General features: G+C 38.9%; 15 protein-coding genes, 5 long non-coding RNA genes, 1 other non-coding gene and 4 pseudogenes across 30 annotated transcripts in view; 20 read left to right on the forward strand and 5 right to left on the reverse strand.

Annotated features, from left to right (window-relative positions):
* LOC133712918 (cytochrome P450 CYP749A22-like) overlaps positions 1-861 on the forward strand; it is a 3358-nt gene extending 2497 nt beyond the window's left edge. The window contains exons 5-6 of the mRNA XM_062139029.1: positions 1-144; positions 262-861. The exon at positions 1-144 is cut by the window's left edge and continues 235 nt beyond it. Of these exons, the coding sequence (XP_061995013.1) occupies positions 1-144; positions 262-690 (573 nt within the window). The 3' untranslated portion in view covers positions 691-861. The remainder of the gene's footprint in view (positions 145-261) is intronic.
* Positions 862-1773: 912 nt separating this feature from the next.
* On the forward strand, positions 1774-4857 carry LOC133712441 (cytochrome P450 CYP749A22-like). 2 transcript variants are annotated; one of them, XM_062138548.1, is made up of 6 exons: positions 1774-2020; positions 2802-3023; positions 3100-3323; positions 3487-3716; positions 3846-4224; positions 4349-4857. In XM_062138548.1, exons 2-6 carry the CDS (start codon positions 2861-2863, stop codon positions 4775-4777), a joined length of 1425 nt encoding a protein of 474 aa, XP_061994532.1. In that variant the 5' UTR covers positions 1774-2020; positions 2802-2860; the 3' UTR covers positions 4778-4857. The 2 variants fall into 2 exon arrangements, with proteins under 2 accessions (XP_061994532.1, XP_061994531.1); XM_062138547.1 differs by lacking the exon at positions 1774-2020 and having other exon boundaries at positions 2582-3023.
* Positions 4858-7227: 2370 nt separating this feature from the next.
* LOC133707941 (cytochrome P450 CYP749A22-like) lies at positions 7228-8339 on the forward strand. Its single transcript, XM_062133410.1, has 2 exons — positions 7228-7426; positions 7599-8339. The coding sequence occupies exons 1-2, from the start codon at positions 7230-7232 to the stop codon at positions 7780-7782; spliced, it is 381 nt and encodes a 126-aa protein (XP_061989394.1). The 5' UTR covers positions 7228-7229; the 3' UTR covers positions 7783-8339.
* Positions 8340-14528: 6189 nt separating this feature from the next.
* Positions 14529-16835, forward strand: LOC133708991 (cytochrome P450 CYP749A22-like). The gene is made up of 5 exons (XM_062134587.1): positions 14529-14862; positions 14944-15167; positions 15381-15613; positions 15799-16177; positions 16279-16835. The coding sequence occupies exons 1-5, from the start codon at positions 14556-14558 to the stop codon at positions 16705-16707; spliced, it is 1572 nt and encodes a 523-aa protein (XP_061990571.1). The 5' UTR covers positions 14529-14555; the 3' UTR covers positions 16708-16835.
* Positions 16836-26183: 9348 nt separating this feature from the next.
* Positions 26184-34093, forward strand: LOC133712215 (cytochrome P450 CYP749A22-like; annotated as a pseudogene).
* A 698-nt stretch (positions 34094-34791) lies between these two features.
* LOC133710075 (cytochrome P450 CYP749A22-like) lies at positions 34792-37022 on the forward strand. The gene is made up of 5 exons (XM_062136052.1): positions 34792-35167; positions 35253-35476; positions 35581-35813; positions 35926-36304; positions 36409-37022. Exons 1-5 carry the CDS (start codon positions 34912-34914, stop codon positions 36835-36837), a joined length of 1521 nt encoding a protein of 506 aa, XP_061992036.1. The 5' UTR covers positions 34792-34911; the 3' UTR covers positions 36838-37022.
* Positions 37023-44384: 7362 nt separating this feature from the next.
* Positions 44385-46713, forward strand: LOC133711108 (cytochrome P450 CYP749A22-like). The gene is made up of 6 exons (XM_062137276.1): positions 44385-44416; positions 44570-44883; positions 44963-45186; positions 45276-45508; positions 45635-46013; positions 46123-46713. Exons 1-6 carry the CDS (start codon positions 44385-44387, stop codon positions 46549-46551), a joined length of 1611 nt encoding a protein of 536 aa, XP_061993260.1. The 3' UTR covers positions 46552-46713.
* A 1375-nt stretch (positions 46714-48088) lies between these two features.
* LOC133712922 (cytochrome P450 CYP749A22-like) lies at positions 48089-49764 on the forward strand. Its single transcript, XM_062139032.1, has 4 exons — positions 48089-48426; positions 48510-48733; positions 48828-49060; positions 49206-49764. The coding sequence occupies exons 1-4, from the start codon at positions 48171-48173 to the stop codon at positions 49228-49230; spliced, it is 738 nt and encodes a 245-aa protein (XP_061995016.1). The 5' UTR covers positions 48089-48170; the 3' UTR covers positions 49231-49764.
* Positions 49765-58645: 8881 nt separating this feature from the next.
* On the forward strand, positions 58646-60809 carry LOC133710893 (cytochrome P450 CYP749A22-like). Its single transcript, XM_062137030.1, has 5 exons — positions 58646-58980; positions 59059-59282; positions 59367-59599; positions 59687-60071; positions 60170-60809. Exons 1-5 carry the CDS (start codon positions 58695-58697, stop codon positions 60596-60598), a joined length of 1557 nt encoding a protein of 518 aa, XP_061993014.1. The 5' UTR covers positions 58646-58694; the 3' UTR covers positions 60599-60809.
* Positions 60810-64297: 3488 nt separating this feature from the next.
* LOC133712952 (cytochrome P450 CYP749A22-like) lies at positions 64298-67779 on the forward strand (annotated as a pseudogene).
* A 6953-nt stretch (positions 67780-74732) lies between these two features.
* LOC133711111 (uncharacterized mitochondrial protein AtMg00810-like) lies at positions 74733-75918 on the forward strand. Its single transcript, XM_062137277.1, has 2 exons — positions 74733-74831; positions 74932-75918. The coding sequence occupies exons 1-2, from the start codon at positions 74733-74735 to the stop codon at positions 75916-75918; spliced, it is 1086 nt and encodes a 361-aa protein (XP_061993261.1).
* Positions 75919-76867: 949 nt separating this feature from the next.
* Positions 76868-77850, forward strand: LOC133708258 (uncharacterized). Its single transcript, XR_009845695.1, has 3 exons — positions 76868-77155; positions 77244-77466; positions 77543-77850. It is a non-coding gene; the product is annotated as an uncharacterized LOC133708258 (long non-coding RNA).
* A 1305-nt stretch (positions 77851-79155) lies between these two features.
* LOC133712605 (uncharacterized) lies at positions 79156-88968 on the forward strand. Its single transcript, XR_009847503.1, has 3 exons — positions 79156-79814; positions 79908-80605; positions 88563-88968. It is a non-coding gene; the product is annotated as an uncharacterized LOC133712605 (long non-coding RNA).
* Positions 82038-86306, reverse strand: LOC133710389 (uncharacterized). 7 transcript variants are annotated; one of them, XM_062136455.1, is made up of 7 exons: positions 85536-86306; positions 84649-84735; positions 84378-84476; positions 83492-83538; positions 83329-83394; positions 82387-82445; positions 82153-82290 (listed from the first exon to the last, which is right to left on the reverse strand). In XM_062136455.1, the coding sequence occupies exons 1-6, from the start codon at positions 85851-85853 to the stop codon at positions 82412-82414; spliced, it is 651 nt and encodes a 216-aa protein (XP_061992439.1). In that variant the 5' UTR covers positions 85854-86306; the 3' UTR covers positions 82153-82290; positions 82387-82411. The 7 variants fall into 7 exon arrangements, with proteins under 7 accessions (XP_061992438.1, XP_061992435.1, XP_061992433.1 ...); XM_062136453.1 differs by having other exon boundaries at positions 82387-82448; positions 85536-86305; XM_062136454.1 differs by having other exon boundaries at positions 82038-82445; positions 85536-86305.
* On the forward strand, positions 86889-87809 carry LOC133708950 (ras-related protein Rab7-like). The gene is made up of 4 exons (XM_062134541.1): positions 86889-86963; positions 87214-87390; positions 87477-87557; positions 87660-87809. The coding sequence occupies exons 1-4, from the start codon at positions 86889-86891 to the stop codon at positions 87807-87809; spliced, it is 483 nt and encodes a 160-aa protein (XP_061990525.1).
* A 6140-nt stretch (positions 88969-95108) lies between the features above and the next one.
* Positions 95109-96461, reverse strand: LOC133711112 (uncharacterized). The gene has a single exon (XM_062137278.1). The coding sequence runs from the start codon at positions 96459-96461 to the stop codon at positions 95109-95111; it is 1353 nt and encodes a 450-aa protein (XP_061993262.1).
* Positions 96462-100551: 4090 nt separating this feature from the next.
* LOC133711113 (cytochrome P450 CYP749A22-like) lies at positions 100552-103182 on the forward strand. The gene is made up of 5 exons (XM_062137280.1): positions 100552-100867; positions 100941-101177; positions 101338-101557; positions 102026-102404; positions 102486-103182. The coding sequence occupies exons 1-5, from the start codon at positions 100552-100554 to the stop codon at positions 102912-102914; spliced, it is 1581 nt and encodes a 526-aa protein (XP_061993264.1). The 3' UTR covers positions 102915-103182.
* LOC133712004 (cytochrome P450 CYP749A22-like) lies at positions 102888-106000 on the forward strand (annotated as a pseudogene).
* Positions 106001-106993: 993 nt separating this feature from the next.
* LOC133712400 (cytochrome P450 CYP749A22-like) lies at positions 106994-110171 on the forward strand. The gene is made up of 4 exons (XM_062138507.1): positions 106994-107637; positions 107739-107971; positions 108067-108448; positions 109807-110171. Exons 1-4 carry the CDS (start codon positions 107461-107463, stop codon positions 110071-110073), a joined length of 1059 nt encoding a protein of 352 aa, XP_061994491.1. The 5' UTR covers positions 106994-107460; the 3' UTR covers positions 110074-110171.
* Positions 110172-110279: 108 nt separating this feature from the next.
* On the forward strand, positions 110280-113524 carry LOC133712398 (cytochrome P450 CYP749A22-like). Of its 3 annotated transcripts, XM_062138506.1 has the most exons (8): positions 110280-110528; positions 110907-111036; positions 111184-111224; positions 111297-111605; positions 111702-111916; positions 112037-112269; positions 112449-112827; positions 112933-113524. In XM_062138506.1, exons 4-8 carry the CDS (start codon positions 111326-111328, stop codon positions 113359-113361), a joined length of 1536 nt encoding a protein of 511 aa, XP_061994490.1. In that variant the 5' UTR covers positions 110280-110528; positions 110907-111036; positions 111184-111224; positions 111297-111325; the 3' UTR covers positions 113362-113524. The 3 variants fall into 3 exon arrangements, with proteins under 3 accessions (XP_061994490.1, XP_061994489.1, XP_061994488.1); XM_062138505.1 differs by lacking the exon at positions 111184-111224; XM_062138504.1 differs by having other exon boundaries at positions 110281-110528; positions 111184-111605.
* Positions 113525-113584: 60 nt separating this feature from the next.
* LOC133712397 (cytochrome P450 CYP749A22-like) lies at positions 113585-130871 on the forward strand (annotated as a pseudogene).
* Positions 123302-124374, reverse strand: LOC133708633 (uncharacterized). The gene is made up of 3 exons (XR_009845924.1): positions 124218-124374; positions 123833-123905; positions 123302-123618 (listed from the first exon to the last, which is right to left on the reverse strand). It is a non-coding gene; the product is annotated as an uncharacterized LOC133708633 (long non-coding RNA).
* LOC133708400 (uncharacterized) lies at positions 126530-127615 on the reverse strand. The gene is made up of 3 exons (XR_009845826.1): positions 127520-127615; positions 126947-127203; positions 126530-126581 (listed from the first exon to the last, which is right to left on the reverse strand). It is a non-coding gene; the product is annotated as an uncharacterized LOC133708400 (long non-coding RNA).
* On the reverse strand, positions 128170-128803 carry LOC133709214 (uncharacterized). Its single transcript, XR_009846169.1, has 3 exons — positions 128710-128803; positions 128459-128579; positions 128170-128238 (listed from the first exon to the last, which is right to left on the reverse strand). It is a non-coding gene; the product is annotated as an uncharacterized LOC133709214 (long non-coding RNA).
* A 733-nt stretch (positions 130872-131604) lies between the features above and the next one.
* Positions 131605-131677, forward strand: TRNAK-CUU (transfer RNA lysine (anticodon CUU)). The gene has a single exon. It is a non-coding gene; the product is annotated as a tRNA-Lys (tRNA).
* The last annotated feature ends 8121 nt before the right edge of the window (positions 131678-139798 follow it).

Raw genomic sequence — 139798 nt, forward strand, 5'->3', positions numbered from 1 at the left:
CAAGAGACCAGTAATACTTTGCTTTCCTGGACTGTCTTGCTTTTGGCACTCCATACTGATTGGCAAGAGAAAGCAAGAATGGAAGTCCTACAATTATTTGGGAAACAGGCTCCGAATCCTGATGGCCTTGCCAAATTGAAGACCGTAAGGAAGCTATGAACTCAATCATACACTGCTTGCTTAATTTGGGAGAAATGTTTACTTTTGAAATTTCACATTCTGACTTCCTCTGACTTGATTCATTTTCATGTATGCATGTAGATGAGTATGATCTTCAATGAGTCCCTAAGGCTATATTCTCCAGCTGTTACCGTCACAAGGAGAGTTGAAAAGGATGTTAGACTCGGAAAGCTCATTGTTCCTGCTAATTTTGAGTTGATTGTCCCATATCTGGCGCTTCACCACGAGCCTCAGTCATGGGGACAAGACGCCCAACTTTTCAAACCAGAGCGATTCTTTGAAGGAGTTGCTAAAGCTACTAACAACAACTTAACTTCATTTATGCCCTTTGGAATGGGACCTAGAATTTGTGTGGGCCTCAACTTCGCCACCGTTGAAGCCAAGATTGCTCTATCAATGATTCTACAGCGCTACTCCTTTACCCTTTCCCCAGGTTATGTTCACTCACCCTTAAGGAGTGTGACACTTCGCCCACAGCATGGGGTTCAAGTAATGCTACACTCATTGTGAACAATGAGGACTGAAGACTACGATTCCTAGTAAATCTTGGTGTATTTTATTTGCTAGCTAGCTCGTAAAGCTGTAACTGATTAAACATTTGTCAAAAATAAAAATAATGCTTAAACATTTCAGGCGTTGACAAATTTGCCGGGGTGAAATTCCATTTCATTTTTTTATGTCTACTTAGTTTACTATGTACAAGTTAGTTTAGGGATTACACTGGCAATACTGTTCTCTAATCTAACAGAAATGAGCAACTGGAAAATTATTGTGATCCATCAAGTTTATACAAATAGCTGATTCAGAAGAGGCTATACATAATCTTTACTAGTTTACAGTGCAGTAGTCAACCATGTTTTATGAAGATTGTTGATTTATCAATGCGTGATAGTCTTTAACTCTGTATGCTAATTAAATTGTCTTCCTTGATTTGCATTACTAGCTGTCCGTTTCGTTTCTCATAAATAGATTTGGATGTTTAGAAAATTTCAGTGAATATATATGTGGTATATGGTTCATGTATCATTGCTAGTACTTGAATACAAGAATACCTGTACTAGTAGTCTGTTAAACTCTGTTCTGCTTCTATAAGCAGAGTGTTCTCCCGGAGGTCAGAATTTTTACGGCGTAAACATTTAATTTATCATACAAGTGTATTGAATGAAATTTTTACGTACTGAGAATGAACTACCACTTATATATATTTTTTTTTCACTTTTCTAATGTAGGATCTTTTCATTCTCCAACATTCCCCGGCTTATATCCACTCCCCCTAGAGTTCGGCCACAACATGGACTTCCAAGTATTGCTACAACCGTTGTGAACAGAGCAGCTCAGACAAGATATGAAACTTTTCTGTAAGAGTTTTTACAATGAAAGCAAAGAAGAAGCATGAAACAGAATCTGAGACGCATGAATGTTGTTATCGGTTTTCCTTGATTTGTATAACTAGCTCTGTTTCATTTTCTCACAAACGAATATGAGAGATTCTATATATTAGTCAGGATATTGTTCATGCAAATTGCATCATTGATTTGTTTCACTTTTGTCTTCTCATCCTATTCCTCAAAAGAAAATATTTTGATTTTCAGTTCAAAGTGAAAATTGAAAAATCGCTGTTGCTGGGGATCGAAACCAGGTCATCACTAAAGTACAGAGACTTTGTTATTGCTTAATTATTCTGATTGAAAAATCAATGAAAGGGTGGGGTTGAACTTTAGAATTCGCCAGAAAACGAGTTTTGACATGACTATTGAAAAGGTTAAAAGTCAGAGAGCTTTTCCCAATTATGGAAACTGAGGAAGAGAAGAAAGACCAAGCTTTGTTTCCTCTCTCTCAGGTAACACCCACTACACCTCTTTTCAAAAATTTCATCTGTATTTCTCAGTCGAAATGTTGAAACTGATCTGTAATATTCTGTATGCATGCTTCAGCACCAGTACTATTATAAGTTTATAACCTCTCAACATCATTTCTTTCTCCTCTTCCCGTTTGTTAGTTAACGGTCACTGCACATGGACAAAATTTGTTTTAGGAACACTATCACAAAAATGAAAAAGTCATAGAGATGACAAGCTCATTATGTCAGGATCGAATATTCATCTGTTTTCACTTAATTTCAGCTTCAAGTACCATAATTCAGGTACCATTTGAGGATTTTTCCCAAAAATTAAAGAGTCATAGAGATGACAAGCACATTATGTCACATGTCGGGAATCTCATGAGCTTGTGTCGAACAGTAGAGAGCCAAAATTTGGCCGATCTTTTGAAAACTCGGTAGGTTCAGGAATAAAAACACGAGTTCTTTCGGATTTGACCCAAAGTTCAAAGCACTAAATAACAAGTAGAGATGACAAGCACATTATGTCAGGATCGAACCAGCCAATCCTTCTAGAGGAGGTAGCTAGTTCTCTGTTTTCTAGTTTTTACTTAGACCCAAATGCTTATAATTGGGCTCTTAATCAATAGAAATCAATTTTCTCAGTAGTATAAATTCCGTGCTTCATGTCTGAGCAGACTCAACAAATGCTTCTGGTTCAAACATAAATCCAAAAGCAAAAAAATGTCTTCTTTGGATGGCCTGGTAGTTACTGTTTCAATATCTCTGTGTTTTCTGGTAGCTCTGATCTTCAAAATCTTTCACAAAATATGGTGGACTCCGATTCGCGTACAGAAACTGATGGCTTCACAGGGAATCAGAGGACCTCCTTACAGACTTATCGATGGAAACGCCAAGGAAGTCTCCAACATGTGCAAGGAAGCCATTAGCAGGCCCTTGGATTTGTCGCACAACATATTACCAGTAGTTCTACCTCATGTTCATGCATGGACCAAAATCTATGGTATGTATTTACAAATTCTCGAGTCAACTATAGTTTTCAAGTCTAAGAATAAAATTAGACTTTGGTGTTGCAACAGGGAAGAATTATCTTCAGTGGCATGGTACTCGGGCTGAGTTGGTGGTGACGGAAGCCGAGTTGTGCAAGGAGATACTCAGTAATAAAGATGGATTCTATCTGAAACCCAAGTTCAGAGCTTATGCAAAGAAGATATTTGGGAATGGCCTTCCACAATTAGAAGGTGAAAAATGGGCGAAATCGCGAAAGCTGGCCAACCATGCCTTCCATGGACAGAACTTAAAAGTAAGTTGTTACAGTAGTTACTTATATTTTATTCCTTCAAGGATAAGAAAAAATTGAAAAAAAAATTATAAATCCAATGACTATTGATAAAGCCAGTCTTTCTTTTCCCTGCATTGTGGTTTATGTGTTGATCTGGCATGGTGGTATTGTTTTGTATTACTAGAATATGATTCCAGACATGATAGCTAGTGCTGAGACAATGCTAGTGAGGTGGAAAAGCCATGAAGAAGGGAAAGAAATGGATGTGTATAAAGAATTTAGATTGTTAACTTCAGAAGTGATTGCTAGGACAGCATTTGGCAGCAGCTATGTAGAAGGGAAGAACATTTTTGATATGTTGATGAAATTAAGCTTACTCAAAAATGATTTCAAACTCAAGTTTCCAGGCTTCAGGTACATATATCTATATTCCAAGTTTCCAATACTCTTGTCTAGTAGCCTTGTAGAAACTTTCCACTACTTGGAGGAGATTACGTGTCAGTTGTCACTTCTCAGATTTGTGTCTTTCACTTAATATGGCAGCAAGCTTTTTAGAACCAGCGATGATATCGAATCAGACAGGCTTGAGAAAGAAATACGCGACTCCATCAAGGGGATCGTGAAGAAAAGAGAAGACAAGGCAATGAATGGGGAAGAAGAGAGCTTTGGGAGTGATTTTCTTGGTTTACTTTTAAAGGCTCATCATGATACCAATGACATTCAGAGGATTTCAGTGGACGATTTGGTTGATGAGTGCAAGTCATTTTACTTTGTTGGACAAGAGACCAGTAATACTTTGCTTTCATGGACTGTCTTGCTTTTGGCACTCCATACTGATTGGCAAGAGAAAGCAAGAAAGGAAGTCCTACAATTATTTGGGAAACAGACTCCGAATCCTGATGGCCTTGCCAAACTGAAAACCGTAAGGAAGCCATGAACTCAATCAATAATTCAATATACTGCATGCCATTTCGGAGAAATTTTTGCTTTTGAAATTTTACATCCTAACTTCCTCTCACTTTATTCATTTTCATGTATGCATGTAGATGAGTATAATCTTTAATGAGTCCCTAAGGCTATATTCTCCAGCTGTTTCCGTTACAAGGAGAGTTGAAAAGGATGTTAGACTGGGAAAGCTCATTGTTCCTGCTAATGTTGAGTTGATCATTCCATATCTGGCGCTTCACCATGAGCCCGAGTCCTGGGGACAAGACGCGCAACTTTTCAAACCAGAACGATTCTCTGAAGGAGTTGCTAAAGCTACTAACAACAACATTGCTACATTCTTACCCTTTGGAATGGGACCTAGAATTTGTGTTGGCCTCAACTTCGCCACCATTGAAGCCAAGATTGCTCTATCAATGATTCTACAACGCTACTCCTTTACCCTTTCCCCAGGCTATGTTCACATGCCCTTAAAGCATATGACACTTCGCCCACAGCATGGAGTTCAAGTAATGCTACACTCACTGTGAACTGTGAGGACTGAATACTACAATTCCTAGTAGATCTTGGTGTATTTGATATGTTAGCTTATAAAGCTGTAACTGATTAAATAATTATCAGGAATAAGGCATCTGCTAATCACATGAAATAATACCAATTTTTTCTATTTTAATTAATTTTTTTAATCAAATCAAAACAATTTCTCATTAAAAACTCAAGTTAGAATAATACATTACATACGTTTCCACTGCCTTGAATATAGAGAGCAAATAAGAAAAGTGGTATATAGAATAGTACCACTCATTAAAAAACATCCATGCTAACTTATTAAAAGTGTGCCTATAAATTATGAACATACATAGTAAATAGGCACATAAAACATAAAAGTGCATAGGTTCCTAAAAAAATAGAGATAATTTAGAAAGAAAAATATAACTAATTAAGAGCCCAAAAAATCCAAAGAAATGTCTAAAAACCCTAGGCCCAAAAAGCCGGCCCAGCCCAGTTCTCATCACCTCCCTTGTGCAAAACCGTCACGACATTTATTCTGGTTGAAGAGATTGTTGATTTATCAATTCATGCGTGATATTCTGTATGCTCATTCAAATTGTCTTCCTTAGTTTCCATACTTTGGCAGAAACGCAATTGTTCATGCAATATTCACAGAACTTGAAATAATATGGTCCACTTTTGGCATCAAACAACTATTGCTATTAATTTCGAGTTAATTAGAATATGGAGGCATCAAACAGCTATGATTCATATGTATCGTTGCTATCACTTGAATACAAGAATACCTGTACTAGTCGGTAACCATTTCAACTTCAACAACCAGTCCCAGAGGGAGTCAGGCTTTTACATTTGATGGGGCCTATAAATTTTTTTTACGTTGCATGCAGATATAGAAAGAAAATTAGAGCAATCGAGAAAGAGAACAAAACTTATTGTATCTCTTAAGTATATTTTTTCTTAATTTGCAATAACTATTAAAATTAATTAATTAGTCAACATCTTGAAATCAAAAGTCAAAAGGAGTAAAATAAGAAATGCAGTCTAAAAAGGAAATCAAATTAAGAGCACGAATAAAAACGAGTTTATCATTACTTAATTTGAGCATTATTATCAAATTCTTTTAGAAATAATTCAATGAGAGAATAATTACATAAGCCTAAAAAATAGAGTATTTATTGTGTTTATTTCAGGAAAAGAGAAAACGTAGAAGAAATAATAAGTATTAAATGTAAAATAGTCACATAGCAATTTAAAAAAGAAACTATACTTTAAAAAATGAGGAAAGTCAGGAAACTATGTGCCTCCATCACTGGTATTCTCTGTAGTTGACTCCAAAGAAAATTAAAAGGGGTCCATTATACCATCTCTGTGATCCCAATCCCCGCTTCCTCTGTTTCTATATACAGCCACCTTGCCGAATGCCGAACAAAACCCACCCACAAATGCAGCAAAGAACGACCGCATGAATCGGCCGAGAAATCAAGGCTTCACGTTCTCCAAGTGGTTGACCTTAGCGTGCTAGCCGCTTCTTCATTTCGTATAGTGATAACGCTTTCTCTTCTCTTTACTTTCAAACAGAAAAAATATGAGTTCTTTGACAGACATGGTAATCAGTCATTCAAGTATTCTACTTCTCTTCTCTCTTGTAGCTCTGATCTTCAACATCTTTCGCAAAATATGGTCGATTCCTACTCGTGTACAGAAATTTATGGCTTCGCAGGGAATCAAAGGTCCTCCTTACACACTCATCCATGGAAACACCAAACAAGTCGCCAATATGTACAAGGAAGCCATGAGCAAGCCCTTAGATTTGTCGCACAACATAGTACCTGTAGTTCTACCTCATGTTCATGCATGGAGCAGTATCTATGGTATTCGTAGACTCTTGAGTTCATGACTAAAGTTTTTAACCACTCTTTGGTTTCACGTATAATTAGATTTTGGTCGTGCAAACAAGGAAGAATTTTCTTCAGTGGCAAGGTACTCGAGCTCAGTTGGTCGTGACGGAACCTGAATTGTGCAAGGAGATATTCAATAACAAAGATGGAGCTTATCCAAAACCCACGTCCCTAGTTCCAAAGATACTACTTGGGAATGGCCTTCCGTTATTAGAAGGTGAGAAATGGGCAAAATCGCGGAAGCTGGCTAACCATGCCTTCCATGGAGAGAGCTTAAAAGTAAGTTACTATTTACCAAAAAAAAGAAAAAGAAGAAGAAGAAGAAGAAGACTAAAATAGGTTATACCTTCCTACAGTTGTGAGTATGGTTGGATTAAAATTTTTAAGGCTTTGAAAAGTAGCTCATGGTTTAACTTTTAGCTACATATTTTCGACAAATTTAACCAAAAATAGAGAATACCATTAAAGATCCCTACTAATTTATTAGTTGAACTTGTTGATTGTATGACGCATGGTCGTGTTTTTGTTTTACTAGAGTATGATTCCACAAATGATAGCTAGTGCTGAGACAATGCTAGGAAGATGGAAAAATCATGTAGGCCAAGAGATTGAGGTGTTTCAAGAATTTAGATTGTTGACTGCAGAAGTGATTTCTAGGACAGCATTTGGCAGCAGCTATTTGCAAGGACAACACATATTTGAAATGTTAATGAAGTTAAGCTCCTTACTTGTCAACTTCGATCTCAAACTCAAGCTTCCAGGCATCAGGTTAACAGTTGTACACTAACACACTGTAGAATAGCCTTGTTATGCAGCAGCTAGAGCGTAGAAACTAGTATTAACAACACTTCATATATACTTGGAGGAGATTAATTACGTACATATATAAGTGCATATTGCAGCAATCTTCATAGATTTAATCTTTCACTTAATATTGCAGCAAATTTTTTAAGACCAATGATGAGATCGAAGTAGAGAAGCTTCGGAAAGGAATCCGCAACTCCATAATGGAGATTGTTAAGGAAAGAGAAGAGAAGGCAATGAGTGGGGAAGAAGCAGAGAGCTTTGGGAGTGATTTTCTCGGCTTACAATTAAAGGCTTATCATGATACCAATGACAACTAACCACCACAGGTGGTCGAGTTGGTAAGAGCCTCCAGGTGTGGAACCCCCATACCCGGATTCGAATCCTGCCGACGCTTATTCATTTTCATATATTCATGCAGATGAGTATGATCATCAATGAATCCTTGAGGCTATATTCTCCCATTCTTTACGTTACAAGGAGTATTGAAAGGACAGTTTAGACTTGGAAAGCTCATTGTTCCTGCTGATATATGTTGAGTTAATCATCCCATTTCTAGCAATACACCATGACCTTCAATTCTGGGGACAAGACGCACATCTTTTCAAACCAGACCGATTCTCAGAAGGAGTTGCTAAAGCAACTAACAACAACATGGCGACATTCTTACCATTTGGAATGGGACCTAGGAATTGTGTAGGCCTTCACTTTGGCACCACTGAAGCCAAGATTGCTCTTTCAATGTGATGCGGGAAGCGTGAACACGATAGTAAGAGCGGGAAGCGTGAACACGATAGTAAGAGGCTCCGTCAAGCGTCGAAAGTCATATGAGATGAACTAGAATTCACTAGCAATTACGGGCACAGCCGTAAGAAACATAGAGAAACTTCTCTAATATTTGGTTTTTTATTGATAACTTGAATGCAAATTACAATCTAAGAGGTGCCTTATATAGGACACATAGCATAAACCTAATACAACTAGAAAACATAAAGAACAATTTATTGTAGACTAAAACTAGAAAACCTAATTAAACCTGATTAAATAAAAATCGGAAATAGAATCTTAGATACTAAAGAATATTATGCTTGGAATCTCAATCAAGATTTTGCTCGAGAATCCCGATATATCCAAAAGAGTAATTTATGATTAATTCCATCATTAAGAAGCCTATTTGAATACCAATTTCCAATATTCAAATTATTCTTCTTAATGTGAAGACGCTTCTTTCTTTTCGAGATTTTTGGTTGAAATTGGCTAAAATCTCGTCCTACATCAGTCTCCTCTACTTGAAAAGAACTCGACCTCGAGTTCCTCTTGTATGCAGCTTGATCATTAGTAGGAATAAAACATGATAAGCGCCATGAATCCAATACCGTAGACAAGTTTAGAATAAGCATCTTGAAACTTGAACTCCTCCACTTGAAAAGGAATGGGCATTGACTTCTCCTTGGGTTGATCTTGAACACAATTAGGCATGCATGACATGGGTATCGATGTGATGAATGAATCAGCTTCCTTGTCTTTAATGAGTTTCTCTTCAATCTTCAAAGTAACTTCTTCATGTTCCTTTTCGCATACCGGTACCTCAGGATGATCATTCTTGATGTTCTTCCTTCCAGGCTTGATTTTAATTTTGTGCGACTCCCACCTAAATAAATATATGTTGTCTTTGCAATAACCACCTTTGACACTTTCATGCCATGGTCTTTCAAAAAGCACATTAGTGTCGTCCATGTCAATCACATGACAAGTAACCTCTTCTTTATAAAATTTTCCCATAGAGATAGGAACTTTACAAACCTCTGTTACTTGTGCATATTCATCCTCCCCAAATGGAATCCAGTATGGATCACTCAGCTTCACTGTCGGTAATTGAAAATAATCCACAACTTTGTTTGCTACAAAGTTCTCTCGTAGACCACTGTCAATTATTACAGAGCATACCTTGTCTTTGGTGATACATGTAGTTCGGAAGTCGTCGTAATCCAGCGTTGTGAATATCCAACGTTCCATGTTTCTTCTTTTTTTCTCTCTCTCTTTTTTTTTTGTTGGATTGATGAGGTTGTCCTAGGGTGAATCCCTTGGCATGTTCCTCTTCAACAAAAGTTTCTTTGATAGATACTCTACGACAAGCGTCGTTGAGGTTGGTGGTAGTGAACTTCTCCCTTGGATCGTCATCTGCTAAGGAGCGGGAGATACCCACTCTGATACCAAATGATGCGGGAAGCGTGAACACGATAGTAAGAGGCTCCGTCAAGCGTCGAAAGCCATATGAGATGAACTAGAATCCACTAGCGATTACGGGCACAGCCGTAAGAAACATAGAGAAACTTCTCTAATATTTGGTTTTTTATTGATAACTTGAATGCAAATTACAATCTAAGAGGTGCCTTATATAGGGCACATAGCATAAACCTAATACAACTAGAAAACATAAGGAACAATTTATTGTAGACTAAAACTAGAAAACCTAATTAAACCAGATTAAATAAAAATCGGAAATAGAATCTTAGATACTAAAGAATACTATGCTTGGAATCCCAATCAAGATTTTGCTCGAGAATCCCAATATATCCAAAAGTGTAATTTATGATTAATTCCATCATTAAGAAGCCTATTTGAATACCAATTTCCAATATTCAAATTATTCTTCTTAATGTGAAGACGCTTCTTTCTTTTCGAGATTTTTGGTTGAAATTGGCTAAAATCTCGTCCTACATCACAATGATCCTACAGCGCTACTTCTTTACGCTGTCTCCGGGTTATGTTCACTCGCCCTTGAGGCAGCTGGCACTTCGCCCACGGCATGGAGTTCAAGTAATGCTACATTTGCTGTGAACTGTGAAGACGGAAGACGACAATTCCTAGTTAGTATTTTTTTTTTTTAATGGATTAAATTATGTTTAGTCCCTGTATTATGACCTTTTTTTCGTTTCAGTCCCTGACATTCTCAATTAATCTGAAAAGTCTCTAATGTCAAAATTTCTGTCTGATTGGTCCCTCCCGCGTCAAATTAGGAGTTGACCTTAGGTGAAATGTCCAATATACCCCTCTGTTATTTCTTTTTCCTTTTTAATTTCTTTTTCTCCTTTTTTTTTCTTTTTTCTTTTTTTCTTTTTTCTTTTTAATTTCTTTTTTGCTTTTTCTTCTTTTTTTTCTTGTTCCTTTTTATTTTTTTCCTTTTTTTTTAATTTTTTTTTTCTTTTTCTTCTTTTTTTCTTGTTCCTTTTTAATTTCTTTTTTTCCTCTTTTTTTCTTTTTGTTTTGCCTACTTTCTCCTTCCTCAACCCACCAATACCATTCCGATCAAACTCCACAACCCATCTGTTTCTCTCCCCAAATTGAAACCAAACCCAGCAAAGACCTAACTTGGCGGTGCAGAGATGGACATCGAGCAAAAGCAAGAGGCTAGGAGCTGATCGATCACTTCTTCACCTTCTCTGAAGCCATCTCCCTCTGTTGGGATCCGCCCTCGCCTCCATCGTCGCCGACGCCATCTCCCAAACACAAGCAAATCCCAATCAGCTCGGAAATTCGCCGCTAAACCACTTCCCTCTTATTTTCACAGCCTACTTCTCTCTCTCCCACTCAAATCTCACTTTCTCTCTCCACATCAAGCCTCAATTTAGAAACTTTTCACTGAAAACTACCATTTTTTCAGACCCTGAGGTTTTTGGGTCTTGCTCAAAATGGTGATTTGGATTTTGGGTCTGGTTGAAATGATGGTTTTTGATGGCCAAGTTGACCAAAACCAGAAGTGAAGAAGAAGAATAGTGATGGAAAAGACAAATGGCCGCCGGCTTGGAGAACAATAATTGGGGTTTCGGGTCAATCTGGATTAGTTCGCCGACATGGCGCTACTGATGTAGCAGGATACGATGGTCATTAAAAAGGAAAAAAGAAATTAAAAAGGAAAAAATAAAAATAAAAAAAGGAAAAGGAAAAAAGAAATTAAAAAGGAAAAAGAAAAAAGAAAAGAAAAAGGGCCGCCGGCGTGGAGAACAAGAATTGGGGTTTCGGGTCGATCTGAATTGGTTCGCCGACATGGCGCTACCGATGCAAGAGGATACGATGGTCATTAAAAAGGAAAAAGAAAAAAGAAAAATTAAAAATTAAAAAGGAAAAAGAAAAAAGAAAAAAAGGAAAAAAAAGAAATTAAAAAGGAAAAAAAAAGAAATTAAAAAGGAAAAAGAAAAAAAAAGGAAAAAAGAAAAAGAAATAACAAAGGGGTATATTTGACATTTCACCTAAGACCAACTCTTAATTTGACGCGGGATGGACCTATTGGAGGGAAATTGTGAGGTTAGGGAGTTTTTAGATTAAATTAGAATGTCAGGGATTGAAACGATGAGAGGGACAAAATACAGGAACTAAACATAATTTAATCCTTTTTTAATATATAAGGGACATTGGAGGCTGACTGACAGTGTAGAGAATAAGTCACACCCTCAATATACTGGTATGATTTTTGTATGCTTCTAGAGAATCACTCCAGTATATTATGCCAATACTAACTAGCAAGCAAATTTCAAAGAGTAATTGTTAATTGCCTCTGAAAATCACCTCAGCCTAGATAGCCGAAGGATCAAGGAACAAACGTCCTTCTTGATGGTAGATTGCGGGGCGTGCCAACACACGGCCAGAAGGCCAAGTGTGTAATTGTAGATGTAGTAGATGTAGTTCTGACTTATCAAGCAATTGTTGGCCGAGGAAGGAACTGATTCTCGGCTGATAGTTCTCTGCCTTTGGATCAAGGACTTGATGGCTGAAGGTCGGGTGAATTTGGTGTGGTTGTAATAGTGTGAGTGAATACGAATTGTCTGGTCATAGGGCTCAGGTCAATTGGATCCAAGTAATAACAAGTAACAGTAAAAGTGAACTCGTAACGAATGAAATCCTTCAAAATTGATAGCTACTATGCGACTACGAACAACAAATAACATGATCAAACAAATAAAGCATAAAGCAAATAACAAAGGCAATAATGACGAAACTGACATCTGGAATGGCTGAAAATTATTAACTATTGTTTGAAAGAAACAAAAGAAACAATTCAAAATCGATTCGAGGCTACAAAGAAAGTAAAGTAACTGAAATTGTAACTAGCAGAGCAAACTAACTAGGGAAACAGACGGAACTTCTACGGTTCTACCTAAGCAAAAGGTAATACAAAAACAAGAAAAGCTTGATGGATTGAGTTTCTGGAGTTGTGTGTGTGATGTCTTCTGTCTATGCTTCTATTTATATTGGCTGCTCTGTGACTTGAACTGATCTCTTGACTCTTTGAAGTTGAGTGGAATTCAGCCTTCTCTTGGCTTAATGACTCTATCTTGATTTGGCTCCAATACTTATCATCGGCTGACTTGACGCTGGACTCTATCTTGATCGGCTCTAATGATCATTATTAACGATTGGAACTAATCTTGAAGTAAACTAACTTGGATTGAACTCTCTTTATCAGCTGACGAGAACTTCAAATCGATTGAAATACTAATTTGTTCAAATTTCATCTTTATCACTTATCGACCTCCTCTGTCTATCGGCTATGATCTTCCCAATTGCTGAGTCCAAGTTGGAAACTGACTAAAGCGATTTGAAAAACTGGTCGATGGGCTTTTAGACAATAAATCTCTTTTCGAACTGATGACTACGAGCCGGCCGATAACTAAAGGCCTAATTTTGAAAACCTCTATCGGCCTAGTTTTTATCTGACCCATCTTGGACCAAATGTATTATCCAATTACTCATCGGCCGACATGTTTAGTCATCGGCCCATTCGTTTCTTGAGCGGCTTATTAAAATTTGAAGTCACTCAATAACTATCTGCACATTAGCTATGTTTGAGTGGACATGCAAATGTGGGTACAAACAGTAATAGATCCTTCATTAAGGACCGACACATTTTAAGGATACACATTAATAGTGTGAAGAAGCATTCATCCATTTTTCGGAGTTAGTTATGCCAATATTCCAGCATCAGCTTTGCATGAAGATTATTGAACACTTCATAATTAATAGTCATTCATCTTCAATGAATTTTTTTATTTTTATTTTTATCTCTCATCGATCTTTCAGAACACTATTCGATCATGAGATCAATATATAGGTCATTCCCATATTGATTTGCACTCAGAGATGGAAATGGAATTACACTACAATAATATTCAAGATCGATAATGAATTAATGACAGAATATTAAGAAACCGAAACAAAAGCTAGGGGTTTTATATTGGATGTCGACAAATTTGATTTTCCCTAACAGAATACAGAGAAGAAGAACAGGATTGATGTGTGAGTTGGGAACTTCTTATAGGGGAGATCAGGTTACTTGAATGCGGCATTGCGGTCACTAGTAGCAGTCGGCAGATCCTATTCTTTATCTCCATAAAACTAGCAATTTTGTTTTCAACATTTTCTAGAAGATACATTCTTTCAAATCCTCAAGGTGTCAAGTGAGACCAATCAATATATATTTTTTGGTTTTAGGAAAGCAAGGATTTGAACTTATAACTTCTCTAACACCGTAGATAAATAATGCAGTTTTGTCGTGAGACAAAAAAAATGAAGTTTTGGGGTGCAAAATGAGAGACTTGATATTCGGAAAGTAATCTTTTAGTTTAAGGTCGTGGTCTTTTTTTTTTTTTTATCTTTTTCTTTTGGCAATGTAAGGTCTTGGTCAAATGTGGCAACTAGCTTGGGTCGTGATCAGTGTACTGAGTAACTATGCAAATCTCTGTATGCGGGCACGTGCTACGCACATGCATCTAAGTTATACTAGAAAACCGGTTATCTCCGCACGTGCGAAAGCCACAAATCCCCCCGGCCTATTTGAAGCTACAGTTCCTGGTTGAGGAGGAAAGGATCTCGCACGGGTAGGCTTTCTCTACCGTTTGGATTGTCATGAAAGTAACAGAGGCCAACGGGTTAGCCGGTCATCAACTCTGGACCCCATTCCTTCAAATCACCTCCGCATCGGGCGGTCCACGTTACATGCGATCCATAATCTCTCAATCACGTGCGATGCACGTGACCACGCACATTAGAATAAAAAAGAATCATCAAAGAGAAAAGAGACAACAAGGAAGGAAGAATGATGATGAGTTGGGTGAGAGAGACAGTCCTCACTCTTCCCGGTGTTTCGTGTACCTTTCTTCTTCTTCTTCTGTTGGCTGTGATCTTCCTCAAGATAGTTCACAAACTATGGTGGACTCCAACTCGAACACAGAGATTCATGGCTTCTCAGGGAATCAGAGGTCCTTCTTACAGACTCATCCATGGAAACAACAAAGAAATCAGCAACATGCTAACGGAAGCCATGAGCAGACCCATACCGAATTTATCACATGATGTACTATCTGCAGTTCAACCTCACATTCACTCATGGACCAAGAGCTATGGTAATTAACCAACTCTTAACTCAAAATCAAGTCTTACTTCAAAGATTTGGTCTTTATTTTTATGGTCACTATCTGCTACAGGGAAGAATTATCTACAATGGCATGGTCTTCAACCAGTTTTGGTCATTACAGAACCTGAGTTAGGCAAGGAGATTCTCAATAACAAATATAGGGTTTATACAAAACAGAAGCCCAGTATCTATGTGAAGAAGCTATTGGGAGACAGCATTTCCATGGCAGAAGGTGAAAAATGGTCAAAACTGAGAAAGATTTCCAACCATGCCTTCCATGGAGACAGCTTAAAAGTAAGTTCCTTTGTTGCATTTATCTCTGACTTAAAACTAAGTTGTTTAATTTATGCATAAATAGCACTAACTACTTACTGGTGAATGGTGATCCTTGCAAAGATTAGTGTAGTAGTAGACTATTAGGTAGTGGTAGTTGTCTCAATTGTTTATAAAAGAAGAACAAATTGTAGGACAATTTGCTAATTGAATTAGGGTGTTGGGTTTTGCTAGAGTATGATTCCAGACATGATAGCTAGTGCTGAGACGATGCTCGAAGGGTGGAAAAAGCATGAAGGAAAAGAGATTGAGGTGTATGAACATTTTAGGTTATTCACTTCAGAAGTGATTTCTAGGACAGCATTTGGCAGCAGCTATTTAGAAGGGAAGAATATTTTTGACATGTTGATGAAGTTAAGCTCTGTAATATTCAGAACTGCTCACAAACTCAGGGTTCCTGGCATCAGGTAGCTTCCTCTAAATTGAAAGAATTGATGTTCCTTGTAGATATTGTTGAATCTTCTTTTATATGATGTTCTGGATTACTTGAATGAAGATAGACTTTTGATGTCAACTGCTGAATGTAGTTACTCTCAAAGGTCTATCTTTATTCAAGTAACACTCATGCTTAGTGTTAAATTCAAAATTGCAGCAAGTTTTATAAAACCAGTGATGAGAAGGAATCAGAGAAGCTTGAGAAAGGAATAGGAGACACCATAATAGAGATTGTTAAGAAAAGAGAGAGGGAGGCAGTGACCGGAGAAGAAGGCAGCTTTGGGACTGATTTTCTTGGATTGCTTTTAAAGGCTCGCCATGCTACCAATGACAAGCAGAGGATTTCAGTGAATGAATTGGTCGAGGAGTGCAAGACATTTTACTTTGCTGGACAAGAAACGACTAACTCTTTGCTTGTTTGGACTGTCTTTCTTCTGGCCCTCCATCCGGAATGGCAAGAGGAAGCAAGAAAGGAGGTCCTGCAGTTATTTGGCAAAAAAACTCCAAATCCTGATGGCCTTGCCAAACTAAAAACGGTAAGAAAGTCAAAAACTCTGTCCTCATGTATATGTTTGCCTAAATGGGAGAAATGTTTTAGTTAACCGTGAGTTACTCTCAATATTTTATTTTCATGCAGATGAGTATGATCATCAATGAGTCTCTGAGGCTATATCCTCCTGTCATTTCCCTTGTACGAACAGTGGATAAGGAAGTTAAATTGGGAAACCTCATTATACCTGCTAATGTTGAATTGCTTGTCTCAAATCTAGCACTTCATCATGAACCTCAGTTCTGGGGACAAGATGTGAAACATTTCAAACCTGAGAGATTCTCTGAAGGTGTTGCTAGTGCTACTAACAACAACATGGCTGCATTCTTACCCTTTGGAATGGGACCTAGAACTTGTGTTGGCCTCAACTTTGCCACCATTGAAGCAAAGATTGCTCTTTCAATGATTCTACAACGCTACTCCTTCACCCTTTCCCCAGCCTATGTCCACTCGCCCTTTCAGTTTCTCACAGTTCGTCCACAGCATGGACTTCAAGTAATTTTACACTCAGTATGAGTTGCGAAGACCGAAATTTCACGTAAAATCTTGCATTCCATATATAGGATATTGTAGCCTGTAAAATGAATAAACATAACTATTGGTATTTTAACTTTCACACCAGTGGTGGCATTTGTACCAGTTCATGTTCTAGCCTTTCTCAGTTGTTTACATATTCCAAGGATTTGATTCCAAGGCAATAGTTCTGGGTATTTGAGTCTTGCATAGGTGATTCCATTTCAGTTTTCTGCAACTTAATTTGGCTAAAACTTGGGTAAGGCCTTGAAATTGCTATTGGTTTTTTGACTCTTTCTCTAAAAACAAATTGGAAAAAGTTCCATGTGATCCATAAGCACCTATAAATATCTAAAATCAACAGGCTTTACAGAAACTTACCGGTTTATGGTAGGGAGTTTCTTGGAGGATTTCTTACTTACATAATGGTAATTCTATGATGACCATGATTGGGGTAAGATCCACGTCATATATGTTGACTTGTGAGTCATGTTGTGTAGAACAAGTTTGCTTGCATATAAAGTAAACTTGTAGGAGAAGGATCTTGTAGAAGAAAACTTGGAGGACAAGTACACTTGGAGAACAAGATGTGTAATGTAGTAGTGTAGGGCTTGTATATATACTCCCATTTACACCATTGAATCAACATCAGAAAATTCATCACCCACAAATAGTTCTTCCTTTCCATTTCATATTTTGACTTGGTATCAGAGCAAAGATCCAAGAGGATTTTGTCTCTTTGTTTTTCCTTCATTCTTATTTCCTCACACTCTGGGGTAAGATTGTTCCTTCCTCTAATTCGGAGGTTAGGATTGTTCTCTGTCTTTTAGAAGGTGAATTTTATCCTTGTAACGTCAAGCTTACTCGCCCAACACCACTAGGTCCATCAAATTAATGCGATGTCTAGGTCAAGGATCGAATAAGAGAAAGGTAACCGAAAGGTTGAAAAGTGAGCATTGCTCCACCAAAATCTTAACCCTCCTTATCTAGTCGCATTAAAAGGAGTTACTGAAAGGTTGTGCGATAGGCAACACCTAAGGATCAGATTTCTTTTCTCTTTACTTAGGAAGTACTACTGCTTCTTGACTAGTCGATTAATCCCTCTCGACTTATCAAACATACCTTCTGTCTCAATTCCGCTGCATAATCAAGTTTTTTCATCATGGCATTCTCTCAATTGTTCTGCAACTACTGCAAGAACTTTGGACACACCAAAGTAACATGTTATAAATTGGTTGGCTACTCACCTGGCTGCTTTAACAATTCGAAATCTAATGGTAAGATCTCTACATTGGTTGTTCACATAAATCGAGGTAAGGTTGGTGTTGCTTTACAAATTTCTGACTTTATTGGTGGAGATACTTGGATAATTGATTCAGGTGCCTCAGATCATATGACTTATGACAAATCCCGTTTTTCCAGTTTGTCACCCCCACCTGTGTCTAGTGTTATAAATGCTAATGGTGAGTCTTTCCCTGTAATGGGGATAGGTAGAATTCGAGTCACTCCTGCTTTAGAACTTCATAATGTTTTATATGTTCCAGCTTTATCTCATCATTTAATATCCATACCACAATTTAAATGCTCAGTCTAAGTGCTCGGTAACATTCTTCCCTATGTATGCCATTTTTCAAGATCTTCTCACTAGGGAAATAATTGGTCGTGGATATTTGAGGGGGAAACTGTTCCATCTTGATTGCATGTATGGTGGAGAGAAGCCAGCAAAGACAACCAGAGCTGCTTTAACAACAAGTTATGGTTAAATTAGTGAGGTATGGTTGTGGCATCGCTGTCTTGGGCATCATTCTTTTAGCAATATGAAAAAAAAATCATGCATTCTTTGTTTATTGGGATAAATGAGTCTACTTTACATTGTGAAACCTGTGTTCTTGCTAAGAGTCATCGTGCTAGTTATCCTTCAAGTGTTTCCAATAAAAGTGCTACCCTTTTTGAGATTATTCACTCTGATGTGTGGGGACCTTCCAGAGAACCCACTGTTTCTAGAATGCGTTATTTTGTCTTGTTTATTGATGATTGCACTCGATTATCATGGGTAGCATTGCTTAAATCTAAGGATGCTGTGTTTTCTGCTTTTCAAGCCTTTCAAAAAATGATTCAAACACAGTTCAATGGTCATATCAAAGTTTTTCTTTCTGATAATGAGGGAGAGTTTGTTAATCATGATTTTCAGAAACATTTCCAAGAACAAGGTATAATCCATCAAACCACTTGTCCCCAAACACCTGAACAAAATAGTGTCTGAACGTAAAAACCGTCATCTTTTAGACATAGCACGAGCATTGTTATTTGGTGCTCATATTCCCAAGTATCTGTGGGGTGAAGCAGTTCAGACTGCTTCACATCTTATTAATCGTCTTCCTTCCAGTGTTCTTCAGGAGCGTATTCCCTTTGAAGTCCTGTCAACCCATGTCTCTATTCCTTCCTTCCATAATCTTCCTGCCCGTGTCTTTGGTTGTGTTGCCTTTGTCCACATACCCAAAAATCAGAGGTCAAAGTTGGATGTCCGAGCTCTAAAATGTGTATTTGTGGGTTATAGTTCTCATCAGAAGGGCTACAAGTGCTATCATCCACCTACTCGGAAGTTCTATGTTACAATGGATGTAACATTCTATGAGGACATGTGTTATTTTACCCTCAACAACATTTCTCTTCCGGGGGAGAATGAGTTTTTTGATGAGATGTTTGTTGGTGGAGCATTGAAGAAAAATCATGAGGATGAAGAAGAATGTACTGACGACCATGATTCGACTGGTCAAAATATCCAAATCAACCAATCAATGACAGATCCAAAGGAACAAAGAAGCTTGATTGACCAGTCAAACTTATCCATCGACCAGTCGAATCCTGAGGAGCATAGTCTTGACCAGTCAAATTCTGTGGCAAAAGAACACATAACCTTTTTCGACCAATCAGAAAATCAAGCCGAAGAACCTTTGACAGTGACTCCCCCTCCTCAATTATCCCTCATTGACCAAGATTTTCCAAGTTCTGAAGATCATCTAGAGGTACGTTCTGAACCCATATATGAGTCTAATAATAATGTTGAACCTACTCTTGTTGAGTCTGGCCCAACCAAATATTCCTTACCTAACCGGTCAACTCGTGGTCAACCTACCAAGAAGTATGAGCCCACTCTTCATGCTAAATCTAAATATCCAGTTGCAAACTTTGTGTCAACTCATAGATTGTCAAAGTCATATAAATCTTTTGTGCATCAAATATATATCCTCTGTATCTGTGCCCAATAAAGTGCAGGAGGCTTTGAGAGATCGGAAGTGGGCCAATGCAATGAAAGAAGAAATGGAGGCGTTAAAAAAGAATCACACATGGGAACTTGTACCACTTCCTCGTGGCAAAAGGACTGTTGGGTGTAGATAGATTTTTACTGTGAAACATAATGCAGATAGCACAGTAAGCAGGTATAAGGCGAGGTTGGTGGCGAAGGGGTTCACTCAGACATATGGGATTGACTATGATGAGACTTTTGCTCCAGTAGCCAAGATGAATATTGTCCGGGTGTTATTGTCACTGGCAGCTAATCTGAAGTGGCCACTCCATCAGTTCAATGTCAAAAATGCATTCCTTCATGGGGAGTTAAATGAAGAAGTGTACAGGAATCTTCCTCCTGGTTATGCACTAGATACACCTGGTGATGTTGTGTGCAAATTGAAGAAGTCTCTTTATGGACTTAAACAGTCACCCCGAGCGTGGTTTGGCAGATTCACTAGACGCTTTGGATACAAGCAAAGCAATTCAGACCACACCTTGTTCCTAAAGCACCAAAAGGGAAAGGTAACTGTGGATATTATATATGTGGATGATATGGTGATAACAGGGGATGACTTGGTAGAAATTGGAAGTCTTCAGAAGAAGTTGGCATCTGAGTTTGAGATGAAGAATCTGGGAGACTTGAAGTATTTTTTGGGGATTGAGGTACCCAGGGGGAGAGATGGCATCTTCTTATGTCAACGCAAGTATGTGTTGGACCTCTTGGCAGAGACAGGCATGTTGGATTGTTGCCCGATTGACACTCTGACTTGGTTCATGATCTCTCGCAAGCGTACGAATCGTTGTCAAATAAGGGAAGTATTTGGACCTTAGTTTATCGTATCTCGGGGATTAGGCGTTGGACCTAACCAAGATAATTGGCTCTAGGATAACTTAAAAGCATACAATGAAAAAGTAAAAATAAAAATAAAATAAAGTAAAATAAAATATTCACAATACACCAAGCCTCGGCAATGCTCGGCTTAGCTCACACTAAGCCTAATCAAAGCCACTAACTTGTAGACAAAATGAGTTATGCACAATGGAAGGTAGAATTTTGTTTGGGAGTTTTGAATAGAAAATTAACTAAATTAAATGCAAACTAAAATAAAAGCAAACAACTAATTATCAAGCAAGAAATTAAATTCGTATTTCAAATTAATGGAAACATGGGAGTGTCGGGTGATTCACACTAACTATCTTGCAAATATCGATGCCAATTTCACAAATGCATGCATTTCCTATATGTGTTAAGTCCCGTATCTAGTACCGGTCAAGGCTATTAAACCAATTATCCTTTCGGTGTATCGATTATGCCGGTTAAGGCCACAATCAACTCTCTAATTTGGGCATTATGCCGGTTAAGGCCGCAATATCCAAAATTAGAGGCCTAGAGAGCAAGATAATAGAGACTCAAGCAAGCTTAGCTACAATTAAGCTAGCTAATAGTCACCACACGTAAATCCTAGATGCCACAAGACTAATAAGTTGTCAATTTATCAATCTATTCATCACAATTGCCCACAACATAATTTCAAAGGTTGACAAAGCCTAGAAACATGCTTCTAAGGACCAATAAATTCGGATTTAAAGCATACACAATGGAAATTGCATTTATTAAAAGTAAAACATCAATATTTATACAAGATGAGTTAGGGCTTCACAACCCTAACTCCCAAAATTGAACTACTCACAACCCATTATCAAATACATCACCAAAAGCATAGAAAAATTATGAAAGAGATAATAAGGATGAGAGAAGAGAGTTAGCTTTGTCACTTCTAGCTATGGGCTAGTATGAACCAAGTAATTTCTTCACTCAACTACCCAAAAATGGATGTGTGCTCTTGATGATGATTTCCTTGAAGCCTTGAGTGTCCAATCCCAAAAGATTGAAATAAAAAATGAAGAAGGGGAGAGGAGAGAGAGTGAGGTGATGGGTGAGAGAAAATGAGAAGGAATGATAAATGGAGGTGGTGGTGGTGTTGTGTTGCGGCACTCTTGGAGAAGAGAGAGAATTAGGGTGTATATATATATGGGTGTGCCGCTGTTTTAGGAGAAGGAAGAGAGAATGGGGTGTGCGGCCAATTAATGGGTGAGGTTATGAATAGTCTCAGTATGTGGCTGCTAGAGGAGAAGAAATGGATGATGATTGGATGACTGTGATTCAAGGGAAAAATTGGTGGCCTGCGGTAGGGCTGGGCACGGTCCCAGACCGACACTGCTTTTACCGGGACCGGAACCGGCACAACTACTTCGGGCCAGGATTGCAGTTGCAGAGAATAGGGACCGGTCTAAACTCGGACCGAGACAAATGGGCCGATTTTTCCGGGCTTTTGGTTTCCATCGATCCTTGCAACACTGATGCATTTTGCTGCTTAGCTGCTTCTGTTTAGGCAATTAGACCTGCAAAGCAAAGCTGCAAATACCATTCTGCAATCTACAAAACCCTCTATCCCATTCCTCTCCTCCTCTACAACCTCACATCCACTAGACCCATATCCAAATCCACCTCCATCCCCAAGAAATAGGACCACGTCCGCGCCAATTACATGGAAATCGATTCGAAGATTTCTCGTCACAAAACTAACCCAGAAACTTTGTTTTAGGACAATACAAAAACTATAGAACATGATAGATCTATCAATCTCAAAAAAATCAAAAACAGAAGCAGAAGAGGTATGGTGGTCGGAGACCATACCACAAAACACAGATCGATCCCAACCTTCGAATTCTAGCTCCGGATGCCGGAAATTCTGGTGCTGCCAGTTTGATTGTGATCGTAGCATCAGTAGAAGACAGAATTCTGAAGTGCCTCTTCAATAGAGAAGTGAATGGACAGTTCATATGTCCATCCCCTTTAGTAGAGAAGAAGAAAGAAGAAAGAAAAAAAAAACGCATAGAGAAGAAAGGAGATGCAGACTTGCAGAGAGAAAAAAGAAGAGAGAAGAAAGAAGAGAGAGAGGACGTGGAGAGAATAAAGAGAATAAAGAAGACTGATAGTGATGGGGGAAGAGAAGACACGTTTCTGACCATAAAGGGGGAGAATAAGTACAAAAGATAAAAAAATATATTAATAATTAATAGTATTCGGGCACATCGGGCTTTCTGCTCTTTCAAAATTCGAAACTGGACCCGAACCCGGTCTGACACGGTTCAGGACCGGACCGGACTTTTTCCTAAACAATTTCCACAAAACCTGGACCGGCCGATTCGGATCGGTCCAGACCGGTTTTTCGGTTTGCATCGGTTTTTTTGCCCACCCCTAGCGCCCTGCGGATGTGGTCTGCGTGTGTATTGGCAGCAAAAGAAACAGAGAACTGCAGCTGCCCCTCCTTGCATAATTAAACCCTAATGTATAATTATATTGCTGCCATGTGTCACCAAAATCATGGGTTTTGGCCTCTTTCAATTAAGGAAACATGCAGCTAACGTCCAGCCCATAATTGTCCTTAATTGACCATTGGTTAATTAAGACTAATGGTTAATTAAGGATGTTTTGACCAAGAGTTGACTGCATCGATCTTTGTTAAAAACTCCACCTTTGCTATGATGATGTTGCACACTTTGCTTTCAATTTCCGCGACTCTGCTTATTTTCTACAAAATAAATAAAAATATATTAATTACATAATAATTACTTTAGAGATTAGCTTAATTCTAGTGTTTCAAACGTAATTATGCGCATAAAAATGCGTATAATCACAATCCAATCGAGCAAAATCACAAACTAGCAGAATATCCTGATCAGGTTCCAACTGACAAACCAAGATACCAGAGGTTAGTAGGACGTCTGATTTATTTGTCACACACTAGATCTGATGTTGCTTATGCAGTTAGTTTTGTGAGTCAGTTTATGCATAATCCAAGTGAACGGCATATGGAGGCAGTGGTAAGTCAGCACCAGGAAAAGGTTTAATGTTTTCTAAATATCAGCACCTCGATGTTAGTGGATATACAGATGCAGATTAGGCCGGTTCTATCACAGACAGGAAGTCTACATCTGGGTACTTCACCTTTGTAGGAGGAAACCTTGTTACCTGGAGAAGTAAGAAGCAAAAAGTTGTTGCAATGTCAAGTGCTGAAGCTGAATATAGAGGTATGGCACATGGAGTGGGAGAACTTCTGTGGCTACGGAATTTACTTCGAGATTTGGGTTTTAAGCCTAAGTCAGCAATGCAATTGTACTGTGATAACAAAGCAGCTATTGACATATCACATAATCCTGTACAACATGACGGAACGAAACATGTGGAAGTTGATCGACACTTCATTAAGGAAAAGCTGGATGCAAAGTTAATCTCATTTCCTTTTGTTCCAACCGAGGAGGAATTAGCGGATATACTTTCCAAAGCAAGTTGTTCCATGACTCACTAGGCAAGTTGGGTCTTCATGACGTTTATGCCCCAACTTGAGGGGGAGTGTTGACTCCTGAGTCATGTTGTGTAGAACAAGTTTGCTTGCATATAAAGTAAACTTGTAGGAGAAGGATTTTGTAGAAGAAGGAAACTTGGAGGACAAGTACACTTGGAGAACAAGTTTACTTGGAAAACAAGATGTGTAATGTAGTAGTGTAGGGCTTGTATATATACCCCCATTTACACCATTGAATCAACATCAGAAAATTCATCACTCACAAATAGTTCTTCCTTTCCATTTCATATTTTGACTATATATTTATTTAGTGTCATCAAGATGTGGACAAGGAATTCAGGATCTATGAGAGGGCGGGGGATTTGTTCCTCTTCTCTTTCAAATTTGTTCGAGATCGTAACAAAGTATTACGGGGAGGAGTCTGGTGTTATGATCGCGCCCCCGTGTGTTTTGCAGAGTATGATGGAGTCAAACCATTGCATGAAGTCCAATTCAAGCATCTCCGAGTTTGGGCTAGGGTTTCTGGACTACCACCTCTTTATGAAGAGTCTGAGAATCTCACACTGATTGGGAACCTCCTTGGGGGTTTTTTGGATTATGATAAGAAGGAGTTTAAGAAAGGATCGAATAGGATTTTATTCTCTCATGATGTGTCCAAGCCGATCTTGCTTGAACGCAAAGTCTATTTGGATGTTGGTGTCGAACCGATTCTTCAGTTTCAATTTGAACATCTGCAAGGGAGATGCTCTCAATGTGGACTTGTCACTCATGCCGGAATTGCTTGTGCGGAACCGTGTATGGCAAACCCTACTCCTAGGGTTTTGCATTTTCCTGGACCATCGACATCTGGAGGTTCGTTCTCTTTCTCGGCAAAGGGCAAGACTGATCTTTTCACTGCCTCTTCTTCCATCCCTTTGAAGAGGAAACCCGTTATTCACCGATTGGAGCGGCCAATTTCCCTTACTTCTCCTTCGGTCCCTGCAGGGGATGTTACTGTGACTGATGCTCCTTTGGAACACGAGTTGGAGAAGGATCCGAGTCCCACGGTAGAACTTCCCATTGAGACTTGTGATTTGGATGGTTCTGTAGGTATGCAGATGGTCCAAGAAGCTGGTTTGTCTTCTAAGAAACGAAATCAAACCAGTGTGGGTAACCCTTCCCCCAAGAAATTCAAAACTATTTTGGGTGGAAAAGTTCCAACCCTACAGGCTGATGCATTGGGATTGATTGAAGATGACGGTGATGTTGCTTTGCTAACTTTGAAGAAGAAGACTGGGTAGGCCTCTTGGCAGCAAGAATAAGATTCAGCGCACTAGTCAGAAGACTAAGGGTAGTCTTCTGAAGCTCACATATCCTCCACCTACTGGATCTGCTTCCAGCCCTAGAGATAAGGGCAAAGGAAAACTTTGATCTCATGGTTTTCCTTTTTGCCTAATGCTAGAAGTGGGTCTTCTACTACTTTCATCTTTGTTTTCTAGTTGTACACCAATTGAGGTATCTAGGCGACTAGATTACTGCTTCCTGAGAGGTTGGTAGAGAGGGTTTTGTTTCTTGTTTTTAGGCTCAATAAGTGAGCGAATGTGTTTCTAATGAGGGTACCTGTCTTTTGTTAGTTAGCTCATATCATTTATGATTTTGGTATGAGACAACATCTGATGTACGTGCCTTCTGGCCAAGGATATATACATTAATGAAAGTATCTATTTCCTAAAAAAAAAAAAGATGTGGACAAGATTGGCCTCTTGTATTTGTCATACTCCTTCACCTACCGAGTATAAAAATCAATAATAATTATCAACTAATAACAGCAAACTTAAATAGCTGACTGAGCTGGAGAATATATGACATTAAAGATGATCATGATGTTAAGGTTTTTGTGTCTGTTTCTTCTTCTCTTAGTTCTAATCAAGGTCTTTTACAAACTATGGTGGACTCCGATTCGCATTCAGAATTTGATGAGTCTGCAGGGAATCAAAGGTCCTCCTTACAGACTTCTCTATGGAAACGGCAAAGAAATCACCAACATGCAGAAGGAAGCCATGAGCAGACCCATAAGTCTATCACATGATATATTTTCTAGAGTTCAACCTCATATTCACTCATAGACCAAGAGCTATGGTATTCACAAACTCTTAATTAGTTAACTATATATCGTTTATATAAATTCTGTTGAATGTTTTAATTTAGTCCAAGAGCTATGTTACACAGGGAAGAATTTTCTTCAGTGGTATGGTCTTCAACCAGTTTTGGTTGTTACAGAACCTGACTTGTGCAAAGAGATCCTCAATAACAAAGACGGATCAGAGTTTATCCAAAACCGAAGCCTAGTGTCTTTGTGAAGAAGCTATTTGGAGATAGCCTTTCCATGACAAAAGGAAAAAAATGGGCCAAGTTGAGAAAGCTGTCCAACCTTGCCTTCCATGGAGAGAGCTTAAAAGTAAGTTACTCTTCATAGTCGTATCTTACAAGAATATGTACGTTTAGATACCGTGAGTTGTGGCTGTTGGTTATTTGTAAAACTAACATCGTGGAAGTCATGGGTTAGACTAGGATTGTACCTTCCACATATAGGACCTTCAATCAAAATGTTTTTTTTTTTTTTTTTTTGAAATAGAGCCACTAGGCAAAAATATATTCATCAGAAGCCAGAATATGCCGTTACATACCCTTCCGCTATCATCTAGACAGACAAAAAGACAGTGGTACATAGAAAAATAGACCTACTCATTGTACAATCAAGTACGTAGACAAAGCGGGATCCCCCTTTGGTACAATGCCGGAGGCGCTAGAAGGCCCGGTCCTCCCAACCTAACTAAAAAAACAGTAAATCTAGTCGCCTAGAGACCTCAATTGGTGTACAACTAGAGATACTGAGAATTAAATCGACAAAGACCAAACCCAATGCTAAAAACTAGGTAGGAAAAACCACTAGATGCCTCAAAAAAGGCCTAAATGAACTAGAAAATAATAAAACAAACTACCGGCCCATTTCGCCCAAAGAAGAGCAGAACCCTAAGCCCAACTAGCTGACCCAGCCCCGTTGAGCTTCTGCCTTGCTGTGTTCAAGGACCATCGTCTGCACCACACCGCCACCACCGCAAGGGCAACAAAACCCGAACAACACCAGACCAGATCCAAGAAAGGATCCATGTGCCCCTTGAGCACCGACTGCAGCTCGGTGATACGCTGTACTGCCGCCGTTGCTTGAAGACAAACACCAGCCCCGTCGTCCTTGAAGCAGATCCACGACTCCCCCAGCCACAGAATGGTTTCGACCCAAGCAAGACTAGATCAGACATAAAACCTAGCGCCACTGCAGATCTATGAACCAGGGAACCCTAGACCATCAACACCCGTCCGGCAGCCTCCCAACGACGACGAGGCAAGCCCCACCGACCCAGAGTGCCGCTGGACGAGAGGATCTCGGCTGAAGACTCGACCAAGGTTGGTGCGTGTGCGGCGCCTTTAGAGAGAGAGAGAGTCATTTTTTCCTTCAATCAAAATGTTGAAACCAAAATGTTTTAGTTTAAAAGGTTTTAAAAACAGAGTTATCTATAAAATTCTCCTATGTTTATAACAAGAATAATATTAAACTTAATAGTTGTATGATGGTATTTTTGTTACAAGGCTATGTTTCCAGAAATGATAGCTAGTGCCGAGGCGATGGTGTTGGCGTGAGTCATACTTACCTTATTTATGTAGATATTCTGTAATATTCCATGATCTGTAATATCTATAGTATTATTAGGTTTACTACTTGCCTTAGGAGTAGTACTTGTCTTATTAGGCACAATTGTAATTTGTATATAATTCTTTCTTGTAAGGTGAATGAGATATTAGAGTTATTCAGTCAAAATTATCTCTTGTTTTTGTTATATTTGACTTGGTATCAGAGCGGGTCTCTCTCCAATTGCGTCTCCAATTGTCATGGGCCCGAATTTGGGTTCCTTATATTGCCATCGGAAAATTCCGATTGGATTGTTACCAAGTGTCTGATGTGGGCCTTGGATTGTTATATTGGCCAAGTCTCATATTGGAGACTTGTGTCCCAATTTCCAATGTGGGAATTGGATTGTTAATTAATTTCACGTGCAGACCTAGAGCTAGGTTGCACGTGAGGGGGCATGTTGGAGAAGAAATATCCCACATTAGAAAAGTGACAAATAAAATATAATTTATAAGTGGGTGGATCTCACCCAATTGTACCGAGGCCTTTTGTGATTAAAACCCAACACCTAATGGGTGGTTAAGTTGGGACAGTATCGGTACAATGGTGGGCCACTGGCCACGCTTGTCGCTGTTTAACTTGGTATCAAAGCAGAGATCTGATCCTGGACTCTGACTCATTGTTCTTTGATCCTTGACCCTTGTTCTTTGTGCTTGGATTTGTTCATTGTCCTTTGATCCTTTCATCACCGTTGCCTTCTTATATTTCCAAGTACTTTGTTGTTTTTCCTTCCGCTGCGTATTCACCATGGTGAAAGATCAAGACGTTTCTCCCAGGTTCTCCTCAAATCTGACTTGTAACTACTGCAAGAATCTAGGCCACATCAAAGCAAATTGTTACAGGCTGGTTGGTTTTCCAGCAGGCTACTTTGATAGGCCCCGACCTCAAGACAACAAACCCAAGGGAAAGGTTGCTGTTCATCTTGTTCAAGACCAAGATTACTATGCGGTGACAAAACCAGATCACACCAACTTTGCTGGTAAGGATACCGCATCCGTAAGTCGCAGTGGTAATGGTAAGGTTGGAGTTGCTTTAAAAATTTCTAGCTTTACTGGTGGCAATACTTGGATAATTGATTCTGGAGCATCTGACCATATGACCTATGATCGTAGTTTCTTTCTTTTTCTCAATCCACCCTCTATTTCCTCTGTTGTCAATTCCAATGGTGATTCTTTTCCTGTTTTAGGAATAGGGTCTGTTCGTCTCACCCCTTCTTTGACACTACATGATGTTCTTTATGTCCCTGATCTCTCTCATCATCTTATATCTGTGCCTCAGCTTAATACTCAATCTCGGTGTTCTGTAACATTTTTTCCGTTGTATGTGATTTTTCAGGACCTCCTCACCAGGGAAATAATCGGCAGGGGTTATCTGAGGGGTCGACTATTTCATCTGGATTGCATGTTCGCCGGAATGAAGCCGGAGAAGGCAGTCCAAACAGCTTTGATTTCGACTGGGGTTACTAATCAAGTTGAAGAATTATGGCTATGGCATCGGAGATTGGGGCATCCTTCCTTTAGTGTCATGAAGAAATCTATGCCATCCTTGTTTCTAGGCATTGATGAGTCTAAGTTGCATTGTGAGTCATGTGTCTTAGCTAAAAGTCATCGTACTAGTTATCCTTTGAGTACTACTAGGAGTTCTTTTCGTTTTCAGCTTATTCATTCTGATGTCTGGGAACCTTCCTGTGAGTCAACCTTGTCTGGCAAACATTGGTTTGTTTTGTTTATTGATGATTATACCCGTCTTACTTGGGTCGCTTTATTGAAACACAAATATGAAGTCTTCTCTGCTTTCCAAGAATTTTTTGCTCTTGTTCAAAATCAATTTGGAGCCAATATTAAAGTCTTTCGTTCTGATAATTGGGGGGGGGGGGGGGGGGGAGTTTGTCAATTCTCAGTTTCACCAATTCTTTCAATCTCATGGGATCATTCATCAAACTACTTGCCCTCAAACCCCTGAACAAAATGGGGTGTCAGAAAGAAAGAATCGTCATGTTCTTGACGTAGCCCAGTCTCTTCTATTTAGTGCTCATATGCCTAAGTATCTTTGGGGAGATGCAATTCTCACTGCTTGTCATCTCATCAATAGGCTACCTTCCTCTGTTCTCAATGGTAAAACCCCCTATGTTGCCCTTTCAAATCATGTGTCTGTCCCTTCGTTTTCTAATCTCCCTACTCGTGTCTTTGGGTGTGTTGTGTTTGTCCATGTTCCTAAGAATCAAAGGTCCAAACTCGATGCCAGGGCATTAAAGTGTGTTTTTGTGGGCTATGGTGTTAATCAGAAGGGCTACAAGTGTTTTCATCCTCTTACACAGAAAGTTTTTGTTACCATGGACGTCACCTTTTATGAGGATGCATGTTATTTTTCTCCCATCAATCCTTCACTTCAGGGGGAGAAACACACTTTTTTGGAAGAGAAGTCTTGTGGTATTAAAATTCAGCCCATTGAAGCCAATGACACTTCTGGAGAAACAGAAAAGGCAATTGCCGAACAGAGCATTGCGAGTTCCGAAACAGAGAAGGCAATTGCTGAATCGTCTACCCTTCACCATGCAACTGCCGAACAGAGCATTGCGAGTTCCTAAACAGAAAAGGTAATTGCTAAATCGTCTACCCTTCGCCATGCAACTGCCGAACAGAGCATTGCGAATTCCGAAACATAAGAGACAATTGCCGAATCGTCTACCCTCCAAGAAGGCCAAGCTCCTCCACCCCTCTTAGATACAGATAACCCTTGTCAACCAATCCCTGAGGAGCGTCCCAATCTTGAGGTTAGTAGTGTTTCTTCTAACTCTGATATTGGTGATAGTGTGTATGTTTTGCCTCCTAGGTCCACCCGTGGTAAACCACCTCGTCAATATGAACCAAGTTTAGATGTTAAGTCTAAGTATGCCATAGCTAACTTTGTATCCACCTACCGATTATCCAAATCCCATGCTTCTTTTGTGAATCAAATATCCTCTGTATGTGTTCCCAGTAAAGTGCAGGATGCTCTCAAGGATCCCAAATCGTCTCAAGCGATGAATGAAGAGATGAAGGCATTGGAGAAGAATAATACTTGGGAGTTGGTGCCACCTCCACAAGGAAAGAGAGTTGTTGGATGTAGATGGGTGTACACTATCAAACAAAATGCAGATGGTTCAGTGAACAGGTATAAAGCAAGACTTGTTGCAAAGGGATATTCTCAAACATATGGCGTGGATTATGAGGAGACCTTTGCTCCAGTAGCAAAGATTAATACTGTTCGAGTGTTGATGTCTCTAGCAGCTAATCTAGATTGGCCTTTGCAACAGTTTGATGTGAAGAATGCCTTTTTACATGGAAAGCTATCTGAAGAAGTCTATATGGATCTACCACCAGGATATGAGGCAAGCACAGGAGGTAGATTTGTGTGTAAGTTAAATAAGTCCTTGTATGGACTCAAACAATCACCACGAGCTTGGTTTGGAAGATTCTCTCAACCTATGCGTCGTTTTGGGTACAAGCAGAGCAACTCTGACCATACATTATTTCTGAAACGCTGTGAAGGTAAATTAACTGCCTTGATTATTTATGTTGATGATATGATAATTACTGGTGACAATTCAGAGGAGGTTGAAAGATTAAAATATCTGCTTGCATCAGAGTTTGAGATGAAAGATCTTGGTTCTCTTAAATATTTTTTGGGGATTGAGGTCGCCAGGGGGAGTTCAGAAATTTTCTTGTGCCAGAGAAAATATGTGCTTGATTTGTTGACAGAGACAGGAATGATAGGATGTAGACCTGCTGATACTCCTATTGAGCAGAATCATAAACTGGCTGAGTACCCTAATCAAACTCCTACAGAGAAGGCTCACTATCAGAGGTTAGTTGGCAGATTAATCTATCTCTCACATACTCGGCCAGACATTGCATATGCAGTTAGTGTTGTGAGTCAATTCATGCATAATCCAAGTGAAACTCATATGGAAGTTGTGATCCGTATTCTGAGGTATTTAAAGTATGCACCTGGAAAAGGCTTAATGTTTTCAAAGCATAATCATCTTGATATTAGTGGTTATACAGATGCAGACTTGGCAGGTTGTGTTACGGATAGAAAATCTACTTCTGGTTACTTCACTTTTGTAGGTGGTAATCTTGTTACTTGGAGAAGTAAGAAACAAAAGGTTGTGGCTAGGTCAAGTGCTGAAGCAGAGTATAGAGGTATGGCTCATGGAGTTTGTGAATTACTTTGGTTGAGAAATTTACTTCGTGATTTGGGATTTAAACCCAAACGAGCCATGGATTTGTATTGTGATAATAAGGCAGCGGTGAATATTGCTCACAACCCAGTTCAACATGACAGAACTAAGCATGTTGAGGTTGACAGACATTTCATTAAAGAGAAGCTCGATGCTAAGATTATCTCTTTTCCTTTTGTCCACTCAGAAGAACAGTTAGCTGATGTTCTCACGAAGGCAGTATCGAGTAAGGCATTTCATGACTCACTTGACAAGTTGGGCATTCGTGATTTGTATGCGCCAACTTGAGGGGGAGTGTTGGCATGAGTCATACTTACCTTATTTATGTAAATATTCTGTAATATTCCATGATCTGTAATATCTATAGTATTATTAGGTTTACTACTTGCCTTAGGAGTAGTACTTGTCTTATTAGGCACAATTGTAATTTGTATATAATTCTTTCTTGTAAGGTGAATGAGATATTAGAGTTATTCAGTCAAAATTATCTCTTGTTTTTGTTATATTTGACTGATGGTAGAAAGGTGGAAAAATCATGAAGGAAAAGAGATTGATGTGTTCGAAGAATTTAGATTGTTGACTTCAGAAGTGATTTCCAGGACAGCTTTTGGCAGCAGCTACTTAGAAGGACAAAACATTTTTGAAATGTTGATGAAGTTAAGTGTCATAGTATTCAGAAATCTTTTCAAGATCAGGTTTCCTGGTATGAGGTAGCTTCCGAGAATCGATCATTATTTTTAAGCTGTTGAATGTTCTTTAGTTGGTTGATACATGTCACTTCTCATTCAAAATTGCAGTAAGGTTTTTAGAACCAGTGACGAGATTGAAGCAGACAAGCTTGAGAAAGGAATACGAGACTCTATAATGGAGATTGTTAAGAAAAGAGAAGAAAAGGCAACCAGCAGGGAAGAAGAGAGCTTTGGCAGTGATTTTCTTGGCTTACTTTTGAAGGCTCATCATGACACCAATGACAACCAGAGGATTTCTGTAGACGATTTGGTTGAAGAGTGCAAATCGTTATACTTTGTTGGACAAGAGACAACTAATACTTTGCTTTCTTGGACTGTTTTTCTTCTGGCACAACATCCTGGTTTGCAAGAGGAAGCGAGAAAGGAGGTGCTGCAGTTATTTGGCAAACAAACTCCCAATTCTGATGGCATTTCCAAACTCAAAACAGTAAGAACATCAGTAACTCAATTAACACACACACACACACATTTTCTTGGAAGAGAAGTTGCAAGGGGAGTTCGACTGGGAAAAATCCTAGTTCCTGCAAATATTGAATTGGTTATCCCAACTCTTGCACTTCACCATGATCCTCAATTATGGGGACAACACATGGAACTTTTCAAACCAGAGCGATTCTCTGAAGGCATTGCTAAAGCTACTAATGATAACATGGCTTCATTCTTACCCTTTGGAATGGGAACTAGAACGTGTGTGGGATTCAACTTTGCCTCCAATGAAGCAAAGATTGCTCTGTCAATGATTCTACAACACTACTCATTTACCCTCTCCCCGGGTTATGTCCACTCACCTTTTCAGTTTCTTACACTTCGTCCACAATATGGAGTTCAAGTAATACTACACTCTCTGTGAGCTGTGAATAGATTCCCTAGAATATCTTGCAGTTGGCATGTTGGATATTCTTAGCTTATTTATCAAAAATGCTTCTCATGCATCAACTGATTGTCATGAATTAAAACAGTGCTTAAACACCAGTCCCAAATCTAAAGTAATAAAACATCACATTTCACAGTTAATATATGCAATCCACCAGTAGTGCCATGTACTGTCGATACAAGGTTCACCTTTCTTGGTTTCCTACATATATGCCAATGCAATGGCTTGTGGAGTTGTTTGTCTTGTCAGTGTAATTCTAGCTGATACATTTTTCTGTCACTTGAGAATTGGTATTTTCTAAAAAAATTGGAAATTTTATGTGATTCATGAAGCCCCCTATATTCCTGTAAACAGCTAATACCAATTCATAGTAAGGGAGATTAATGTTGATGCCTAAAATACCAGTTTATGGAAAGAGTTCTATATGGTCCATCAAACACCTATAACTATCTCAAAGCAACAGGCTATACAGAACCAATTAACCGTACCAGATTCTCTTCGACTAGAGGAAGCAAAAAACTGAGTTCTGTATCTGGACTCAAATAACAACAAATCCTCAGCTGACTTAATGTGAGTGACAAATACCAAAGTGTAAGACGCTGCTTAATGTGAGCGACCACAGTGATACTTTTCACAATTAGTAAGTAGTTGTGTCAAACAGATCAAAATTCTGTGACCAAAGTGATAATTTTGCCCAACAACAAACCCTCAGCCAACTTGCTCTACCTAAGACAATACCAAAGATATAAAAAAATGCTTAAGGTTAAAAGTTGAGTACCATCTATGACAACTACGTTGTATCTATCCTCTTGGAACTAAAGACATGTAGTATCTCTCTGTGGACAAGTTTTGGCTTCTTGTTTGTCATACTCCTTTGCCTGCTGAGTATCAAATCAATAAAGTAATAATCTAAGAGCAACAAGCAGCTTAAATAGTTGATTGAGCCAGAGAAAAGAAACACAACAAGGAGAATCATGATCTTAATCTTTGTGTGTGTGTTGCTTCTCTTAGCTCTGATCAAGGCCTTTCACAAACTATGGTGGACTCCGATTCGCATTCAGAATCTGATGGCTGTGCAGGGAATCAGAGGTCCTTCTTACAGACTTCTCTATGGGAACTCCACAGAAATCGCCAACATGAAAAAGGAAGCCATGAGCAGACCCATAAGTTTATCACATGATATATTTTCTCACGTTCAACCCCATATTCACGCATGGACCAAGAGTTATGGTACAAGCTCTTAAGTTGACTATGGTTGGTTGGTAATTAAGCTTTTTTTGTATAATTAGTGGTCATATATTGCTAACACATGCAGGGAAGAATTTTCTTCAATGGTATGGTGTTAAACCTGTTTTGGTCGTTACTGAACCTGAGTTGTGCAAAGAGATCCTCAATAACAAAGATGGAGTTTATCCAAAACCGGAGCCTAATATCTTTGTGAAGAAGCTATTTGGAGATGGCGTTGCCATGACAGGGGGTGAAAAATGGGCCAAGTTGAGAAAGCTGTCCAACCTTGCCTTTCATGGAGAGAGTTTAAAGGTAAGTATTCCGGCCTTAATTATAGCCATAGTTTACATGAATATGTTTATTAGAAAAAAAATATTACGGTTGCTAATAGTTTCATGATGGTATTGTGTTACTAGAATATGTTTCCAGACATGATAGCTAGTGCTGAGGCGATGGTAGAAAGGTGGAAAAATCATGAAGGAAAAGAAATTGAGGTGTTTGAAGAATTTAGGTTGCTGACTTCAGAAGTGATTTCCAGGACAGCATTTGGCAGCAGCTACTTAGAAGGGAAGAAGATTTTTGATATGTTGATGAAGCTATCCTCCATAATATTCAGAAATCTTCTCAACATCAGGTTTCCTGGCATGAGGTAGCTAGCGAGAATTGATCTTTCTTTTTTAGTTGTTGAATCTTCTATAATTGGTTGATGTATGTTATATGTCGTCGCTTCTCACGTTTACTCTTATCATTCAAAATTGCAGTAAGCTTTTTAGAACTAGCGATGATATTGAATCAGAAATGGTTGAGAAAGGAATACGCGACTTCATAATGGCGATTGTTAAGAAAAGAGAAAAGGAGGCAAAGGCTGGAGAAGAAGATAGCTTTGGAAAAGATTTTCTAGGATTGCTTTTAAAGGCTCATCATGCTACAAATGACAAGCAGAGGATTTCGGTGGATGAATTGGTTGAGGAATGCAAGACGTTTTACTTTGCTGGACAAGAGACCACCAATACTTTGCTTGCTTGGACTACTCTTCTTCTGGCACTCCATCCTGAATGGCAAGAGGAAGCAAGAAAGGAGGTCCTGCAGTTATTTGGTAAAGAAACTCCAACTTATGATGGCATTGCCAAATTAAAAACAGTAAGATCCCTCCTTCTAACTCATTTGATAATCTGAAACGTTCAACTAAGTTTGAAACTAATCTTGGTTGCTCAATCTCTTATTCTTTATTTTGATACATGCAGATGAGTATGATCATTAATGAGACTCTAAGGTTATATCCTCCTGCTATTTTGCTTGCAAGGAAAGTTTCAAGGGAAGTTAGACTGGGAAAACTCTTGGTTCCTGCTAATGTTGAATTGCTCGTCCCAACTCTAGCACTTCACCATGAACCTCAGTTCTGGGGAGAAGAAGTGGAATTTTTCAAACCAGAGCGATTCTCTGAAGGGGTTGCTAAAGCTACTAATGATAACATGGCCGCCTTCATGCCCTTTGGATTGGGACCCCGAATATGTGTAGGATTCAACTTTGCTGCCCTTGAAGCAAAGATAGCTATGTCAATGATTCTACAACGCTACTCATTTACCCTTTCCCCAGGTTATGTCCACTCGCCTTTTCAGTATGTTACTGTTCGCCCTCATAATGGAGTTCAAGTAATTCTACACCCACTTTGAGCTGTGAAGACCAGAACTTCACATAAAATCTTGAAGTTGGATATATATTATGCTAGCTTATGAAACAGCAACTGCTAAACTGTTTGTCAAGAATCAAAATGGTGCTTAATTAAACACCACACCTCCAATAAATAAAACATTGTTGTAGAGAATTGGAAAAATTGTATTGTATTGTATTCATCTCACCATGAGGTTTATCTAGGGTTACATCATGTATACAAAAGGCAATTCATAATAGCTATACTAATCAATCGCACATTACAAGTATGTCAATCGCATACATTACGAGTCTGTCAATCGCACATTACAAGTATGTCAATCGCACACATTACGAGTCTGTCAATCGCATACATTAAGCAATACCTATTGCATGAATAGTCATTATCATTTACAACACTCCCCATTGGATATTCCATGTCAATAGTGTTGCCTCTGCTATGCGCTTCTAAGTTGCCTCGTCAAAAACCTTGCCAAGTAATAAAAACCATGTGGGAAAAAACAACCTTGGTCGAAGGAGAAAAAGAGCACAACGCGCGTGAATGTGGAGTAGTCGACATCCTTCAACACTCCCTCTTGTGCCGCTCAAACTCGGTGATGACGCTTTGATCGTTGCCTGACTAAAAACCTTGCCAGGTAACAAAAACCCTGTTGGACAAAAATAACCCTGGTCGAAGGGCAAAAAGAGCACAACACGTCCTTCACTCTTCGAGATCGAACATGTAGACATCATACCTCCCCCTGATGTCAAGGTCTCCCCCTGATTTCTACAATTATGGGAGTTCGGATAACATTCTTAATCCGATGCTCTTCATATGTTTCTCGAAGGTGGATTTAGGTAACGACTTGGTAAACAAGTCCACTACATTATCCTCTGAACGGATTTGATTCACTTCAATATTTAGAAGTGTTTGTTGTTGCTGATTGTAAAAGAACTTAGGCGATATATGCTTGGTGTTGTCGCCCTTGATGAAACCTAACTTCATTTGCTCAATACAATCTGCATTATCTTCATAAATGCATGTAGGTTCATCTGTGGTAGACTTCAAACCACAAGTTCCTCGAATGTGTCTAACTACAGACCTTAGCCATATGCTTTCTCGCACGACTTCATGTAGAGCGATAATCTCTGCATGATTTGAGGAAGTAGCAACAAGGGTCTGCTTTGTAGACCTCCAAGATATCGCAGTGCTTCCCATGGTAAAGACATAACCCATTTGGGAGCGACCTTTGTGAGGGTCAGAGAGATACCCTACATCAGCAAAACCTATCAAGACGTCGTTGTCATTTTGATGGAGAGGAGGAGGAGCACGGAAGGTGGCGTTTTGCCTTGTGGAGTCCGATCCCACACTTCCGTTATTTCTTCTCTCTGTGGGGATAGAACAAGTCCATATCAATCGTACCTCTCAAGTATCGAAAGATTGTCTTTATGTCAATCCAATGGCGGCGTGTTGGCGCAGAACTGTGTCGAGCTAACAAGTTTACTGCGAATGAGATGTCCGGTCTTGTGCATTGTGCTAAGTACAATAATGCGCCTATTGCACTTAGATATGGCACTTCAGCCTCTAATAAGTCTTCGTCCTCATCCCTTGGACGAAACGGATCTTTTTCAGGCTCAAGACTACGACCGATCATGGGAGTACTCACAGGCTTTGCTTTATCTTCATTAAAGCGCCTTTGTAATTTTTGAGTATATGCTGACTGATGGATCATAATCCCATAGCTACGGTGCTCGAGTTCTAGTCCGAGACAAAACCGTGTTTTCCCAAGATCTTTCATCTCAAATTCGGATTTCAAGTACTTAGCAGTTTCCTTTAACTCATCTAGAGTTCCAATTAGGTTCATGTCATCGACATAAACTGCTACAATTGCAAATCCGGAACTTGTCCTTTTTATAAACACGCATGGGCATATTTCATTGTTCTCATATCCCTTCCCAATCAAGTAGTCACTTAGACGGTTATACCACATCCGTCCGGATTGTTTCAATCCATATAGTGAGCATCTCAATCTTATTGAAAACGCACTCCGTGGTTTAGAGCCACTTGACTTGGGTAATTGAAGTCCATCTGGAACCTTCATGTATATCTCTGAATCTAGATCCCCATAGAGATATGCTGTAACTACATCCATAAGCTGCATGTCAAGTTTTTCGGAAACTACCAAACTGACAAGGTAGCGGAACGTTATAACGTCCATTACGGGAGAATATGTCTCCTCGTAGTCGATTCCAGAGCGTTGTGAGAAACCTTGCGCCACAAGGCGAGCTTTGTATCTAACAACCTCATTTTTCTCACTACACTTTCTAACAAAGACCCATTTATGGCCAACAGGCTTTATACTTGGGGGTGTCAGCGTTATAGGCCCAAATACCTGTCTCTTTGTTAGTGAATCCAATTCAATGCAACCTGGATCGCATCTTTTCATTTAGGCCAGTCTGCTCTTCGTTGACATTCTTCAACGGAGCGAGGTTCGATATCATCGTGTTCTATAATTCCTTGAGCAATAGAATATGCGAACACATCATCAAGGATAATAGAATCTCGATTCAACGTCTCATGTACACTAGTGTAATTCATGGAGATCTCCCTATTCCCTGGAATTGGTTCTAACATTGGAGCGTCCCCCAATGATGTCTCTTGGATATAACCATAATCCGGAATATCTTCATGAGACGGGCTATTTATGTCGATGATTAATAGATCTTTATGTGCCAAACTCGCTTTCTTTCTTGGAAGAGAATTCATCGAACCTTTGGGTCTCCCACGTTTCCTTGCTGGGAGCCCAGCCTGAGCCACATTGCCATCACCATTAGTAGTGGCGGCGCCGTGCCCAATACCCTTAGGGGCGGCTCCATGTCCATGATTTTTAGGGACATCAATCCTTGCAGGCACGTTTGCAGCAGGTATGTGTGATCTTGTCACTTTAGCGATATCAGAAAACGCATCAGGCATCGAGTCTGCTACGTTATGAAGATTGAGTATTCTCCGCACTTTAATTTCGGACTGTACGGTTCGAGGATCAAGATGAGACAAAGTGGGGACAGACCACGACAATTCATGTCGTTCCTGTTGAACATTATTGTTCTTATCTCCCCCTAATGACGGGAAGACTGTCTCATCAAAATGACAATCCGCAAATCTAGCAGTAAATGGATCGCCTGTCAAGGGTTCTAAGTAGCGGATAATGGTTGGAGAGTCATAGCCAACATAAATGCCTAATCGTCTTTGAGGACCCATTTTGGTGCGCTGTGACGGCGCAATTGACACATAAACTGCGCACCCAAATATGCGTAAGTGTGAGACGTCAGGCTCGTATCCAGTAACCATCTCGGACACAGAGAAAGGTTGAGTGGCAGTAGGCCTCAGACCAATGAGCACAGCTGCATGCAATATTGCATAGCCCCAAGCAGAAACAGGGAGATTGGTGCGCATAACCAATGCTCTAGCAACCATTTGAAGTTGTTTAATGGCAGCTTCTGCGAGACCATTTTGGGTGTGAACATGAGCAACAAGGTGTTCAACCTCAATCCTAATGGACATGCAATAGTCATCAAACGTTTTTTATGTAAACTCTCCAGCATTGTCAAGACGAATTGACTTAATGCATGGGATGATCAGGGTGGTGAGCCCTTAATTTAATGATTTGTGCTAGGAGTTTAGCAAATGCAGCATTTCTTGTGGACAATAGCATGACATGTGACCATCGTGTCGATGCATCAACCAACACCATAAAATATCTAAATGGTCCGCAATTGGGTTGAATAGGCCCACAAATATCACCTTGGATTCTTTGTAAGAATTGAATATTTTCCTTAGTGTCCTTTGCATAGGATAGTCTCGATCCTAATTTTGCTAAAGAGCAGGCTTTGCAAAACGAAAGAGGGGCTTTAGAAGCAACCAGGGAAGTATCCGGTTGAGCCACCAAGTCACAATTGACTTTAGAAGTAGAAAAAAGGAACCAAGCTAGGAGGTATTGGTGGCGTCAATACCACTTTTGGGCCGTAGGGGGTAGGCGGTGCCAGCCCTACCTTGGATCGAATTTTGGTTCTGACTTCTTTTCGTTTTGAAAAATGGATGTTCGTGTGAAGTCTTTAATATACGGATCATCATATCACGACCTAGGTGTCCCAAACGGTCATGCCAAAGCCTATATGTGTAAGAATCCCATAAGTCATCTCTCATGATATGATTGGATTCAATAATTCGAATAGTGGTTTCATACAACCCACTAGAGCGACACATAAGTTTCTCTAATACTCGTTTATGTCCGTAGTCATTAGAGGTGATGCAAAGGAACTCTAGCTTGTCCATTCTCACAATGTGTTTCCACATGAAAACCATTGGCTCTTATATCTTTAAAACTCAATAGGGTCCTTCCAGCCCTAGGAGCATATAGAGCTTCGGTGACATTAATACTTGTGCCATTTGGCAACATAAATTGAGCTGGTCCTCGACCATGAATCAATTGTGATGGTCCAGCCATCATAGTCACAGAAGATCGACTAGGCGTCATCCATAGAAATAGTTGCCTATGTCGCAATATAGTATGTGTGGTGCCACTATCAACAAGGCATTCCAACTCTCCAGGAAACATCCTGAAAAATAATAAAGTTCGGAATTAAAACATGTCCATGACATCGAATAATACGATACTTTATTAATAAAGATAGCCAATGATTTCATCAAAGGTCCCAAAAAATCTAATCCAAAATAAAATCAAACTAAGACACATTGTAGTCACTCTATCCGTTTGGTAACTCCAATCAAATATGACCAGGAAAGTAGAGAAAGATGTTGGTGGAGCGAGGCTCTCTTAAGTACCATTAATCTCAATGACTTTCCTAGACATCATATTTCATTGGGTGCACCACATAAGAAAGAGTTTAATACAATTGTCATTTATTGACTAAGGCATATTGCCATTACAAAAATTCTTGGAAAATAAGAGGACTAATCTAATCAAAGTCTGCGGCATCCTTGTGTACTTCATCGTCAGCTTTGAAGTCCTCTATGGTGAGATGGACGTCTCCACCATTTTCTTCTTCTTCTGCAAGGTACACTTCTTGCTCTCTCAGGTCCCTGTATGCCCTGTATCTTACAGCTAGTTGCTCGCTTGCCTTGCATTGCTTGAACCAATGCTCACTTGATCCATATCGATGGCACACATCATTGTGGTTGTCTCCCTCTAATTGAGGTGCACGTTGTGGGCGTTCCCTAGGAGGGTTGGTGCCACCACCACGGCCAGGGTTGCCACGACCCCCTCTCCCACGTGTGGCATTGCCACTACGTGTATCCGCACCAAACTTGCGGTTTCTTTCCTGGTTAGGGCGGTTATATGGACCCATACGTCCCTCATATCCCTTATTCTTAGGGTTCCGCTCCTTGCGCCCTCTTTTGGGTGCATTATAATTCGCCTCATGAACGCTCTTAGTTCCAATGGGCCTTGAATTATAATTCCTCACGAGTATGTTAACATGTTTCTCAGCTACAGATATGAGATTGATAAGCTGATGAAACCTCGTGATCCGTCCAGCATTGACTTCAGTGCGCGCGGTATTGCTTTGATACCACAATGGCTGAAACGGGGAAGGTGGAGAGAGTTTTCTCAATTAGCTCTTGCTCTGTGACAGGTTGTCCACAAAACCTCAACATGGACTGTAGGCGAAGAGCTTCTGAATTATATTCAGCAACAGACTTGAAATCAGCAAAGTGCAGATTGTTCCATTGAACCTTCAAGTCAGGGAGGAGGGAATCTTGGACATTGCCAAAACGCTCTTCTAGCGCTATCCATAGCTCTCTTGCATCCTTGATCGACATATACTCCAATCTGAGTGCCTTGTCCATATGGCGTCGCATCAAGATAACTGCTTGAGCATGCTTTGTAGGTGTTCGCACGAACACACGATCCAGGTTAGGTGCCTGGATTATGGGTAATATTCCCTTTGAAGTGAGGTGGTTCTCAACATCGGTTACCCAACTGTGGTAATCCGAGCCTATTGAGTCAAGCATGGGAAAGTCGAGTCTAGGTTCATTCGACATCCTGAAAATAAGAAGAGAAGATATATTAGTTTCGGAGCTAAACTTCCACAAAAACTAAAATAATAAGATTTCTGAGCTATGCTACCAAGAAAACAATTTCTAAGAATCTCTTTTGGATTAGACCAAACAATAATGTTTTAATATGGTCACACGTTGATGCTTACGGACGCTCTTAGTCCGAGCATTATGAACACTCTTAGTTCGTTAAGCGTGAATCCCCATAATTTCGCTTTATTAAATACTCAAAATCCTGTTCATATATTTCAAAATTGTGCAAAAAATAAAAGGAATTTAAAATACAAGAAAGCAGCAACCTTAATTACAAAACTTATGTGTTGAAATTCGGAGCAGATTCTCTTCTGAACAGCTTTCACTTTGATTGTTGTACCGGTCTCAAAATAACTCCGATAAGGCTGAAATTCGGAGGTCAGATGGAAGAGACAGAGACGAACAACTCTGATGAAGAAAGGATTTTGATCTGAGGTTCCTAACTAGATGTTTTGGAGCCTGCAAGCAGAGAGACGTGCACAGGAAAGGAAAAGGATGCAGTCGGTGTGCGTTGGTGCTGCAGGGGCAGCAGGGATGCGTGCGCGCACAGGCACATAGGTGCTGCAGGGGCAGGTGCGCAGGTGAGACTAGCGTGGGCTAGGAGCTGCGGCAGTGAGGCTCGAAGGTGGTAGTGGCAGGTTTTGAAGAATTTTCTGGTTTGGTTTTTTTCTTGTGGTTAGGGCTCGTGCTGATAACGTATTGTAGAGAATTGGAAAAATTGTATTGTATTGTATTCATCTCACCATGAGGTTTATATAAGGTTACATCATGTATACAAAATGCAATACATAATAGCTATACTAATCAATCGCACATTACAAGTATGTCAATCACATACATTACGAGTCTGTCAATCGCACATTACAAGTATGTCAATCGCACACATTACGAGTCTGTCAATCGCATACATTAAGCAATACCTATTGCATGAATAGTCATTATCATTTACAACAAACATCACATCTCTGAATTAATATATGCAACTCACCAAATAGCTGGACACTTCCTATGCATGCTTTTTTATTATTTGGCCAATCAGCCAATTGCCCATTAGATGTTTAACCCCTTCATGGTTGCTTACATATCTTAACCTTTGATTCCATGGCAAAGGTGGAGTTTTGGGTCTTGCAGGGTGATACTAATTTTGTTTTTATGTCACATGCAAATTGCTAAACTTTTTTTTAACATAATTGGAAGCTCTCCGTGATCCATCAAGCTCTATAGAATCAACGAGCAGTGTTACAATCCTAATTAACAGCTTATGATAAGAAAGATTCTAACTTTGATGCCTAAAAGTGAATAGTGAATAAATGGAAGACACAGATTCTGCATTCCAACAAAGAAAAGTATGAGAAATTGAGTTAAATAAAATCATTATGTGAGGAACTATATATTTGGCCACCTGAAGTCAACATATATAACTACCCTAATGGACAGATTCTCTACCGACTAGCTCTAACCATGACAAATACCAAAGATCAAGAATGCATCAAGTTAGAAACTCACCTGTTGTTTTCTTCTCTTAGCATTGTTGTAAGACATGCAATATATTAATACAAGGTCATATTGATCAATGTGGACAAGATGGCGTATTGTTTGTCTCATAGTTCCTGGATATCCAAAATTAATAATCATTAACAACTAAGAGCAACAAAGTTAAATAGTGAACTGAGTCAGAGAAAGAAAAACACAAAAACCAGAATCATGATTTTAAGCTCTCTCTCTCTGTTGCTTCTCTTAGCTCTGATCAAGGCCTTTCACAAACTATGGTGGACTCCGACTCGCATTCAGAATCTGATGGCTCTGCAGGGAATCAAAGGTCCTTCTTACAGATTTCTCTATGGGAACGCCAAAGAAATTATTAGCATGCAAAACGAAGCGATGAGAAGGCAAATGAAATTAACCCATGATATCTCTTCTCATGTTCAACCTCATATTCATGCATGGGCCAAGTGTTATGGTATTACAAGTCTTAACTCAACTATAGTTTCTTTATAAACTTTGTTCATAGATTTATTTTAGTCATTGCTGCTGCACAGGGAGAAATTTTCTTCAATGGTATGGTCCACAACCTGTTTTGGTTGTTACAGAACCTGAATTGTGCAAAGAGATCCTCCTTAACAAAGATGGAGTTTATCCAAAACCGAAAGCTTCTAAACTTGTGAAGAAGCTAGTAGGAGATAGCATTTCAGTGACAGAAGGTGAAAAATGGGAAAAGCTGAGAAAGCTGTCCAACCATGCCTTCCATGGAGAGAGAGTAAAAGTAAGTTCTAACTGCAGTTTACTGGAATGTGTATAAAAAACAGAATCATCAATGTTGTTAATAATTGCATTATGGTATTGTGTTGGTAGAATATGTTTGTAGACATGAAAGCTAGTGCTGAGGCGATGGTAGAGAGGTGGAAAGGTCATGAAGGGAAAGAGATTGATGTGGTTGAAGAATTTAGGTTGTACACTTCAGAAGTAATTTCAAGGACAGCATTTGGCAGCAGCTACTTACAAGGCAAGAACCTTTTTGAGAAGTTGTCGAAGTTAATCATCATAATCTTCCGAAATCTTTTCAAAATCAGGTTTCCTGGCATTAGGTAACTTGCTTGCTCTCTCAATTTTAACCCAAGAATCGATCATTTCCTTTAGTATCCTTTGATTGGTGAATATATATCACTGGTCATGATCGCTTCTTAAGTTTAGTCTTTCATTCAAAATCCCAGTAAGGTGTTTAGAACCAGTGATGACATTGAATCAGACAAACTTGACAAAGGAATACGTGACTCCATAATGGATATTGTTAAGAAAAGAGAAAAGGAGGCAATCATTGGAGAAGAAGACAGCTTTGGGAGTGATTTTCTAGGATTGCTTTTGAAGGATCATCATGGTACAAATGACAAGCAGAGGATTTCGATGGATGAATTGGTTGAGGAGTGCAGGACGTTTTACTTTGCTGGACAAGAGACCACTAATACTTTGCTTGCTTGGACTGTTCTTCTTCTGGCACTCCATACTGAATGGCAAGATGAAGCAAGAAAGGAGGTCCTGCAATTATTTGGTAAAGAAAATCCAACTTATGATGGCCTTGCCAAACTCAAAACTGTAAGAACGTCGATAACTCAGTTAAAATATGCTTGTCAAATTGGTAGATATGTGCAATTAAGTTTGAAACTCATCTTCATTTGTTGACAGTTTGATTTTATTGATGCAGATGAGTATGATCATCAATGAGACTCTAAGGTTATATCCTCCTGCTGTTATGCTTATAAGGAAAGTTGCAAGGGAAGTTAGACTGGGAAAACTCCTAGTTCCTGCTGATGTTGAATTGCTTGTCCCAACTCTAGCACTTCACCATGATCCTCAATTATGGGGACAAGATGTGACACTTTTCAAACCAGAGCGATTCTCTGAAGGGGCTGCTAAAGCTACTAATGATAACATGGCTGCATTCATGCCATTTGGATTGGGACCTAGAATATGTGTAGGCTTCAACTTTGCCACCATTGAAGCAAAGGTCGCTCTGTCAATGATTCTACAACGCTACTCATTTACCCTTTCCCCGGGTTATGTCCACTCGCCTTCTCAGTATCTCACTGTTTGCCCACAGCATGGAGTTCAAATATCTCTACACTCACTTTGAGCTGTGGAAATAAGAGGAACTCCCCATAGAATCTTGCAGTTGGTGTATTGGATATGCTAGCTTATAAAAATGCAACTGCTAAACTGATTGTCAAGAATCAGAATAGTTGCTGATATGCCATCTCCAACCTAAATAAATAAACATCATATTTCTGAGTTAGCATGTGCAATCCACCAGTAGTTCCACTGCCAATACATTTTTAACATTTCTTAGTTTGCATACATATTGTAAGTCTTTGCTTGAAAGGGTGGAGATTTGGTCTTGTCGAGTTGAAACTTTGAAGTATGAAGCTCACTACAAATAGCTAAATCAACAAGCTGTACAGAACCATACCAGTTCTGGGTGAGGGAGATTCTATGATCCTAGAAATGAGAAGTGAACAACTATATAGAAAACTATTGAGTACAACAACAGACATTTTGCATTCCAGCAGAAAAAGGAAAAATTCGAGTTTGATTGGACAAATGTGGTACATACCAAAAGTCATAAAGGCCTATGTAAGGCGTTATTATGAGTGTAGCATCAGCTTCTGGAATCTACAGAAAAATAAAAATATGTGTATCACTAATGCAGCCAAGGAATTTTTATAAGTTTGTGATGGGATTATGTCAAGAAAACAAAATCAATAAGAAAAACGTGTTACTTGGGAGGCCTACTATTGATCTTTTCAATCTTTCTGTGTTTTCCTACTATAAGCTTCTAGAATAGTTTATCACTTTTGTTAAACCACCTAATTAATCCTCTTTGTCCAGATTCAATGTATTTCCTAATTGCTTGATCTTAGCTTCCTCTCCATTATGTAATTGCCTAGACTAAGGATTTAAATAGCTAACTCATTGTAATTGCTTAGACTAATGCTTTGTATATAATGCTTTAGTAATCCCTTGTGTATATAATGCTTACCTCTCAATGAGAAGAATACACAGCAAATTCTATAAACATTTCAAATTTTACCATAGGGAAGAATTTTTTCAGTGGCATGGTCATTCGACTCAAATGGTGATTACAGAACCTGAGGTGTGTAAGAAATACTAAATATAACAAAGATAGAGCTTTTCTGAAAAATAATGCCAAGTAGTTGTGAAGAAGGAATATATTAGGAGATGGACATGAACTACTGAAGGTAAAACTGGGAGAAAATTGTGAAAGCTATCCAACTCTGCCTTCCATAGAAACAGCTTAAAGTTACATCTGTTAATTGGTAATTCTTGCAGACAGTACTTTAGTATTGATAGCTGTGTCAATTATTTATAAAGGGGAACAAGTCAAGAAAGAAAAAAATTTCAAGTGAACTTGCTTACTAGATGATGATAAGTGTTTCGCTTACATAACTACTGTGGTGGAAAAATTCTCAGCCGAGATGCTCTAACCATAACAAATACAAAAGACAAGAACTCATCAAGTTATAAAGCCACCTTATGTTTCTTTCTCTCGGCATTGTCGTAAGACTAATGTTTAGGTCAGCTAGATTGATGTGGATTAGATGGCCTCCTGTTTGTTTCATAGTTCTTTGCCTGCCTTGAGTATCAAAGTTAATTATAATAATAAATGAAGAGAAAAAAAAAAAGAGTTAAGTAGTGGATTGAGCCAGAGAAAAAGAAAACGCAATAACTAGAATCATGATTTTAAGCTTTCTGTGTGTGTTGCTTCTCCTAGCTCTGATCAAGGCCTTTCAGAAACTATGGTGGACTCCGACTCGCATTCAGAATCTGATGGCTCTGCAGGGAATCAGAGGTCCTTCTTATAGATTTCTCTATGGGAATGGCAAAGAAATCTTAAACATGCAAAAGGAAGCGATGAGCAGGCCCATAAGTCTATCACATGATATATTTCCTAGAGTTCAACCTCATATTCACTCATGGACCAAGACCTATGGTATTCACAAACTCCTAACTTAACTATAGTTTATACTTAAACTTTTGTTGAGTGTTTAAACTAATTTGGTTATTTCTACACAGGGAAGAATTTTCTTCAATGGTATGGTCCTAAACCAGTTTTGGTCATTACAGAACCTGAGTTGTGCAAAGAGATCCTCAATAACAAAGAAGGAGTCTATCCAAAATCGAAGCCCAGTGAGTTTCTGAAGAAGCTAACAGGAGATAGTATTTCTATGACAGAAGGGGAAAAATGGGCCAAGTTAAGAAAGGTGTCCAACCATTCCTTTCATGGAGAGAGCTTAACAGTGAGTATTAAACATAGATCACTAGAAAATGTTTAGAAGAAAAACAATATTAAACATGCTAGCTAATAATTTCATGATGGTATTGTGTTGCTAGAATATGTTTCCAGATATAATAGCCAGTGCCGAGGCAATGGTAGAAAGGTGGAAAAATCATGACGGAAAAGAAATGGATATGTATGAAGAGTTTAGGTTGTTTACTTCTGAAGTGATTTCCAGGACAGCATTTGGCAGCAGCTATTTAGAAGGACAGAACATTTTTGAAATGTTGATGAAGTTTTACCCCTTACTATACAAAAGCTTTCTCGAAGTCAGGTTTCCTGGCATGAGGTAGCTAGCCACCTTTCTTATTCTATTTTAAACCAAGCTAGAATCGATGTTTCTTCTAGGTGATGAATCTACTTTGATCAGTCAATTTATTTCATTCAACGTCATGATCACTTCTCTATGTTTGGTCTTTCATTCAAAATTGCAGTAAGGTTTGTAGAACATCAGATTGAAGCACACAAGCTTGAGAAAGGAATACGTGCCTCCATAATGGAGATTGTTAAGAAAAGAGAACAAAAGGCAATAAAAATAACTGGGGAAAAAGAAATCTTGGGGAGTGATTTTCTGGGATTGCTTTTAAAGGCTCATCATGGTGCCAATGACAAGCAGCGGATTTCAATGAACGAATTGGTTGAAGAGTGCAGGACGTTTTACTTTGCTGGACAAGAAACTATAAAACCATAGTTACATGCTCACAACATATGCACAACAATCATAAAAAGATCAAGGCTTACCTTCTGCAATTACTGTCATGGATTCCATCTTATGCAGCTGCTAAACACGATCACTGAATATGGTCTTCTGTTACTTACCAACTTGCTTCTCAATGGACAGAACTTATGCAATAGTCGTGGTAGTAATCAGGGACCAATTCATCTGTATATATATGAGACTTAAACCTCAAGAAGCTTCCCATTAAAGCATTCCTTGTCGGTTTAGGTTTCACTATTAGATTCCTAATGTATCACAACTTATAGCCTTTCTTGTCGACTAAGCAGTGGATTACTATCCTTAATGAATTGATACACTACTTCATTAAGTCACTAGTATTGATTCACTGTTTGTATCCATGTTAAACTAGGATTGATATTAAGCTAATCATCAATTACTTTATGATGATATGTGTTATGTCCATATTTGATCTTACAATCTCCCCCTTGGACTCACACATATCATGCTCGATGATTTGCACCAGAGAACATCAAAACCTACTTAACTTACTGAAGTGCGCGCCAGATAACAAACTCAAATCGAAAATCCATTTCAACATGGTCAGATCACAGTTACTTATGTAGAGCAAGAAACAGTATACATTTTAACAAAAATGCAGAGTTTCAAAACCACTAACACAAGCTTCTGCAATCTACATATGTTCAACCAGAAGTGATACAATATATGTTAATGTGTATCAACAAGTAAACATATATTAGGTCCTACTTTATGTTTCTAAAACCAGAAACTCAAGCAAATTCACTGAACACTGATGGCTTAAAAATATTGCTTGAACCTTAACATCATGCTTCACATGATTTAAGCCATCTGATAGCAAGTATAACTTTAAACACAAAATCGATAATTTTCAGAACATTCAACAAAAAATGCAGCAATAACCAGAATCTGAAAATACCTCAAAATTTATTAATAATAAAATCTGTCATTACAAATAAGTTGTGATAAATAAAGTCAAAAGATCACAACTAAAAAATACAAGAACTCAAAAACCTTAGAAATTTAAATTGCTCAAACTGGATTAACTCTATACTGAACCTAAGCATCTAGATTAGCTAAAACTCCAATGCTGGCTGTATGTTTCTGGAATGCTGCTACTGACAAGGCCTTGGTGAAGGGGTCTGCTAGCTGCGAATTCGTGTCAATGCTCAAAACAGCTATCTCACCATGCTTAACCCTTTCTCTAACACTGTAATACTTTAAATCAATGTGTTTAGAATTATTTGACCTTTTACTGTTCTTACTAAAGAAAACAGCTGCTTCATTATCACAATAAATCACAAGTGTGCCTGCCACAATGTGACTTAACACTTTGGTCTGCATCAAGAAATTCCTGATCCAAAGTCCTTCACACACAGTTTCATATACTGCAATAAATTCAGCTTGCATGGTGGAGGTTGAAACTAGTGTTTGCTTCATGGTTTTCCAAGCAACTGCACCTCCTGCTAGCATGTACACATATCCACAAGTTGACTTCTTGGAGTCTGGATAGTTCCCTGCGAAATCAGAATCTGAAAATCCAACGAGTTTCAGATCCTCCACTTGCCTATAAACTAGCATGTGATTCTTTGTTTTCTGCAGGTACCTCAACACTTTCTTCCCAGCTACCCAATGTTCATGGCCTGGATTAGACTGGAATCTCGATAAAATCCCTACTGCAAAAGACAAGTCTGGCCTAGTGCAGACTTATGCATACATGAGACTTCCTACAAGTCTAGCATAAGGCTTTGACTCCATATTTTCTTTCTCAACATCACTTTTGGAACTTTGCTTCTTGGTTAGTTTATCACCCTTGGACATGGAGACTTCTCCAGCTGCACACTTCTCCATACCAAATCTCTTCAAAACTTTGGTGATATAATTCTGTTGAGACAAACCAAGTAGTCTCTGTGCTCTATCTCTTTTAATCTCAATGCCTAGTACATAGGATGCTTCTCCTAAGTCTTTCATGTCAAAATTCTTTGACAGAAAGCTCTTGGTGTCTTTAAGCAGTTTAAAATTACTGCTAGCCAAAAGTATATCATCGACATAGAGTACTAGGAAAATAAAATTGTTCCCAATTGTCTTCAAGTAAACACACTCATCAACAAGATTCTCTGTAAATCCAAAAGTAGAAATCACAGAATCAAATTTCTTGTACCACTGTCTAGAAGCTTGTTTTAGGCCATAAATTGATTTTCTTAACCTGCATACTAAGTTTTCACTTCCAGCTTGCACAAAACCTTCTGGCTGCCTCATATAAATCACTTCATCTAGTTCACCATTCAAGAATGCTGTTTTAACATCCATTTGGTGCAGCTCCATATCAAAATGAGCTACTAAAGCCATGATTATCCTAAACGAGTCTTTTGTAGAAACTGGAGAAAAAGTCTCAGTAAAATCAATGCCCTCCTTCTGTGTAAAACCCTTGGCAACTAATCTTGCTTTATGTCTCTCTACATTGCCATTTGCATCTCTTTTGGTTTTGAAAACCCATTTACAACCTATAGGTTTCTGATTAGGGTCAGGTTCAACTAATTCCCAAACTGCATTTTGGCTCATGGAATCAATTTCTGCTTCCATTGCTAGCTGCCATTGGTGAGATTCATTACTTTCAATAGCCTGGTTAAATGTAGTTGGATCATTGTCCTCTGCACAGTCCATTTCAATTTTTGCTTCTTGCAGATAAACAATGTAGTCACTATCTTCCCCCCCATAAGTTGGTTTTCTTGCTCTCTGTGATCTTCTAGGCTGAGGGTTGACAGGGACTTGATCAGTTACAGGGTCAGTTACTTGACCAGTGACAGTTACTTGGTTAGTTACTTGACCAGTGACATGACCAGTGACAGGTACTTGACTAGTTACATGGTCAGTTACATGACCAAGTACAGTTACTTGGTCAGTTACATGGTCAGTGATATGACCAGTTACATGACCGGTTACTTGATCAGGGACAGTTACGTGGTCAGTTACTCGATCAGTTACATCTTGTTCTAAAGGCAATACAACACTTATATTCTCATCCGACACAATTTCCTCAAAATCTGAGGTTAAATCCTCAAGGTTTGTATTGTGAACTTTTTCACTTAGAAACTTTACTTGATGTGTTTCAAAAATTCTAGGTGAATGATGAGCAGAATATAATTTATAGCCTTTAGATTTATCTGGATAACCTATAAAATAGCAACTAACTGTCTTAGGATCAAGTTTATTCAAGCTTGGATTATAAATCCTAGCTTCTGCATGACATCCCCAAACATGGCAGTGATGAAGACTAGGTTTTCTGCCACACCAAAGCTCAAAAGCAGTCTTTTCTATAGCTTTGCTAGGTGTTCTGTTGCAAATATAATTTGCAGTTTTTAAAGCCTCACCCCACAAAAATTTTGGCAAACCAGTTGTACACATCATGCATCTAACCATGTTCAAAAGGGTCCTATTATTTCTCTCTGCAACACCATTCTGTTGTGGGTTATAGGGTGTTGTATATTGAGCTTTAATTCCATTGTCTTGCAAAAACAAGGCAAATGGACCCTTTTGTTGGCCGGATTCAGTGTACTTGCCATAGAACTCACCCCCTCTATCTGATCTCACTGTTTTGATTTTCTTTTCTAGTTGATTTTCTACCTCAGACTTAAAGATTTTAAAGGCTTTCAATGCTTGTGCCTTTTCTGAAAGTAGATAAATATAACTGTATCTAGAAAAGTCATCAATAAATGTGATAAAATACACATTCGCACAGATAGTTTGATGCCTAAATGGTCCACATATATCGGTGTGTATGAGTTCTAATAAATTTTGGCTTCTATATGCAGTCTTCTTTCTAGTATTAGTTATTTTTCCCTTAAAGCATTCAACACAGTCTGTTAGATCAGAAAAATCAAGTTCATTTAGGATGTTGTTTTTCACCAAAATTTTCAATCTCTCTTTTGAAACATGGCCGAGTCTTCTATGCCATAAAAATGCAGACTTTTCATTTAGTTTGGTTCTTTTAACACCTGTTAAAGTGCTAGTACTGTTGGTGTTATTTTCAACAAGTAAAATTTCTTGTTGAGCCATTGAACAATTTAACTGTAAATAATCATTCATAATAACACCAGAACCAATTTGAACAGAATTTTTAGAAATAAGAATTCCATTACTATCCATAACAAGTCTACAACCAGATTTTACTAAAAGAGAAACTGAAACCAAATTCCTTCTCATGGAAGGTACATAAAAAACATTGTCCAGAACTAATAATTTTCCTAATCCTAAATCGAGCTTTAAGGTTCCAATAGCCTTGACTGCCACTCTCATGCCTTTGCCTACACACAGGTTCACTTCATCACTTTTTGGGATTCTCCTCCTTATGAATCCCTGCAAAGAATTAGTAATATGAATAGGTGAGCCTGAATCTATCCACCAAGACTGTGGTTCAACATTTATAAGATTAATTTCTAAGGAAAAAACTGTATTAGAAAAAATCTTACCCTTTTTGGCTAACCAATTCTTATAGCCAGTGCAGTCCTTTTTCATGTGTCCTACTCTTTTGCAAAAGCAGCACTTGAACTTGAATGACCTGTTTTCCTTGGCCACTGCAGCTGTTGAACTCTTAGTTATGGCTTTGGTAGGCTTGAGCTTGTTCTGGGGCTTTTTCCTTTTAGGCTTCTCAATGAGGTTAATGGTTGTAGCAGGTTCCTTTTCTTCCTTGATCCTAGATTCCTCATCCACACAGATGGATATAAGTTCATCTAGAGTCCAGTTTCCCTTTTGAGAGTTGTAACTGGTCCTAAGATGACTAAAACTGTTAGGCAAGGAATGTAGTGCATAATGCACTACTTGCTCATCCCTAACCCCCATTAAGAGTTCCCTGAGTCTGCCATTTATATTGATCATCTTCATAATATGCTCTCTAACTCCCCCTGAACCCATGTACTTCAAATCATGAAACTCTTTAGTCAGCCTACCTGCTTCTGCTTTTTCACTTTCTTTAAACTTAGCACCTATGAGTTCCAGAAAATCTGATGCTAGCTCAGGCTCTTCTATACTTCCCCTGACAGTCTTAGACATAGATGTTCTGATGAGGTTCTTAGCCATTCTATTGGATCTATGCCACTTCTTGTAAAGGTCAGTATCTTTCTTGGTGCTCTTTTCATTTAACTCTTCAGGCTTATTCTCAGTAAAGCAGTAGTCTATGTTCTCATGCATTCCCATATAATTTTCCACAGAGTCTAGCCAAGCTCTATAGTTGGTTCCAGTTAACATCAAGACACTGTTCAAGTTCATGTAAGAGTTACCTAAGGAGCAAAACAAAAATTCGAGTGAGTTCTCAGTTTGTAAAGAAAATATGTTTAAGTTTTCTGTGTTTTATTTAGCTTTAAGTAACCAAAACAAGAACATACAGAAAACCTAAACAACCATACTTGCATTCATGTCAGTCCATAACAAAAACAATATTAAGCATCACTTTTGAGCAGAAACTTAATATCCTGGAGTTCTTTATCAATATGCCATGTTCAATGAAAACAAGTTATCCAAAGAAATTTATCCACATCTTTAGACAGAAGAAAAATTTCTAAGTATTCGTATTTATTTTCATCAAGCATGCATACTGCTGTTTTGTATTCTAAAACCATACTTAACCACTTCTTTGGAAGATAAAACTGAAGCATAGTTTTAAAACCCAAAACACAATTTCAGTTTTGTTACTCGATCAGGTACAGTTACTTGGTCAGTTGCTTGGTCAGTTACTTGACCAGTTACACGTACCTGATCAATGTTTTCTGCCAACATCAATGAAGGATGCTTTGTGCATCATAATCACTTATGCCAACAGAAAACCACAAAACATATGAGCTCTTTTACTTTACATTCTATCCAGATTCATCCTTGTAAGAAAATTAAGCTCTTGTATCTGTCAACTTTAACGTGTAAACAAAATCTGGGAGATTTCTGTTCTTCATACAATTTTACACAATCACAGATACAATACCATATCATCAATCAATTCATCATGCATATTCAAGCACAATCTAAATTGTTTCGATTCCAAGAAACCACAGAACAATCAAGAAATTGTAAATTTCATCCGGTCACCATCTACTCTAGCCTATCGCACGCCGGGAATGCAACTAGGGTTCTTGGGCACAATCAAAACTTAATTATCATGCTATGAATCGAAAACAATTTTCACAGAAAAACCTGTTTTTGCTTTTTCCCCAATTTGCTGCTAAAAAAAAAATCATAGCGGAAGCGTGAATTTTATAATTAACCAGATGCAGCAGTCGACTTAAGTAACTTACCTTGATCAGGTACCTGACCAGTTATTTGGTCAGTTACCTGGTCAGTTACTTACTTGGTTAGGTACCTGATCAGTCACATGACCAGTGACTCGGTCAGTAACCTGATCAGTTACTTGAGCCGTAAAGCAAAAAACCCTTAAAAATTTTATGTTCGTTTTGCAAAACCCTAAAACGATTTTTCATATTTGTGAGCCTATGCTCTGATACCAATTGTAAAACCATAGTTACATGCTCACAACATATGCACAACAATCATAAAAAGATCAAGGCTTACCTTCTGCAATTACTGTCATGGATTCCATCTTATGCAGCTGCTAAACACGATCACTGAATATGGTCTTCTGTTACTTACCAACTTGCTTCTCAATGGACAGAACTTATGCAATAGTCGTGGTAGTAATCAGGGACCAATTCATCTGTATATATATGAGACTTAAACCTCAAGAAGCTTCCCATTAAAGCATTCCTTGTCGGTTTAGGTTTCACTATTAGATTCCTAATGTATCACAACTTATAGCCTTTCTTGTCGACTAAGCAATGGATTACTATCCTTAATGAATTGATACACTACTTCATTAAGTCACTAGTATTGATTCACTGTTTGTATCCATGTTAAACTAGGATTGATATTAAGCTAATCATCAATTACTTTATGATGATATGTGTTATGTCCATATTTGATCTTACAGAAACTACTAATACTTTGCTTGCATGGACTGTCGTTCTTCTAGGACAACATCCTTATTGGCAAGAGGAAGCCAGAAAGGAGGTGCTGCAACTATTTGGCAAACAAACTCCAAATCCTGATGGCATTTCCAAACTCAAAACAGTAAGGGCATTTCCTTTGTATTCTTTTTTCCTTTAATCTCATGGAGTGATGGAGAGGATTCCTCCTCTTCTATCTCTCTCTTTACCAAAAAAAAAGAAAAAAAAAAAGACATCTTTTACAGAATTATATATGCTTCTGGAAGTGCCATAAATGTTCATCTAATTAATTAAGAGCGGAAGTAACCTTGCGTTGCTCTCTTATTTTATATTTTATTTTGATGCATGCAGATGAGCATGATCATCAGCGAGACTCTAAGGTTATATCCTCCTGCTAATTTGCTTGTAAGGAGAGTTGCACGGGATGTTAGACTGGGAAAACTCCTAGTTCCTGCTGATGTTGAATTGCTTGTCCCAACTCTAGCATTTCACCATGATCCTCAATTATGGGGACAAGATGCGACACTTTTCAAACCAGGCCAGAGCGATTCTCTGAAGGGGTTGCTAAAGCTACTAATGATAACATGGCCGCATTCATGACATTTGGATTGGGACCTAGAATGTGTGTAGGCTTCAACTTTGCCGCTATTGAAGCAAAGATTGCTCTGTCAATGATTCTACAACGCTACTCATTTACCCTTTCCCCTGCTTATGTACACTCGCCTTCTCAGTTTCTCACTATCCGCCCACAGCATGGAGTTCAAGTATTTCTACACTCACTTTGACCTGTGAGGACCAGAACATATCATGAATCACTAAGCTTATTGGTTATTGGATGTGCAAGCTTATAAAAATTGCAACTGCTTAAGTGACTGTCAAGAATCACAATGTTGATTACACACCAGCTTCAAACTCAAATGAATAAACACAACCATTTCTTAATTGGTTGCCTACATATTTTAAGCCTTTTATTCCAAGGAAACGGTGGAGTTTTGGGTTTTGCAAAGTTGCTTCCAGTTTTTTTTGTCACTTCAGAATCAGTATTTTTCTCTCAAAAACTGTCAAGTTTAAAGAGCTCCATCAAGCTCCCTACAAATAGCTAAATCAACAGCCATTACAGAATCATACATTACCAGTAATATGGTATGGGGGATTATAACTTTGATGCCTAAAATGAAGAGTGAACAAACTATATGGAAACTGTGTAGGCTTCAACTTTGCTGCCATCAACCGGCACTTTTCAAACATAGCTAACTTGGCCGCATTCAAACTTTGTCACATTACATATTTTCTCGTAATCTTTATCGTTTGACCATTTTTCACTCATGGACAAAGGCCAGGACTGGACTGTATACACATTGGGTACCTCGAAACAGTTAAACTCTGTATTTAGTTGCCTGAAAATTGTTTCTTGTTTTCTCCTAGATTCATCCCTTAGTTAGAAGATCCAGGCTTTATGTGTACAATAATCCTGGTGTGCCTAGAATGAAAAATGCATGTGTAACCAGAAAAAAGAAATGCATGAGCAGTACCAATTTGGTCATGCTTCATAGTACCTTATTGGTGCGCAAATTCACTCCGAGACTCCCAAGCGAAACCCCAGAAGCTCCAACTGCATATGCAACACAGGTATGTGAAGTTCAAAATTTGATCTTGTTTGTGACTTGGCTATGTTTGTGGCCCTCCGTGTGTTTCAATGTCTTTTTTGGTAGTTTAGGTATTTTCTGGGGACTTTAGGTTAACCTGAAACTCGGAAAGAGCTTTTTGGTTGTGATTGAATTTGATTCTTATAAGCGAATGTATTAGGTTGGACTGGTTTGATGTGCTGCATGTGTTCATGAAATGTTCTCGTATCTGTAAAATGTAAACTTCCGGAAGAAAATACCTGTTTATGGTAGGCAGATTCTCGTTTATGATACCAGTGAGAGATCGACAACCCCTCCATAGTGGATGGACCATACAGCTCGATCATTGTGAAAGGAAAACCGAAGTTGGTATAGTAATATAGGGTAAGGGTATGTACAAACTCACAAAAGTCAATTAGCCAAAAAAAAAAAAAAAAAAAAAAACAAAGAACAAAAAAACAAAAAGTAGCATCTTGTTTGTGACATGGTCGCATGCCAAAGTATCTAACTTAAAATATAGTAGGCTGTGTCAGAAACTCTATTTTGGGGGGCTCTTGCCAAAGAAATTCAGTTGCCCGGCAAGAAACAATTAGAAAGATGATGAGTTGGTTGGGAGAGCCATTAACCAACTTCTTAAGCTTCTTGAGTGTGTTGCTTCTCTTAGCTCTGATCAAGGCCTTTCACAAACTATGGTGGACTCCGATTCGAATTCAGAACCTGATGGCTCTGCAGGGAATTCAAGGTCCTTCTTACAGACTTATCTATGGGAACACCAAGGAAATCTCCAACATGAAAAAGGAAGCGATGAGCAGGTCCACAAATCTATCACATGATATATTTCCTCGAGTTCAACCTCATATTTACACATGGACCAAGAGCTATGGTATTTACAATTTTTCAACTCAACTATGGTTTCTAATTAAACTCTGTTCAAAGACTTAATTTGGTCATTGCTAAACAGGGAAGACTTTTCTTCAATGGTATGGTCTTCGACCTATTTTGGTGGTTACAGAACCTGAATTGTGCAAAGAGATCCTCAATAACAAAGATGGAGTTTATCCAAAACAGAAGGCTGGTGACTTTATGAAGAAGCTAGTAGGAGATAGCATTGTCATCACAGAAGGTGAAAAGTGGGCAAAGTTGAGAAAGGTGTCCAACCATGCCTTTCATGGAGAGAGCTTAACAGTAAGTATTGAACATAAATGTGTCCATAATTAAACGAATATTTGAACTTGCTAATAAGTGCTGATGGTATTAATGCTATACTAGAATATGTTCCCAGACATGATAACTAGTGCCATCGCGATGGTAGAAAGGTGGAAAAATCATGAAGGGAAAGAGATTGATGTGTATAAAGAATTTAGATTGTTCACTTCGGAAGTGATATCCAAGACAGCATTTGGCAGCAACTACTTAGAAGGACAGAACATTTTTGAAATGATGATGAAGTTTTACCCTTTATTGTCCAAAAGCTTTCTTAAAGTCAGGTTTCCTGGCATGAGGTAGCTACCTAGCTTTCCCAATTAGTTTTAACCACGAGTTGTTCTTTCTTTCAGTTGTTAATTTAGTTTCCTTATTTAATCTTGCAGCAAGGTTTTTAGAACCAGTGATGAGATTGAATCAGACAAGCTTGAGAAAGGAATACGGGACTCCATAATGGAGATGGTTAAGAAAAGAGAACAAAAGGCAGTGAATATGAGTGGGGAGGAAGAAAGCTTGGGGAGTGATTTTCTAGGATTGCTTTTGAAGGCTCATCATGGTGCCGATAAGAAGAACCGGATTTCGATGAACGAATTAGTTGAAGAGTGCAGGACATTTTACTTTGCAGGGCAAGAGACCACTAATACTCTACTTGCCTGGACTGTTGTGCTTCTAGGACAACATCAAGATTGGCAAGAGGAAGCGAGAAAAGAAGTCCTACAATTATTTGGGAAACAAAATCCAAATCCTGATGACATTTCAAAACTCAAAACAGTAAGAACATCTATGATGTAATTAATTTTATGCTTCTCTGTATGGCAGAAATGTTCGAAGTAAGTTTAAACTCTTATCCTTTGTTTTGATGCATGCAGATGAGCATGATCATCAATGAGACTCTAAGGCTATATCCTCCTGCTAATCCGCTGACAAGGAGAGTTGCAAGGGAAGTTAGACTGGGAAAACTCCTACTTCCTGCAAATGTTGAATTGCTTGTCCCACCTTTAGCACTTCATCATGATCCTCAATTATGGGGACAGGATGCTGCACTTTTTAAACCAGAGCGATTCTCTGAAGGGGTTGCTAAAGCTACCAAGGATAATATGGCCTCATTCATGCCGTTTGGATTGGGACCTAGAATGTGTGTGGGTATCAACTTTGCTGCCATTGAAGCAAAGATTGCTCTGTCAATGATTCTACAACGTTACTCATTTACCCTTTCCCCAGGTTATATCCACTCGCCTTCTCAACTTCTTGCTGTTCGTCCACAACATGGAGTTCGAGTAATTCTTCAGTCACTTTGAGCCGTGAAGACCAGCTAGAACTCCCCATAGAAACTGGTATATGTACATGCTAGCTTACAAAACTGCAACTGCTAAGTTGATTATCAAGAATCAAAATACTACTTCAACACCACCCCAAACCTAAGTGAATAAACATCACATTTCTGAGTTAATATTCCAATACATATGTAACCCTTCTTATTTGGTTGCTTAAATACTTTGACCCTTTGACTCCTAGGCAAGAATGGAGTTTTTTTTTCTTTTTCTTCATTCAAACTCCCTATATATATATATATATATATCTAATTAAACAAGCAGTACAGAACCAAACTACACCAGTAATATAGTTTGATGCTAGAGATGAAAAGTGGGAACACAAAGTAAGATATTTCTTTTGGAGAAGTATGATATTTTGCCAAGCATAATAGAACAAACTACAAGAAAATTATGAAAGTGATACGTACCAAAAGTCATAGAGGCTTAATGTCGGGAGACTATTTTGCCAAGCAATTATGTAGTGTCTGCATGATCAGAATGGCAATCTACAGAACATATAACATCATATTGAAAAGCACATAATAAAAGAAAACGCTCTGCTAGGGTTTTCTCCCCAGCAGCGTTTTGGTAGCGCCGTCAAAGGCACGCAGCGGTGCCTGGACACCGAGACCAACGTCGAGCAAGAGCGCGGGCGGCAAGGAAGCCAAGGCTGATCGTTGTTGTGTGAGGAGGCTGGTGGAATCAGATCTGGCCTGAAGGGTAGCAGATCCAGTGGTGGGTCGTCGTAGTGAGCGGCTATTTGCTTCTGCTGGCGCTGCGACCTCTGATGGCGGCGAAGCGTCTAACAGCGGCGACGTCTTTGATGGCGGCACGTTTCTGATGACGGCTATTTGGTCGGCGTCGGAGATGATGATGGCGGTAACTCATGTCTGGGTGCCTAGCGTTTGGGTGTCCAGATCAGAAAACTGGGTGATATGGCTGGGCTGCCTCTGGGTCTATTGTGGAGTCCATTTGGGCTTGAGTTCTCCAAGGATTTGGGACCCATAAGGTATTTTGAGTATCTTCTAGATCAATTGTGTTATCCATATTATTTCGGGTGTACCATGTTTATGTGCAGGTGGATTGTTCATCTCTACATTCTATAAGAAATCTCAGTATAATATTGTTATGAGTACCACAATTGCGTGCCTGGCGAACAGTGCTATTTGTGCTGGGACGAATATAGTTTTGATTGGTCTATCGATCTCTTGTATACCCGGATTGCAGATTTTGATGGTTTCGTCTCCAAATCTCAAGGTCGTGGCAATGGTCTCATTGTTGGTAATTATCTTGAGGAGGCTGGGAATTTACCCTCAGTTGTTTGCTAGTTTCTCTATAAGTGATTCAGAGCAGTATTTTATTGTACATGAACAACTTGTTGGTGTAGTACACCTTCTGGTTTGTTCTAGCTTAGCTCTAGCTTTAAGTCATTTGTGGCTTGTGTCTGCTCCCAAGATTTTTCGGGATGTCATTCTAAACGATTGTAATCGTTAAAGTTTCAATGAATTCACTTTTCAAAAAAAAAAAATAGCAATCTACAAAATAATATAATATATTATGGGGCCAAATATTTATTTCTTCATAAATATAAAAGTCTGATGGAATCATGCCAACAAGATATGGTTAAAAATGGCATCTTCTTTGTGCCATTTCCGTTTACCACAGGTATCCAAATAAATTATAGGATTAAATTCAATTTACCCCCTTGAGGTTTGGGGGTAACTTCGTGTTAGTCCCTGTGGTTTTAATTTAATCAGAAACGCCCTTGAATTTTCCAATTTCAGTCAATCGTGTCCAATTTCTCAAGTTCCGTCCAAATTAGACGTTAACTGCTGACGTGGACGTAAGCTTGGGGCTAAATTACACTTGTAACCCCAAGCTTAAAAATCAACTCCATCTTCTTCTTCGATCTCCGGCCACCAAAATCACCATCCCCACCAATGATGATGACCTCGATGAAGATCATGATCCCGTGGGCTTTGATCCTCCTCCACCAGCTGCAAGTTAATCACGCAACGTAGAGGCCAACAATGATAGACCGACGAATACATGGCTGACCCAAAAGACTTGGATCTCGGAGAAGAAGACGGAGATCTAGAATATGAACAAGATGTTTAAAACGACGACATATGCAAGAATCTTCAGAGACCCAGAAACCACTATCCTTCGCCGCCGTCCGCAAAAGATCGAAAATCGAAGAATGTCGATGATGTTTGCTTCTGCCCTTCAAATCGAAAACCGAACTCCAAGGAATTTGTAGTTCCAACACTCACATTCATCACCATCCACCTTCCGTTTAGCCTTTTCTGGGATTCCCCTTTATGAATTTCCCTCCATTTTTGAGGGGATTGTGGCGAGAGGGCACTACAGTGAACGAGCTGCGGCGAACGTGGCTAGGACTGTGGCTGAGGTGGTGAGGATGTGCCATGCTAATGCGGTTATGCACAAGGATTTGAAGCCTGGTATGTTTCTGGAACACCGTTGGTTTTGGTGAATTGATTCTATCTGCATTTTGGGATATTTATTGGATTTGTTGGTGTTGAGCTTGTATTAATGGATTTTTTTTGTGTGTGGGTTTTAGGGGAGAAGTTTATGGAGATCATGGGGAGTCCATACTGTCTATACATTTTGTTATGTGGGGTTCCTCCATTTTGGGCAGGTATTTCAGAAATCTAGTTCCCGGAATATGCTCAACCTTTATGAGAGCTTTGGGTCTGGAAGTGAGCTAAAACTGAGACAACAATTGTTTTTGGATTTCTAGGCTCACACTTTTTGGTTTTTGCTCACCTTTTTGTAGCTTATGTTATATTAAATTCAAGATCCCTATATTGGGTTTTCTATGTGTTCTTCAAAGTTTTGATCTTTTGGTGAGGAGGTCAATGCAGAGAGCAGTAGTGTTCCCCTGGTCAGCAGCTGACCATGGGGAATATGGTCACTCACCGTCCGATTGAAATCGGACGGTTGACAGCTAAGTGATGAAATCTGAGATGAGAGCTGTCAACCGTCCGATTTCAATCAGACGGTGAGTGACCATATTCCCCATGGTCAGCTGCTGACCAGGGGAACACGGCTGATGCAGAGAGTGTGAGAGAGAAGCATTTCTGGGTCACCCACATTCCAGTAGTTAAAAGAGGAATTTTGAATGCAAATTTGAAGGCTTTTAGGGGTTTCAGATTTCCCCATTTCCAATTTTGGATTTCTGAAATTGCTGCATTTGATTCTCAGAAGAAAAAAAGACAACTTTGAATTAGGGAGAGGAGGTGGTGGTGATTGATAATCGACTCTGATTATGTGATGATGACGGCGATCTTATTTTGATGAGGAAGGTGTCGTAGGCTTCGATGCCTCCTCTGCCACCTGCTTCTAATTGTCGGTTGGCAGCGAGGAAGAGAGAAAGGAGGGTTCAGAGAAGAGAGAGGAAATGACCATTTTAGCCCCCAAGCTTGAGTCCACGTCAGCAGTTAACGTCTAATTTGGACGGAACTTGAGAAATTGGACACGATTGACTGAAATTGGAAAGTTCAAGGGCGTTTCTGATTAAATTGAAACCACAAGAACTAACATGAAATTACCCCCAAACCTCAGGGGGGTAAACTGAATTTAATCCTAAATTATAATATAAACATCAAGAACACTTGAACTTTGTCAACTATTGAAAGAAACGTAATAGGTTCTGGTTCTGATATGAGTTCTTTGGGAGGCCTGGTATTCATTCTTTTAAGCTTTCTATTTTTGTTCATTCTCTTAGTTCTGATCAAGATCTTTCACAAACTAAGGTGGAATCCGACTCGTATACAGAGCTGATGGCTTTGCAAGGAATCAAAGGTCCTTCTTACAGATTTTTCCATGGAAATGCCAAAGACATCTCCAGCATGCAAAAAGAAGCCATGAGCAGGCCCAAAAGTTTGTCACATGATATATTTTCTCATGTTCAACCTCATTACTACTTTTGGAGCAGGGTGTTTGGCTCCAGTTTTTTCTTGAGCTAGTCAACAGTCTCTTTTCTTGCGTGGGCGTGCCAGCACCATTCAGGTGCGGTCGTCGGGGGTATCCCTTGACCTGACTTGTTTTCAGCGATTGTGGATGAGGAGAGCACCAACCTCGTCGCGGGATTCTTTGTGCCTCGTGGTGAGGACTTTTGCTAAGCTTCTTCGAAATCGCACAATAGATACTCGACGTCGTAGATCGAGTAGAGCGAAATTCACTGGGAAGTGGGGAGAACTTGCTAAAGCGTGACTTTAGCTTGGCTGGTTTGTGAAGGCATTACCCTTGCTTGGCTGGTTCCGTAACCGTTGTGGTCGCGGTACTACAGTCGGCTCCCGAGGAGTCTAGGACCGAAGCACGTTAACAGAGGGTTTGGTGGCACTGATAGTCGGCTCCTGAGGATTCTGGGACTGGAGTGTGATCACCGGTAAGAGAAAGAGAGGGGTTCTCCAGAGAGACTTGAGTAGTTGTAGAGATTAGTTGATGAATTGTGTCTCTGTTACTTCGTCGCAGCCTCTATATATAGGCTACCAAGCCATAGTGGTTGGCCTTAATTAAACAAATCATGATGGGTTAAGCACTTAAGCACTAATGGAATCATGGTGGTTTAAACACTTAAACACTAATGGAATCATGGTGGTTTAAACACTTAAACACTAATGGAATCATGGTGGTTTAAACACTTATGCACTAATGGAATCATGATAGGTTTTCCCTATTAGCCACCATGAAATGTAGTTGAATGCTTCCCCACGTGCATGCCATATTCCTTCATTGAATGGAGTATGAATATTTGCATGGGCGTGCCTTTTCTTGCAGCTTGCATAATTTTCCATAATTCTGCAGGTAGGCTTTATTTAGCCTCTAAATAATATATTTCGAACTTGTCGAAAATATATAGCTTGAGCCACTGACATTGGCTCAATTTCTCCAAGACACGCCTTGTCAGGCCAAAATGCTCATTTTGGGTTCAAACACAGGGTATATGGTAACAAATTAATCTTTAGATATCTAATCTTTATGACTGATTTCTAAATCTAGTAATAACTTGGTCACTTATACTACAGGGAAGAATTTTCTTCAATGGCATGGTTCTCGAGCTCAATTGGTCATTACTGAACCTGAGTTGTGCAAAGAGGTACTATGATGCAGAATGGATGGCAGCCCAATTCGAAGAACAGTTGGATCGTGCTAAAGGAGGAAAACAAAAAGTGACTAGTAGACACGAAACAGCTCGGTGTCCGATTGGGACGTGCCTTACCTTTCCGGAAAGGGAATAGCGCCAGAAACAAGACTCATCGCTTTGCCATGAGCTGTGGCCTTTTTCGGGCTTTCGGGCTCGTTTAAGGCCTTAAAACTGCATTTTTCTATTTTTCGGAGTTTTGGTTTTCCTAGTTATTTTTGGGTTGTTTTCGTTTTTACCCATGGGCTTTAGGGTTTCATTGTTAGTCGCCTTAGGGTTACTTTTCTCTAATTTAAGCAGCTGCAAGCGGCTGCAGAACCTATCTTTCATCTTTTATCAATAAAATAGAGAATTTTCTCTTTTATCTCTGGTGGACTCCAGAACCCTTTTGTTAGGTTTATTGCTGGTAAACCTAGTTATCAATCCGACTGCGTCATACTAAATAACAAAGATAGAACTTTCCTGAAAACCGATACCCCAGTATTTGTAAAGAAGCTATTGGGAGATGGACTTGTTACAACTGAAGGTGAAAAATGGGGAAGATTGCGAAAGCTGGCCAACTATGCCTTCCATGGAGAGAGCTTAAAGGTAAGAACTTACAGGTTACTGTTCTAGTGTGATATATAGTTGCATCAGTTTCTATAAGTAATTAGGAAGCAGTAAAGGAATATAAGTAAACTTGCTAATGGTATGGTGTTATTGTCTTACTTTTACTAGAGTCTGATTCCTGCAACTATAGCTAGTGCTGAGTTGATGCTAGAGAGATGGAAAAATCATGAAGAAGGGAAAGAGATTGAGATATTTGAAGAATTCAGGTTGTTGACATCAGAAGTGATTTCCAGAACAGCATTTGGAAGCAGCTATTCAGAAGGGAAGAGTATTTTTGACATGTTGATGAAGTTAGCCTTCTTAACATTCAAAAATGCTTTCAAAACTAAGTTTCCTATCATCAGGTAACTTTTTTTAAAAATGATCATATAATGAGATGAGAAACATGCTGAATTTTCATTTGATTGAATAGCATCTACTGATATACTATTTACCTTATAATTATGGCAGTAACATTTTCAAAACCGGTGATGATTTTGAAGCAGAGAAGCTTGAGAAAGGAGTACACGACTCCATAATAGAGATAGTCAAGAAAAGAGAACATAAGGCAATGACCATGAGGGAGGAAGAAAAAAGTTTTGGGAGTGATTTTCTTGGATTACTTTTGAAGGCTCATCATGATGTCGATGACAACCAGAGGATTACAGTGGATGATCTAGTTGATGAGTGCAAGACATTTTACTTTGCTGGACAAGAAACCACCAACAGTCTGCTAGCTTGGACTCTGTTTCTTCTGGCACTCCATACAGATTGGCAAGAGGAAGCAAGAAAAGAAGTCCTGCAATTATTCAGCAAACAAACTCCAAACCCTGATGACATTTCCAAACTAAAAACAGTAAGAAAGTTAAAAAATTTGTCCATTTCCTTATAGTACTGGGATAAATTTTGTTAGCTTATGAGGAGTTGCTTTCAATTGTGCTTTCTTTTGTTGCAGATGGGTATGATCATCAATCAGTCTCTAAGGTTATATCCTCCTGTTGTGTCCCTCGAGAGGAAAGTCGCACGAGAAGTTAGACTCGGAAAACTCCTTGTTCCAGTTGATATTGAAATCATTATTCCATGTGTTGGCCCTTCAGCATGAGCCTCAATTCTGGGGACAAGATGTGGAATTGTTCAAACCAGTGAGATTCTCAGAAGGGGTTGCTAAAGCTACCAACAATAACATGGCCACATTTATACCCTTTGGAATGGGACCTAGAAATTGTGTGGGATACAACTTTGCAACCACCGAAGCTAAAATTGCTCTGGCAATGATTCTACAACGCTACACCTTCACACTTTCCCTGGGTTATGTTCACTCGCCCTTTCGGCTTCTTACAGTTCGGCCACAACATGGAGTTCAAGTAATGCTACACTCACTATGAGCTCTGAAGACAACAATTATGTACCCATAAATCTGTCATTTGATATGGCTGCTTATAAATAATGCAACACAGGATGATCGAGTGACCTCTTAGAAAGTCCTCATGTTGCACCCCGAAAGAGTATAACATCTATTTCTTGTTTCTTGACCTCTTTTTTTATCTGCTTTGTCTACAATAATTTATGCAATACTTCATTCATAATTGAGAAAAACTTACAACTCAAGGTGCATACATGAGGTCCTTACAACCTTGACTCAATTGGGAGAAATTCTAAGGGAGTATCAGAGTTTCCACCCAAATGTCATCCTAATTGCCTATGATGATTCATGGTCGTACGTAGTGAATACATGAATAGCCAGCCTAGTATAGCCTGGACATTGAGAATTATCCAGAAAGGCATTTAGGGAATCGGATCTCTCTGTTCATTCTGTTTAAGACAAAAGAAGGATCCTAAATAATATATCGATTCTTCTTTAGTTGTTGAATCACTTTTGATTCAACAATGTGATATTGTGAATCGTCATTACTGTTAGGAAAGTAATCAGTTCGTATCTTCTATAATTGGAATGTTGTAATCTGTTTATACTTGTAATCTCGTGTATATTTTGTACTCCTTGATTGTAGCTAACTTGTAGGAACAGTTGCCTTGTAGAGTAGGTCTCTCCTTGTATAACTATTCAATCGTGAATGAATGAATGATTATTCTAGCCAAACTATCCTTTTTTCATGGTATCAGAGCAGGACTAAAATCCTGTCTCTCTCTCTCGCAGCTGTGCTCTATCCTCTCGTACAGCAGCGCCCTTCTTCAATCTCTGGAAGACAACCACTCATCATGGCAGACGAACAAAAACTCTCTAATCCCTACTTCCTCCACCATTCAGATCATCCAGGTTTGGTTTTAATTTCCAAACCACTGAATGGAGATAATTATCCAACTTGGTTGCGAGCAATGACTATCGCTCTAAATGCCAAGAATAAGTTAGGCTTTGTCAATGGCACTATCAAGCCTCCTTCGGCAGAAACTCATCCAGATGATTATGATACATGGTCTCGATGCAATGACATGGTCCACTCATGGATTATTAATACCATTGCTTCAGAAATCTCAGACAGCGTGATTTACTACACCACTGCACGTGAAGTTTGGGAAGACCTTCGTGAGCGGTTTTCTCAAAGTAATGCGCCTCTAATCTTTGAAATTCAGCGAGAAATCGCCTATCATCGACAAGAACAACTTTCAGTTTCTGCTTACTACACCAAGTTGAAGACTTTATGGGATGAATTATCCTCCTACACAGATGTGTCTTCTTGTACCTGTGGAGCACAGCATGACCGACAAAAGCTTATGCAATTTCTAATGGGTTTGAATGAGTCCTACAGTGCTGCCTGAGGACAGATCCTTCTCATGAATCCTTTTCCTTCAGTTAGACAAGCTTATGGATCTATTTGCCAAGTTGAAAAACAAAGGCATCTCAGTGCGGCACATGCCACAGACTCAAGCACAAGTGCTGCCATGGCTGTCAGGAACAACCGACCAAATCAGTCTGCTCGAACAACACATCGCTTCTCTACCAATGATGGACGACATATTAATCCAGACCAGCGTCGTTTGGGCTCTCCCAAAGGTCGACCTAAATACTCTTACTATGGGGACATGGACACTTTGTTGAAACTTGCTACAAATTAATTGGATATCCACCTGGTCACCCAAAAGAAAGAACAAATCGTTCTAAGACTGATGGGAACCGAGGAAGAAATACAGCAGCCAATCATGTCTTTGAGGGATTAACTAAAGATGACGTCAAGTCTGTGATATCAGGTGTTTCAGAGGCACAACTTCAACAACTCTTGTCCATCCTCAGTGTCAAAGATGGAGGTGAAAATTCCCAAGCACATGCAGCAGTGGCTAAGCCAAAAACCCCACCAGGTTTGTCTAAAATTTTCTCTTGTCGCTGGATCATTGATAGCGGCGCGACGGACCATATCTCTTCATCCTCACAGTTATTTTTACATGGGGGTAAAAGTTGTTCATTGCCTCCAGTATTGTTACCTAGTGGGGAGAAAGCCCATATTGTGGCCAAAGGATAATTGCCTCTAAATTCTACATATTATTTGCATGACGTGCTGTGTGTGCCTACATTCAAAGTTGATTTAATGTCCGTTAGTCGACTAACAAAAGGCTTGAGCTGTTTAGTGACATTTTTCCCTTATTGGTGTGTTTTGCAGGATCTGGTTACGAAGAGGATGATTCGTTTGGGTAGGCAGCGTAATGGCCTATATTACTTGGTGGCACTAGCGACAAAGAAAACCTTGACCAACCCTCATTCCACCTCAAACAACCAGCCCGCTTGTCACCTCACCACCTCATCTACCGATCTCTGGCATAGTCGCTTAGGACATGTTTCTCCTTCTCGTTTAAGTTTCATTGCCAAGAACTTTTTGAATTTTTCTGTTAGTTCTAATAATGCTTGCCCTATATGTCCTTTGGCTAAGCAAAGTCGTTTACCTTTTGGGACTAGTTCGATTTCATCTAATAAACCGTTTGATCTTATTCATTGTGATATTTGGGGTCGTTATAAACACCCTTCCCTTTCTGGTGCTCATTATTTTCTCACCATCGTTGATGATTACACGCGCTTTACTTGGATTTTTTTGATGAGACACAAAGATGAAACGCAATCACTTTTGAAACATTTTTTTACTTTTGTGTCTACTCAATTCTCATCTCGCATTAGAAATTTTCGAAGTGAAAATGGAGGAGAATTTCTTTCACTCCAATCTTTCTTCAAAGATCATGGTGTCATTTTTCAACATTCCTGTGTTTACACGGCTCAACAGAATGGGGTTGTGGAACGCAAACATCGTCACCTTTTACAGGTTGCACGTGCCTTGAAATTTCATGCTCAACTCCCTACTCATTTTTGGGGTGAGTGTGTACTCTCTGCAGTTCATATCATTAATCGTCTCCCAACTCCTCTTCTCTCTTTTCACACTCCTTTTGAACGTCTTTATAATAAACCTCCTTCTTTTTCTCATCTTCGAACCATCGGTTGCTTAGCTTATGCTACTAATCCTCGTATCACACATAAATTCTCTCCTCGAGCCATTAAATGTGTTTTTATTGGTTATCCTGCTGGCCAAAAGGCTTATAAATTGTTTGATCTATCTACCCGAAGAATTTTTACCAGTAGAGATGTCGTTTTTTATGAAACATCCTTTCCTTATGCTTCTATCGAGTCCAATACTAATTCTTCTTCTTTGGGCCCAAATTCTGGCCCCATTCCTTTCCCCCTCACTGACCCATCTCCGTTAGATGACCCTACCCATCAGTCTGACCACATATCCCCCATTGACCCCGAAATTGACCCTCATCTTCCTCCTTCTTCGACCGACACAGTCCCCCCACCGTCCCCAATTGCGATCCCCTCCTCTGACACCACCGCCAACCCACCCAGATCACCCGCATCGCCGGCCCACTCACCAGTGCCACCCCCCGTGTCGCCTGGCCCCTTACCAGAACCGCCTCTACCCGAGCCTGCATCACCCTTACCCGCGCCTCTTCGTCTCTCCAGTCGTATGACGGCGCCGCCGGTGAAATTCTGAGACTATATCTGCTCCCAGGTCACGCTGCCTTCCTCCGACCCGTCATTTTCTTCGTTTCCCGGTCCGACTAAAGGCACTTGTTATCCCCTATCCAACTATGTCTCCTACCACCTCTACAAGCCCGCCCACCGGTCTTTCATTGCACAACTCAGTCACGCAATCGAGCCCAGTTCCTATTCCGAAGCGGTTGTTCATCCTGAGTGGCAGGAGGCGATGAGGGCTGAGTTGCAAGCTCTCCACGAAAATGGTACATGGACCCTCACTTCTCTCCCGGCTGGTAAGAAACCAATTGATTGTCGTTGGGTTTATAAAATCAAACACAGGTCTGATGGTACCATTGTCACGCCCCTGATTTTTTTTTACACAAATAAAAATCGATATATAAACCCATAATTATATATGTGTGATCGTTCAACCATCAATACCAAGTACATACTGATGCCCTGAACCCTCAAAGTTAATATACACTCACTCCACAGAGTTATATATTACACAAGCTTAAGAATTAAATTGTCAACAACAAAAGGCTTACTACAACGGAAGTCATTATAACGGTAAAGTCACAAAATTGACTTCCTACCGTAATGCTACCAGCACGCCACCTCAGGTTCAGCCACGATTACCCTGACCTGCAGGATTAACCCCTACACCGTTTGAATGGTGCACCGGGTTGTCACACAACAAACCCGGTAAGCTTTTGCAAGCCAGTATGAGTAACTCAAAACAACTCACACAAAATCACGGGATAAAAGCCCGCACAACTCACGCCAAACACGAGGAAAACCTTTCGACTCGAGAATAAGGAAAACATACCATGCTTCCCAAAACAATACTCTTTTCCCAAAAGGAAATCACAAAAGTCACAACGTGGCAAAATCATATAAATCGTTAACCTAACAATTCAAATATGATTAATTAATCCAACCTGGATAAAACACATCAAATCGGTCTAACCTGGACAAAACACATAATCGGTCCAACCTGGACAAAACACATAATCGGTCCAACCTGGACAAAACACATAATTGGTCCAACTTGGACAAAACACATAATCGGTCCAACCTCGACAAAACACATACGCACATCAATCATACCTATCGTTAACCTAACAAATAGCATATGATTCTTTTAGTCCAACCTGGACAAAATACGTACCCAGTAATCGTAAGTAACCTACTTAGATCCATGAGATACCATGACAGACAGACTAGAGCTCTAACTGAATATATTGTAACCTGTCACCTCGGCCAAGGTTCAACCTTACGATATACATTGCCTGAGGATGCAACCTGCAACCCCGGATCCTTAGGCCAACCTGACCTTCAGACCAAAACATTAAACGAGTCGCACCGAACCCCAAATGTCAAATCAAATCAAACGGAGAAATCACAACCTGTGACTCTCACATCCTCAGACCACCGGTCGTCGGATCAAAACGTTAAATCAAATCAAAAGGAGAAATCACAACCTGTGACTCTCACATCCTCAGACCACCGGTCGTTGGATCAAAACATTAAATCAAATCAAAAGGAGAAATCACAACCTGTGACTCTCACATCCTCAGACACTTTTCAAAACAATAGAAATATCATTTCCCACCATTTGTTTTCCAAAAAGCCACAACCCAAAACAATAAAATGCATCAATTCATGCATATTGTTTTCATAAATCCACAACCCACCAAAACATATATATTTCACGTATATATATATATATATATATATATATATATATATATATATATATATATATATATATATATATATATATATATATATATATACGTAGTCATTCACTCAGGAATACCACTAATATCAACTATAGTTCATTTCGAAAGCTAATCAAAATCAACCAATTAAATCCGTTCATAATTGAACCTTGTGAGATTACTCACCTCGAAACTCCCGCTGCGTCTTCAATACAGAACAAAGCAGCTAAACCACAAAACAACCGTCCAAGAATACTTCCCAAGTACCTAATCACATACAGCTTCAACTTAGTAACGATTCACAAACGATTTAAGTTCGAAACCCCTGTTTTGAACTAAAATCCCCAAAGTGGCGCCAATCGAGGCGAAACCACATCCAAGACCTCCTAAAGTCTCCGGAATACATCCACGATCGATACTTCCCAACCACAAGTCGATCGGACGCTCGGATCCTCACGGATCAAATAAATCAACCGGTATGAAACCGTAAAAATCATAACAATTTCATACGAACTCCAAAATATGTGTATTATATATCAAAACGCTCGTATCGACGAGTAGAAGACATATAATACCAGAAACAATCTCATACATGGCCGGAACACCGCCAGAACGCCTCCACAGGCAGTGGCGCACCGCCGCCGGCCAAAACTCAATATTTCACAAAACTCCCAACATCAAAGTTCTTCATCTAAGCATGCTTGTGAATTTTCATAACTAGCTTGAAGTCAGAAAACAAGCATAAAGGGTTGAAAACTACCTCACAAGCCGTGAACAGTAATCCAATCTGAGTTGATCCAAGTTTTACGTGAATCGATCCAAACAACCACCAAGGATCGATCAAGGAGGCTGCTCTGAGCTCCCCAAGCTCGACTTGAAGCCCCGCCGACGTCGGAGATCAGAGAACCGATCGGGTCCGAAAACATCTAACTGCGCCGCCTTCTACCGTCGCCACCACCGAGAATCGGTGCTAGAGAACACCACAGGGACGACCAGACGGAGGAGACAATCCTATCTGGAAAGTTTCGTCGCCGGAGACCGCCGCAGTTCGCCGGAAAAGCCGGGTCGGGTCGGCCGGATAATTTCTTTTCTGAAGGTGCAGCCGAGAGAGAATAGAGAGAAGGGATGTCAGTTTCCGGAAATGGAAACCAAATGAAAATACTAAATTTCCCATTCGGGAAACTTCTATTTATACCAAAATGGAAATTCCTTCCAATTGCCATAACTTTCTCATGCGAACTCCGATTCTCGCGTTCCACATGTCCACGAACTCATATCGACGCGCTCTACAACTTTCGTGAAGGAAGTTTTCTAAGAATCCCAACGAATAAAAAGTCAAACTTCACACGACCCCCTAAAGTCATACTTTCTGAATAAAAATTCATCCGAAACACTTCCGCTCCATCCACGAGCCACGAAACCGTCCAATAACCACAAATTAGATTCCGAAAAATCCTCGGAAAATAAATACGAATTTCCGGGGCATCACAACCATTGAGCGGTACAAAGCCCGATTAGTGGCCAAAGGATTCACGCAAATGGAGGGGGTTGATTATCAGGACACTTTCTCTCCCACTGCCAAATTTAATTATGTCTGATGTTTACTTGCCTTGGCAGCAGCCCGGGGATGTTCACTTCACCAACTGGATGTCAATAACGCTTTCTTACATGGCGACCTCCATGAGGAAATCTATATGTCTCCTCTACCAGGGCTTCGGAAACAGGGGGAGGAAAGATTGGTCTGCCGACTTCACAAGTCATTATATGGTCTGAAGCAGGCATCTCGTTAGTGGTTCGCAAAGTTCTCAGAGGCTATTCGATCTGCTGGTTACATACAATCCAGGGCTGACTATCTTTATTCACCAAGAGACAAGGCAAGTCTTTTACTGCCCTCTTGATATATGTTGATGATATTTTGATTACGGGAAATGATTCTGCAAGTATTGATGCACTCAAGCAATTTCTTCATCGTAATTTCCGTATTAAAGACCTTGGAGACTTAAAATATTTCCTTGGCATTGAGGTTTCTGCTTCGAAAAATGGGATTTTTATTTCTCAACGAAAATATGCGTTAGAGATTATTAAGGATGCAGGGTTGATGGGTGCTGCCCCTGTTGACACACCTATGGAACGAGGACTGAAGTTATCTGACATGAGTGACTTGCTCAAAGATCTGGCTCGTTACAGAAGATTGGTTGGCAGATTAATATACCTTACTGTTTCGAGACCAGATATCACTTATTCAGTCCATGTATTAAGCAGATTCATGCATCAACCTCGAAAATGTCATATGGAAGCAGCTTTGCGTGTTGTGCGTTACCTCAAAGGTGCACCTGGTCAAGGTTTATTTTTCTCTTCACAGAGTGATCTCAGATTGCGTGCTTATTGTGATTCAGATTGGGCAGGGTGCCCCATTACTAGAAGATCAACCACAGGTTATTGTGTTTTTCTTGGTTCTTCGTTGGTTTCATGGAGATCAAAAAGACAGAAAACAGTCTCGCTTTCTTCAGCTGAAGCGGAGTATCGTGCAATGACAGGTGCCTGCTGTGAATTAACGTGGCTTCGATACCTACTCAGAGACTTAGGAATATTACATCAAGAACCCGCCTTGCTATTTTGTGATAACAAGGCAGCGCTGCACATTGCAGCGAATCCAATTTTTCATGAGCGAACTCGTCATATTGAAATGGACTGCCACTACATCAGGGATAAAATCCAAGATGGTTCTGTTGTTGCCAAGTTTGTCATTTCTGCTCATCAATTGGCGGATGTCCTCACTAAGGCCTTGGGAAAGGAAATCTTCCTTCCTATGATTCGCAAGTTGGGAGTTCGAGATATCCACTCTCCAACTTGAGGGGGCGTGTTAGGAAAGTAATCAGTTCGTATCTTCTATAATTGGAATGTTGTAATCTGTTTATACTTGTAATCTCGTGTATATTTTGTACTCCTTGATTGTAGCTAACTTGTAGGAACAGTTGCCTTGTAGAGTAGGTCTCTCCTTGTATAACTATTCAATCGTGAATGAATGAATGATTATTTTAGCCAAACTATCCTCTTTTCAATTACTAATGTAAATTGAAGTGATCTCTTCATTGATCTGAGGTCCTTTCAACTGGCTAGCTAGAATCCGTTACTTGAACAAAACTAGAATAGTTATAAGGCTTATGATTAACAATATGATGGTCACTACCTCAAGCTTTCTCTATATGTTGCTTCGCTTAATTAGTTCTCATGCTGCTTCTGTTGATGCACATGTTAAGTAATTTGGTTTAAGTTTCAGAACGAACAATAGACATTGCACACACCAAGAAACAACTGCAGATAATCTGGCCAAGGAAAAAAAAAAAAGAACCTAAATAGAAAGTGTACACTGTTTCTGCTACCACCACTGAAGCTATAAGCCCTGCATCTATGTTTTGGTTTTCTCGGAGAAATTAATCAACAAAGGGATTAAAAATAGTTCTGGTTCCAAATGTTTGGAGACTTCACGTAGATTATGATCTCTGATGCCAATGATTAGAAAGGCAACCTCCATTTTCATTAGTAGCAGTGCTCTACTGCTTTACAACATCTACTCTTTAAAATTGGGAATTTTGTGGAAGGAAAACCCAAATTGGTATAATAATCAAACAATCAAAAGTCAGTTACCCTAAAAAAGAAAAATCCAATAGGTGGAGACAAAAGTGGCATCTTGTTTCTGTCATAGTAGTATACCAAAAGTATCAAGATCAATAATTGTTATGTATTAGGAGCCAGACACTTAAATAGTTGACAGTGTCAGAAGCAATAAGAATCAATAAGAATAATGTTGAGTTGGTGTGCAGAACCACTTATCAGTATTTCAAGCTTTCTTTCTGTGTTCCTTCTGTTAGGTCTCATTAAGATTCTTCACAAGCTATGGTGGACTCCAACTCGCATACAGAAATCGTTGGCTTCTCAGAGAGTCGAAGGCCCTTCTTACAGACTTATCCATGGAAACAGCAAAGAAATCTCCAACATGAGAATTGAAGCCATGAGCAAGCCCAAAAGTTTAACCCATGACATATTTTCTCAAGTTCAACCTCATACTCACTCATGGAGAAAAATATATGGTATGTGAAAGCTCTTCATTTACTATTTTTTTTCTTTAAATAAATCTGAGTTAGGACCAAGATAAATTTTGGTCAACTTTTGTAACAGGGAAGAATTTTCTCCAATGGTATGGCTCTCAAGCTCAGTTGCTTATTATGGAACCTGAATTGTGCAAAGAGAACAATAAAGACAGAACTTTCACAAAAAGGGAACCCCAAAGCTTTGTGAAGAAGGTATTAGGAGATGGTCTTGCTGCAACAACCACCCAAGCTGAAAAATGGGCAAAAGTTCGAAAAATAGCTAACCATGCTTTCTATGGAGAGAGCTAAAAGTAAGTACAGTTATTGATAGTAGTTCTTGCTAATTAAAAGTTCATTACTAATTGCAGAGTGTTTTTCTTTCACTAGAGTATGATTCCAGTAATGATAGCTAGTACTGAGACGATGCTTGAGAGGTGGAAAAATCATGAAAGAGAAGAGATTGAGGTGGTTGAAGAATTTAGGTTGTTGACTTCAGAAGTGATGATCTCAAAAACAGCATTTGGCAGCAGCTACTTAGAAGGGCAGAACATTTTTGAGATGTTAATGAAGTTGTACTCCTTAATATCCAGAAACTTTTTTTGAAGTCAGGGTTCCAGTCATCAGGTAACTTCTGTAAGATTAAAATGGACATTATCATTTAAGTTCAATAAAGTACTCGGCAACTTGTCATTCACTTGCAGAATAAGCAATGGGAAATCTAGTGACTTGAATTCCAGATTGCCTATACCTTGAATTCCAGGGATCTGAAATGATCTGATTATTAGGTCAAGCACTAGTAATATACATTTAAGTATATATGATTCCATACTAATAATTAGCTTCCTTTATGGGAGGAGGCTAATGATAACCAAGAAAGATAGTCCATGTTCATTGCATTGATCAATGCTTCAATCACTCTGTGAATCAATGGCAGATCCTAAATCAAAGAGTATTGACTTACTGATTGTTATCAGTTTATTGTATATGCTTTCAATTCCATATATTCTGTAAACCAAACAATTAGTTCTTACCTTAGATAGAATATAGTCCTTGTATAAATCTAGGCATTGTACTGTAAAGGAATCATCCAATTCAAACATATTATTCCCATCTATTCTTTAGCTAAACCCTAGTTGAACCATATATAAACCCGGTCCTGCACTCTCTCTGATATTAGTTACTTAGAATCTTGTCCCCTAAGAGAGATAGATGCAGTTAGTAAGCAGTGCAGAAGATCAGTGTTTGAGATCAATGGCCTCTTTAGGTTTGTTGATCTTCTTATACACTCTGTCGCATTTAAGTTACTTGTGTATGTTCATTTATTTGTATTGTGCATTGTATCTGTTTCATCTTGTGTGTTGATTCCTTGTACTATTTGGAAAACAGTATTACAACTTCTTCTTAGAATTGGGAAACAAACATAATGCTAGCCTTTTGTTATGTTTTTCATCCATTTTAGATGCATAACTACTTGGCTGTTCTGACACTACTACAGAAAATGAATCAGACGACACCTCTCATACGACGGCACACTGTTTTCCGTGGTGTGAACCATTTCTCATTATTGAGACGACGGTTGTAAAATTTCCGTCTTCTAATATGAATTCAACCAACGGTTGTTTTTCATGTTGGATTTATGAATTATTTCAGAAGACGTTTATAGATAGAAGCGTGGTGTGAGGTTAAAATGATTACTGGACGGCAAGTTTCCCCATTTAAATGGTGCCAAATTAATTTCTCCCCAAACTCCAAACTTTGAGCTGTATCATGTATTGGTGATACGACGGATAATCTAAAACTGTGGTATGAATCAATATGTATGCAAGACAGAAACAAGTCCTTCCAGAGTTCCAGCCATTTCCCCCCAACCAGTTTACTCAAAATTTAAAATTTGGCATTCAGACAACATAAATTAGAAAACCATTGTGTGAGGGCTTCTCTAAAGACTTAATATTGTCCAAATGAGAGCCCAAAAGCTTTAAACCACCGAAAAAAAAAATACACTTTGACAATTTCAGAGGCTGAAGAGCCAGCCTGCCTCTCTCTCTTCCCACGGTTCTCTTCAACAAACCCGACCCCGACAAACCAAAACAAAAACCAACTTTACCTCAGATCCCTTCCCATCCTCTCTCTCTCAATCGCATTCACTTTCCTTCAACAACAACGAGACTAGGGTTTCATTGTTAGGCCTCCGATGTCCCTTCCAGATCCCCATTCACTCTGCTGAATTCGAAATCCCCAATTTCCTGTACCATTCACTCTCGAGCATGGCTTCCACGATTGGCTCTCCAAGCAGTTCATCCTCGTCGAGGCTGCCATCGTCATCGTCACCAGTGGATGCTGCTATTGGCGGCATCATGGGTACTTTTACCGGCGACATTTCCTCCTCTCTCCCCACTCCTCTCGTCGTCTCCTTTATTGTTTTGATTTGGATTTGTCAGCTTTCGCTCTTCTTTACTGTTTCAATTCACTGAGATGCAAAATTTAGGGTTCTGATATTCATAAGCAGATCTTAAAATTGTGCACTCTACTCACCGGAGTTTAACAAAGACTCGGATCTCCATCTCCGACCAAGGATTCCTAGCCTTTCGAGAGAAAAGAGCAAGGTTCCTAGCCTTTCGAGAGACAACGGTGACATTGCTGATTTGCTGCCTTGCTGGTAAGTCGAACTTCTGGGTTTATCGAATTTCTGGCTTTCATGAATCATGATTCTCACAATCTCACAAACTCTTTCTGGGTTTTCACTTTCCAGTCAAAGGCGCCGGCTCTTCACTCTTGGTTTGCTCGCTTTGACTCTTCTTCAAGCTGTCAAGCAATAAAGCAGAAGACTTGGTTCAATTTCTGGGTTCTTCAAGCTCAGTGAGTCTCTGAATCTCTTGTTAAGTTGCTGGGCTTTGGTGTTTCTGATTCTTGGAGCTATTTGGCTGTTTTGACTAGTATATAGAACCGTTGATTAGTATATAGAACCATTGTTTAAAAATCATATCTATTGCTAACATTGTATTTCAGATTTTCAATTGGTCTTGGTTTTCGATTATTGTGTGGATCAAGTTTAGTTCAATATGTCTTTTCTGTTTTATGTGTATTTTGGAATTTTTTGCTCTTAATTGATTTCTCCTATAGACATTTTATTGTTTTTTTTAGTTTGCTCAATGCCTTGGTTCATGTCCAGATTCTAGGAAATAAATTGATGGTTTGATATGATTTTTGTTGTCTCAGACACAGAGAAGTTCTATACTGAAGTCCAGGAAATTATACTTGCTAGGTACAATAAAACTTTTGATTGGGCTTTGAAAGCAAAAATGATGGAAAGAAAGCAATAGAAGCTGCTTGGGTCTTTGTTGAAGACACTGGACTTAGTGACTCTCTTACTGGCTACTTCTGAGGACTTTCTGGTTGAAAGAGAGGCAATGTTGCAGAAATTGTTTCCAACAAGCGAGCTGATGCCAGGTACCATTAGTATATGCAAATAGAGATATTAGCACACTTATGCCCTTTTAATTGTGTACTATTATAACGAACCTTTGGTTATGTATCTCCTTTGAAATAATGATATTCGGCAGTTTTGGATGGGACTTGATTAATTGAATCGCTCTTTTTGGCCTTTGTGAATGGGAATATAATCAATTGACAGGTTGTAATTGTATACTTGTATGCTCAAATTAATTATGCTCTGTTATGGAATTATATATGCTCTGTTTTGGTAAATGTGATTGCATATATATATAAATGTGGTTACTCTCTTTCTTGTTTACTTTGATTTTTTTAGACTTACGTACTCTTTCTAATTTCTAATGTTGGGTGTTGATATTTAACTTGGAATGGCAATTGATAGTATAAAAGAAGTAACTCTAGAATGGCTAGTGAAAACCAGAAGTAACTCTCATTACTTACACTCCCACATATATATATACTTGTTTGCTGTTTGGTTGGTTTAGCTGTCATTAAATCCTTATTGCTTACATTATGTTTATATGAGTAGTTCTCGGATAGCTCCTTTTTCTGTTTAGAAACCCATTTGTCAATGATGTAACCTTATTGAGACATAGGGACCTGCCAAATGTGGTTTAGTTATACTTTAATGGTCTAAGGGGATGACACATTTCAAGTTTTGATGCAAACTTGAGTTTTCCTTTTTTTTAAGATCAAGGTTGTTTTCAAGATTCACTACTACAATAAGTTAATCAGACGACGGAGATTTGGAGTTGTGTGATGACCAGCCTCACTGTGGTCTAAACGAGTGTTGTGTGATTGAAAAATCAGACAACGGTGAATTCACCGTTGTGCAATATCCATTTCCTCAACAGATAATTAGTTCTGTTGTGCGAATTCTGCGTAGGATTGTGCCTGGCATGGCATGCGAGAGGATGCCTCGGCATTGACATGGCCATTCAGACAACAGAAAATTAAATATAGCTATTGTCTGAGATTACAACACACAACAGTTGTAATTTTCTTTGTTGTCGGAGATGAATAAGACACAACAGCTATATTGTTCATTTGTTGTCTGAGATACATAACACACAACTACAATGAAATGATATCTCTTGTCTATTGATTCATTCAGACAACAGGGATACTATTATTTCTGTTGTGTGTTATGAATCTCATACAACAGAATTTTGTTATTTTCTGTTGTTGGTTGTTAGTTCACACAACAGCTATATCTGGTTAACTGTGGTGTGAATATTGTAATCAAATTGGCCAACATCTAGTAACTGTTGTAGGAGAAGCCTTAATTTTGAACTCTTTTGCAGTCATACAACACATTGTTTTGTATTGTGTTGTATGATTGAAACTTAGACAATAAGAAGAATATCCATATAAACGTTTGTCCAGATATAATGCTCGATATATTACCATATAAATAGTACTCTAATCCATATAATTCAAGTACCATTATCCAAACATCTATACATTCAATTAACTAGATAATGTACCCAACAAGAGCATTCCTAGCTAGTTATACATGAATCATAAACATTTATATTCTGGATGGCGCTTATAGCCTTCAGCTGCCTTTGGCATCAATAAAACCTGGAAGGACCTCCTCCAATTGTTTTATACTTTCTGCAGATTTTGGATCATCAGGAATGAGATCAACTTCCTTCATTGCACACAAGGCCCCAGTTTCTCTGCAATATATTTAGACGAATTAATCAGCAGAAGAAAATAACAAACTGTTAGCAACAACCAAACAGAAGTGCAAGCAACAAAATCAAAACCCTAACTCATGACAAAATACTTCTTCTTTTTCTATGGCCGAAACTGCCTCAGATTCTTTAGGTTGCTGCTGAATAAGATATAATTAGATGCAATGATCAGAAATCAGTTATCAAAACCAAACAAAGCAGAAGTGGTGCTAAGATAGGGCAAGCTACAAAAATAATAACAAAAAGAACTCCTATATTATCTCATAGCTATTACCATAATTTAACATCCAAATCAAATTTGAGGAGTAAAGAGAGTACTAAGGATAGCAGCATTAACATAAATTAAGTCTCACTCGATTCAATTGTAATATGACACAAAACAATCAATTAAATATACCACATTGTCAAGTTCACATATTCAACACAATCTGTCAATTTCTCCAGGAAACAAATCATTTTCTCCACATTGATGATCGATCCTAGACATATATAATTAATGTGCACAGAGTGAACCTCCAAAGAACAGAGATTGAATGTGACAGAAAATACAAATACAAACCAAATGATCCTCAAAATCCATATAAATGCACAAAAACCCATGATGGCTGGCCATCTTTTCAGAAATAATTTGGATCAAAGCTAATATCTTTTTCTGTAAATACATACCTATAATATATATATATATATATATATATATATATATATATATATATATATATATATATATATATTGTATAATTCAAAATTAATCGACTAAATCTCAGCTCAGGCAAGCATCTACATATTACAAAACCACAACCTCCATCTGCATTTGTACTCTTAGCTAGTAAAGATAAGAATAATAGACCAGAGTGTGGATCGATAACAGCAAATATATAAATATGAATGAAACAATTACATACATTTGTAGTCTGAACCGTGTTAACAGCAATAGAAACTTTAGTTGCATTCAAGTTTTATAGTTCAAAAACAGAGCAAATCAATTCATCTCCAAACAAGGGACAAAATTAGATAAATTACCTGTAACCTAACAAGACCAGCTCGAAGTGAAGCGGCATAACCAAGCTCCGTAGCAAAAGCATCAGCCTACAAAAATACAAATCTGATGAGAAATACAGCAGTGTACGAGTAAGGATCAACTGATAAAGTATAGATTCACCTGAAATTCAAAAGCTCGACTCACCAGTTAAGAGCAAAGCTAACTAGGTGCTGGACAGGTATTATGGTGTGCTGCGCGCAAACAACAAAGTGAGGTCAAAAGACATTATACAGCTGGGAACTTGGGTCGTTTTATTATAACAAAGTTTTGATTAATAATTGAATCTAGGATAGCCCAAACATAGGAGTTCATGAGTCATCCAAGAAGCCTGATCTTTTGTTGCAAATGGTTCACACAAGCCTAACAAAAGGACTATTCACATGACACATGTGGTTTGTATATGTTTTATAATATCTATGATAGAAGAACGGAAGGGAAGTGGCATTAATTAGCAAAAAAATTTGGTACCTGAAATATGATGAGTCCAATGATGACTGGCTGGGTATCAAACCCAAAACTTTAAAACAAACTGCTCAAATTTCTTACTAGAGTATATCCCCTAAACTGTAAAAGTGTAAGGATCTGTGCCAAGTACAAAACATCATAAGCAACATGACAAATCATATAAAGAACTCACTCAGAGTTAAACATCATAAGATTAAAATAAAATGATAATCTTTTAAGACCAAATGATAGGTAGACAAGACATGAACAATCATCTCTATGATGCCCTATGTTAGGGTAGATCATCATCATAACAAGAGAGAGCACAAACATGAATCCCCAAAGATAAAAGGCCAAGTAAGCACCTCCTTTTTGCTACCATAGAGTTGAACATGAAAAACCACCAACCATGAGAGATGTTTTATTGTTTTTTATGATATCATAGAACTAAAGTGCAGATAATATGAAGTTGTAATATTTACCCAAAAGAAAACATCCAACATGGGGATTCAAGAAACAATCATCAATTAAGTCAACGGACATAACTAAGCACTGCATCTGAAAAGGTTTCAGCGCAAAATCTTACCTGCACAATCACAATAATTGCAGACACAATTGGTGGACCAAGAATAGCCATAAGGCAAATTCCTTTCAACATATCTCTGAAGAATAACCATATCATTTGCTGCAAAAGAGATACAAACGTTAGAATGAGCATTAATAATAATAATACAGCCATAGTGACAATAACAATAAAAATCAAAAGATATTATTAAGATTAACTAAGGACTTAATGAATTAATAAGAAACTGTTAAGACATGGAACTGGTGAGAAAGGTCTGATTCCGAATACAAACCTTATTGAAACTATGACGTGCCTCAACCACAAATGTGGAGTAGAGAGAAAATGGCAAATCAGTGATCTGGTAGAAGAAAAAAACTAGCTTTTGTAAGCCAGTACAGAAATAGATCTTCAGAATCAATGCAATGACAATACTAATGGGATTGCTCATAAACGCTTAGAACTTTCAAAACCAATGCCACCAGAAGTTGTTCAGCATTTCAGACATTATGATAAAGCCCAGTATGGTGATTAGATTCTTTATGGAAAAATGTTAGCAACCTTGCGTGTGGAATAAAAATTATATGTGCTATACAATGATTAAAGGGACCATTTTGCTAATGGTAGCTACTAGCCCATTAGCTCAGATAAGGTCCAACACTCGTATAGAGCATTAAGGGAAAACTTTGCACAACAAAATACAGCTTCTGCACACTGGGGGCTCAAGGTTGTATATAAGATACATCAGACCCTCCCAAAACTCAAAATTAGAGGGAAAGCCTTATACACTGGGCTCCCCCCATACCTTTTATTTATAAAATCTGTATATCTTTTTTTTTTTTTTTCCAGAAGAAGTGGATCTATCTACTAGAGATCAGAATGAACTTGGTACAATTTCATCATCGACATTCCACACTCCACTAAAACTTAAATAACATGAGACGAGTGTGAAGACATTTATAAATCAGGAGATCTATTTGAGATCCAATCAACAATTCAAGACACAAAAGAGACCCAGAACATGAAACCATCCTAAACCCTAGAACACAAAACCATCCAAAACAAACAGAGACCCAGAACAGTCGTCCAAACCCAAACTTACACCTCTAACAAAAACCACATCTTAACCAAAAACCCATAGAAAAAATCAAACCTTTACAGAGACTCAGAACACAAAATTACCTTAGAATTGGAGCCATTCCCTCTAGGCCATCGAAACCCACCATAACTAGACAACACATCATAAATCTCCTCATTATAAATCTCCAAAACCGTAACTTGCACAAACGTCCCCACACAATCTTCCCCATCACCCAAAAGATCCTTCAATGACCTGTACACAGTCCACAGAGAGAGAGAGAGATACGAGTTGCGGGCCCACCGAGAGGTCTCCGGCGTCGTTGAGGAGGGTTTCAGTGGCGGTGCAGAGGATGGGAAGGAGGTTTCGCTAAGTGTGTCAAGAAACCCTAGATTGCAGATTGATGATATCAAATACACCATTACTAAACCTCCAAGGAAAAACCCTCCAACTGAACACTACCTTCAGAGAGAGCGGGCTAGGATTGCGAAGGAGAGAGGGAAAATTTGGGTTAGGGTTATGAGGTAGATGGTCTTGGGGGACTGTTTGGGGGTGGAGATCGATTCTCGAAGAATGGGATTTAGAGAAATTGAAGTTCTTCCTGGGCCAGATCCATGGTTGATTCAAGACAGGTCGAAGCTTTAGGGCCAAAGATTGAAAATTTGGGGGGGGTGGGGGAGAGAGAGAGAGGGATATTGGGAACAGAAGAAGGGTAGTAGAAGAAGAAGAAGAAGGGGAGATGGCAGAAGAAAGGTGGAGTGAACCTTGATCGAGACTATTGGTTTCAATAAAAACTACTTTTAAGTTGTTTATTGGGAGACTTCAAGTTTCTGCAACAACAGAAAATTAACGGACCGTTGTATGAGTATATGATGACAAATCAGGCTGAGAGGGAAAATTTGCCGCCTGTGACTATAAATTTCATTTGAGTGAAACTTTGCCGCGCTGTACAATTTGCTTCCATGCTCAGACAACAGAATTATGATAATCTGTTGTACAAATTTGTGCATCTTGCACTAGGTGTAACTAGAGGATTTCTCTAAATTCATACAACATTTCGTTATACAACAGATATAAAAAAAACTGTTGTGTGGATAGTTCAAATTGAGCTCCTTATGAGAGGGAATTATGTGCTCATTTCCCTCCATTTAGGCCTCACATTCACACAACGGAAACTTCTTAAATCAGTTGTGCAATATCTTCCTAAAAAAAAAGTTTTCAATTTGCTTACATTCACACAACAGAAACATATTTTTGCCGTTGTATGACAGAGTTTGTGTTAATACACAACAGCAGATTTTAGTTCTATTGTGTGATGAGTGTTGTGTGTTTCGATTTTTGTAGTAGTGATTGGGGGAATTGTGGGGTTCCCATACTCATGAGAATAGTTTCCACTATCCATTTCTTTGTCACTGGTGTTAAAATTAAGGGAAAGACTGACTTAAATACATCACCTAATGAGTTTGCTTCGAAAGAGAACAGAAAAATTAGTTGGGAGGCAAATTCTGCCCTTTTCATTAGTTCTGGAAACTGTTTGTTCCATATACAACCTCGTACAATAGAATAGATAAATTCTACATATAATGCTCCTTTGTAGTGTTGCCATCCTATCTAGCAGATTCAGTAATGTGAAGTGACATGAAGAACAAGTCTTGAATTGTTTCCCTTGTTTTCTGATAACTCTGTACTTGGAAAATGATGCTTGATTGCAGAAATTGAGTGTAACTGTAAAAGAAATTTTATCTGACAGAGAAATTTTAAGTACTTTCACTTGTAGATTAGAAGGTTAACACATTTTTCTCCTTATTACAGATTTGGGATACTGCTGGGCAAGAAAGGTTTCAAAGTCTTGGTGTGGCTTTCTATCGTGGTATAGATTGTTGTGTGCTTGTGTATGATGTGAATGTCATGAAATCATTTGATAATCTAAACAACTGGAGAGAAGAATTTCTGATTCAGGTAATTACCAATAGATCAACTTCCTAGATACTCTAAAATGATAATGAAACATTACTGAAGTTATGTGTTGTGGATCTGATGTTTAGGCTAGTCCATCCGATCCCGAGAACTTTCCATTCGTTGTGTTGGGGAACAAGATTGATGTTGATGGTGGAAATAGTCGAGTGGTAAATCATCCAAGTATGGAGGATCTGTTTTGTTGTTCTAGAAATGTTGATGCATATGCTCTTTTGTTATAGTGTCATATGGTTCTACTTTGTTGGTTGTAGGTTTCTGAAAAGAAAGTGAAGGCCTGGTGTGCTTCCAAGGGAAACATACCATACTTTGAGACCTCTGCAAAAGAAGGCTTTAACGTGGATGATGACTTCCAATGTATAGCGAAAAACGCACTGAAGAATGAACCTGAAGAAGAAATGTAAGTTTTTATATTGCTGAATGGTCATTTTGTTTTGTGCTCCCTCCCTTCCCCACTCCCCCCTCAGTATTTAATTTAGTCCCTCTTCAGTTAGTTGAACAAATAGTTTACACAAAACGAGGGATTTTCATATTATATGTATAGAACTAATTGTTCACTGGTTCACCATGAATCGAGAGTAGAGATTAAAAACCCATATTTTGCTTTATCTTTGCACTACCTTTAGATCAATTATATATATATATATATTTTTTGATTTTGGGAACTTAGTATGCTTCAGAGTCTCTTGCTGTTTTTTTTTTTTTAAGTTCTTGTGGGAGAGAGTTGAAGTGTATGTTATAGTGTGCACAAGAAGATGGGTTTGGCTCCAGTTTGATGCAAGTTCCCTGAGATTTTTGATCTGGGCATGATTAAATTTAGATACTTGAATTCAATTTTGATTTTATTAGTTTGTTTTTACTGTCCTTTGCCTATGTTTCATTTGCTCAAGAAAGGAAGTTTAAGTTTTTTACTTCTGTTTGATTTTTTTGGTTTGGCTTTTGGTATGAAATGGTAGTACGTAGTAGTGTAACTAATTCCAATGGTTTTAATACAATCTTGGACTATATGTTGATTGGGGGATATAGGCATAATTGGGACCTGGTAAATACTTGGACTATATGCAAGATAAATAGCTTATGTAGGTTTCTCTCTGTTATTTTTTTTCCATCTGTACAGCTTTGATATTAAGATTGTTTAACTGTTAATATGTTTTCAGGTGTGGGATGCAACTGCAGCTGATCCTAAATTGCTGGTCTTTTTGAAATCGTACAGGAATTTCTTACACATTGAATCTGGTAATTAGATCTACCTAGCATAACGTACTTCCTTTTTTCTATTACTTTGTTTGGCATACCCCTTTTGCTCATACTAATTTGATGGTGTGAGTATGTTCTCTATGAATATAGGTTGGTTTCTTTATTGTCAGTTACTCAAGTTTGATTTCAACAACAATGTCGACTAGTATGAACTATAAACAAGTTAGAACTTTGGTTATGGGGGATCATGTATTGGAGTGATAATTATTTATCACTTGGCTGTTTGAGATTGGATGGTATATCACTAGCTATTAATGTAATGTGACATGTGCACTCTGCATATGATAGTTGTGCACTCTGCATGGTAATGTGACGTGCACTCTGCATGTAGATCAGTGCATACAACAAACTGTTTCTTAATCTATAGATGCACAATTATAGCAATCTACATTGCTATGAGAACCTTGGTGGTAAAAGGAAAATGTGACAATTCAGTATCCTTTTGAGGCATGAAGTTTGACGTGGTGGTTTTGTTCTGCAGGGAGAATTGGAAAACAATTCACATTTCTGCCCAAGTTTGTCGTGGTGGTTTTGTTCTAAAAACAATGATCCATTTTTGAAGGCTGCTTATAAACTGGACAATCATGTGGAAGATGGAGCAGTGACGAAATCTTTTGAAGTGATAGAGAGAAATTTGTTTAGCTAGAAGTTGTACTGAGGCTAGAAGTTGGTCTTTTTTGGGTTGGCCTTAATTGCAGTTCTCCTATAGATTTCTGGATGTATTTTGCTATAAGAGTTTCAAAGATGTGATCCCTTATTTTATGGATACAATTAGCATTATCGGATCCATTTAGATTGTTATGGGATTATAACTGCTTTCTATTATGATTAGATTACTATTCTTTTGGTCATTTTTGCTTCCAGAATCTGAATTTTGCCATTACAACAATAGTAGGAAAATATGTCATCTGATGAGGTTTTTAGGGTAGAGTCAAACAAAATTTCTACAATTCAGACGACGGTTTGTATTGATATCATTGTTGGATACACACAAAGACATCAACTATTAAGAAAAACCATGGTCTCAAATGTCATGGTACAACAGTTTGAGTTATATGTGTCGTGTGAAAGCACACATGCACTGAATTTTTAAGTCATCACACCACATTTTATGTTTGAATAACTGTCGTGTGTATACAATTCACACAACGTCTTAAAAATAAACCATGGTATGAGTAGAAGTCACACCACGCTGGAATCCTAAAAACCGTGGTATGAGTAGAAGTCACACCACGACATATATCTGTCGACAGCTTGTCGACAGCATGTCGGCAGATCTGCCGGTCCATCAAACGACGGAGTCAGCTGCAAACCGTCGACCCAATGATCGGTATACGACGGTTGAAAATTGTCGTCTGACAGCGTTTCATCAGACGACGCCTCGATAGACCACGGAAATGCAAAACGTGAGACGACAGTTTTAAACCGTCGTGTGAAGCCTTTTGTGTAGTAGTGTGAGATTAGGCTTGTTATGCAAGGAAGCCATCTTTCATTTCTTTCCCATCTTATGCAGCAAAATGCTATTCGCAACAGATATACATTGTAGGTTGTCTATTCTCACTTCTCAAGTATAATGTTTCGTTTGATTTTGCAGCAAGTTTTTTAAATCTCCTGATGAACTCGAATCACAGAAGCTTGAGAAAGGAATATGCAATTGTATCAATGAAATCATTAAGAAACGTGAAAAGAAGGCAATGAGTGGAAAGGAAGACAGCTTTGGGAGTGACTTTCTTGGATTACTTTTAAAAGCTCATCGCGATTCCAATAAAAACCAGAGGATTTCAGTGGATGATTTAGTTGATGAGTGCAAGACATTTTACTTTGCTGGACAAGAGACCACTAATACTCTGCTCGGGTGGACCGTGTTTCTTCTGACACACCATACGGATTGGCAAGAGAAAGCAAGGAAGGAGGTCCTGCAATTATTTGGCAAAGAAACACCAAATCCTGATGGCATTGCCAAACTAAAAACAGTAAGAAATTCAAGAACTCAATGAATTGTTTATGAAAGGAGTACCGATGCTCGGTTTAAGTTATATGTATATCCTGAGTGTCTAAGGTCATATCCTCCAATCATATCCCTTGTAAGAAAGGTTTTTTTTTTAAAGCTTGGATAGGTGAGGAAGAGATCCTTCCTATCCTCTTAAATGAATAAAAGGAAAACATAGTACAAAGGAGGGGGAGCAAAACCAAAACCTCCCAACTAAATCAGAAAAATGAAACATAAAACTAACGAAAACAAAAGTTCGGAAGACCCAAGTGGTCTCTGTTACAATGTGCAAGTATACAGGGTGGAGCAGAGTCCCACCAAATCAAGCTTGTAGAATTAGTACCAAAATTCGCTAATGCATCAGCAACTTGATTACCTTCTCGAAATATGTGAGATGAGCGAAAATTCATTTGAGAAATACGATACAAGCAATAGCGCCATTCAATACGAAACATCCAAGGAACTAAATGAGGACTGCGAAGAAAGTCAAGGATAAGAGAGGAATCCACTTCCAACCAAATATGCTTCCAGTCTCTAACCCAAGCTAGTTCAATGGCCTTGATGACCGCCATCACTTCCGCTGCAACTGAGCTAGGAATTTCAAGATTAGCAGAGAAAGCACATGACCCCTGTAATCTCGAAAAACAGCACCATATCCCCCCACATTAGAACCATGCTTCCAAGCACCATCAGAGTTAATTTTAATCCACCCATAAGGTGGTGGATGCCAATTGACTTCAATTATCCTAGGAGCACAGCGAGGCTTGCATTGGACACCAAACCGCTTCAATATCCGGAGATCACGTATGGTGTTATGCATGTTGCCGTGGGCAAGTCGACTAGCATATTGAATGTGTCCTGAGATCATTCGACAAATCACATCCACTTGAAACACATGGCCATCATATTTTGCTTTGTTTCTAGCATGCCAAATAAACCATAAAAGTGTTGTAAAGCAAGCCAACCATAACTCTTTTAATTGTGGACTAAAACCAACAGAGATGCCCAAATGAAGCACACCTAAGATTGAGCAAGGCAAAACACCCAACTCAAACTGGTTAATCATGTGGTTCCAGATTCCATGTGCAAATGGGCAATGAAGAAATATGTGATCTAGAGATTCCAAATTAAGAGAGCAAAGACCACAACGAGAAGCCAAAGAGACTCCTCTTTTCTGCAAAAAAATCATCAGTAAGCACCCTACCCCTTAACACCTTCCATGTCAACAATGATATACGAGGCGTAATGTACTTCGACCAAATGCATTTACCCCAATCCACTGAAGGAAGTGGTTGGTGTAAAAATTGAAACGCTAATTTAGCAGTAAGCTCACCTGAAGAAGATGGTGACCATATCAATGTATCATCAAGTGTAGGATCAGTAGCAATAGGAACCTTACTAATCAACTCACATAATGCAGGATAGTGAATTTGAAGTAATTGAGGTAGCTCCCAGGAACCATGATTAATGAAACTAGCCACAGACTCATTAAGGCCATCCACCCCATTATCAATAGCCCCAAAGAAATCAATCAAAGCCTTTCCCATGAAATTATCCTTCCAAAAAGACACCTTTGAACCTGATCCAATAAGCCACCGTGCGTTATCAATAATTACAGGCCAATACTTACATACACCAGGCCAAATTGAGGAGGGCGTATATGAAGTACGAAGAGCACCATTCCTCCAAAATCTAGCACGAATAAAAGAGCAACCTGTAGAGGTAGATGAAAATATTTCCCAACCACGTTTTAGAAGAAGAGAACGATTCAAAACGATAAGTTGCTTGAGGCCCAATCCTCCTTCCTCAACTGGAGAGCAACAAGATTTCCAAGCTACCAGAGGGGCTCCACGTTTGTCAATTGACCCTGACCAAAGAAAGTTGCGACACCAAACTTCCACTGGTCGAAGTAAAGAAACTGGCCATTCATACACCTGAAAACTATATACAAACATACTGTAAACCACAGATTTAATCAACTGAACCCGACCAGCCATAGATAAAAATAAACCCATCCAGTTTGAAAATTTCAACCGCACTTTATCCACGATGGATTGGAAATAAGACACCCGTGGCTTGCCATGAAAAATAGGGACTCCCAAATAGGTAAACGGGGCTGAGCCAAGAGAAATGCCCAAGTCAGTGACAATAGAGTGTCGTCGATAATGAAGGTGTTTACTGAGAAATACTTGTGATTTTGGCCGATTAATAATCTGTCCTGATACAAAACCATAATCATCAAAGAAATGCATAATCCTTGCAAGATTGCGTCTGTCACCTCGGCAAAAAATAATTACATCATCGGCAAACAAAACATGGGAAGGAGCTATAGTGCCTCTAGGAGAAGAAATTTAATGTAACCGTCCCGAACTGACAAGGTCTGAGATACCTCGGCTAAGAACCTCCTCAGCCAAACAAAAAAGTAAAGGAGATAGCGGGTCGCCTTGCCTCACCCCTCGACCACAAGAAAAGTAACCCACTGACCTCCCATTGATTGAAAGAGAAAGCTTAGCTGACTGAAGGAGAGCATGCACCCAATGCAAAAAATTTTGATGAAATCCAAAGGCTTGAAGCACATGAAGAAGAAAACCCCAAGAGAGCGTATCAAAAGTCTTAGTGATGTCCACCTTAATTGCTACATTACCTCCATGACACTTAGAATCCAACAGATTAAAGCACTCTGAAGTCATCAAAATGCAATCTGAAATATGACGGCCAGGAACAAAAGCATGTTGTTGTGGGGAAATAATTCGAGCCGCAATGGAAGCAAGCCTAAGAGCCAGAATCTTTGGAATGATCTTGAAAATAAAGTTGGTCAGAGCAATAGGACGAAACTGTGTGATGGAATCTGCATGATCAACTTTAGGAATCAAAACAATCAACCCAGAATTGAAAGTAGATGGCATAATTCCATGGGTAAAAAAATATTGCACAACATTGACAATATCATCACCAACTATTTCCCAACAAGAGACAAAAAAATGTCCAGTGAAACCATCAGGACCCGGAGCACTATCAGCATCCATAGATTTCACAGGAGCCAAAATTTCATCCGCCATTGGAATAAGTGTGAGAGCATCATTTTCTTCAGCAGTAACCATAGAGGGAATAACCCGATCAACTAAACCATTATCATGATACTCTGCGTGGCTAGCAAAAAGATTCGAGTAGTAGTCAACTACATGATTTTGAATGGAAGAAGCATCCTCATAAACCTGGTCACCCTTACGAAGAAGAGTAATAGAAGATCGCAATCAATGTGCTCGACACATAGCATGAAAGTAGGCAGTATTACGATCACCATCAGATAACCAACGTAACCGAGACTTCTCACTCCAAAATAACTCTTGCAACCGAAGAGACTCATTTAAGTTTGCTTGAAGTTCATTTTCTTTAGAAAAATCCTCATCCGACCCACTAGAATGAGCAATGTGCTCTTGTAGGATAGTTAAAGCAGATAGGTCAGCGTCCACACGCTGGTGAATGTCCCCAAAGACCTCCCAATTCCATGTTTTGAGTGCTTTACGCAGAACATGCAGCTTATGTTGCAGAACAGAAAGAGGACAACCATGAGTGGAAACAGAGGACCAACATTGCTTAACAAAGTCCTTAAAATCACTGTGCTGCAGCCACATCTTACGAAACTGAAAAATACTTTGACAAGTCCCAGAAGCTTTTGAAAAAGACATTAACAATGGATTATGATCAGAGCAAATCCGCGCCAAAGTACAACAATCAAAAGAGTTCCAGACATCAAACCATTCTAAGTTTGCAAGACATCTATCCAACCGAAGCTCAACATTACCCCGTAGACCACGACGCCGAGCCCACGTAAACTCAACTCCTTTAGTATCAACATGAATTAGCTCGCAAATATCAGACATAGCTTGAAATTCCTCACAAGAACGACGACAAACAGGAGCACCTCCTTTCTTCTCATGAGCGCCTAACACCGCATTAAAATCACCAAACACTAACCATGGCCCTGAAACAAATCTGCCCTTAACTTCAACGAGATCAAACCATAATCTTCGACGCTCAGCCATAGTAGTGCGAGCATAGACTGCTGTTAAAATACAATTAACTTAATCATGCATGATCTGTAGTGTGACTTGTTGATCTGTCACAAAGAGAACACGCACCATTGGAATAAGAGAAATCTTACAAAACAACCATAAATTAGGCCTAGAACCTCCGCAATCATTAGTACAAATTGCTGCCAAACCAAAACCACGCCAAACTGACGATGGGATAGAGTTCAAAGCAACAAAAGGCGCAGCTATACACAGTATTTCTGGCTTGTGAACCCGAATAAATTCTTTTAAAGCATTCTGCGTAGGGACATTAGCAATACCCCTGACATTCCAGTATAAGACTTTCATTGAGAAATCGTTTTAGTACGACGAAGGTATTCCTCCCGGTTCTCATTTTGAGCTGCCCTACGCATAGACTTCCTTTAAGCATTGGACACAACTGTTGTAAATTCTTCTTCTTCCTCAACACGTTCAGTTTCTTCATACCAATGTGAAATTTGAGAGGAGGCAACCACCTTTGAATTCTCAGGTACCACTTCATCCTCTCCATTAACATTCTGAGCCCTATCATCTTCACTAGAATCGTCAAGCTCCTCTTCCCTATTAGGCCTCACCTTCTCAATTAAAGGCATACTAGCCACTAATATCTGTAAATTCACATTCTGTATCTCCCTAGTGACCGGCTCCACAGGTTGCTCAATGGAAGGAGCAGAATGCTCAACTTCCACAGCAAGATCCATATTACCATCAGTACCAATTGCATTACCCATTCGGTGCGTTGCAATAGGATTAGGAAGAGGAGACTTCCTAGCGAAAGACGGCCCTTCTCCAGGATCATCCATCACAGGAGGAGGAGTATTATCAACAATCACTTGGTTCCCATTGTCGGGTTTTTCCTGCTGTTTTTGAACATAAACCTGCTGAGTTTTACGTCGGCGGCGACGGGGCTTACGCGAACGGCCACGAGCTCCCTCAGTTTCCTCAAGCTGCATTGAATTTGTACTTTTCTGAACCAAATTACATGAAGAAACCCTATGCCCCACATTCCCACAGTGATAGCAGAAGTCAGGGAGGCGCTCGTACTCAACCTCCACCACCACAACCTCCCCAGTTTTCCTACGTACCGTCAATTCACCTGGAGGATTAGAGGACAAGTCTATATCAACCAAAACCCTAGCATACAGGCCAAACTTCCTATCCAAGGTACTCGGATCAACCTTAACAGGAACACCAATTCCATTTGAAATCTCAAAAAGAGTAATAGGTTCCCAGAATTCCAAACCCAAGTCCCATAGCCGCACCCACACTTGAGCATTAGTGTTCCTCTGATTGGACGGAGAAAAATTAGGAGTCCATCGCATGAATCTCAGAATTCCAGGCTTTAACGCAATGGCCCCTTTTCCCCAAACCATTGAGAGCACCTCCTCTGAGGAAAAAATGAAGGTAAAGTAACCCTTACCAATGGGAATGACACGCCAAGGGCCTATCTCTCCCCAAACAAGGCTCAGCTTCTTGTGAAGGTCAGTAGGAGAATAGGGTTTTTCTCCCGAAGCCAAGTGAAGGCGTTCCAAAAGCATATGTTTACATCTTTCCAATCCTTGACGGTAACCCTCCTCCGAAATCGTAACTGTCGTTTTGCCTTCATGGATTTCCGGCGTTGGCAGGTCGTCCACAGAAACCACTGGTTTCGCAACCACAGAGGCATACGAGCGAGGCAAATTGAGTGTATCCACATCTAATAATGACCAGGGGCATATTGCTGCCTTCCCATCCATGTCGCGAAACCCTAGAAGAACTTACAAAGCCACAAAAAGGCTTGGAAATAAGGAGACTCTGGAAGAGAGAAACCACAACATGACTTCTCATAAACAAAGAATCAGTCTATGAGTTTGTTAGTGGTTAAGCCAGAATGGTAGTCTGCAATCAAATCTATAAATAGCTACCTTAGTTTTGTGTAGTAGAGAGTGGGCTACTTCTTAATACAGAACGCTTTCGCTAAAGGTTGAGAAAGAGGTTAGATTGGGAAAGCTCATAATTTCTGCTAATGTTGAATTGCACATACCAAGTCTAGCACTGCACCATGAACCAGAGTTTTGGGGACAAGAAGTGGAACTATTCAAACCAGAGAGATTTGCTGAAGGGGTTGTTAAAGCTACTAAGAGCATCTCCAACAGTGATAGCTAGCTTCATAGCTAAAAGTAGCTAAAATTAGAATATAGCTAGTTGAATATTGAGTTACGCTCCAGCAGAATACCTAAATCTCAAGTTAAATTTAACTTTTAGTTAAATTTCTCTTTTCTCTAGCTAAATATAGCTAGGTCTTTTAGCTAAAGCTAAATTTAGCTTTTGTTTAGCTAGTCTGCTGGAGATCAAACTTAGCCTAAAATTAGTTAAATTTCAAAAAAAAATTGAAATAAGTATTCTGCAACAACATACCTAAGGTTTTGCCCCCGACCCAACATAAGTACCTGGAGTCGTTAATTCCGTAACGGACTAACGGCGTTAGCAAACTGACATATATTGAAGGGTATATGAGTAATTTCAGTTTATGATATTATTTTTTCCTTTTTTTTCTTCACTCTCTGAGTATTGACGGTTCAGATTTCGATCATCAAATCTTCTGTCAGGTTTGCCCAAGACGTTTAGCAATTTGCATAATCTAAAGTCTCTGTCACTCAGTAATAATGGGCTGAAATCTCTCCCTTCTTCGCCATTCAAAATGTGGCTAATGCTCACAAGACTTGATTTGCACAACACAGAAATAACCATGGATATCCTTCGTCAGATTGAGGGATGGGAAAACTTTGATGAACGCCGTCGCTTGAAGCAACAGAAGAAGCTGGATTTTCGCGTTGTTGGCTCTGCTGCATTTGATGAAGGTGCTGATAAAAGCTGATGCTAATGAATTCTGGAATCTGGATTAAATGCTGCATCTGTGTAAATTTCAGTCCATGCTGACATTTGTATCTAGAGGAACCAAATTGAGTTTTGATGTCCATGATAGTTTGTTATAGGATTTTATATAAATCAGAGAAATTGGTACAATGGATCTTTTGAGAAATACTTTGAAAATTAATTCAATGGTTATGCGGCAAGAGAGACCTGGTTTATTCTTTGAAAAAAGAAAAAAAGAAAAAAAAAAACCAGAAACTCTCTTTGATTCCCACATGTTATATCCAGAGAACATATGAATAGAAGCAAAAGAATGCACTTGGCCTTGGCAAATGGCATGAACAAACTGCCCCCAATCTATGAATTGGCCTTCACGTGCCAAACCTCAGAGGCTCAGACCCACCATTAATTTCTTCTCTGCCAATCTTTCAGAGTCCCTCTAATACATTTGTTCAACCCAGAAAAAGGAAAAAAAAAACCAGAAATGTGTTATGTGGGCAAAGCAACAAAGTTCTCCATCTTCGTGGTGACAGTGCTTGTGGTTGTTGGCCTCGTCTTAGGTTCGGCATTCTCCGCCATGACCTCCACCATCTAACAACAAATCTGAATTCTTCACTGTAGTGTAGCTCTAACACCAAAACAGAAAAGATCCAAAATCAATTCAGGCAACAGAGACAACCCAACCAAAATTTGAACCACAAACACAAAACCCAATTGGGAAAACTCCCAATCCAACCACAATAATTCTCTTCGGGTTCAAAATAGCAAGAAGAATCTTCTTCTTCCTCCTCTTCCACCTCAAATTCGTTATATGTTTCTAGCAAAGGACTGCGAATTGCAATAGGAGAAGGATTGGGTTTCCAAAACTTAAGAAAGTAGAATCTCCATGAGAGACTGTTTGAACCCAAAATAACATTTTTTCCCGATAAGGGGGACTCGAAGGGAACCGGGCCAATATCGGTGGCCCAAGCTATTTATTTGCGATAAGTTCGGGATATATCGTTTAGAGGCTAAATAAAGCCTACTTAGAGGCCAAACAATTTTGAAGCAAATCTGGATGTTCACTGATTTACTATTAATTATCAAATATTTGATAACTAATGATGATCTATTTGCTTGATTACCAAGCTTTTGCAAAGAGAGAACATGGCAACGTACTTCTCTACCCATAATTAAGGTCTTTGGTTGATCAATTAAGGAAATATCAAGGTGGGCCACCAGCTAAGCTTTCCCATGCAATTGATGGTAGCTGGACGTGGGAGAGATAGGAAGCATGTGATCATCCTTGATTGTCAATAATGAAGGAATACATATGTATATATGATGTGGTGGCTCATGCATGGTGCAATTAAGGACAAATTAAGGACAAGTCTCTCATGCAATGATGCAATTAAGGCGGACGTGGAACTATTTGCTGCCAATATGTATATGCATGCCGCGATCTACGGAATCCCCTCGCCAAGTCGCGAAGATATATATGAACATATATACGTGCATATCCTACTGCTCGCGGCCAAGAGGAAGATTACGTCCAGGACTCCAAAAGGTAATTAATGTTGCCTAGAAGATTGCGGCGACAGAGTCAATCTTTTATTGCTTGCGATAGCTTATTAAGAGTTTTGATTTGATTCAAGGCCAATAACTGTGGCCTAAAATATAGTATTTCATTCCTATTAGGGAAGAGAATCTGCAGCAGCCTAAATATAGAGGCTAAAGACGACACAACAAGGAACACCTCTCTCAAATCAATCAATCTTAGCGATTATAAAGCCTCCCCGGAGCAAACCTTCAACCTCGTTGAAACCCGGTGACCGTGCGCCAGTCCTAGTCTCTCCAAGAGCCGACTGTCAGCATCACCAAACCAACCCGGCGACCGTACTTCCAGTCCTAGTCTCCCCAGGAGCCGACTGCGAGCACAACCGCCACCGTTACTTCCAGCGAAGCAAGGGTAACGCCCTCGCAACCCAGCGAAGCTAAAGTCACGCTTTAGCGCAGCCCGTGCTTTCTCCAAACTTCCCAGTGATTGCTCTGCTTAGTCTACAACACTAAGTATCGATTCGGTGACGCGAAGAGATCACACACAAAGTCCTTATCCGTAAGGCAAGAAGTCCTTTCTCGGAAGGCATAGAAAAGAACCTTGTGGCGAGGTTGGTGCTCTCCTCGTCCACAAACGCTTGAAGAAGAAGTCAGGTCAAGGGACTACCAAATATTTGATAATTAATAGTAAATCAGTGAACATCCAGATTTGCTTCAAAATTGTTTGGCCTCTAAGTAGGCTTTATTTAGCCTCTAAACGATATATCCCGAACTTATCGCAAATAAATAGCTTGGGCCACCGATATTGGCTCGGTTCCCTTCGAGTCCCCCTTATCGGGAAAAAATGTTATTTTGGGTTCAAACAGAGACAGAGAGAAGGCTAAAGATGGAAAATTTGTGTACTAATCACACCACATCGATGTTGTACTGATCGACACCAAAAAGATGACGGATGAGCCACAGATGGAGAAAAGAAAAAGATCCGGAGTTAATGACTCCAGAGGTACGTATATTAGATCGGGAGTAAAATCTCAGGTATCAATATAATATTTTTTAAACTTCAGATACCAAAATTTGATTGATAATGTCATACACTATTTGCATTTTTTTCCTTATTATCACAAGGGGTTGGAACTTTAGAGTAGAGGATGTATTCCCAAGTTGGTGGTGATATTGGGGCAACATCGAGTCAGTCTTCAGATATGTAATCGTTTTTTATTAGTATACTTTTCTAAAATAAAAAATAAAAAAGGTTAAGTGGTCAGCAGTGGCTGCCTCCTGGCGTCATAAAATTAAAATATGCACAATTTATAAACAATGACGAATCAGAATGATTGATTGTTAAGTTTATTATTTAAACAGGACCCAGAAACAGAGTTAATTATACTTGTAACTTCCCACGTGGGTCACAAGGAAACCATAGAAAAATAGTTATATATGGACCATCCACTCGTCACTAGAGCAAGATGCTCCGGAGGCCTAGTGATCATGCTTTCAAGCTTTCTGTGTCTGTTCCTTATTCTCATAGCTCTGATCTTGATCAAGATCTTTCTCACACAATGGTGGACTCCAACTCGCTTGCAGAAGTTGATGGCTTGGCAGGGAATCAAAGGCCCTTGTTACAGACTCGTCCATGGAAACACCAAAGAAATCTTGAACATGAAAAATGAAGCCATCAGCAGGCCCAAAAGTTTAACACATGACCTATTTCCTCTGGTTCAACCCCATTATCAGTCATGGGTCAAGAAATATGGTAACAAATTCTGACCTCAACTAGGGTTTTGAAATAATACTTGAACTATTAATATTGGTCTTTTTTGTAACAGGGAAGGTTTTTCTTCAGTGGTATGGTACTGAACCTCAGTTGGTGATCTTTGAGCCTGAGTTGTGCAAAGAGATACTGAATAACAAGGACAGAGTTTATATGCAAAAGGATCCCCAAGGCTTTGTGAAGAAGCTATTAAGAAATGGCCTTGGGACTGCTGAGGGGGAGCATTGGTCAAAATTGCGAAAAATAGCCAACCATGCCTTTCATGGAGAGAGCTTAAAACTAAGTTGTTACAGTTACTCATGGCATTAGTTTCTTGCAAATTAAGAGTGCTGTACTGATCGAATGTCGTGCCGACTGTTGATAAGAAACGAATGAAGTGAAGGTAATTTTCTAATTGCATGATGAGATTTTTTTATTTTTTATTTTTTTGAACAGAATATGCATGATTCCAGATATGATAGCCAGTGCTGAGAAGATGCTGCAAAGGTGGAAAAATCACGAGGGGAAGGAGATTGAGGTGTATCAAGAATTTAGGTTGTTGACTTCAGATGTGATTTCCAGGACAGCATTTGGTAGCAGCTACTTAGAAGGCAAGAAAATTTTTGACATGTTGACCAAGTTATCCTCGTTGTTGTTCAGAAATTCTTACAAACTCAGGCTTCCTGGCATCAGGTAACTTACTTTACCTAAATCTCCATTGCACTTGAAGAAAGGATCCGAAACAAAGAATCTATCATTGTCTTACTTGTTGAATCTCTCTTCGTTTCATCAATGTCATATTATGTATAAGATATTTGGTCAATACCGTACTAATTGAATCTCAGCTCTCTGCATCAAGCAGAGGGTCCTGCAATTAGATAGAACCCATTTATATAAATGAAATCTTTTGAAATCATATGAATAGTTTACAATAGCCAATTTTAACCCATTCATGATGAATTTTGGATAGAGCAGATGTTTCTCGAAAAATAGTTCAGGAACACGGTCCATGTCATTTGATCATCTTGTTGACCCAGCTCTTGTTGATCCATTTTTCTTTTTATCAGTTATTTACAATCTAATGCATAGCAGGGAACAGTTCCTTGAAGGATAATGTAACCCACTTATCATGTCTAGTCTTTCATTAATTCAATGTCGCAGTAAGCTTTTCAAAACAAGTGATGAGATTGAAGCGGACAAGGTTGAGAAAGAAATCCGAAACTCCATACTAGAGATTGTAAAGCAAAGAGAAAAGAAGGCAGTGGCTGAAAAAGAAGATGACTTTGGGAGTGATTTTATTGGATTACTCTTAAATGCTCATCATGATGTTGATGACAGAAGTAAGATCTCAGTGGATGATGTAATTGATCAGTGCAGGGCATTTTACTTTGCTGGACAAGAAACCACTAATGGTTTGCTAGCTTGGACCGTCTTGCTTCTGGCACTCCATCCGGATTGGCAAGGGGAAGCAAGAAAAGAAGTCCTACAAATTTTTGGAAAACAAAATCCAAATCCTGATGGCATTGCCAAACTAAAAACAGTAAGGTGCTTGTATAAGACGCAGAAATTTTCAGTTCAGTTTGATCCTAATGTGTTTCATGTTTTGTTTTATCATACGCAGATGAGTATGATCATTAATGAGTCTTTAAGGTTATATCCTCCGGTTATTCAATTTGTAAGGAAACCTGGAAGAGAAGTTAGACTCGGAAAGTTCATTCTTCCTGCTAATATTCAACTGGTCATCCCAAATGTGGCCTTCCACCATGACCCTCAAATTTGGGGACCAGAGGCGCAACTTTTCAAACCAGAGCGATTCTCAGAAGGAGTTGCTAAAGCTACTAAAGATAACATGGCTGCATTCTTACCCTTTGGAATGGGACCTAGAATCTGTGTGGGTTTCAACTTCGCCACAACTGAAACTAAGATTGCACTGTCGATGATTCTACAACGCTACACCTTCACTCTTTCCCCAGGTTATGTCCACTCTCCTCTTCAGTTTCTTACCGTTCGGCCACAGCGTGGAATTCAAGTGATGCTACACTCGCTCTAAAATTTGAAGACCAGAATCTCCCATAGTCTTGCTTTTGCATGCATGGAGTGCCTAGACATCAATGCTTTTGGATATTGAAGTTTAGAAAGTGTACGACCTCTGCTTTGAGGTAATGTTAGAAATTTGCACCTGTTCTTTCCTGCTTTGCAGCTTCTTTATGGTGTTCTACTATCTTGTACGCAACTATGAACTGCCTTTCACTTCAACTGTTGTAGTTCAGCTCCATGAAGGCTTTATGATCAAGACTTTTATACCATGTTAATGTTGAGGACATTCTGGTCTCTGCTTCTCATGAGATAGAAAAATTACATTCACTGAAATAAGAAGATAGGTGGGTTGGGTTTTCGGTTGGTAGTTGGTAGTTGGTACCATTACCAATTGGGTTTTGGTTCTGTGAAAAAAGACTGGTTGTTACATGGTTCAGACTTCAGATTCTACTTGAACAGCACCATAAAAAAGTATGTCATAAAAAAAAAATAAAAAAAAACCATAAAAAAGTAGGACCCAACGGTCGCACCATATAATTATTGCTCATGTATTCCCTCCATACGGGGTGCATGTTTATACTTTATATCACGTCAGAAATCAAAAGTGGTCAGCAGTGACTGCTTGACGATAGTTCCCTATTTATCCAGATTAATGACGGCCGGTTGCTGGTATTTGAGAAGCAAGAAACTTAAACTAGTGAACTGCGTCTAAACTCAGTAGTTTCAGTACAGGTAGGTTCAGAATCAGAGATACAACGCAGGAGAACAAGAAGAAGAACAATCATGAGCTGGTTGGGAGATCCAATAATGGCCATCTCAAGATCTGTGTGTGTGTTCCTTCTCATAGGACTCATCAAGATCTTTCAGAAACTATGGTGGAACTCGCTTACAGAGTCTGCTGGCTTCTCAGGGAATCAAAGGCCCTCCTTACAGAGTTACAGACTAATCCATGGAAACAACAAGGAAATCTCCTACTTCCGAAAGGAAGCCATGAGCAGACCCAAAGGTTTATCACATGATGTGTTTTGTGCAATTTTACCTCATATGCACTCATGGACCAAGATATATGGTAATTCACAGACTCTTGACTTATGGTTTTTAAAGTCGAGTTCCAAGTCAAATTTTGGTCATTTTATTTTGTTTTTCATAGGGAAGAATTTTCTTCAATGGGATGGTCTTGAACCTGTGTTGGTCATTACGGAGCCTGAGTTGTGCAAAGAGATACTGAACAACAAAGATAATGCTTTTCCAAAAACCAAGCCCCATGGCTATATCAAGAAGCTATTAGGAGATGGCCTTGTGACAACACCAGATGGTGAAAAATGGGCCAAACTGCGAAAACTGGCCAACCATACCTTCCATGGAAAGAGCTTAAAAGTAAGATCTTAAAGCATTTACTGGTAGTTACTTCTTGCAAATAGACTGCAGTGCCGCTTGTTTGCAAATAATACTCGTCACTAATTAATTGATTGATGCCTTGATGGTATTGTCTTACTTTACTTTTACTAGAGTATGATTCCAGCAATGTTAGCTAGTACGGGGACAATGCTAAAAGGGTGGAAAAATCATGAAGGGAAAGAGATTGAAGTGTTTGAAGAGTTTAGATTGTTAACTTCGGATGTCATTTCTAGGACGGCATTTGGCAGCAGCTACTTAGAAGGGAAAAACATTTTTGACTTGTTATTTAAGATATCCTCCTTATCAATGAAATTTGCTTCCCTTAAACCCATATTTCCGGGTTTCAGGTAATTTCATTTGTGAGCTAATTTTTATTACTTTTCCATTGTTTTCTGCTGTGCAGCAAGAAATCTTTACGAAGGAGATTCTTGGAGGGTAGCTTATGTTCTCATGTTTAGTCTTTCTCTGAATATTGCAGTAAATTTCTTAGATTTAGTGGTGAGAGTGAATTAGAGAAGCTTGAGAAAGCAATACACGACTCCATCATGAAGATTATTAAAGCAAGAGAAAGAAAAGCCGTGAATGGAGAAGAAGATGGATTTGGGAGGGACTTTCTTGGATTAGTTTTAGAGGTTCATCATGATACGAACGACAATCAGAGGATTTCAGTGGACAATGTGGTTGATGAGTGCAAGACATTTTACTTAGCCGGACACGAAAGCACTGCTACTCTCCTCGCTTGGACTGTCTTTCTTTTAGCACACCATACGGATTGGCAAGAGGAAGCAAGGAAGGAAGTCCTGCAATTATTTGGTAAACAAACACCAAATCCTGACGGCATTGCCAAACTAAAAACAGTAAGAAAACTTCATGTCATCAGTTGCTTGTTTCAGTACATTCAATTAAGTTTAAATCCTTATTTACTTGTGTTTTTACTTTCATGCATGCAGATGAGTATGATCTTGAATGAGTCTCTGAGGTTATATGCTCCTGTTCTTGGTATTGTTAAAAGGAAGGTTGAAAAGGAAGTTAGATTGGGGAATTTCAGCCTTCCTGCTAATCTGGAATTGGCCATCTTCTTTCTGGCAGTTCATTATGATCCTCAAATCTGGGGACAAGATGCTCAACTTTTCAAACCAGAGCGGTTCTCAGAAGGGGTTGCTAAAGCTACCAAGGATAACCTAGGCGCATTCTTACCCTTTGGATTGGGCCCTCGAATTTGTGTGGGGTTTAACTTTGCAACCACTGAAGCAAAGATTGCTTTGTCAATGATTCTACAACGCTACTCCTTTACTCTTTCCCCGGCTTATGTTCACTCACCCTCTCAGTATCTTACAATTCGTCCACAACATGGAGTTCAAGTGATCCTACATCCACTGTGAACTATGAAGAACATAATTCCCTACAAAGCTTGAACTTGGTGTTTTCAGTAGCTAAACCATAATTTAATGACCATATGCTAGCTTCTAAAGAGTGCAGTCTCTGCTTTGGGTCAGTTACAAGTTAGCTCTTGTTTTTGCTGCTTTGTAGCTTGGTTCTAGCTTTTCTTTTGGAGTATTATGAACTGCTTCACAATGTTGAATAGACATTGCCGGGGGACTTCAACTATGTAATCTGAATATGCAGAAATGTGTTATTTGACTTCAGAGATGTAAGATGTTTATGTGGCCTAAGAGAAGAAATAAGATGCCTTTTTTGTTCCACGATGTTCTTTTTCTTCAAGAATTTTGTAGTTGACACTTCACAGCTGTTATCTGTAGAACAAAGTAAATTAGCTAACAACTACATTAGGTAGTTAACTCGAGAAATCTTAGGGGCCAAGACTTTGAATATGGTAGTGATCCATGCTACGTTGGAACTTTCGATCACCAACTCTGAATATTTCAGTGATCCCATCTGATTCTCAGGCAGCTTAGAATTGTTCTAGTATAATAAAAGGTTCAAGATCCAACATCAGCTTAAGATTTGGATAACTGTGTCTGCAATGATATATTGCTCCTTCAAACTATAGCGCAACATGATTCTAACAATTAACAATTGGAGACTATGAAGTTCAAGGTCAACGGTAGTAACTTACTGGATTTCACCCTTTCCCAGGGTTATGTCAACCTGACCTTTCATTTCCGTGGGTGAGTTTAAGTAGTGCTACACTCACTGTGAACTGTGAGTTCCTCGCAAATCTGCTTGGTGTATAGACTATAGAGTATCTATCTATCTCACATTTTGCATATGTGTGGTGTGTGTGTGTGTGTTGTAACGTTTTCACAAGTGCCACTTGTAAATGCATGGAATTTAAAATTTGTATCATCTCCTCAGGTAATCAAATCAAACGTATGAGAAAGTTCACCTACCAAACAAAGTCCGGGTACTCTTTAATTCTTCATAGGCCGGCACATTTCATAAGATATGATTTTAAAAATGTGTATGTTTCCAACAATGGTACAACCATAATTCAACCATGTATTTCAATTCAAATCACATAGTAGAATGACCGTTCGACAAGGGGAAAGAACTTATTAAAATGAGTACTTAATATTTTGGTCAAGCTTAATAATTTATTAGTCTTCTATAATCATTAAGAGAAAAACTAAACTTTAGATAATTCTGTGTTTTTTGGCTCCTTGTGAGGTAATTTAATTTGTTTCTCATGTTGTGGCTTGCTGCATTAGATTCATTGTTTCTTATGTTGTTTTCTTATTGGCCTGGTTTCTTCAATGAATTTGAAATCCCAGAAAGAAGAAATTTGGACTAGTTGAGTAAGAAACAATGAGTTCTTTAGCAATCATACTTCCAAGCTTTCTCTGTCTGTTCATTCTGTTAGCTCTCATCAGGAATTTTCATAAACTATGGTGGACTCCGAATCGCTTACAGAGTCTAATGGCTACCCAGCGAATCACAGGTCCTTCTTACAAATTCATCCATGGGAACACCAAAGAAATCTCCAACATGAAAAAGGAAATTATGAGCAGGCCAATCAATTTATCACATGACATATTATCTGCTGTTCAACCTCATATTCACTTATGGACCAAACTATACGGTAATACTCTTATTTTTGTTTTCAAATCTTATTTCCAAAACCAGCATAAATAAGTTATTGTATATATGCAACGGGAAATATTTTTCTTCAATGGCATGGTTCTCAAGCTCAGTTAATTACTATGGAACCTGAGCTCTGCAAAGAGATACTCAATAACAAAGATAGAGTTTACATAAAAAAGAAGCCTCAAGGCTATGTCAAGAAGCTAGTGGGAAATGGCCTGGGGACTACTGAAGGTGAAAGATGGACCAAATTGCGAAAGGTGACCAACCATGCCTTCCATGGAGAGAGCTTAAAAGTAAGTCCTTACATTTTCTGGTAATACTAGCAAAAGTTCTACAGTAATTTGTGAATTGGAAGGTTTTGTATTACATGATGTTATTATTTTTCTTTCCCTAGTTTATGATTCCAGAGATGATAGCCAGTGCTGAGACAATGCTGGAAGGGTGGAAAAATCATGAAGGAAAAGAGATTGAGGTTTATGAACAATTTAGGTTGCTGACTTCAGAAGTGATTTCCAGGACGGCATTTGGAAGCAGCTATTTAGAAGGAAAGAATATTTTTGAGAATATGGTGAAGTTATCCTTTTTCTTAGTAAAAAATTCTTCCACAATCCTGTTTCCTGGCTTTAGGTGATCATTCTGTTTGAAGGAAGTATTAAATCTCCCTTTGATTGATCAATATATATTTTGTCACTTCTTATGTATAGTCTCATTCGATATTGCAGTAAGTTCATCAAAACCAGTGATGAGGTTGAATCAGAGAAGCTTGAGAAAGCAATATACAACTCCATAGTAGAGATTGTTAAAAAAAGAGAAGAGCTAGCCATAATGAGTGGAGAAGACGACAGCTTTGGGAGTGATTTTCTTGGATTACTTATAAGGGTTCATGATGATGCCAATGAAAACCAAGGGATTTCTATAGATGATTTAGTTGGCGAGTGCAAGTCATTTTACTTTGCTGGACAAGAAACTACTACTACATTGCTTTCATGGACCGTCTTTCTTCTGGCACATCATACAGATTGGCAAGAGGAAGCAAGAAAGGAAGTCCTCCAATTGTTTGGTCAACAAACTTCGGATCCAGATGGCCTTAACAAGCTGAAGATAGTAAGAATTGTAAGATAATGAATACATAAAGCCAAGATCTAGAACTTACATGATCTCACAACATTAATCGTAAGGCGGAAACATAAACTACATACCTTGTTCCATTAGAGCAATATGTAGTATACCAATATGTAGGAACTTGGCGAGATCGTCAATCCAAAGAAATGGTTTCTCTCTTAGCCCTTGCACCTTAAGCTTTCATACGTGTTTTTGTACTTCTATATGCACACACTGATGGAAATGTGTGCTTGGTATATTTTAGGGTGAGAGAGGACCTTTCTATTAATAACTTAATTTATTTCCATCCATCATGGAAATAGAATTGACCAATTAGGATTCAATCATTTAGTCTATTAAATCATATATGGAATACACCATAAGCCCAATTACTTCATATGATCCATAATTAATTGTTAGTGTGAGTAGTGTTGGAGACCAACACGTTAATGGCTAATCCACCAAATAATGGTTAAACCACTAACCCATAATTAATTCTTACAAGAATGTCTAAGAACTTGACCTATTCTTTGTTTTACTCACTGAAATGTTCTCTATGAAATTTGAAATTAAGCCTTATTTCTCTTCTGTTATTTGTGTCTATTGAAGTAGCTTTCACTAGAGGTTGGACTACTCTGTGGTTGGAAAGTGATTCCATTAGTGTATTAGCATCTCTCTCCTCCAATTCTTTCTCTCCTCCATGGGACTTGAGAGTTAGATGGCAAAATTGCTTGAAGAACATTCAGCAAATGCAATTTCGTAGAACTCATATTTTTAGGGAAGGGAATGCAGCTGCAGATAAGATGGCAAACTTAGGTGTTTCAAAACACTCATTTACCTGGTATCCTAGCCCTCCTGCAGAGCTTCACAGGTACTTGCAGGCGGATTTTTTGGGACTCCCAAATTATCGCTTCACAGGTTGCTGAGATGATTAGGTTCGTCTGTCTTTCCTGCCCGCACCTTCTCAGAGGCTTTTATTCCCAGGAGGTCGTGCGCAAAGTTAGCTTCATAAGCATCTACATGCAGGCGCATGCGAATTTCTGGCATATTTCGTGTGTCCAGTTTTCACTTATGTGGCTGATTTTTTCTTCTTTTAGATTTGTTCATGAGGGGGAAGTTTCCCCCTCTTCTCTTTCGCTGTTAATTTTGTTTTCTCTCTTGGACGATGTATTTTTCTTCTTTATTATTAATAAATTGAGTTGGGGGACGGGCGGTGGGTTCCCAGAGTGGGGCAGACCCTTCACCTTCGGGTTTGAGGGTGGGACAAGTGCCCTGCATTGTCTGTCTCCGAGGAACTAATATCGCCTAATCCCTTTCTCTTTAAAAAAAAAAAAAAAAAAAAAAATTGTTCGGATATGCAGATGAGTATGATCATCAATGAGTGTTTAAGGCTATATCCTCCTGTTCTGAACATTGTGAGGATAGCTAAAAGGGAAGTTAAACTAGGAAAGCTCATTGTTCCGGCTAATGTGGAAGTGCACATTCCAACTCTAGCACTGCACCATGAGCCTCTATTCTGGGGTCAAGATGTGCAACTTTTCAAACCAGAACGATTCTCCGAAGGGGTTGCTAAAGCTACTAACAACAACATATATAGGTGCCTTCTTACCCTTTGGAATGGGGCCTAGAATTTGTCCAGGTTTCAACTTTGCAACAACCGAAGCAAAGATTGCTCTGTCAATGATTCTACAACGCTACTCCTTCACCCTTTCCCCTGGTTATGTTCACTCACCCCATGACTATATCACTCTTCGCCCACAACGTGGAGTTCAGGTCATGCTTCACCCACTGTGAGGTTGAAGGTGTTTGCAGTAGCTTAGCAAAAGAAGAGTTCAACATTTCTTGTGTGTGGGGATTTGCTTTCACTGTGGTCTGTTGGGTTTGTGACTTATATTGGAAAGAGCCCAAATTCAAGTGGCTATAGTTTGGACCAGCCCATGACCCATTTTGTTTTGGTGGGGTCTAGAGTCTAGGGTCAAGAAACCTTGTCCCCATATATATAATATATGTATGCCTTTCTGACACGAGCGAAGAAAGAGTCAGCCGCAGCCCCAAGGACAAGAAGGAACCTGTTGCATTGGTGGTACGCTGATCAGTGATATATAATATCCATTTCTCTTGTATTAGCAGTTTAGGGTTTAGGGTTTAGGGGTTTCTTATTTGTGGGCAGAAATTAGTTGGTCAAGTTATCTTGATCTTGGCTCTTTAGTGGGAATGAATGTAATTGGAATTAGAATTTCAGATCTAAACACTTTGTGATCTTTTTTTGAAATTAGTGGAATTTCATGGCCTTTTCCTCCTTATTATGTTACCCATTAAAATTTAGAGATCATAGTCGTGTGCATTGTTTGTTTTACTTTCTATTTGCCTTATACTTCCGACTCTGTTTGAGCTTCAAATTTGCAACCACTGAAGTAAAGATTGCTTGTGTCCATTTGATCTTATTTTGGGTTTCTTACAGTTGGTCCACGTTCATCAAGTGATTCTACATTCACTCTAAACTCTGAAGACCAGAATTCTCCATAATCGTATACATTGAGTTGCAAGACCATAATTTAATGGACCTTCTGAACAGTACACTCTGCTTTGAGGTCAGTTAGGAATTTCACATCTAATCTAAAGCATATATTATATAATATAAGGCAGCTAAGAGTTTTATCCGACAATGCCAGCTTAAGGTTTCATATAATAATCTTGGTCTGTGATGATAGATAATATTCCCTTTTTAACTGTAGCAGAACACGTATCTAAACAAGAACTATAAGCTAAGAAGCATGAGGTCAGTGGGGGCAACTTCTAATACAAATTAAATTTATGTGACGATTTACACATAAAAGTTTCTCCGATACAGCCTTGGCTAAGAGAAAACCAACAAGTACAATGATCAGCTTTAGCCCGGTGATCATCGTTTCAAGCTTTGTTTCTGTGCTCCATCTCTTAGCTGTCATCAAAATCTTTCACAAACTATGGTGGACTCCAACTCGCATACAGAATCTGATGGCTTTGCAAGGAATCAGAGGCCCTTCTTACAGACTTGTCCATGGGAATTCCAGAGAAATCAACAACATGAGAAAGGAAGCTATGAGCAGACCCAAGAGTTTATCACACAACATATTTCCTGAAGTTCATCCTCATATTCATTCATGGACCAAGACATATGGTAATAGACGACTGCTCTTGAGTTTTAACTATATATGGTTAGTTTTCAACTCTTTGCTATATTATAATTTTGGTCATCCATCTATAATGTCAACAGGCAAAACATTTCTTCAGTGGCATGGTGGTAAAGCACAGTTGGTCATTATGGAACCTGAGCTGTGCAAAGAGATACTGAATGGAGCTTTTCCAAAACCGGAGACCAAACGTTTTGTAAAGAAGCTGTTAGGAGATGGCCTCACACGATCCGAAGGTGAAAAATGGGTAAAAATGCGAAAACTGGCTAACCATGCCTTCCATGGAGAGAGCTTAAGAGTATGTTTTTACTGTTAATAAAAGTGCTGTAGCTGTACTAACTACCTGTGTTGATTTTGTTATTCATGGATGTAAATCTGTTAATTGAATTATGCTGATGATGCGCTACTATTTTACTAGACTATGATTCCGGCGATGATTACTAGCGCTGAGACGATGCTAGAAAGGTGGACAAGTCATAATGGCAAAGAGATTGAGGTGTTTGAAGAGTTTAGACTGTACACTTCAGAAGTGATTTCTAGGACAGCATTTGGAAGCAGCTATATAGAAGGAAAACAGATTTTTGAGATGTTAATAAAGATGGGATTCTTAACATTCAAAAATGCTTTCAACCTCAGGTTTCCTGGCATCAGGTAACTTCCTTTAACCAAATTAAGCGCCCAAAAATTGGGAATAATAATCACATTCATACCAATGCACATCCAAAATTTAGTGCAAGAGGGTTAAAGCTCAGTAAATACAACTTTTCTTTTGCTGCTAGTAAAATTATGAATGAGTTTACTGTTGTTATCTCACCCATTCAATACTGCAGTAAAATTTATAAGACCAGCGACGAGATTGAATCAGACAAGCTTGAAAAAGGAATAAGGGACTCCATAATAGAAATTGTTAAGAAAAGAGAAGAGACGGCAATGAGAAGACAAGAAGACTACTTTGGGAGTGATTTTCTTGGATTACTGCTAAAGGCTTATCATGATCCCAATGAGAGGCAGAGGATTTCGATAGACGATTTAGTTGATGAGTGCAAGGCGTTTTACTTTGCTGGACAAGAAACTAGTACTAGTTTGCTTGCTTGGACTGTCTTTCTTCTGGCTCTCCATACTGATTGGCAAGAAGAAGCAAGAAATGAAGTCCTACAATTATTTGGCAAACAAACACCAAATCCTGATGGCTTTTCCAAACTGAAAACAGTAAGGAATCCAAGAACTTAATAAACTGTTTGCCTAAGTTACACGACAGCTTGGTTAGTTTGAAATACTGACTTGTTTTCAATCTCTACTTTTGAATGCATGCAGATGAGTATGATCATCAATGAATCTCTAAGGTTATATCCTCCTGTTCTTGCTGTAGAGAGGAGAGTTGAAAAGGAAGTTAGACTGGGAAACCTCGTCATTCCTGCCAATGTTGAATTGCATATTTCAAGTCTAGCACTTCACCATGAGCCTCAATTCTGGGGACAAGATGTGCAACTTTTCAAGCCAGAGCGATTCTCAGAAGGGGTTGCTAAGGCTACTGGGAATAACATAGTCGCATTCTTACCATTTGGAATGGGGCCTCGAACTTGTGTGGGCTTCAACTTTGCCACCGTTGAAGTAAAGATTGCTCTTTCAATGATTCTACAACGCTACTCGTTCACCCTTTCACCGGGTTATGTTCACTCTCCCTTTCATTTTCTTACACTTCGTCCACAGCATGGAGTTCAAGTAATGCTACAGACACTGTGAACTATGAATTGCTCACAAATCTTGCCCTTTGCCTATTGAGTACCTAGAATTGCTTACAGATTTGACATATACATATAGTAGTGTTTAATATAGGTTCAACTGATAAATATCTTGTTAAATTTATACTATATCTTTGGTAAATGAAATCAAATATATAAGAAAATCCCTAAAGCGAACTTAGTTTGTCTTGCATAGATGGCAACCTTGAGGAAGGCAAATTCCACTCTTTTTACACTTTCTTCATAGCACAGGACATTTCAATAGGATTGATATGATATTAAAATCTGTATTGTACAAATTAAGTACAAGTCCAATTTAACCCAAAAAAGAATTTCATAAAAGCTAAAGCTGCCTGTTTGTCATCCTTTCACTTTAAAACTGGCACTTAGAGCTAGGGGAAGACTACTCCAATCACTATTGGAGCCTAGATTTCTAAGGAAAATCAGGAAAAGCCTTTGAAGTATGGTATATAATTCCCCTTGATCGTATGTCATGATAATCAGATGGATAGGCAAAACACAATACGGTGAAACTAAAACTATATATTAGACATGTACATGTGTTGCAAGATAAATATGTAAATATTGTTTTACTTTGCTGGACAAGAAAACTAGTACTAGTTTGCTGGCTTGGACTGTCTTTCTTCTGGCTGTCCATGCTGATTGGCAAGAGGAAGCAACCCATGAAGTCCTACAATTATTTGGCAAACAAAGACAAAATCCTTATGGCTAGACCTGAATAAACTGTTTCCCTAAGTTACAGAACAGCCTGTTAAGTTTGAAATACCGGCACATTTTCTATCTTTACATTTCAATGGATGCAGATGAGTATGATTATCAATGAATCTCTAAGGTTGTATCCTCCTGTGTTTTCCATGGACACGATAGTTGAAAAGGAAGTTTAGACTGGGAAAAGGACATATTGGATTGACCCCTCAACAAAGAAACTCGAGTGGAAACTGAGTAACAGATGAGTTGGTCATTGATCACAAGTCATAATTATCAATAAACTTGAGAAGGAAAACTGAACATTGACTTTGGATTAGCTAATGATTGGATGTTGCTATATATTCTGCATCCGAGTGGGCTTGTTTTGTTAACTCGTCACTTTCTTTGTGGCTGCTCCCTGAGTTATTTATGTTAATTTTCTTGTTGAACTATGTGGTCTTTTTTTATATTGGCCTGGTTATGTTTGTTTGGTACTTCAATAAACTTGGATTTCCACAAAGAAAAAATTTGTTCAGTTGAAAAACAGTAAGCAAAATGAGTTCTATTGGAGACCTAGTGATCACAGTTTCAAGCTTTGTGTTTGTGCTTCTTCTCTTGGCACTCATCAAGATTTTTAACAAGTTATGGTGGACTCCAATTCGCGTTCAAAATTTGATGGTGTTGGAAGGAGTCAAAGGCCCTTCTTATAGATTTATCCATGGAAACACCAAAGAAATCTCCAACTTGAAGAGAGATATTATGAGCAGGTCAATGAGCTTATCGCATGACATATTATCTTCTGTTCAACCTGATCATATTCACTTATGGACCAGCATATATGGTAATAATTCTCTCAAGTCTTAATTTAGTTTTCAAATCTTAGTTCCAAATCTGCCCAAAATAAGCTTTTTGTTGAAGGAATATCGATTTAGTGTGCCTTATCAAACTAGGAGTAGCAATAGGAGAGAAGGTTCTAGCTAGATTTCCCAATCCTATACGGATTGGTATTCCTTGTAACATTAGAACTAGTACTTTGTAATCCCTATATATAGGGCTCCTATTCTCAATAATAATACACATCTCTCTCTACAATTCTCTCTCAAATCTATTTTACTTAAACACGTTATCAGCACGAGCCCTAAACCACAAAAGCTAAAACCCAAAAACCTGAAAAGAAATTGTTCTCCTCAAAGATCTGCCGCAAGCTCCTAGCCCTCGCTAGCCTCGCTCGCTGCTGCTGCTGCTGCCGCTGCCCTGCGCTCCCCTGCGCCCACTGCTGCCCCGCACGCCTCCGTAGCCCCTGCTGCCCCGCGCGCACCTCCGCAGCCCCTAGCCCGAGCTAGCCAAGCCTTCGCTGCAGCCTGCTCCTTACGCGCCCCTGCGCTCCGTGTTGCCCGCCTACGCGCCAGTGCGTCTGCAGCCCCGCGTCGCTGCACTGCTGCTCCTGCAGCTCTGCCGCACATCTGCTGTCCCTGCAGCACCTACGCGCCCCTGCGCACGCATCCCTACTGCCCCTGCAGCACCAACGCACACCGACTGCACCTTTCCCCTTTCCTGTGCACGTCCGTCTGTTTGAAGGCTCCGAAACATCTAGTTCGGAACCTCGGATCAAAATCTTTTCTTCATCAAAGTTGTTCATCTCTGTCTCTTCCATCTGACCTCCTAATTTCAGCCTTATCGGAGTTATTTTGAGACCAGTACAACAATCAAAGTGAAAACTGTTCAGAAGAGAATTTGCTCTGAATTTCAACAAGCTTGACCTTATAAACATTCGCTGCACGCCTCTACTCGGATTGCTTCGCTCCATCACGCCTGCATCGACACGCGCGTGATCCAAATACAAGTAAGTATTCAAAAGAGTAAGTTTTGAAGTTCCTATAATTCGGAATTTATATTTCTTCTTCTTTTCTCGGGGACTTGAAAACCTCCCTTCTTCTACATCCCACCTTTCTTATAACATGGGTTCGATCATTGAAAAACGGAATCGTGGGGATTCACGCAATTAACGAACTAAGAGCGTTCGTAAGACTTCGGACTAAGAGCGTCCGTAAGCATCGATTTACGACCATACAAACATCATTGTTTCGGTCTAATCCAATCATTCTTGGAAATCGATTTCTTGGTAGCATAGCTCGGAAATCTTATTAGTTTTCGTGGAAGCATTGACTCCGAAACTAACTTGTCCCTGTTTCATCTTTCAGGATGTCAAACATGAACAAACTCGATTTTGTTCCATTGGATTATGCAGACAAAAGGTACTTAATTTGGGTCACTGATGTCGAGATCCACCTTATTGCCCGTGATTTATTGCATACAATCCAAGAGCTTTGTCCTATAGAAACAGCTCCAGACCCTCAAACTGAGAAAGATAATTCCAAGGCACTTGCCTTCATGAAACGTCACATGGATAGTGACCTACAGTTTGAGTTCATAAATGAGGATAGCACCATAAAGCTTTGGCATGCGCTTCGCGAACGATATGGCAATGTTCGTGACTCCATACTTCCAAATACATAAGCAGAATGGAAAGATCTTCGCTTCTCTGAATTTGACACTGTCATGCAATTTTATTCGGAAGCTCTCAGCATCAGAGCAATGATGCGTCTTTGTGGAAAAACAATCACAGAAGACCAGTTGATTGAGAAAACCCTCAATACCTTCCCCGTCTATGCTATGAGGTCCTCTGACTTACTCCAGACTCATGTAAATGCAAGACGGATCACAAGTTTTCAACAGCTTATTGAAGCTATGGCCACTACTGAAAGACGTGGCAATGAACTTGTGCAAAGAAGATTTGATAGGCTTCAAGATAGCTATCAAGAGCATCGTCCTATGGCTAGAGAAAGTCGCCATCGACGTCATGATCCATACGATCGAAATGCTCAAGAAGGTAATCGCTCAAGGCGACAATCCCACGACCGTAGGAGGCGTGATTTTGAGGGACATAGGGTTGGAAACCATGGAGCCAACGTTGGCCATGGGCACCACTTCCCAACGCCACTAGTCCTAGGGACTATGCATATTGCGCCAATGCGCCTCAATCAAGGGAGAATCCTCTTTATGGTGTCTATTTCTGATATGGAACGTCTGATCAATGGACCTGAATTTTCAATGTACCTACGAAGGTAGTCGCATCAGGGTGATCAAGACATCGAGTTCACAAAGACTTTAACTCTGGCGATGAAGACAAAATGCCGCAGATTTTTATAGTCTTTATTATTTCCAAGAATCATGTAATGGCAATTATGCCTTAAATCAATAAAATGACTTATTGTATTAACTCTTTCCCTCTAGGCGTACTCAAGAGTAATTGTGATGTCTAGGCAAGGTTTGATCTGAGAGAACGGTTTTAAAAGTGAGCAATGCTCCACCAAAATCTCGCCTTACCTTACCTGGTCACAACTAAATTGAAATTACCGAACGGATTGAGTGACTACGATTTGTCTACGGTTTGATTTTTATATTGGATTAGATTTTGGTCAAGAAACTTTGATGTAATCATTGGCTATTATTAATAAAGTATCGATTGATTTTATCTCATGTCATGGACATATTTTTCGAACTTTATTACTTACAAGATATAAGAGCCAATGGTTTTCATGTGGAAACACATTGTGAGAATGGACAAGAGTTCCTTTGCATCACCTCTAATGACTACGGACATAAACGAGTCTTAGAGAAACTTATGTGTCGCTCTAGTGGGTTGTACGCAACCACTATTCGAGTCATTGAATCCAACCATGTCATGAGAGATGATTTATGGGATTCCGACACATATAGGCTTTGGCACGACCGTTTGGGACACCCAGGTCGTGACATGATGATCCGTATATTAAAGACTTCACACGGACATCCCTTTTTTCAGAACGAAAAGAAGTAAAACTCGATTTTTGGACACCGAAGGAGCCCCTGCGCCTCACGGCGCCATTCACCCCCAAATCCGGCCATCCTTGGCAGGCGCCGCCTTCCCCCTGCGGCCTCAGGGTGGCATTGACGCCACCAAGGCTCCTTTGTCTCCAACTTTTACTTCTAAAGTCACTTGTGATTTTGTGGCTCAACCAAAATCCTCATTGGTTGTTTCTAAAGCCCATCATTTGTTCTGCAAAGCCTGCTCTTTAGCAAAGTTAGGATCGAGACCATCCTATGCAAAGGACACCAAAGAAAATATACCATTCTTGCAAAGAATCCAAGGTGATATTTGTGGACCTATTCAACCATCATGCTGACCATTTCGATACTTTATGGTATTGGTTGATGCATCGACACGCTAGTCACATGTCATGCTATTGTCCACAAGGAACGCTGCATTTGCTAAACTCCTAGCATAAATAATTAAGTTAAGGGCTCACCACCCTGATCATCCTATTAAGTCTATAAGATTAGACAATGCTGGAGAGTTTACATCAAAGACTTTTGATGATTATTGCATGTCCATTGGGATTGATGTTGAACATCCTGTTCCTCATGTTCACACCCAAAATGGTCTCGCAGAAGCCGCCATTAAACGACTACAAATGGTCGCTAGGGCATTGGTAATGCGCACCAATCTCCCTATTTCTGCTTGAGGCTATGCAATATTGCATGCAGCTGTGCTTATTAGTCTGAGGCCCACTGCCACTCAACCCTTCTCTGCATCCCAGATGGTTACTGGGTATGAGCCTGATGTCTCACACTTACGCATATTTGGGTGTGCAGTTTATGTGCCTATTGCGCCTCCACAGCGCACCAAAATGGGTCCTCAACGACGATTAGGCATTTATGTTGGATATGATTCTCCAACGATTATCCGCTACATAGAACCCTTGACAGGCGATCTCTTTACCGCTAGATTCGCGGATTGTCACTTCGATGAGACAGTCTTCCCGTCGTTAGGGGGAGATAAGAACATCAATGTTCAACAGGAACGACAGGAATTGTCGTGTTCTGTCCCTACTCTGTCTCATCTTGATCCCCGAACCGCACAGTCCGAAATTGAAGTGCGGAGAATTCTTGATCTTCAGAACGTAGCAGAATCGATGCCTGATGCGTTTTCTGATATCGCTAAAGTGACGAGATCACATATACCTGCTGCAAACGTGCCTGCAAGGATTGAAGTCCCTAAACGTAGAGGACATGACGCCAACTCAAGAATGCATGAGCATGGCGCCAACGTCCCATCTCTCAATGATGGTGACGTTATGGCTAGGCCCACGGCTCCTGCCAGGAAGCGCGGGAGGCCCATAGGTTCGATGGATTCTCGCCCAAGAAAGAAAGCGAGTTTGGCACAAAATAATCCATTAATCATCGATGTGAATAATCCATCTCATGAGAATATTCCGGATTATGGTTATGTCCAAGAGACATCATTGGGGGACGCTCCAATGTCAGAACCAACTCCAGAGAATAGAGAGATCTCCATAAATTACACTAGTGTACATGAGATGATGGATAGAAATTCTATGGCGATTGATGATGCATTTGCATATCATATTGCAAAAGGAATTATAGAATATGATGATATCGAATCTCGCTCTGTTGAAGAATGTCAACGAAGAGCAGATTGGCCTAAATGGAAAGATGTGATCCAGGTTGAATTGGATTCACTAACAAAGAGACAGGTATTTGGGCCTGTAACGCAGACACCCCCAAGTGTAAAGCCTGTTGGCCATAAATGGGTCTTTGTTAGAAAGCGTAATGAGAAAAATGAGGTGATAAGATATAAAGCTCGCCTTGTGGAGCAAGGTTTCTCACAACGCCCTGGAATCGACTACGAGGAGACATATTCTCCCGTAATGGACGTTATAACGTTCCACTACCTTATCAGTTTGGTAGTTTCCGAAAAACTTGACATGCAGCTTATGGATGTGGTTACAGCATATCTCTATGGGGATCTAGATTCAGAGATATATATGAAGGTTCCAGATGGACTTCAATTACCCAAATCAAGTGGCTCTAAACCACGGAGCGCGTTTTCAATAAGATTAAAACGCTCACTATATGGATTAAAACAATCCGGACGGATGTGGTATAACCGTCTAAGTGACTACTTGATTGGGAAGGGATATATTAACAACGAAATATGCCCATGCGTGTTCATTAAGAGAACAAGTTCCAGATTTGCAATCGTAGCAGTTTATGTCGATGACATGAACCTAATTGGAACTCTAGATGAGTTGAAGGAAACTGCTAAATACTTGAAATCCGAATTTGAGATGAAAGATCTTGGGAAAACACGGTTTTGTCTCGGTTTAGAACTCGAGCACCGTAGTGATGGGATTTTGATCCATCAGTCTGCATATACTCAGAAAATTCTAAGGCGCTTTAATGAAGATAAAGCGAAGCCTGCGAGTACTCCCATGATCGGCCGTAGTCTTGAGCCCGGAAAAGATCCGTTTCGTCCAAGGGATGAGGACGAAGAACCATTAGAGGCCGAAGTGCCCTATTTGAGTGCAATAGGCGCATTATTGTACTTAGCTCAATGCACAAGACCGGATATCTCATTCGCAGTGAACTTGTTAGCTCGACATAGCTCTGCGCCAACACGCCGCCATTGGATTGGTGTAAAGACAATCTTTCGATACCTAAGAGGTACGATTGATATGGGCCTATTTTATCCCTACAGAGAGACGAGGAACGACGGAAGAATGGGATCGGACCCCATTAGGCATGGAGCCGCCGTCCATAACATGACCGTCGGCCATGTTGTCACCTCCAGCACCGCCGCCGCCCATGGTGGCCGGCCTCACCCTATTCCCCTCCATCAAAACGACAACAATGTTTTGATGAGATTTGCTGATGCAGGGTACCTCTCTGACCCTCACAAAGGTCGCTCCCAAACTGGTTATGTCTTTACCATGGGAAGCACTGCGATATCTTGGAGGTCTACAAAACAGACCCTTGTTGCTACTTCCTCGAATCATGCAGAGATTATTGCTCTACATGAAGCCGTTCGTGAATGTATATGGCTAAGATCTGTGATTCGACATATTCAAGGAAGTTGTGGTTTGAAGTCTACCACAGATGAACCTACATGCATTTATGAGGATAATGCAGCTTGTATTGAACAAATGAAGTTAGGTTTCATCAAAGGCGACAACACCAAGCATATATCACCTAAGTTCTTTTATAATCAGCAACAACAATCACTTCTAAAGATTGAAATGAATCAAATCCGATCAGAGGATAATGTAGCGGACTTATTCACTAAGTCGTTACCTAAATCCACCTTCGAGAAACATGTGAAAAGCATCGGATTGAGAAAGTTATCCGAACTCCCACGATTGTAGCAATCAGGGGGAGATATCGACATCAGGGGGAGTTATGATGTCTACATGTTCGATCTCGAAGAGTGAAGGACGTGTTGTGCTCTTTTTGTCCTTCGACCAGGGTTATTTTTATCCCACAGGGTTTTTGTTACCTGGCAAGGTTTTTAACGAGGCAACGGATGAAGCGTCACCACCAAGTTTGAAGCGGCACCACCAAGTTTGAAGCGGCACAAGGGGGAGTGTTGAAGGAATATCGATTTAGTGTGCCTTATCAAACTAGGAGTAGCAATAGGAAAGAAGGTTCTAGCTAGATTTCCCAATCCTATACGGATTGGTATTCCTTGTAACATTAGAACTAGTACTTTGTAATCCCTATATATAGGGCTCCTATTCTCAATAATAATACACATCTCTCTCTACAATTCTCTCTCAAATCTATTTTACTTAAACACTTTTGTCATTTTCTGCAAACAGGACAGATTTTTCTTCAGTGGTATGGTTCTCAACCACAGTTAATTATATTGGAACCTGAACTGTGCAAAGAGATACTCAATAACAAAGATGGAGCTTATTCAAAAAAGAAGTTTCAAGGCTATGTCAAGATGCTACTAGGGGAAGGCCTGGGTTGTGCCGAAGGTGAAAAATGGGCGAAATTGCGAAAGATGGCCAACCATGCCTTTCATGGAGAGAGCTTAAAGGTAAGTTCTTGCAGTTACTATTGGTGATTCTAGCAAGAAGTTCTGTATAGTATTAGTTATACCAATTATTTGTGAAGCCAAAAATTTTCTAATGACAATATTTTATTGTTTTACTAGTTTATGATTCCTGGGATGATAGCCAGTGCAGAGACAATGCTAGAAGGGTGGAAAAGTCATGAAGGAAAAGAAATCGAGGTGTTCGAATTGTTTAGGTTGTTCACTTCAGAAGTGATTTCAAGGACCGCCTTTGGCAGCAGCTACTTAGAAGGAAAGAGTTTTTGAAAACATTATGAAGCTATCAGTTTTCTTGGTCAAGAATTCCTTCACTATTAGGTTTCCTGGCTTAAGGTAACATCCTTTTAACTAGAGTTCGAAAGGGTCCTAACACTATGTCAAAAAGGCCTTCAGACGACAGAACTGTTCTGTCGTCTGAACGAACAAAAATGTGTCGTCTAGTACGATGTCGTCTCTTGGGCGTATCGAACGACAGAAGAGTTCTGTCGTCTGAATTTTCAGACGACATAAAAAATGTGTCGTCTGATGAGTTTTGCATTTTGGGAACATTGTGATCTGTTTCTTTAAAAACATTCAAACAACGGTTTTGTATTGTCTGATAAACAAAACAATGACAGTATTTTTTGAAATACTATTCTGTGAAGCATATTGCAAGACTTATTTGTGTGGTCTGAATGCCCTTAAATAAGAAATATGAAGACTCATATGTAGTGTCTTCTCTCATACAACAACACTTAAAGGTTGTGCTAATTTACTTTACACGACAATTATATGTGGTCGTAAAGTGTATCAGAGGACAATTAAGTGTCGTTCTATGATTGATTTGTATGACATTTAAGTGTTGTGTGAAAGATTTTCCAATTATACATATGTGATGTTGGGAAATGGTTTAGACAATAGATTTCTGTTATGTCAATCTCATTACGACGACAATTTACTGTCGTTTGAGATTATTTAGACGACAAATTTTTGTGGTCTGAATATAACAAGGACCACTAATAGTAAGTGTTTTATATTGTCTGTAATCACGTCCAATCACACTTATTTGTTGTTGTTATACACTTTATTATTGGTTTTTGTGTTGTGTTTGTGCAGCTGCAACCACACATTTTGGTGTGCTTTTGTTGTAGCTTGCAGTTTGTGATGACATATTTTAGTAGTCCCCTGTACAATTGGTATGCATGCATTCTGGAAATTAAAATTGGCTATTCCTGAAACCATAAAATCCACATCCAAAATCATTCATTGCAATTTCCATTAATCCACCATTGTCTCATGTACATAGTTCTAATCATCAACATCAGAACCTAATCATCAACATCACAGTTCTAATCATCAACATCACAGTTCTAATAATCAACATCAGTTCTAAACGGCCCATATATTCTAAACGGCCCATCAGTTCTAATCATCAATTTGTTTGTTGGCATTTGTCTCTATCTTTCTGTACATCAGCTGAAAGAAGAACTTTGAGGATTGATGAGCCTCCAACCTCCTTTTCATACAAAATACTATGCTTCACAAAAGCAATTTGCCACTACCTTCTTTGGATTACAGTTATAACTTCACAAAAGCAATAAAATCTCGCTAAAACTGTAATGCAAATAACATAGCAATAAAAGTCCACAAATCAAAAGAAGATATCAAAGCTATAACCATAATCTAAATTTGGAAAAAAAATTCAGCAATAAAATTTGGCTACAATCTTCATAACAGTATCCCCTATTTTTAAAATCAAATCTATAAAATGTGAGTAGTATATATAATCCAATTAGAGAAAAGTCATAAGAAGAAGAAGAAGCACTACCTTCACTACGCTGCCTTACGAAAAGCAAGCAATCCAACAATAACCCAACCCTAAAAACTTCAACCAACACAACCTGCACATAAGGCAATCACAAAATAACATATTAAAAAATACCATCAATCCTCTGCGAGAAACTAAAGAACATGATACAAAAAACTGGAAGACCTGATTAAGACATGCAAGGAAAAAAAAAAAGTAATCCAACAATCGAATAAATGAGGATTAAGACATGCAAGTTTTTTCCTTGTTTCGATGGATTAGAGCACTACAATGATATGTGAACCAATGCAAATGGTATCAAATACTATAGGTGATTTGTAACAAATCACGCTTAATTTTTTTTTTTCATGAGTAGGAATTGAGTCATACAAAGATGAAATCTCACCTATTTCTTTTTGTTAACAGACCTGCAGAAATCTCACCTATTTCTTTTTGCTAACAGACCTGCAATGCAATAAAAAGTACGAATAAGGATTTCATACAAAGAAGAATAAATGATGCAATTGACAAAAGAAAAATTAAGCATACAGCTTTTAAGAATAGAAATGCATCATATAATTCGTATCAAACACAAACTATACCTATGAAGATCATGAATATGCGAGAAAGGGTCTATGAATTCAGTTGAAAGTATAAGGAAAACTAGTCTGAAGCAGAAACCACAGATAAGAAAGCAATCATATCAATGAAGCATAACAGTAATCAATATCTTCTCTTAGAATCCCCCCTTTCTTAATGTGCACATAATCTTAAAATAGAAATGAAATTTTAAAATAAAGGTTACTTAGGATTGGTAAATGCTATAGCCTGCATAGGCTAGGCTTAAATTATATCAAAGTTACACCAGCTAAAGCTTTTCTGATATCAAGAAAGATCAAAATGTTAACATCCCATCTCATAGCTGAAAGACCACATCAAATCAATTATCAGCATTCTCACAAAATATAAAAAATAAAAATAAATAATTATTGGCATAAGCTCAAGAACACTTTTGTCTAGCACTCAACTGAATAACCCAACAGATAAACCTTAGAATGCAAAATATTGAAATAGATTCAGTACCCAACTACCCATTAAGTCATTAACCAATTCAAACTTAGAACTTACCTTAAGAGACTGAATATGATGTGTGCTGCACTCTGAAAATAGAACACCAGAGAGATATTTATAAGCAGCCAGTTATGTTTACATGGAAATTTATACATAACTGACAAACGTGAACACAAGAAAGAAGTGTAAATAATTTCTTTGACATACCAAGATCAATAGAAACCCAAGCCACATGCGTTTAGCTGAAGGGAACGAAAGCATTAAGCGGCCAACACCATAGATGGCAGCTGCAAAGAAATGGAGAAACAAGTGTAATGGACGAGGGTTAAGACCAGAGAGAAGAGAAACTGGTCCATATGAGCAGATGCCTCCAAGCCTCCAAGGGATAAGACAGTGTTGTATCCTTCCCATCTTTGTAAAGAGCATAACCAAACACTTTCTGGGCATCAATCTACTCATTTGCACAATCTGTGGTCAGGAATAGATATTGTTCAATGTTCATCAAAATTTAGGTACTAGTTTAGTAATAATCATTCAACTTCAGTAGAAGTATGAAGTTAAATTAAACAATTTCAAAATGCACACAATTCTAGATTAGGTGATTGCTTACCTTCAAGACCCAACTCAATCAATTTGAGATATCCCCCAGGCTGCAATAGCTCCCCGGCCAACAATTCTGTCTGGCTCACTCAATACTTTTGCACTCCAAAAATCACAAAGTTTCAGCTGATGTGTGTGTGGATTTACCTGAATATGCACAGGTAGGATTTGAGCATGACCAATAAAATTTTACTGTTAAACAACCACAGGCTTATATTCTAATACACTTACTGTTAAACAACCACAGGCTTATATTCTAATAAACAAATCAAAGTTAGCGTGAAATACTGATTAGCCTACTCATTTAAAATTTATTAGAGGTGCCATGGACTCAGTACAATTATAAATTAAGCCAGAGTTCCTCAGCCAACAACGGGCAGTCTGTATTTTCTTTTCTTTTCACGTAATGCATAGCGTACTGTACCTAACAGATAGCATACCCTTCTGTTTTTTTTTTTTTGTTAACTAAAATGATGTGCATCAAAAAAATAATGAACCTTTCTCTTCACATAAATTTCATAACTCAATAATAAGAGCATATGGCATTAGGAGGGTTATATTGTACTACTCCCTCAAATATTCTTGGAGCAAAATTGTAATACAGAATCCATAAAGACATAGTACCACAGGATCCTTATATAAAAGAGCTTCTAAGAATTTAGAACTCAGAATCCTCTGCTAAATATGGTTCAGAGCATGATAACTATAAAGAAGAATGAATGTTCTGATAGTTTAATTAAGCAATGCATAAGACCAAAAAGGCTTTAATTAACAAAGTGCAAGCAAAGTTCTTTCGTACTGGGTTTAAGAACAAAAAGGAAGAGACAAATATAGCAGGCACAAATGCATTCATGATTTATACCCATTAATTTCAGCAGATAAAAGAGAAACTCTTAAGCAACTGGAACTCAACCAACACCAAATGAAACTCCTAAACAACTGGATACACAGAACAGAACCACAGATCCTTTAACCAACTATGTTGTTACTGCAAAGCTTGATTAAAATTCCCCATCTTGTTGTGTAAGAGAGAAGAAAATAAAACTAACCAATCTCCTAAGAACCGTGTCATCTAGTTCCTGAGGCTTATTAGTAGCACCTGCAAGAATATAAAAACAATATTAGAGAGGCATGCTAAAATCTATTTAGGTTTTGGTATGATCAGAATGAAAATATAAAATGAAAAAAAAAAAAATATATATATATATATATATATAAAACAGCCCTCGAAACTCATCTAACAGATTATGTCAGAACTTTATTCCCTGCCACCCTTTATCCCTTGACTTATTTAATTCAATTAATTCCAGGAGATGATTAAAGTTTGCTTTTAAGGTTTTATCAACAATCCAAGTGAACTTATTTTCCCTGATCAAAATCCCAAGCAGACTACAATGATTAGAAATAAGAAGAGCATTATCTAACAAGTTGGCATTATCTAATATCTAACAAGGGAACTGTCACCGTGACATATAGTAGCGGCTTAGCAGCATTTGGATTCGTTGGAACAGGCTTGATCGATCCATTGCTTAATGCCTTTAATAATACTAGGGTACAGAACACCCTGCTCCTCTCCACCAGATGAAGTGTATTTGTGATTATCCCTCAATCATCGGATCAATCACAGAGATAGTGGTCTTCTTTGATCCAAGTGTAACTGCTCCATCATCTAACGTATAGGGCGTCTTATAGACGACCTCAGCCATAGGAATATTAAGTTTCTGCAAGCAAGTCAATTATTAATGTACAATACAACCCCACTATGTACAAAATATATCCTATCAGTAAAACTTTGTATATAATCTAATTCATTGCAGCTATGAGTCGGGAGTTTCTCAACTTCCAAAGTACTTATCCTTCAAGAATGTGGCAATCCTTATACATCCAAAGCTATTGTTATGCTGGAACTACAAAGTTTATTAAGATTATCTAAGAAAATATGAAATTCATCTCATTGTAGATAATATCCATATTATACTATGAAGCTGTTTGTTTAGAGACTAGATCTACAGTCTCCACATAAAGGTATTTACTTACCCTCCAGTAGTTGCAGTAGCAGGTTGCCCAGTGGCGTCATTCCTCTTGATGGAATCAAAATTCAGAACTAGCAGATTGAATACTAGCACGGAAGCACCTTTACAATTACTGGTAGATATTAAAATTATAATAATAAAAAGAACCACAATTAAGCATCAATAACAGTTCAAAATCCAAAATTGAATTACTACACAATCAGCAAGAACCCTAATTTCCTAAACCGTAAATGCCAGATTAGTATTCCAACACTATCTTATCAATAGTGTAACACAATCCAATATCTACACTATCTTATCATCAGTATAACACAATCCAATATCAATACACAGTCGACATATCAAACAAATTATATAAACAAAAGATTGGGAAAAAAAAAAAGATCGAGGATCGAGTAACCGCACCTTGTACTGAAATTTTTCCTAGAATTTCTCAACCCAGAATATGTCTCACATGTTAGTACGAGTTGAGCCCTTGTTACGAGTCGCCAACTTTGATATTCCTGCAAGTAAAAGGCATAATAAGCTTGCCATTCAAGGACATATCACAACTGAACTAACTCTGTGAATTGAAATTGTATTGTAATTGGCAGGTTAATCAGCATAACACTGACAAAGCAGAGAGAAAACTAATTGTAATACCTTTGGACTAATTGTCGTTCTGGATCTGCATAAGCGCAGCCTCTTGGACCTCTTCTCGCAAACATTATTGCACTAACACGTCTGCAGATGACAAAAGCCGCAATAGGGGAAAACGTCAAAGACATTCATTAAACATTTAGAACCATTAACCATATTCATTCAACACCAAAGTAAGGTTTAAGCAGAAATTGTATAACAACTCTCAAAATTGTTCACTGACCCAGCAATCAAACAGAATCCATATTGAAATCAAAACCAGAATTTCAATATTTCAATCAAAATCGAAATTACGTGAACTTACCCCAAAAACTAAGTATCGATCACAACCCTATACCCAAGTCCCTCATCTTCTCCTTGGCTCAAAACGCAGTTATCCAAAACGCAGGTCCTCTTCCTCCTCACAACAAAACCGAACAATACCCCTACAAAATCGAAACCCAATTGAATTCAAAACCAATCACAGCAAAAAGATTGAAACCCATATCAATCCAAACCCAACCGCAACAAAAACCCCAATCAAAACAAAAAAAATAGGAATCTGGGAAACAATACCTTCGATAGCCAAGCTTTCAAGATTGATCCAAATGAAACTCGAACTGACTTCTTCTCCCGCTCTCTCGATTCCAACAGTATCGCCTTCCACTGCTCCAGTCTAATTCAAGGAGAAAGAGAGAGGTCTGGGTTTCCAGTAATTGGAACACCTCATTTTGAAGAGGATAAAAGGAAAAGTAAAATCCAATCACCCCAAATAGAAGAAAAACCTAATCGAAATCAAACCTAAAATTGAAACTAAGAAGAAAACGGAGAGACTAAGAAGAAGAATCGAGAGAGCGAGAAGAAGAAGGAGAGAGTGAGAATCGAGTTCTGAGAGAGCTGAGTGAGAAGGCTCTGGTTTTTGAGGTTTTCAGTTTTGCTAGTTCTAGGTAAAGCTGAGAGAGCTGATCGAGTGAGAATGACAGAAAATGACTTAATTGCGAGGGATCTATGTCCAAAAGCACAAGTCAAAATGACTTGGAAAATTTTAAAACAAACTCCACACTCGACGACATTTAAATGTTGTCTGAATGTCACAAATTCTAGCCAACTAGAGCGTGGCTATTTGAGAGGGAAAAAACTCAATTAATTTTTGGATATCCCTCCAAATTTGATAGGAAATCACCACCTTCTACAACTACACAAATGTGTTGTCTGAATGCTCACCATTTATCCAAATTTGAGATAGGAAATCACCACTTTCTACAACTACACAAATGTGTTGTCTGAATGCTCACAATTTATCCAAATTTGAGATAGGAAATCACCACCTTCTACAACTACACAAATGTGTTGTCTGAATGCTCACCATTTTTCCAAATTAAACCAGTATGGTTTTAGTGTATATTCAGACGACAGAAAAAAAAATTATGTCGTCTGAAAAACTCAGACGACATAAAACAAAACTTATGTCGTCTGATGCGTGTCGTCTGAAGGCCTTTTTGGCATAGTGTAAAAAATGGAACTTTGTTTAGTTGTTGAAACTCTCTTTGATTGAACAATTTATGATGTCACTTCTTATATAAAGTCTTTCAATATTGCAGTAAGCTTGTCAAAACCAACGATGAGATTGAGGCAGAGAAGATTGAGAAAGGAATACGCAACTCCATAATAGAGATTATAAAGAAAAGAGAAAAGAAAGCACTAATGAGTAGAGAAGATGAGAGCTTTGGGAATGATTTTCTTGGACTACTTTTAAGGGCTCATCATGATACCAATGACAAAGAGAGCATTTCAATGGATGGTTTAGTTGATGAGTGCAAGACTTTTTACTTTGCAGGACAAGAAACCACTAACAGTATGCTTGCTTGGACTGTCTTTCTTCTGGCACATTATACAGATTGGCAAGAGAGAGCAAGAAAGGAGGTCCTGCAAATATTTGGCAAACAAAATCCTGATCCAGATGGCCTTACCAAGCTTAAAACAGTAAGAATGTCTAAGAACTTGACCTATTCTTTGTCTAATTAGGTCACACAAATGTATTAGATGAAGTTCAAAATTATGCCTTATTTCTCTTATGTTATTAATTTGTTCGGTTATGCAGATGAGTATGATCATCAACGAGTCACTAAGGTTATACCCTCCTGTTCTGTCCGTTGAGAGGAAAGTTAATTGGGAGGTTAAACTAGGAAAGCTCATTGTTCCTGCTAATGTTGAAGTGCACATTCCAACTCTAGCACTGCACCATGAGCCTCTATTCTGGGGTCAAGATGTACAACTTTTCAAGCCAGAACGATTCTCCGAGGGGGTTGCTAAAGCTACTAACAACAATATAGGTGCCTTCTTGCCCTTTGGAATGGGGCCTAGAATTTGTGCAGGCTTCAACTTTGCAACCATTGAAGCAAAGATTGCTCTGTCAATGATTCTACAGCGCTACAGCTTTCACCCTTTCCCCAGGTTATGTTCACTCTCCCCATCAATATCACACTATTCGCCCACAACATGGGGTTCAGGTGATGCTCCAGCCACTGTGAACTGTGAACTGTAATGATGAGCCAGACAGACGCTACATAAATTTGCCTTCGAATAAAACAGAGTAGTGCAACCTCTCTTATGTGCTAGGAGTTGGTTCCTGTGGTTTAATTTGTTCTGTGCTGATTTAGCTTTTGCATTAATCATTGATGTGTGAACTTGCCTGGTATTCTGGTTAAATCCATTGAGAATACATTTATATAGTTTGAAGAGCATAGATCTCAAGGTAGCAAAAGAGGCACTGAGCGGTTAGTCTCAAAAACAGTACACCCATATTAACAAGGCGGAAGTTAGAATTTGATATCAATTCAGTTCAAGGATTTTACACAAGAAAATAAATAGTACACACAATCTAGGACAAAACCACAACACAAGTAGTCATCTAGTACCTAGGCCTGCCAACTAGAAGAAGTGGAAAAAAAATTTCACTTCTTCTCATACATATTCTCTAAATGTAACCAAGATTTAAAATTCAATGGAACAAAATTTCAAACCGAGAAAAGAGTATCGCATACACTTGAAGTGAGCAAAAACAAACAAATTGAACTCCGACTCTCAAACTCTTTCATAATCCAGAGTCAACTTTAACAATTGAAATATTGACAACAAACATGCACAATGAACAATCAACAATTACGTCCAAAAGAACTTATAACCACCATTAAAAATCACAATTTGGTTGATTAAGCAACTCAAAAATCATGCAAAAGAAACAAAATAAGAACATCTAGTAAATAATAAAAATTCATAATTGCCCGATTAAAAGGGGGAATAACATAATCAATTGACTTTGAGCAATACTCCTCCCACCCAAAGACCATGGGAAGCAAAACTCTGCTAGTAAAAGTCGCAAAAAAACTCTTTTTGTAAAACATGAACGCAGTAATAAACTTCAAAAAAAAAAGAAATATATAAGAAACATGACGATCAAAATAATAACAAGCCCGTCTAGCTCAGTTGGTAGAGCGCAAGGCTCTTAACCTTGTGGTCGTGGGTTCGAGCCCCACGGTGGGCGTTTTCTTTTTTCATTTTGGGACCAACCACATTCAGCAACACGTACGTGTGGGCATATTTTTTTTTTCGTATTTGTACCGAGTCTAGAATTATTGATTATATGCCATTATTGATACACATAGATTTATGCCGAACGAGGAATCTACTCTGTCAAATTATTGATGCATATAGTTTTATGTCATTATTGATACATATAGTTTTATGCCGAATGAGGAATCTACTCTGTCTGTAAGTGTATTTTTCCATGATTCAATGATATTCTTATCTTGGTCTTCAGGCCAGGAAGACAATGAGTTTTTATATATTCATTCCTAACCTGTAATATGTTGGCATTATTACATGTGCGAATCTGTAAGTGTATTTTCAGTATCAATATATTATTCAATGATACTCTTATATATTCATTCCTGACCTGTAATCTGTTGCCATTATTACATCCCCCTCGCAAAATGACAAAACCTAATAATCTCTCTTGCATTGCAACGGGTTTGGAACTAGTGCACAATACACATATATGAGGCCAAAGGTGGCCACTTCAAACACGCGTTCGTTATCCGTAGTTATTTAGTTTTTGTCAACTGAAAGAGAGAGATCAATTATGAAAAATTTTAAATACACACCTCCAATTATTTAATACACATCTCTATTATTTTATATTTCTGTTTGGCTCCAGTTTTATTGCAGCTGGTCAACAGTCTCTTTTCTGACACCGTTCTGGTGCGGTCGTCGGAGGTGTCCCTTGACCTGACTTCTTTTGAGCGATTGTGGACAAGGAGAGCACCAACCTCATCGCGGGATTCTTTGTGCCTCGTGGTGAGGACTTTTAATAAGCTTCTTCAAAATCACACAATCGATACTCAATGTCGTAGATCGAGCAGAGCGAAAATCACTGGGAAGTGGGGAGAACTTGCTAAAGCGTGACTTTAGCTTGGCTGGTTTGCGAGGGCGTTACCCTTGCTTGGCTGGTTTCGTAACCGTTGTAGTCGCGGTACTACAGTCGGCTCCTGAGAATACTAGGACCGAAGCACGTTGACAGAGGGTTTGGTGGCACTGACAGTCGGCTCCTGAGGATTCTGGGACTAGAGTGTGGTCACCGGCAGGGGCGGAGGGAGGCAGGGGCCCAGTGGGTCCCGTGCCCCACTCAGCTTTTCAGAAAAAAAGTAATATATATATATATATATATATATATATATATATATAATATTAATATGAGGTTTATATTATGTATTTTTATATTATTTTCTCAATTTATCTCTATCTATCATCTTTAGTTCTTCATGTGCTCTTCTTTCTTTCTGTTTTTCTTTTTTTTGATGGGCTTTGATGGGATTGTTTGAGGTCCCACGTTTGACTTTCTATATATATATATATATATACAGTCCGGCTACACTGAGGACGTCCTTAGTTTTTCTTAGGTACGGATTTCCAGTTTTCACCCACTTTTCGATCAAATTTTCACATCTTAACCGTTCAGTTTTTAGGTCCCAATGTATAGATCACCTCTGCAAAATTTCAGCCAAATTGGTGATCATTAAGGCATCCAAAACTGCAAATTACAACAATGTAAACGAACGGTTCCAGTTCGACAGATTCGGTTCGTTCGTGTAAATTGCAGTTTTGGACGCCTTAACGATCACCAAATTGGCTGAAATTTTGCAGAGGTGATCCATACATTAGGACCTAAAAACTGAACGGTTAAGATGTGAAAATGTGATCGGAAAGTGGGTGAAAACAGTAAATCCGTTCCATAAGAAAAACTAAGGACATTCTTACCTGAGAAAAATCCTATATATATATATATATATTATCCGAATCATGCTCTTCTTTCTTTCCTAAATCTGTTTGATATCAATATATAATAAAACTTTATTAAACTTTATTACGGTTAATGATTTCTATTTCCTAGTTACTTATAGATTTCTAAGTCCAATAGAAAAACGATTAAAAAAAATATTTTATTACATTACTAACATGTATATATATATATATGTCATCAAGTAATGATTCTAAATCAATTCTTTTGTGAAGAGTATTGTTGTAGTCGCTTCTTTTGGTTCTCACTACTTCTCTATTCTTCATTCAAATATGTTAAGATACTTTAAAAGAAAATCCTAGTGCAGAGGAGTCGTCGGGTATAAATACCTCATTGGAGTCATCCCCTACAAAAAAAATAAAGAAGAATGATAGTAATTCAGAGAAGTCTTGTCCCGAAGTTAATGAAAAATATCTTTCTGATCCTGAAAATCGTCCTCCAATTTCAAGTTATCATCCTAATGTTCAAGATGAAGTACGCAGATATTATCTACAAAAAGGTCCTTGTCAACCTAGAGCTCATGAGTTTCCTATCATAGAATTTGGGAGAAAGAAAAGAAGATTTGTTAAAGAGCTTAATTTCATATATTGAGAAAGACATTTTTACTAGTATAGATGATGAGACTATCATGCAACGATTTCAAAATATGAAATCTCGTCGATGACAATTACCATTGTAATAGATAGAAATTATATTTGAAGATTTTATATGTTTTTTCATTTATATATATTTTTTTTTTTGTGCCCCAGTAAGCCTAAATTTCTGGCTCCGCCACTGGTCACCGGTAAGAGAAGGAGAGGGGTTGCTCTGGGAAGACTTGAGTAGTCGTAGAGATTAGTTGATGAATTGTGTGTGTTGTGTTACTTCGTCGTAGCCTCTATATATAGGCTACCAAGCCATAATGGTAACGCCTTAAACAAATCATGATGGGTTAAGCACTTAAGCACTAATGGAATCATGGTGGTTTAAACACTTAAGCACTAATGGAATCATGGTGGTTTAAACACTTAAACACTAATAGAATCATGGTGGTTTAAACACTTAAGCACTAATGGAATCATGATAGGTTTTCCCTATTGGCCACCATGAAATGTAGTTGAATGCTTCCCCACGTGCATGCCATATTCCTTCATTGAATGGAGTATGAATATTTGCATGGGCGTGCCTTTTCTTGCAGCTTGCATAATCTTCCATAATTCTGCAGGGAGGCTTTATTTAGCCTCTAAATAATATATTTCGAACTTGTCGACAATATATAGCTTAAGCCACTGACATTGGCTCAATTTCTCCAAGACACGCCTTGTCAAGCCAAAATGCTCATTTTGGGTTCAAACAATTTCAAATTTGATTTTATAGGTAGGTTAAATGACCAAAACAGACATCTATGTATTTGAAGAAAAAAAATTGAATCACGCCTTTCTACGTCTTCTTTTCTAAACCCTAAACGTTGCAATACATTTTTCTTTCCGCACTTCATCACCTGAATTTCGACTATGGACATGAATTCTAAAGACCTCGTTCAACAATCTTCAGTTGAGGCATGTATTCTTCATTTTGTATTGTATACAATTCAACATGATCTCGAGAGCTATCTCATTGGGATCCACAGTCGTTTTGGAGATGGTGGTCGGTAAGTTGCGAGAGTGAGTAGAGTAAGAAAGGAAAGCATAGAGAATGTAGTTGCTGAGAAAACCCATCTAGGCCATTTAGGTTTGGAGATTATTGTGGTCGTGAGAATTCTCCTGTGGTTTTATGTACTATTTATTTAGGAGCTTAAAGAGAGAGAGAGCTTAAAGTTAATAGCTTTGTTGGGATAAGCATGATTCTTGTAAAATATTGCTTTCTTTCGCAGTACTCTTTCTGACCTACTACTATTGGGTCAAAAGGAAAAGCTTTGAACTCTCCTAGTATGCAATTGTTATGATGAAAATATGAGGCAAGTCTGGAGCATCCAAGTCAAATTGTTTATTAACTGTATTCCATTTAGATCAAGTCAAATTCTAATTGGCAACGACAACATGCACCAAGTCATGCAAATTCTAATCTCATCCAAGTCAAATTCTAATTGTATAGGAACACAACCATGCATCAAACCAGTTCCAGCACCTTAGTAACCAGGATGTATTGCTATTGCAATCTTTTATTGTAGCATGCTAAAGTTGAACAACATTAATATGTTTATGTGACATCTAATTTTTATTGTATTGTAGCATGCTGAAGTCTAACAACAGAATGTCTCGACCATATATAACAATATTTCAGAAGAATGTTCACGTGATTATAATATTTGTTCAAGTTGGATTTGGATTGTAAATTGTTATTTATATTACATAGTAGGTCGAATGTGTTGTGAACAGATATTTGAAAGCAACGCCATATTGGTTCGATGGGTCCTTATGACGGGGAGGAGAAACAATTGTGTCATAGTGATACAGAGGTCCAATTTGGGAAACTCGGGCAAGAAAAGAAGGAAACCAAGAATAAGATTCAATTATGAGAGGGGTGGAAAATTTGGGAAGTTTAAGGGAATAACCAAGATGGCTAACAAAAACACCCAAAATTCTGAAGTAAATAGTAACAAGGCTGATAAACAACAACGCCTGAGGCTGACTTCTACAAACAAATGTGAATGTCCATTCTTATTAAAAACCTTTAATATTGGTGGGGATGAGTGGGTACTTGAGGTTGCTTGCGGAATCCACAATCATGATGCCTCATCATATCTAGAAGGTCATTCCTATACAGGGCTGTTTGGCTCCAGTTTTGTTGTAGCTGGCTTGAGCCACTGACATTGGCTCAATTTCTCCAAGACACGCCTTGTCAGGCCAAAATGCTCATTTTGGGTTCAAACAAGGGCGACTATCTAAAGAAGAACATGAGTTGTTGGTGGATATGTCTAAGCGTTTAATGAGACCCAAGGATATATTGACTGCCATAAAGAGCCGAGCTCCAAGTAATACATCAATGATGAAAACTATATACAATGCTAGGTATTTTGCTCGGATTATCGCTAGAGCAGGCAGAACTCAAATGCAACAATTACTAAAGAATTTGCGCGATCATCATTATATTGAGCATTACAGAAGTGAAGAACACGTGGCCACTGATTTGTTTTGGTGTCATCCATTTAGTCTTCAAATGCTACATACATTCCCACATGTACTTATCATAGATTGCACCTATAAGACAAACAGGTATCATTTTCCACTTTTTGAGATTGTGGGTATTACATGCACTGAGCAAACTTTCAATGTTGTGTTTGTTTACATGTCAAAGGAGGCAGGAGATAATTACAAATGGGCATTGAGTAGGTTATCGTACAATTATGCTTTTAGTAATATCTACTTGAATTTTATGAATAATTTTCTAGTTGTTTTATGTATAGTATTATCTTTTCACAGGCAGATAAGCTGGCTCAGAAGGATATGAGGTTTGAGCTAACTCAGAAGTATACAATATAGTTCATATTTGGCATGCTACCATATATTATCGGTTCAATGGATGTCCAAAATTATGGCAATTGTGGTTTTAGAGTTATGCCATCGGCTTTGGGATTTGGTAGAAAACATTGGCGTAAAGTGCGAACTGATTTGCTAAATGAGCCAAAAGACACGCCTGAGCTTTACGAAGCTCTTTATGGAGGAAAAAGTGTTGTGGACAAACTTTGTAAATGAATTAACCATTCTACATCCAATATTGCACCTCAACGAAAATGGATGGATCTACCAGACATGGGGCATTTGATTGCAACTTGTTATGGAGTAGTGGTTGTCAACTTATCAGATGTCAGTGCTTCACATTTCTCCCATTAAGTGAATACAGCGAGGGAAAACTAATGGAAGTAAATTTACATGAGATTGACCTTGGATTTGTGAACAATGATCATTTTGTTCAGGTGAGGAGTAACATAGATCAATTTGCTAATAAATTTCATATTTATATCATTTTATGTGACTGATGAAACTTCTTATTTTCAACACAGATATGTTTATTGCCTGGGCACCCATTGTCACCGGTTACACCAAATTGGATTTGCCATGCATATGATGAAGCTAAAAGTTTGTACTTGAAGTATCAAGACTGTTTCTAGCAGTATGATCAATTGCCACATATCCTGAAAGAGTGACTAATATATCCTCAGAAACAATGCAACTTGACGATGGCAATGAACTTACCGATGAAATTGTTCAACTTGGTGATGCCACTATGTCTAGCAGAGAAGAAACAATGCATCTTGGTGATGACTGAATTGTCAGAAATGTACAGTTTGGTCTATTAGCTAATTGTTCAACTTATTGATTAACATTTTCGTTTTTTTTTTCCTATCAGTTTTTAGTTTTCATCTTGCAGACCATATTAAACATGTATACAATTCACCTTGCAGACCATATTGAATGTGTGAATTTTGAAGGACTTACAAATTAATGTTCGAAATTTTATATTTTCAAATTCTAATTTATTGATGTTGTAATAGAGCTAGGATAGGCCAAAATTTTCAGCAAAAAATAGAACAAAAAATGTAAAAAAAAAAAAATACGAAACGTCAATATACTAATATATAATAATTATATTAAATAATTGCCTTAATATAGTCAAATAATATGATTAAAAAGATTAAGCATATTTTAGATACTTTTTTTTTTGGGGTTTTTTCCATTTACCCCATTTCTAGGGATTTTTTTCTCCCTTACCCCATTAAGTTTTTTTAATTCCCTCTTACCCAATACACTCTAAGGGAGTCTTCCCTAATACCCCATTAAGATTTTTTTTTTTGTTTTTGATTTTTTTTAATACCATTTTACCCCTCACCCCTTTGTTACTTAGAGAGAGAGAGAAAAAATGGAAGAGAGAGAAACTATAGGAAACTTCGCCGGAGCCCGTCACCGGCCGCCGGAATCCGGCCAACTTTCGCCAGAATCCGGTCACCGGCTGCCGCCCACCGGAATTTGCTGAAAATCTCACCGGAAAGTTTTTTTGCCCCCAATAGACATCTATTGCCCCCTAATAGAGGGGCAATAGACGTCTATTGCCCCAATAGTCTATTGCCCCCTAATAGACGTCTATTGGGGGCCAATAGACGACTATCAGCCATGTATTGCCCCCCAATAGACGTCTATTGCCCCCCAATAGAACTTTCGTTTGCCGGAATGAAAATTAATCTTCCTAAAATTAGACAAATAAAACTTTAATTAACGAAAAAAAAATAAGAGATTACATCAATTTAAAACATCTATTGCCCCTCAATAAAACCTTTTTTTCTTTCTTTTTTCTTTCTTTCTGGGCTTCTGCCACATTTTACCACAAAAAAAAAAAAAACAAAAAAAACTCATCTTGGGCACCCAGAGAAAAGCTCTGGGCACCCAATCACCAATCTCACCGGCAGAGATGCTCAACTCAGGCCACAACCCATTTTCACCGTCGTCTCAACTCGGACGGCGTCGTCAAGCGCGTCACCTACGAGCAGACCTGTGGCCACGCGCCGCCCTACCTCATCTACGTCGACCACGACCACCGCGACCTCCGGCCTCATCCTCTCCTCATCATCTCTCCCCTACCTCATCTACGTCGACCACGACCTCCGGCCTCATCCTCTCCTCCGCCACAACCTCGGCCCTCATCTTCTCCTCCGCTGCGTACGACGCTAGCTGCGAAGAAAGCTCCGATCTCAAGCTGTGGATATCTTTGTTGGAGTAAGGAAGAGCTTCGACGACATGACCGGTTATCCGATCGTCGCCGCGGTGACTGCTAAACCGGAGCTTCCTCTCTGGCTCAGATCGAGATCGCAATCTGGAGAGATTCCGGTCAGAGTCCGGAGAAAGTAATCGAAAATGGTTTCGATTCGGGTTCAGGCGGTGGCTTCTGGTCTTCACGACGATCGCAGGCTGCACCTTCACGATTGCACGAACTCTCTGTTGACGTCATCGTCTCGCCGCCGGCCATCTAGACCAGAGACGCTGAAGACTGTGCTCTGGCCGAAAGAGAAAGAGAGAGAGAGAGAGAGAGAGTGTGTGTGTGAGGATCGCATCTGCAGATGGAGGGACTCGGTTGTGCTTTCTTAATTATGCTAAGGGCAAAGCTGTCATTTCATTTATAATTGGGTTAGTGGGAATAAAAAACTGTTGCTGGGGTAAGTGGGCTAATTTTTGCCAATTTTGGTGCTTTGGGTCAAGGACCGATATATATTGATCAGGTAGTTAGCTGTTAATAACTCACACACCCATGCAGTGGTATCCCAGCGCCAGGACACCTGCACCGACATTGCGGTGAAAGCCAGGCAAAGCCAGACTAATCCACTGCACCGCAGACGCA

This window comes from Rosa rugosa, chromosome 5, assembly GCF_958449725.1.
Source record: "Rosa rugosa chromosome 5, drRosRugo1.1, whole genome shotgun sequence".
In the NCBI taxonomy this organism is placed as follows: domain Eukaryota; kingdom Viridiplantae; phylum Streptophyta; class Magnoliopsida; order Rosales; family Rosaceae; genus Rosa; species Rosa rugosa.

Coding starts and splice junctions, on each gene's coding strand:
- LOC133712441 (XM_062138547.1), top strand. CDS start 2,744: ATGTCTTCTTTGGATGGCCTGGTAGTTACTGTTTCAATATCTCTGTGT. Junction 3,024..3,099: donor TGCATGGACCAAAATCTATG/GTATGTATTTAC, acceptor GTGTTGCAACAG/GGAAGAATTATCTTCAGTGG. Junction 4,225..4,348: donor GCCTTGCCAAACTGAAAACC/GTAAGGAAGCCA, acceptor GTATGCATGTAG/ATGAGTATAATCTTTAATGA.
- LOC133707941 (XM_062133410.1), top strand. CDS start 7,230: ATGCTAGGAAGATGGAAAAATCATGTAGGCCAAGAGATTGAGGTGTTT. Junction 7,427..7,598: donor CTCAAGCTTCCAGGCATCAG/GTTAACAGTTGT, acceptor TTAATATTGCAG/CAAATTTTTTAAGACCAATG.
- LOC133708991 (XM_062134587.1), top strand. CDS start 14,556: ATGATGATGAGTTGGGTGAGAGAGACAGTCCTCACTCTTCCCGGTGTT. Junction 14,863..14,943: donor CTCATGGACCAAGAGCTATG/GTAATTAACCAA, acceptor TATCTGCTACAG/GGAAGAATTATCTACAATGG. Junction 16,178..16,278: donor GCCTTGCCAAACTAAAAACG/GTAAGAAAGTCA, acceptor ATTTTCATGCAG/ATGAGTATGATCATCAATGA.
- LOC133710075 (XM_062136052.1), top strand. CDS start 34,912: ATGATCTTAATCTTTGTGTGTGTGTTGCTTCTCTTAGCTCTGATCAAG. Junction 35,477..35,580: donor TTCATGGAGAGAGTTTAAAG/GTAAGTATTCCG, acceptor TTGTGTTACTAG/AATATGTTTCCAGACATGAT. Junction 35,814..35,925: donor ATCAGGTTTCCTGGCATGAG/GTAGCTAGCGAG, acceptor TCAAAATTGCAG/TAAGCTTTTTAGAACTAGCG.
- LOC133711108 (XM_062137276.1), top strand. CDS start 44,385: ATGACAAATACCAAAGATCAAGAATGCATCAA. Junction 45,509..45,634: donor ATCAGGTTTCCTGGCATTAG/GTAACTTGCTTG, acceptor TCAAAATCCCAG/TAAGGTGTTTAGAACCAGTG. Junction 46,014..46,122: donor GCCTTGCCAAACTCAAAACT/GTAAGAACGTCG, acceptor TTATTGATGCAG/ATGAGTATGATCATCAATGA.
- LOC133712922 (XM_062139032.1), top strand. CDS start 48,171: ATGATTTTAAGCTTTCTGTGTGTGTTGCTTCTCCTAGCTCTGATCAAG. Junction 48,734..48,827: donor TTCATGGAGAGAGCTTAACA/GTGAGTATTAAA, acceptor TTGTGTTGCTAG/AATATGTTTCCAGATATAAT. Junction 49,061..49,205: donor GTCAGGTTTCCTGGCATGAG/GTAGCTAGCCAC, acceptor TCAAAATTGCAG/TAAGGTTTGTAGAACATCAG.
- LOC133710893 (XM_062137030.1), top strand. CDS start 58,695: ATGATGAGTTGGTTGGGAGAGCCATTAACCAACTTCTTAAGCTTCTTG. Junction 59,283..59,366: donor TTCATGGAGAGAGCTTAACA/GTAAGTATTGAA, acceptor ATGCTATACTAG/AATATGTTCCCAGACATGAT. Junction 59,600..59,686: donor GTCAGGTTTCCTGGCATGAG/GTAGCTACCTAG, acceptor TTAATCTTGCAG/CAAGGTTTTTAGAACCAGTG.
- LOC133711111 (XM_062137277.1), top strand. CDS start 74,733: ATGGCGACCTCCATGAGGAAATCTATATGTCTCCTCTACCAGGGCTTC. Junction 74,832..74,931: donor ACTTCACAAGTCATTATATG/GTCTGAAGCAGG, acceptor TTATTCACCAAG/AGACAAGGCAAGTCTTTTAC.
- LOC133710389 (XM_062136449.1), bottom strand. CDS start 85,853: ATGGTGTATTTGATATCATCAATCTGCAATCTAGGGTTTCTTGACACA. Junction 84,736..85,535: donor GGAATGGCTCCAATTCTAAG/GTAATTTTGTGT, acceptor GGCTTACAAAAG/CTAGTTTTTTTCTTCTACCA. Junction 83,539..84,377: donor CAATTATTGTGATTGTGCAG/GTAAGATTTTGC, acceptor GTTTGCGCGCAG/CACACCATAATACCTGTCCA.
- LOC133708950 (XM_062134541.1), top strand. CDS start 86,889: ATGAGTTTGCTTCGAAAGAGAACAGAAAAATTAGTTGGGAGGCAAATT. Junction 87,391..87,476: donor GAGAAGAATTTCTGATTCAG/GTAATTACCAAT, acceptor TCTGATGTTTAG/GCTAGTCCATCCGATCCCGA. Junction 87,558..87,659: donor ATGGTGGAAATAGTCGAGTG/GTAAATCATCCA, acceptor TGTTGGTTGTAG/GTTTCTGAAAAGAAAGTGAA.
- LOC133711112 (XM_062137278.1), bottom strand. CDS start 96,461: ATGGATGGGAAGGCAGCAATATGCCCCTGGTCATTATTAGATGTGGAT.
- LOC133711113 (XM_062137280.1), top strand. CDS start 100,552: ATGGACCATCCACTCGTCACTAGAGCAAGATGCTCCGGAGGCCTAGTG. Junction 101,178..101,337: donor CTTAAAACTAAGTTGTTACA/GTTACTCATGGC, acceptor GCATGATTCCAG/ATATGATAGCCAGTGCTGAG. Junction 101,558..102,025: donor CTCAGGCTTCCTGGCATCAG/GTAACTTACTTT, acceptor TCAATGTCGCAG/TAAGCTTTTCAAAACAAGTG.
- LOC133712400 (XM_062138507.1), top strand. CDS start 107,461: ATGGAACCTGAGCTCTGCAAAGAGATACTCAATAACAAAGATAGAGTT. Junction 107,972..108,066: donor ATCCTGTTTCCTGGCTTTAG/GTGATCATTCTG, acceptor TCGATATTGCAG/TAAGTTCATCAAAACCAGTG. Junction 108,449..109,806: donor GCCTTAACAAGCTGAAGATA/GTAAGAATTGTA, acceptor TCGGATATGCAG/ATGAGTATGATCATCAATGA.
- LOC133712398 (XM_062138506.1), top strand. CDS start 111,326: ATGATCAGCTTTAGCCCGGTGATCATCGTTTCAAGCTTTGTTTCTGTG. Junction 111,606..111,701: donor TTCATGGACCAAGACATATG/GTAATAGACGAC, acceptor TAATGTCAACAG/GCAAAACATTTCTTCAGTGG. Junction 112,828..112,932: donor GCTTTTCCAAACTGAAAACA/GTAAGGAATCCA, acceptor GAATGCATGCAG/ATGAGTATGATCATCAATGA.